Here is a 128,802-nt window from a genome sequence, read left to right on the forward strand (position 1 = left end):
AGTAAAGATCTAGCAGAGACTCCAGATGTAGCTCAGTGTTCTCCCATAAGGACTCTGTAAAGCTTCTGGAGATAAATCTATCAAATCCCACCCAACATCAAGGGTTGTGAAGAAGGCAGAGCCTACGATGTAGCAGACTCCTTCAGCATTGACCGCCGATGCAGCAAACTCCGCCAGCATCCATCAGCGTCAACCCCCACCTCAGAGGATGAGCCCAGAAGAGAACCAAGACAGTCATCGAGATTGAGACAACTACCAATACAAGTGTAGGCCATTGTACCAAGAGTGCCATACGCTTCAGTGCCACTCCTAGATAAAGTCTACCCCCTCCTCACCATATACATTTTCCCCATCTTCTAACAGAGAGCTCTCTCCTCTGAAGTTAGCAGGCAATGATGCAGACAGACCTACAAGATTACCCTACAGGGCTCAGCCACCACTGGCTTATCAAGGATGACACTGGACTGGCCGGTACCCAAAAAGCCAGTCATTTCCTACAACACGCCACTGTAGCCCACCATCTCAGGCATTCACATCCCTAGACAGACCATCTACATCAGAATGCCAGAAAGAGCTAGATTCAGGGACAGAGCAGCACCCTGATCCCCAGCAAAGGACCTTCTGTCTTCATCACCTGAAAAATGGTACCACATGGAAATGGTACCAGCATCGGATGACTTTAAATCATTCCAGGTGCTCCTTGTGAGGATTGCCAAGACCTATTGTGAGAAAGTCAGATTCCTCTACTTCCCTACAGGCCTTACTAGCCAACTATGAGTTTCTAACCTGGGGCAGACTGACACTCTTCCTTGCAAAGCTCCTGCATGGCAACAGAGAGAAGCTTAAAGACATCATTAAAAAAAGGCCAACTAGTGGCCAGGACTTCCCCAAAGGGAACAATGGATGCCTCTGAAACAATGGCCATTTCTGTGGAAGTTGAATCTGTATCTTCCTGTATCTGTATGACTGGCTGGTCAGAGAAAGGTACCAACAGCCTCATGCTATTGCAGTCTCCTGTGTTCTTTCCCTGTTCTCTCAATTAAAACTCCTTGTGAACTACAGAAAATCATCACTCACACCACCAGTGTCTATATAGTTCATAGCAGCTATTCCCAATCTGCAAGAGCCTGCCTCCCAGAGGTCAGGTTCCCATCTCTTCAGTCATTGACAAAGATCATATCCACAGGCAACAGTGCAAACATGTCTGAGACGGTTAGACCACATGTAGGTGTGTACAAACATGATGGCACTGGCCAGATTTCTCCTGCAGCTGTTATGAATGAGACTGAGGTCAGTGTACTCAAGGCATCACATGAGCAAGTGAGTCATAGTCCTCCCTCAGATTCTATAAGAGCTTGTTTGATGGCTAGATCCAAACAACATATGGAAAGGGGTCCCCTTCTGCATCCCCTCCTAGATGATGAGACTCTTATCACCAGCATTTCACGGACAGGCTGGGGTGCCCACCTGAATCATCTGCAGATACGAGGAACATGGTCTCAGAACAACCTGAAGCTACATACGAATATCCTGGATCTGAGGGACATCATTCCTTCCTGCTCTGTGGAAAGCCACAATGCAAGTCCTGCCAGACAACATATCCGCAATGCACTGTATGAACAAGCAGGGAGGCACTCAACCATTCCCTCTTTGCCAGCAAGCCATCAGGCTCTGTACCATCAACACTGAATAGCCCCACTAGTTCTACACCTCCCATCAGTCATCAGTGACCTGGCAGACTCCGTGAGTAGACACGGGATAACCAGCCATGGGTGATCACTGCAGAAGGTCATCATACTGTACAGGCAATATTTCATCAATGGGGGATTCCCAAGAAAGATTTTCTCACCACAGAGTGCCATGCCAAATGTCTGAATTCTGCTCCAGAGGGGTCCTAAGCCCTGGCTCATTGCCAGGAACCTTTCTCCTGTGGTAGTCTTGAGGATGCCTGTATAATTTTTCCAATGATTGCCCTACTTCCCAGGATAATATCCAAGATCAGATGGGACAAGGCTACGATCATCCTAGTCTCTTACTGGCAGATGCAGTTTTGGCAGTCGAACCTATTGCAGATGTTCAGGCAGCGCTCCCTTGCCACCCCACTCACCTTCTGATTTTCCCAGACATAATATCTCTGAGCCAAAGCCAGACCCATGGTCGTAGCATCTGATGGCTTGGACATAGGCTGGCTGACATTGTGACAGACTGACAATGTCCTGTCATACCTTGGACAAACCTTATGGAATTAATATAAACGTTATTGAATTACATTGAATATTTCTGGCTACACATAGTTCAAGATAATGGAGAATCAGCCTGAGAATCTTTGGCCAACATCTTTGGGTCCACTGAGTTGTATTTTACACAGGACACCTAGGGAAGAGACTAAAAGAGGAGGAAGCATAAAACTATCTTTGTATTCCCCAAGGCTTGTGGCCTGAAAAGGGCTGGCTTCACCCCAGCATAAGATGTAATAGCCTCAGGGCTTCTGTGAACTTATACTGGCTTGTAATATTCCCCTTGGAGATGTTTCACTGTCTGGGGATCTTCAGAGCACAGCACACTCGAGTCACACCTTTCCCATCCCATGGGGCCCCCTAAACTGGCTCTACACCAGTCACCCTGTAGGTCAGTTTTGTGTCTCCTTTATGACACAAAGGGAACATATATTGGGAGCTAAGCACAGGTCTATTGATACAATTTACTTTGTTTCAGAGCAGGTGGAGGCACAAACCTCAACACACAAGGACACATTTTAAGATTAAAAATAAAATTGTCAGATTCGATGCAGAATAACCCAGAATGGTAATTACAAATAGCCATGAATATTCAATTCATTTATACTTCATACATCAAACAAAGAAATCTAGGAGGATTTTGGGGTTGTTTTTCATGCAGAAAATATCCTTAGAAATATCTGACTGCTAGAGACTATCATCTCCATTAGCACCTTTTTACCACTAGACCAGGGGTGGGCAAACTTTTTGGACTGAGGGCTACATTGGCATTGCGAAACTGTATGGAGGGCTAGGTAGGGAAGGCTGTGCCTCCCCAAACAGCCTGGCCCCTGCCCTCTATCTGCCCCCTCCCACTTCTGACCCCCTGACTGCCCCCCTTAGAATCCCTGACCCATCCAACCCCCCCAGCTCCTTGTCCCCCAACTGCCCCCCAGGACCCCACCCCCATTCATCCCCCCCTGCTCCCTGTCCCCTGACTGCCCCCCAGAACCTCTGCTCCATCCAACCACCCCCTGTTCCCTGTCCCCTGACTGCCCCACTGAAGTCAATGGGAGTTTTGCCAGGACTTCGTATCCAATGGAAACTAGGAACTCTACTTAAAGAGTTGGCTGAGAAGATCTCTGGCCTGCTGCTGTTCATTTTTAATAAATCTCGGAATACCAGGGACATTCCATACGATTGGAAGAGTGCTAATGTTCAAAAAGGGCAACCAGGATAACCCAGACAACTATAGGATGGTCAGCATGACAGCAATTGTGGGCAAAATAATGGTAAAGCTGTAACAGGACTCATTTAATAAAGAATTAAAGGATAGGAGTATAATTAATGCCAGTCAGCATGGCTTTATGGAAAATATGTCTTGCCAAACAAAGACCTGATTTCATTCTTTGAGATTACAAACTTGATTGATAAAGGTAACCATTAATAAACAGATTTTTGTAGGCATTTGACTTGGTACTGCATGATATTCTGATTAAAAATTAGCACTATACAATATTGATAGATCATATAGTAAGTGGATTAAGAACTAGCTAAGTGACAGATCTCATAAGTATCTGTCAATGGGGAATTGTCATTGTAAGGAAGTGTTTTTAGCGGGGTTCCACTGGGATTGGTTTTAGGCCCAATGCTATTCAACATTTTCATCAATGATCAGGAAGTAAATAAAATCACTGCTGTTACTGAAATGTCGGGTCTGCCTAGCTGAGAGCCAATAACAGCCAGACAGGGATAAGGAAAAGGTTGCTTTATTCTGCAGAAGAAAGGAGAACTTTGTACCTTGGTACAAAAACTCTAACTCATACAAAAAGCCAAAGATCTTTTATACACACTCAAACACAGGCCCTGGTCATGTTAACATTTGATTGGTGGTTAACAAATCCTGCACTTCTGCAATCTGGTTAGTGAAAACTGGTTTGGGACCAGCTCCAACTGCCTTAAGGCTGAGAAGGGAAGACAGTTTAAAAGTTTAGGCTACTGTGTACGTGAGGTGTCTGCTTTCCCCTAATGGCCGCTGGCTGCCATAAAGGCTGCTAGCTGTTAAGGGGTGGGGGGGNCTTTCCCCTAATGGCCGCTGGCTGCCATAAAGGCTGCTAGCTGTTAAGGGGTGGGGGGGAGATCGCTGCTGACTGTCACACTGCTAATAAAATTTGTGGCTGACGCAAAGATTGATGGAGTGGTAAATGATGAAGACAGGGAAACCACACAGAGCCATCTTGATTATTTAATAAGCGGGGCTCATTTAAACAAAATGTATTTTAATACAGTCAAATGCAAAATTACACTTCTAGGAACAAGGAACACAGGCCATACCTACCACATGGGAAACTGTACTCTGGAAAGCACTGACTCTGAAAAGGATTTAGGGATCATAGTGGACAAGCAACTCAACAAGAGCTCCCAGTGCTATGTGGGGTAAAAATGGCTAATATGATCCTTGGATATATAAAAGAGGGGAGTAGCGAATAGGAGCATGAGGGTGATTTTTACCTCTGTATATAGCAATGGCGAGACTGATGTAGGAATACTGCCTACAAACAGTTCTAGTACCCACATTTTAAAAAGGATGTGGAAAAATTGGAGATGGTGCAGAAGAGGACCACAAAAGTGATAGGAAGGCTGGAGAAAATATCTTGCAGTGCAAGACTTGGAGCTCAATCTGTTTAGTTTATCAAATAGAATATTGAGAAATGGCTTGATTACAGCGTATAGATTACAGCGTATACCTTCCTATGGAGAAAACAGGGTACTAAAGGGCTCTTTAATCTAGTGGAGAAAGGCATAACAAGGACTAATGGCTGGAGGCTGAAGCCAGACAAATTCCAATTAGAAATATGGCACAAAGTTTTTAACAACAAACTACCAACGGAAGTTCCATTTCTTGCTGTCTTCCAGAAAGGCATCCAGTCTTGATTAGAAGATATGCTTTAGCCAAACCTAAGTTATTGTGCTCAATAACAGGGGGGGAAGAGAGTGAAATGTAATGACCTGTGATATACCAGAGATCAGACTAGATGATATAATGGTCCCATCTTGCTTTAACCTCTATGACTATTAGTTCTTTATATTGCCACCCATCATAGTACAGCACTTTCCATAGAAAATCAATAGTGAAATACCTAGTGGACATAAAGTGGTCCCCAGCACTTCTCCCTTTGGGGGGCAAAAGCTCTGCTTGGGATCAGTGGCGTAGCCAGGTTCTAAGTGCAGGGGGAGCAAACATAAAAAAGGCACACACACCCCGGCTCCTCCTCTGGCCACACACCCCTTGGCTCCTCCTCCGGCCGCTTCGTGACCCCCCGCTTGGCTGACTCCTTCGGCCGCACCGCGTCCCCCCCCCGGGTCCTCCGGCCATGCTGCGCTGCGGCCACGCTGCACCCCCCCCCCAGAGGGGCTCGGTCCGGGGGGAGGGGGCTGGGTGCAGTGCGGCCCGAGCTGGCCGAAGAAGTTTTTAGGGTGCGGTCGGGGGGGGGGGAGAAGAGGTGAGAAAGTTTCACGCACCCCCGGGCAGGACTCACCAGCTGCCGAGCGACCTTGGAGGAAGCCATGACACTGCGACGGGCGGCCGCCGCGGGAGGGGGAGGGGAAAGGTGCGCGGGAAACTCCAGGCGGTTGGAATGTAACTGGAAGCTAGAGGGTCCGCGTGGGGGCGGGGCAAAGCAAACAGGCAGGGAGAAGCATGGTGCGGGGGGGTGGGGTCATGGGGGTGGCCCGAAGGGCGGGGCCACGCTGTAACCGCTTCGCACCCCTGTCCCGCACGCGACAAGCTGGAGTCTGGGACGTGACGTGAGCAACCAGTCGGTCCCTCCCCCCCTGTATAATGGGCCGCGAGCCGCTGCCAGGAGATGCTGCTGCTGCCGCATTAGCAAGGGGCAGGGAGCGCTTGGCTGATGAGCCCTGAGCCGCCGCAGGCAGCCGTGGTGATGTTGGGGCCACGCTCAACATGGGGTGCGATGGCCCAGGAGCCAGCCCCCTCACTCCTCCAGCCGTGCCCACCGCCCCCCCAATGGCTCCTCTGGCCGTGCCGCCCCAACCTTGCCTGCAGGAGCCCAGCGCCGGCCCAGCAGGCCAAGCTTCAGAGCGGAGCGTGGGTCCCACCCACTGGCGCCATGGTAACCCCTAACTCAGGTGCCACTTTTGGAAAATGTGCTGAGTGGAAGCGGCTGCTTCCCCTGCACTCCCCTAGCTACGCTACTGCTTGGGATAGGGATTTGTCTATCTCACCTGTTGCAAATTGCATTGTCTCTGAACTTTTCTTCATGCTTGGGTAGTGTTTGAAAGCAGTCACCTAGTAATCTTGGACTGTGCATGCTTGAGTACTGGAAGAATGGTTCTGTTTAATATTGCTGGAGACAATAATGGTTCCTTGCATTTCTTATACCATTGCAAACATATTCATGAATAAGTTGAAACAATTATTTTCTGTGCTGTTTTCAATATTGCTTAGTATATCAGTCTAGTGATTTGTTGATGTAACAAGCCAATCCTGTATTCCTTGCCTATTTTTGATTTGGATATCAAATGAACATAGAGTTCGGTCCAATGTGACAACGTACCATCATCTAATGTAAGACCATAATTTAAAGAAAAATAATTTCAGATATCTGCAATCTAGACAGAAACTGAAACCTGATTGCAACCCCAATCTATACCTTCAAGTATTTTCCAGGATATTTTGGTTTTATACTATTTACTGGTAGTTTTGACTATGTGTTGGTATGCTTTAGAATTTGCTACTATCAGTATAAGGAATTATACGTGGTTTGCAAACTACTACAGTTCAGCAGTTTCTCATTTTAACAATGATAGACTATGAAAGTATTTCAATGCAGGCTCTTCTCAGTGCATCCCAGGATACACTAATACTAACAATGGAACAGCCAACATATTTAGACAGCCAAGTGTTAAAATAACAAAAATGGTATATATTAGACATTTGCTCTATTTTTTAGATCAGTAAAGCTGCAAAAAACTTTGTGATCCACAAGTGAAACTTCAAGAAATTTCCCACAAGTACACCCTGTTCATCTGGCCACAGAAAAAGCAAGGTAGAGCAATACATTACCACAGAAGCAGGATATTGATCCACATTTTAGTAATATCATGCCATTATGTATCTTGCTCAACTTCACTGTTTTCATTGAATGGGAAAGAAAGTAGTTCTCCACAGTGTACCTGCTCCTGAGAGCTGTATATAGCACAGCAGGTCTCTTGCAATGCTTTCAGCGAGAGCTATTTTTATACACGCAGCACTTACTTCCCTTGTGTTCTACAATCCATTAAAAAATATAGTGTTTATAGATAGGCCTAAAATTTTGACTTCTCTTATATAGGTGCAGAGAGGTAGGGGGAAGAGGAAGAGGGTGCAGGTTGCTTCCTCCCATAATCCCTCGCACTCCTGTGAAGCCAACTAGAATGGCAACCAAGCACTCCATTGCACGCTAAGTAGCTTGGTTAATGGAGTTACCCTTAGTCCATGATGCTTTTTGGAGCAGTTGTAAGGATCTCTGCTGAGCCAATGAGCTCTGAGCCCATGTCTGCATTAAGCAAGCAGAATGGCTCAGGAGATCGCTGTTAAACTGTTACTGTTCCACAAGCCCAGCAACCTCTCTGATGCATGCCTCTAGCAACTAAAACCAGATTTACCCACCAGTGCAGAGATTCTGTTCTCCATACAGTGACTAGGGGAAGCATAAAGAATTAAATATTGTGATTGTTTTTATTTCAAACTTGCATTAGCTGATTTAAAAAGAAAATAAACCTCAGGCTCCTGTCTGGGGAGAAAACAATGGGTCTTATTGCCAGAGCTTCAGCCAAGGAGCACCCAGCACAACTTTGGAACAACTCTGGGCCAGCTGAAACTTCGAGATAGGGATCACCTGGGTCTAGGAAAGGCCATGCTCCTTGCACTAACAGCAGGTAGGAGGTGGCATAGAAGCCTCTATGGCAGCTCAGAGCTACCTGAGGATACATCTATGCAGGGTGAATCCTCTTGTGACTGGTTGCCCCAGCTTTAGGGTTGCTGTGGACAGAAGTGGCACAAAGTTGCCCTAATGCCACCACAGATCTGGTCCTGGAAGTGGCTATCTGGTAGCAGAAGGAGCCAAGGGGAGTTATCTGGTGTGTCTACCACCTAGCAGGATTAGATGGAGAAGGGAGCACGTGGGAGTAGTCGCATAACTAATGGGGAAGAATACATAGGGTTACACAATGCTTGATGGAAGGGATGGGTGACAGGGATAAAGCTGAGGGGTAGTGGAGAAAGGAAGTAGTCATGAATAGGCCAGGAAGAGCACACATGACGGAAGTGGGTGGAAAGAAGGAAGGAAACAGATAAGGAAGGGGGCCGATGGTAGTTATTGTAAGGGAGAAAATAGACTCTCAATAAGACACTACTGCACAGGCCAAATTATCATACCATCAGGATGTGTTGCAAATTATCACAACTTTATGGCCTTGTTAATTTTTTTAGTCTAGTAAAAAGAATCACTTCTTTTACATTAAAATGTCTAGAAATGTACATAAAACACATATCAAATTCTGTAAGCAATAGGAATACAGCTATTTCTACTTCTTGATTTTCACATCTGTAATCATAGCTCTCTCACTATCACGTTAACCTTGGAATGAAAAGTAAAAAAAAAAAAAAAAACGCAGAGGGAGCATATTTTAAAAATGCAAAAGAAATATGCAGGCAGAGGACGAGTATCTACTCTACACAATAGTTCTGAAGTATCTTAATATCTACCACAGGCGAGCAGAGAGTCTCTAGGCATCAGCTGTTCAATGAGACACAGTAGGTTAGCATTACAAGGCTAAAACATCCACCTTAATTAAAAATAAATTTCCTACACTCCCAAATTAGGAGTAAAAACTGATAAAATATCTTCCATTTTCTCAAAAGCTTAAAATATGCCCTAAATACTTGTGAATTCAACCACATTGCTTTGTAATTTAGGAAAAATGTCTACATCCACATTTTATATTTTAAAACAATTCATATGAATATTATAAACTAATTTAATGTTAATTGTTCTGGTAAAATGTGTATACGAATGACTGGCAGAACATTAAGATTCATAAGAAAGGAACATAAAAGAAAAAATGAATCTATTGTACCCAGTCTATAATTATGTGAATGAGGATATGATGTTAAATGAGCCAGAGGAAGAGCGTGAGACAAATTGACCTAATAGAATATGAGGGTAGTGAAAAATGCATTAGGCCATCCTAATAAATTGTTCATCTCAGCTGGTTTAGTAATTTTATTAATACAAAAACTAACTAAAAAAGGTCCTTTAAGAATAAGCAGAAGTGTTTTTTTGGGGGGGGAGGAGAAAAGCGGGGGGGGGGGTGTCATTAACTTTCTTCTAACATAAAACATGGGGAGATGCAGTTTAACAGCAATTCTGCCCAGTTCTCTGAGGTGGGCAACATCTATGCTGCTTGTAGAGAAGTGCAGCTGCTCCTCATTTATTATACATTTTGAACTCTTCCCTATCTTCAGGAGCAAGCCTATCCATAGAGAGCTTGTCCCTGTGTAAATAACTATATTTTGCAAGAAGTCATTGGTAATTAGCTACTTGCATGTGGCTGACAAGTAGATTTTATGTTCGAATAGGTCCAGCCTTTTGATTCTTTCCACTACATGCCGATTTGGAAGTCACTGCTGTTTTGACTTCCCTTGGACAGCTGCTGCCACGAGATATTCCAGGACTGGGTGAGAATACATGTACTCAAATCCCTTGCAAGGGACTTGGTACCTTCTATCTCTATGCCTAGATGTGGCTAGAATTGATGCTGGAGTCTGCCACAGGTCTTTTGCAGGCTCCAACATCCATTTGTTTCTAAGGTTATGTCTACACTACGGATCTTACAGCAGCACAGCTGCACCGCTGTAAGATCTCCTGCATAGCTGCGCTATGCCAGTGGGAGAGCTCTCCCGCTGGCATAATTAAACCACCCCCAATGAGTACCAGTAGCTATGTGGGCAGGAGCACGTCCTGACCAACAAAAGTTTTGCTGACAGAAATGCTTATGTAGCCTAAGTAGGACTAGCCTTCTGGGCATGGAAGGGTGCAGAGTGACCAGTAATTTGGGATTTCTCTACCACCACTTCAAATGGTATGTTGGGACCAGTTCTCTATGAAATCCACACCTTTTTTCCTACATAGAGAGTTGTCCCTGGAGTCCCCATGAGATGAGGGAGAGCTGGGGGGCGGGGGAGAGGGCAGGAGCTGAGTCCCTACTGTGCACCAAATGGGGAAGGGAGGTTTGAAAAGGAGTAAAGCTCCTCCAAAAGGTGGAGCTACCCTTCCAGGTAGATCATCCTAATACCACATCCCCTCTACTTGAATAGGGGAAGGAATCAGTGCTGTTGATACCTCTTATCTGCAGTATCAAGGTATCAGTGCCCAGTGGTCAAGTCAGCACCACTTTCAACCTATGCAGCAAAGGTGACTCCAATCCTGGGCCCACTTGGTATGATAGATGCTCTAGGTGCCGATAGGGACTACTGATGCACTGTGTATCAATGATCAAGTTACCAAGGTGACAGCTACTGAGGACATCAGTGCCAGAGGAAGGATGGGCCACAGGTTTAGTTGGTACTGCAGGTACAAAGTTTAGTTGTCAGTACTAACATGCCAAAAGGTTCTATGCTAGGCTGTTGGATACCCTTCAACTGCAGAGTCTGGAACAAGCCAGACACTTACTGACTCTTGTCTCTCAGCATGGGCTGGGCCTGGCCCTAATGAATTCAGTCTCTGGCACATGTGCACTAAGAGTGGAATCCATGTGGACAATCACTCACAGCAGCTGCCTAGGTTCCTGTAAATGTAGCCTCCTTGCCAACGTGGGTCTTCAGAGGTGCAACTAAACAGAGACAGCCTGCCTCACCTGTGCTTGAGAGATGCCAAGAACTGGTAGGAGCTAGACCAGAAGACCAACTGACAAGCAGTCAATCTACTGGGACTGCTTTGACATGTGAAAAGAGCCCAGACAAACCCCATATTGGGATGAAGAGTTACAGGCAGGGCCGGCTCCAGGCACCAGCCCACCAAGCTTGTGCTTGGGGCGGCACCTGGAGGGGGGCGGCGCGGTGCTCCGGCTGCCGGGGAGAGCGGGGCCACGGCCGGGGCTCGCCGCCCTCCCCCCCGGCGCTCTGGCCGCCGGGGAGAGCGGAGCCCCAGGTGAGCTCGCCGCCCTCCCCCCGGCGCTCTGGCCGCCAGGGAGAGCGGAGCCCCGACCGGGACTCGCCACCCTCCCCCCGGGGCTCCGGCCGCCCTCCCCTGCAACGCTGGGGGGGAGGGGAAGCGGCCGGAGGCTTTTTTGCCTGGGACGGCAAAAAAGCCAGAGCCGGCCCTGGTTACAGGTGACCAACGAGTCACTAGCGAGTCTCCACATGCCTGGGACCAAGTTTTGTGGCAGAGATCTGGATGCAGTTTAGTTACAGTAGCCAGAGAAGAATAGACCCTAGAGTTGCTCCCTCTGGCCAAAGGGAAGGTATCACTTTGTTTCTCTTAGGTAGCAGCCTTGAGACTGACCTGAAACTCCTAGCTGCACATGTGAGGACTGATTGTCAAATGTGCGCATGCGACTACCCTCCACCAGGACTCAGGGGACAACCACGGCTTGGGGCCACCAAGCCAAAAGCATGGCTTCCTAGTGGTCCTTAGGTCAGCAAAGAGAGAAGGTCCTCTGCACTGGGATTTTGTCCTTTCTGCATAGAATGAGGGCTCAGGCACCAATTCAGCATCTATCCACCCGTCCCTGTGTTTCCCATGGAGGTTTATGCACATGATCTAGGATCTGTGATGGATGAGGGGCTTGAGGAGATGACCCATCATTACAGCTCTACTCATGAGAGAACTAATTTTGTATATTCTGTATAGTCCATGTATCTAGATGTAGACCCTGGTATTTCAGCTGGCTGAAGTCAATTTTCCAGGGAAACAGGGGACACTGCTTGGGGCACGCCCCTGGAGAGTCTCAAGGTGGGGGGTTTCCTGTCCATCCCAGGGTATCTGCCAGAGGTGGTGACATGTTCTTCTGCCTTTCCCACAGAAGGGCAAACCTTGACCCATACCCTGAAAGGACAATGTTTGGGGGGCAGAGGAAGGTGTCTCTGCAAGCAGATCCTCACAGAGATATCTTCTTTCAGACTCTCCTTTAGAGAGGATCTGGGCCAATAAGTATACAATCTGCTTAAAAAACAGGGAAAAGACATGTACGAGTTCTCCAAGTTTTATTCTGGAGGATGCATTTCCAAATAGTTTTTGATTGTATTTCTCCAGTTAAGCTAATGCAGTGGTGTATAAACTGTCAGTATAACTGAAGATACATGACTTTGCAAATTTCTCAGAAAAACCCAAAGACCTTCTGATATTAAATATCCCTTCGAGAACCTTAAAAAATTTATAGGCTTAAGCCATCATACGCATCAGAGTATTGTGAATCTTAAATTTTATTATAGTCTTAGAGGACAAGTTGTTTTCATGTAGCTCCATTAAGCATTTTCAAGAAAGATTTTCAAACTGCTCTTAAAATGAGATTTCTCTTTACTTTGTGAAGTAAACAACTCAACCATTATTAATTCTGCAAATTTATTCAGCCTTTAAAGATGAGCAAATATTGTATATCAATCTACCAACATTACAAAACAATTGTGAGGCAGTTAATATTTTACAGAAGATTGCCAATGCATTATTTAGGATTCAGCAGTGAACTTAAATATGGAAAACAAATTATAAAACATTTCTCTAATAGCACTAAACCTGGGACCCAGCCTAGTATTTTTTTTTCAGAGAGTTGTGTGTGTGCCTCAGTTGCTTCACTTATGAAGCTCTGATTTATTGGGCTCATACTTTGCCCGTTCAGCTGGCACAGGAGTAAAGATGTGTGGCAATGAATTTCTCCTATCATCAAGGACTTATTAAATATCTTCTAGAAGAGGGAGTTAACAGCAGATAGGGGAAGCTGCAGATAATGTTAAATTGAAAAAATACTGCAAATGCCAACAAGGAGAGGGAATAGTACAAGGTGCATTAGGGAGATTAGAAACATGGCAGAAAATACCATAAGATTCATTTTGAAAAAGTGCACGTTAAAACAGTCCATCTGTGGGTTTCAGTGTCTAAGAGAACATAAGAGCTGATTAAAATCATCAGAACCAAGCGCAGCAGTCAAAGCATGAACCAGATTCAAGAGCTACATCAGCATCAAGGTTGGGAGGACTGAGATCACATTCATTTTCAGACCCAACACGAGGAAGCTACATCTCCAGTGTCTATGACTCGAAGTCATAGACTTCTACTGAAGTATAAGAGAGAAATATAAGAGAAGCCATGAGGATAAGATCTTTCTTGGCAGGGAAGAAGTCGTTTCCTCAGTCTTTTCACCCTGTAGCAGGAGCCCATGCTCCCTCTCCCATACCAGGAATAAGGCCAGTAGAGTCATGAAGAAAGAATTCCAGAAAAGGAAGTCTTTGCCCCAGGTTGCTTCCTGCCTAGCAACCATTTTATGGTTGATTTATTTTTTTGTTTTACACTGAAATTTGTTTGACACTAACCTCACATTGGGCAAGAAGGCATTAATAAGAAGGCTACACCTGTAGCATGTGTCAAACCTGGAGGAGGCAGTCAAAAGGGCTGAATCCACTAGGGGCTGACCTGGAAAGAGCAGATATTAGATTTCACTCAGTGAGTGAAGTCTGTCTGGATTATCTTTATGACAAGCAGACTGGCATCAAGATCAGGAACAATAATTTTATAACGAGTAAGAACTATGTACAGAAATGAAAGTTTGTTACCTCTATTACCTGGTGTAGCTGCACAGCCTGTTATGGACTTATTGATTTCTGCCCCAGCAGAAAGTGTCATGTGAAACCAAAGACTACATTTAGATTGTACAGGAAGTGTGGCATCGTCCCTTTTTAGGAAGGCTTTCTATATTTCTTTATTGAACTAAAACACAATTAAATGAAAAACTATTTACAAAGCCATAACTGATTTAACAGCCCTTCAGATTGCTCTAACACAATAATATGTCTCAATCAGTCTCTTACGGCATTTCAGCAATCCTCCCAATCCACTGTATTGCAAACCCTCTTTAGGCAAGTCTTGTCTGTAACACAGCATTCAGTGTCATGATCAAAATTAGGTTAGTTTGTGAATCTTTTTCAACTTATGTCTGTTCTCACCTCACTTCCTTGGCCAACTTGTCACGTATCTTGGCCGATGCTTACAATTCCTTCTTAAGATTTTGCCTTCGTCTGCGATCAGTGAGTATGAGTGAGGTGACTCTTTTGTTCACTGTAGCCTGGATGGGCCAGTGCCCATCTTTCCAAATTCTCACCAAATCTTTGTTTTCTAACAGAAGAGGTCTTGCTCTTTTATTGTATTATTTTGTCTGACTAAACTTTCCCTTTCTATCAGACTCCTTAGTTATCTCTTGTTTTTGTCCCATATCTAATAATTAAGTATTTACACATCTGTTGTAGAAGAGCTCAGCAGCTGACTTTCCACATTGCAGCAGTGCAGGCTCTATAATTGAGTAGTGCTAAACATGGATCTTTTCTTGCATCGATTTCCTTTTTGAGCAAAATTCTTCACTGAATATACTCCACATTCAGCTAATTCATTGATTTGAGGATATCTGGGACTAGCTGTCCCATGATGATAATTGTACATTTTAGCAAAGTCCAGGAACTGTGAGGCACTGTATGTTATTACTGTTCTTGGAATTCCATGATGTGCAAATACAGATTTAATGGGCCGAAATACTGTTGCTAGTGTGATATCTTCAAGTATGACTTTCAGGGAAATTGGTAAAGTACTCCATTATAATTAGGTGATCATGTCTTCTCAAATTGAACATGTCAATTCTGACTTTGTCCCATGGAACTGTGAGTTCTTTGTGTGGCATCATTGTTTTTTTCTGCTGGGAATCTCCGTACTTATGATATATTCCGCACCTGCTCACCTTTCTTGAATGTCACTGTTTATCTGTGGCCAGGTTACAATTTCTCTGGCTCTCCTTTTTGAGTTGGTCATCCTCAGGTGCCTTTATGTATTTGTTGCAATATTTCTCTTCTCATCACTATGGAAATCATGATCTGTGTCCACCTCAAGAGCACTCCTGAGATCACTAAAAGGTCATTTTTATAGTGAGAATATGGAGGTGGGAAGTGATTTCACCCCCGCATCCTTTATTGCTTGTATCACTGCTTATGACATTGCATCTTTACTGTTTGTCTGCATTTCATTCTATATGCCTGGAGATACAGCATGTTACAGTTATCATATTCACATGTATATTTACTGCTTATTCCAGATCATCAGGCTTTGTACTGTCAGAGCATATGCTCTTGAAAGGGTCGGTTATTACTAAGTGGCATCCAGGTTGGAACTCCAGGATCACATCAGACTTCCATATTTTCAAAAATATTCACTAGTATCCTGGGTGGTTCTTCTCCAAGTCCCTTTCTGTGTATTGCAGTCAGTGGTTTGTGATCAGTTTCTGTTTTGAAGCTACGACCATACAGTTGTGAAAACTTGTACATCCAGTGTCTCTTTTTCAATTTGTGTGCATATCATCTCTGTGGCTGTCATCGCGCCAGATGCATATGAGATTAGCAACCAATCAGTTCCATGACACTGTAATGACTGCTCCAAGCTCTCCTTTTGAGGCATCTTGGAGAGTTTGCCATTCAATGGGTCAAAAAATTACAGTACTGTAGCTGATGTCAAAACATACTTTAAATCATTGAACTCTTTTTCATGCTGTGGTATCCATGCCCATTCAGTGACTTTATGGAGATGTCTTAGCTGAGCTACAGTTTGTTATGAACTTGCTGACATAACCCAACGTATCTAGCAGCCTCTGAATTCCCTTTCTATCTTCAGGCCTCAGCATTTTCAGTATTGCCTAAATCTTTGATTCATCAGGAAAGATTCCCTGGGAGGTCAGTCTCTCTTCCAAGTATGTTGTTTCCATTGTTTGAAATGTTTAAGATTAGCTATCCTCAATTTCCATTTGCTGTCCCAAATTACATCAATGTACACTTTCACTACTGCTAGACCCTCTATCATCTGACTCATGGTATGGTGAAATACTTCTGAAACAGAACATATTCCAAACAGCACTCTTAGGAAACAGTATCTGCCAACTGGTGCATTGAAAGTACAATTTAGGGGGCTCTGTATCCAAGAGGTTCTGCCAAAATACTGTTGATATCTAATTTGCTGAAGAATTTGGATCCTGCCATCTGAAATAGTTCACTTCTCATGGACAAATGTTCTCTTTTCGTGTTTGTTCTACTCTTCAGGGTCCATGCTCAGCTGAAGTCCCTCCTCCTTTTTTCTCTGCAATTACTAGGAAGTGAACCCAACCTGTCAGTACTTCCATTCGCCAAATGACACAATTTGCTGTTATGTTTTGCAGCTCTTCTTCTATCCTCTTTCTTTAGATTTATGGAGCTTTTCCTGTAGCAGGTACCATAGGTTCTGCATTTTCTGTATTACTGGGAGGCACCCATGCCATGTGAATATCTCTTCATATAATGCTATTAATACTTTCATATTTGGTTCTATGTTGTATGTCTGTCTGTGGCATACATCTTCTTAATGAGACCAAGCACTTCTCACACGTGTAAGCCCAAAACTGATTGCTTGACTGCATGTACTACCACAAACTCCCTGTTTTATCATTTTCCCTTTCTATTTAAATGTCAGTGTGCACTCACCCAACACTAGAATTGTTCCTTTCACAGACACTTTTACGTACTCCTTACATTTCTCTATTCACTTGGTTATGACGTTTACTGGTGCCTCAGTGTCTGTGTAATTTGTGCATATTTTAATTAGCCAATCTTTTGAGTTTTCAGCCTCCTCTATTATTGAGCTTAAGAACAGATTTTCCTAGTCATTGAGGAATTGATTTTTGCACTCAATACATGCATTGTCCTGCTCTTTGCACATTTGAGCATAATAGTTGGTCCTATTAAAGTTTCTTCATATTTTTATGAATGCTGGGCATTTCGTATACTCATGCTAGTTGCCACATCACTGGCATTGTTTCCTGCTTTCCATTTTCTATCCCTGGCTAATCTAATTTTGATGAACTTTTCTCTTGCTGATTTAAGCTATGGTACCTACAGTCTCATGCTCTGTGCCTTTCTCTTGGCTGTGCGTGCATGCGCTCTGCTGCTTGGTGTATACGTATTGCCCTCTAGTGTCAGATCCATCTCCCTTAGTAACTCATTCACATATTTTCTTATTGTTACATCCCAGAACAATATGTTCCTTAGTGAGTCTTTTAATATTCCATAATGACAGGACTGACTTTTTAGTTTTAAGTATGTGACAAATACCTCTATTGTTTCCCCTTCATTCTGTGTTCTCATCCTGAGCATATCTCATAACTTTTTTTTTTCTGGATACATAACAATCCTCAAACCTTTTCATTATTTTTTTACATTACTATTATTCACTTTCCCCAGCACCATCTGTACGAAATGCAATCTGTCTATCTAGGGCAGTGGTTCTCAAACTTTTTCACTGGTGACCCCTTTCACATAGCAAGTCTCTGAGTGCGACCCCCCCTTATAAATAAAAAACACTTTTTTATATATTGAACACCATTATAAATGCTGGAGGCAAAGCAGGATTTGGGGTGGAGGTTGACAGCTCGCGACCTCCCCATGTAATAACCTTGCGACCCCTTGAGGGGTCCTGACCCCCAGTTTGAGAATCCCTGATCTAGGGCTTCTGTGCCCACCAATGTTAAGAGCAGAGCAATCTTTTGCTCATCCTCGAGTTTATTTGCCCTTCTGACTTTCATATACAGCTCAAATTGCTGTATGAGCCATTTCTAGGCATATTCAGTATTTCCCCTGATTCTTGGGGCTGGTGGAGGAGTCATGTGCAGTTAAACAGGCTCTGTAGCAGCCATTACAATGTGACCTCTCACTGTGTTTTCCAGCATGCGGTGCCTTCAACTGCTGGTACCAGATAGTATCTTATTGATAAGCAGAGTAGTGTCAAGATAAACCGTTGCTATGAACAGAACTATGGAAATGTGGTAAAAAAACTTCCTACTGCTGTGTAGCTACAATCTGCAACTGCCCAGTCCTGGACTTTTTTGTTTCTGCCCAAGCAGGAAGTGTCACAGAGAAAACCAAAGACTGAAGAGTGTGTTCAGGAACTGTGGCATCTGTACACTTCCTGGAGACCTTACCTACAGCGCGCACAGGGAACTGAGTTGGGCTGCTGGCAGACAGAGCCTCCCTGAAGGAAGGTAGGCCTGCAACTAGGAGATCAACAATTGGGAAGAAGTGAGGCCACCCAGATTCTCTGTACTCATAGAAGGGCCTGCAGGGAGTAGGAAGACTCCTGCTGAGTCAGGACCTGACCTGCTAGGGGAATATAGAATTCTCCTTCAGCAGAATCATCTAGGTGGTAGAAAGTGCTAAGAACCCTGCTGTAAGCCGGTGGAAGAGGCTTAGAAAGGGAAGAGCTGATACACAGTGAACCCAGGAAGAAACTGCAGAAAAGGCCCAAGACAGGGCAAGGTAGAAGTGGTCCAGGGAATCAGTGATGGTTCTGTGTAGCCAGGCCTTGACTGGTTATTAAAGAATTTCTGGACCAGAACCCAATGGCCTAGGTTCCCCTACAAGCCCAATGAGGAAAGCGTAGGAGTATGTGTGGGGCAGAATTGCAAGAAGCAGCAGACCACTGCAGGGCTGCAGCAGCGGTCAGCAGGGAATGCAAAAGGAGAAGAGCCTGCGGTGTGTGGCCAGCCAGCTGGTGAATCACACAAATGCAGACACTTATCGTGTGATGTCCTATCCCTTTCAAATGTTTGAGCATGCCCTATTCCCCAGTGAAAAGCCTCGTTGTCGTGATGGCTTCAGTTTTGCTGCCACAAAAACAATAAAGTCTCTACAGCAGACAGTTGTGTTGTTGGCTACCCAGGTATCTATCCTTCACTGCTGGGTTCATATGTAAGATATCAGCAATGAAGATCTTCTATCCCATGAGTGTCCAGTGCTCCCACTGCCTGAACAAGAAAAAGAAAACAGATACTGTAAAGGTCCGGTGCGGGGGTCGGGCCCTCTCAGGGGCCGTCGGGGCCAGGCCGCCTCACTACACGGCCCGGATCGGTCTCGGGGTTTCGCCCCTCTGGCAGGGGCTAGGCCAAAGGTACACGGCCTCTGTAATGAGCTCCCGCTCTCCGTCAGGGTTCGGCAGCAACTCTGGTCCGGGCTCCGGTCCTCACTGCCGGAGCTGGGAATTACAAAGTCAGTCAAGCCCCCGCGCTAGCTCAGGGCGGGGCAACAAACAATAGTTCGGGCGCTCAGGTCCGTGGATCGGGAGCTGAGCCCTGACAAACTCAAGACGCCCCAGGCCCTTAGTCAGGGGCAGGGCAGCCCACAATAGTCCAGGGCGCTCAGAACTTTCCTTCAGGCTGAGCAGTAAAGTCAGGAGTTAAGGCCCGGCCCTCAATCAGGGCGGGGCAGCACACAATAATCCAGGGGGCTCAGAACCTTCCTTCAGGCTGAGCAGTAAAGTCAGGAGTTAAGGCCCGACCCTCAATCAGGGCGGGGCAGCACACAATAGTCTAGGGGGCTCAGAACCTTCCTTCAGGCTGAGCAGTAAAGTCAGGAATTAAGGCCCGACCCTCAATCAGGGCGGGGCAGCACACAATAGTCCAGGGGGGTTCAGATCCGGGTCACTGGAGCGGAGGACTAACAAGTTAGTAAGCCCCGGCCCTCAGTCAGGGCGGGGCAACAAACAATAGTTCGGGGGGCTCAGAACCTTCCTTCAGGCTGAGCCCGAACAGAGTTAGTAGGCCCAGGCCCTCAGTCAGGGCGGGGCAACAAATAATAGTTCAGGGGCTCAGGACCTTCCTGCAGGCTGAGCCCGAACAGAGTTAGTAGGCCCAGGCCCTCAGTCAGGGCGGGGCAACGAACAATAGTTCAGGGGGTGGGCTCAGGTCTGGGTATCAGGAGCTGAGCACGGACAAACTCGGGACGCCCCAGACCCTCAGTCAGGGTGGGGCAACAAGCAATAGTTCAGGGCAGCAAAACAATAGCTCAGTTATGGTGCCAGAGCGTTGGCTGGAGGGGGAGGCTGCCACCCCACTTAACGGGTGGCAGCNACGGACAAACTCGGGACGCCCCAGACCCTCAGTCAGGGTGGGGCAACAAGCAATAGTTCAGGGCAGCAAAACAATAGCTCAGTTATGGTGCCAGAGCGTTGGCTGGAGGGGGAGGCTGCCACCCGTTAAGTGGGGTGGCAGGGGGGACACAGGCCCACCCACTCCACTGTGTCCCAGCCCGGGGCCCTATGAGCGGCAGTCAGTCTGCCGCTGTGTCGGTGGGGTCCTGACCGCAACACACCGACATTGGTTCGCTCTCTGTTGTAGCTAGACTGGGGTCAGCTACCCCCGGGCTGCTTTCCATTTCCCCCTCCACTGGTACCTGCTCCTCGCTGGGCTCGGCAGCGGGGTCCCACACCATGGGTTCCTCAGCTCGCAGAGGGTCGTCTGGGTCGGGCTGCTCCTCCGGTCTCCGGTCAGGGGGGCGCTCGGGCCCCTCCTCGGGGTACCGTGCTCGGGGAAGGCTCGGCCAGTCTACTTCGGGGTACCTTGCTCTGGGGAGGTCCGGTCGGTCAGCGTCCGGGTATCTGGCTCTGGGGAGGCTCGGTCCGTCCATGTCCGGGTACCTGGCTCTGGGAAGGCTCGGTCTAGCCGGAGCTCGCACCGGCACGTCTGGCCTCTCCGGCCGCTGGGCTCCAACTGAGAGCTGGGGCCTGGCTCTTATACTTCCTGTCCCGCCCCTTGACTTCTGGGGGGCGGGAACAGGTGGCGGTGGCTCCGCCCACTTGGGTGCCAATTCAGGCCCCTCTCCCTCTGGGGCTGTCGGGGGCCAGGCCGCCTCACTACAGAGACTATTAAAAAAAAAAAAAAAAAAGAGGAAAAAGTTCATCTAGAAACAGGGCTGGCAGACTGTTGCGACATTTCACTTCAGGTACAGCTGGAACAAGCCAACTAGAGAAGGGTAAGTTGGCAAATACAGTCAGAACACAGAAGGAGTTTTCTGCCATTACTGCCTAACTGTTGCAGAGACAAAGCAGATGTTTTGAGCAATCTGAAGCTTGCAACACCATTCCAGATGGAAAAAGAGCTTCAGCCTTACTGACAGTCATGAGTCCAGAGACATACGGACTGCTACATGACCTATTTTCTCCAACTTGTGCCCAGCATTACAATGTACACTGCAATTACTGCAGCAATGTATAAGCAAATTCAGAATGATCCTGGCCCAGCTCATTACATGCTTGATCATTGCCTCAGACTCCTTGGACACATATGCATGTGGAATTTGCTGGAACATTAGAAAGTTGTGTGGTTTTGGTCGTAGATGACGCATATTCAAAATGACCAGATGTTTTCAGAATGACATCTACTACAGCTATCAAGACCATTGCACATCTTCATGCCTTGTTTAGCCAGTTAGGCTTACCAGGTCTGTTTCGGTCAAGTAGGAGCAATTAGAATGACGTGAGCGCTATCCCTTTTTATTTTCAGCAGGACCTTCGACAGTAGGGGAAATGGAGGAAAGGCATAGAGAAGGTCCTTGTCCCAGGGGAGGAGGAGAGCATCGCCCAGGGAGTGTTGTTCCATCTCTGCTCTGGAGCAGCAGCATGGAAATTTCTTGTTCAGGTGAGTGGTGAAGAGATCTGTGGACATTGTCTCCCATTGTCTGAATAGGTTATGACACACTGTGGGGTATATCTCTGACTCATAGTCGTGTGGGAATTTGTGACTGAGACTGTTCGCTATTGAGTTTTGTGTGCCCGGGAGGTAAGCTGTGGACAGTGTAATGTTGTGGGAGATGCACCAATTCCACAGCCTCATCATTTCTGCACATAGGGAGGGTGACTTGCCCCCACCTACTGATTGATGTAGTCCATACAGGCTATGTTGTCTGTTAGGATCTTTGTGTGTGATCCTGTGATCAGAGGGAGGAAATGGACGCAGGCATTCTTGACCACTCTTAACTCGAGATTGATGTGAAGGGATATCTCCATGGGTGACCATTTGCCTTGTGTTATGAGGCTGTTTAGATGTGCACCCCACTCTATGAGTGATATGTTGGTAGTGAGAAGAAATGACAGATGTTTGAGAGAAAGAAACTGCTTTGCAAACATTGGCTGGGTCCTTCCACAAGTCTAAGGAGTTTCTGATCCTGGTGGGTGCTGACAGGGATTTGTCAGGTCCATCCTTGTTTGGTCCGTAAACTGAGATGAACCACATTTTGGTACATCACATTTGAAGCCTGGCATGTGGTATTACCATACCATTACCATATGCTCCAAGAGTTGGAGGCAGAGCCTAGCTGGTATTTGTGGTCTGTTTTGAACAGTGTCTATGAGTGAGACTAAGGATAGGAACATGTGATGAGGTAAGAGGGCTTTGGCCTGTTACAATTCAAGGTTGGCCCCTATGAATTCCAGGCATTGCACTGGAGTGATGGTTGACGTCTGGGTGTTAATCTGTAGACTCAGTTCCGTAAACATGTGAATTGTAGCTTCAGTGACTTGGTAAGCCTCTCAGAGAGATTGAGCTCTGAGGAGGCAATTGTTCAGGTAAAGATAGATCATTATCCCTTGAAAATGTAAATGAGCGGCCACCACTGAGAGAACCTTGGAAAATACTCTCAGGGCCAATAATAGCTCAAAAGACACTCTGTATTGATAGTGGTCGTGTCACAGAGTGAATCTGAGAAATCGTTTGTGAAGAGGTATAATTGAGATATGAAAATAGCCATTCTGAAGGCCAAGGGCTGAAAACTAGTCTCCCTGTTCCAACACTAGAATGATCATTGATAAGGTGACCATCTTGAATTTTTGAGCCTTGACAAATTTGTTGAGAGCTCTGAGGTCTAGTATGTGTTTCCAACATACCTTTTTGGATATTGGGAAATAACGAGAGTAGAACTCTTTGCCTCATAGACGTTGAGATACTAGTTCCATGACTCCTAATTGGAGTAGGTGATCTATCTCCTGTTGTAGTAAACTCTCATGAGAAAAGTCCCTGAAGAGGGATGGGGAAGGGTTTTGTAGAGGGGATAGGGAGGTAAAATGGATTGAGTACCCAGTTCAAACGGTCTCCAGGACCCATCGGTTCAATGTTATGCATTCCCAGGCACTGCAGAACGCTGCCAATTGGTGGCCAAATGGATGTGGAATGATGGTCAGCTGTGTCAACTGAGGGGAGTGGTTTGAGGGACATCTTAATCTGGGTAAAAGTAATCATGTAAGGGGGTCAGCCACAAGAATCCCTAATTCACCCACCCTCCTTGCAGATGTTATAATGACAAGGGAGGAAGTTTTCACGTTCAAGTTGTGTTATTAATACGTAGCCAACAGTTCAAAAAGGATGACCCACGAGGCCTGACAAAACTATGTTTTAATCACAAGTAGGGGTCACTTCCCTAATTGGTGGAAATACCAACGATAGATATCTGGTAGTGGTAGGATGGGGTGGAGGAAAGGAGAGAAACCATGAATGCTTTTATAGCTGGATGGTGAGCACAAATACAGCAAAATGTACCACGAGAGAACTGATTGAGACACCCAAGTTCTTAAGGGAGAGTATATACACTTCAGAATCAATAGGAATTTTAGAGTCCAAAGGTATGAGGTGATGTTGTTCGCACCAGGCCATAAATCTTCTGTTCATTTTATAAATCTTTCTAGTGGAGACTCTTCTGTTATTAATACATTCTGTACTTCAGATGAACATTCTCTTTCTACTTTTGATAGTCCTACAAAGGCCACATAGTTAGATAGAGAGAGTGTAGAGGTTGAGATGCTGGACTATTGTTCTGGGATATCAGGTCTGGATCTGGCGGAAGCAGTATTGATGGGCAACTCAAGACATACAAGCAGAGAAAACCAGAAGGACAGGATACTCACCCTGTGCAGAAACTAGATCTTTGAGACATGTGACCCTATGGGTCCTCCACTTCAGGTGTGTGTGATCCTCACGCAACTTTGATCAGAGATTTTCATTAGCAGTGTTCATTAGGCCTGTGCATGTGCCTTTCACTTCCTCCTGTCTCGCACTAAGGCTATATAGGGCTATGTGGGCAAACTGCCCTCAGTTTGTCCTCTACCACAAAGCCTCACAGGGGAAACACTGAAGCAGAGGGGAAGGAGGGTGGGTAGTGGAGCACCTATAGGGACATATATCTTGGAGACTTGCAGTTACAGCACAGGATGAGTAACCTCCCCCTCTTTGCGTAGTGTCCCTACAAGTGCCTTCAGGTGACTCCTGAGCAGCATCCCCACAGGGAGGAGGTAGCTTCAGAATGGAGTCCAGAACTAAAGACAGAACTGCATTGTCAACTGCCGCAGCACATCTAGAGGGTACAAAGCCTGGAGAAGATATATACTGAAAACCATGTAGCAGCTTTACAGATTTTGGATACTAGAAAGTCTTTAAGACCCAGATGCTGACTGATCTTATAGCAGAAGGTTGCATGCTGGCAGCACCATAACATGCAAGAATACACCCAGAGATCCATGTAGAAAGCCTTTGCGTAGAAACTGTGGCTCCTTTAGATGGAAACAGACACTTTAGGAGACTTCTGGAATGGTTTAATCCTGTAGAGGTAGAAGGCCAAAGCCCTTTTAACATGTAGAGTATGAAGACTTTTTTAGAATTATGTGGTTTTAGAAACAAAACTAGGTAGATCGATGGTTTCATAGAATCATAGGACTGGAAGGGACCTCGAGAGGTCATCTAGTCCAGTTCCCTGCACTCATGGCAGACTCAGTATTTTGATTATATTTGAAAGACATCTTCAGTAGGAACACTGCTCGAAAAACTGCCTGGGCCACACTAACGTTATTAAGATAATCTTTACCGCATCCTGCCTGATTTTTTTAAGTACCTTAGAATTGGTGGAACTGCATACATTTGAGTACCTGACGATGGTCCCAGGACTGAATCCCCTCTGGAACAGAAAGCTGGACATTTCCTGTTACTGTGTGTGGCAAACAAGTCCACTGTGGGGAGACTCCATTTCTTGAAGAGGGTTTGAATAACTGAGTCCTTTATCTCCTATTCATGGTATGTGGAGAAGTTCCTGCTCCAATCATCTGCCAGTGTGCTCTGCAGTCCTAGTAAGTGGATAGTTGTGAGTATAAAGTGGATAGTTGTGAATGCACCAAATCCAAAGCTACACTGCTGCTCTACACAGGGGAGATACTAGAGCCACCCTATAGTGATCCCTCACTCTTCAGTGGGGAGGGAGGCCACTCTGCCTCTTGTATTGGGCAGTAACCCTCAGGCTTGGGTCGCACTGGTGTGGCCGAGTCATAAGTAGTCTATAGGTCGGGGCCCAACTAACCGAGGAGTCTTTAGCTCACAGCCCTTCATCTAGGGCTGGCAGCACTTAACAGTTTGAAACTCTAGCCCTTTGGGTGGGGCTGAGCAGAGCAGGTGGGCCAAGACAGCCAGTTAACACACAGACAGTCTGGGGCTCTAACCCTTTGGGTGGGTGGGGGCAGAGCAGGGAGCAAGCTTTAGCCTCAGCCTGTGGGCTAAGGCAGCCAGCAAACACACAGACTGGAGCTCTAACCCTTTGGGCAGGGCAGACCAGGGAGCAGGCGTTAGCCTAAGTCTTCTGGCTAAGGCAGTCAACAAACACTCAGTTCAGGGTTCAAGTAGGGATGAGCACTCACACAGTCTAGGGGCTCCGGAAGTCAGCACCAACCGAGTCTAGCGTCATAGCTTGACAGAGGTAGATTCACACAGGCCTCCTACGGTGGGGAGTCGGCCACCCCAGTGGTGGGGTGGCAGGTGGGGTAGGAGGATACGAGCCCGCCCGACTCCATCATGTCCCAGCCCAGAGCCCTAACAGTGGTGGAGTGGTCCGCCACTGGGTCAGCGGGGATCCAACCACAACACGCTGACCTAGAAGCAGTCAGCTACATAGCCAGACAGTAGTCGGCTGCTCCTGGCCTACTTCCTACCTCCCCGGGATTTGATACGTCTGGAATCCACAGGTCCTCTGGCTCCTCTGGGTACACAGTGAATGGTAGTCATGGCAACTCCCCTTCTGGGTCCATCTCTTCTGGGGCAAGGTGTTGCAGAGTGCAGATTCAGCTCCCGGGTGTCTCCTTCCCTGGCTCCCGCTCAACTGAGCTGCAGAGCCCTTCCTTTATACTTTCTGTCCCACCCCAGTACTTCCGACGAGGGGGTCAGGGCAGGTTCGGCTATGCCAACTAGGGGAAGTGTAGTGATCCCTCGCTCTCCAGTCTGGAGGGAGGCCACTCTGCCTCACTACACCCTGTGCCCATTTAACTAGAACATAGCAGTTGTATTGTCCATGATCTAGGTGGAATGACTGTCTATGAATGGGAGGAACTCCTTGCAAGCATTCTGAATTTCCCAGAGCTCTAGGATATTTATGTGGAGCGGAGATTCTTTGGACATCATCAACTCCCAGGGTTTTTACAAAGGCCATGGAAGTAGCAGCTGCATTTCTTTGAAGATCAGTAGTGCAGGTTTATTCCTACCTAGATGACTGGCTTGTTAAAGGCCGGTCCAAAACAGCAAGTGCAGAACAGTGTTATCCCGATGACTGTTAATCAACACAGAAAAACCTCTCCTCTCCCCTGTCCAGAGGACAGATTTTATAGGGCCTGTATTGGACTCATCTCAAGCCACGGTCTTTCTTCTGGACTCCAGGTTCCAGGCAATTGAATCAATTGTCATAGGTTTGAAGGCTTACCTGATCAAAACAGCATGAAACTGTTTGAAGCTTCTGGGTCACATGGCCTCTTGCATTTACAGGGTTCAACATGGCAGATGGCAACTCAAAACTTCACAGGACTGGCTGGCACCAGCCTACTGTCAGTATCTTAACAAGGCCAGGAAGGACCAAAGGTCAGATCTGGGTCAAACCTGAGGCTGGAAGTACCAGAGGAGTTCGCAGTCAGGTTCCACACCAGGACTGATACCAAGGGTCAGAGTCCAAGTTAGGAGGCAAAATCCAAATCAAGCCAAGGTCGAAGCCAAGAGTCCAGGAGTAGCAGAAATGATTGTGGCAGCTACAGGAGATCTGTGTTATTCCCTGGAACACCCCTGGGGTTTATATAGGGTGGAGAGCCAATCAGTAGCCATGAGGCTGTTGCCTGTCAGACCCTTTGAGGTGGAATTTTCCATGGTCTGTGTCCATAGCGGGTCATGGGGAGTGGAGTACAAGGTAGCTAGACTTGCTGCTGGGTGACAGCACAGAGATGGCGGTTGCCAGGCAGTTCTGCACACCCAGGGTTCTAGACCCACGGGGCCTTGAATTACTGCCCCCTCCCCCCCAGGATCATCAGGATGGGCTGCAGGGAAGGCCACCACAAGGTCAGAGGCATGAATTTGAGGACTCAGACTCCGAGGATTGCTCTTCTGGGACATAGCCCTCCCAGTCTGACACACCAGAGGGAGCTGCATCTGATTTTTGGGTCCAGTATCTCGTGGACCTACTACTCATCGTGTCCTTGATGGTGGCTGAACCCATGAGTGAAAAGGTTGTCGACACAGGGGTTTAGCAAGGATACATGGAACACAGAGAATTGGGTAACCGAAGCTTCATGATCACTGGGCTGATTACCTGGCTAAGAGAATATGGACCAAGGTATTGGTGGTCCAGTTTATGACACTGGTGCTAAAGTTTGGGGCTGAAAGCCACACATTTTGCCCAACAATGAACGTCATGCCTTCTTGGCACCTGCAATCAGCGTCCCACTTGTAGTCTTTCTTGGCCTTGTCCATGTCCAGATTGGCCTTGAGTACTTCTTGGACCTCATGGATCTGCCACACCCAATCAGCAACCGCAGGGTTGATGGAGTTGACAGGTATAGCCAGAGGGAGATGGGGTGGACACCACAATTTGCATAGAATGGACTGCCTGGTGGAGACATAGTATTATTGTAAGCAAACTCTGCTTGGGCATAGGAGGCTTGACCAGCTGTCCTGGTGGAAATTCGTGAAGCAGCGTATAAGTATTGTTTTAACACTTGATTTGCTTATTTGTACTCACCATTAGTTTGTGGGTGATAGGTGTGGATTTGCAAACAATCATAGGGTTTCAGGCCAAAACCTTAACACAAACTGCAGATCCTGATCAGTTGTGACTCATTCTGGGAGTCCATGGAGACAGATGACATGAGTCAGCAGGAGCTGAGCCATTTCTTCTGCAGAAGGCAGATGCATAATGACGACAAAGTGAGTTATTTTTGTCAACTGGTCAACCCCAGTGAAGACTACAGTGTGCCAGTGAGACATGGGGCGCTTGACTATGAAGTCAAAAGTAATGGCCACTAAGGGTCTAGATGGGGTCTTGGAGGTCATTAGATTGCTGAGGGGTTTTGAGTGCGGAGTTTTGGTGCACGTGAATGTCTCACAGGAATCAACATACGAATGGAATATCATGCACATTCAGGGCCAACAGAAGGAGCAGGTGGCCAAATGAGGGTCTTGAGGCACCCCAGATGGCCTGCTAATGCTGTGTCATAACAGAGCTATAGTACCTCTAACTGGGGAGGTCCCAGAAGAATATACAGGCGGCCCTTCACACAGAGCAAGCCATCCTGGACATGGTGTTGCTCCTGGCTTGTTGTCTTGAGTTCCTTGGGAGGGGGCTCCTCTGTAGCTGAGACCATCTGACTGTGCCAACTTAGGCACCAATTTGGACGAGGAGTGCTTTGGTTTGAGGCATACTCTACTGACTCCTTCTCAATCCTCTTTCCCTGGCAGGTGTCTGTCTAGAAGCCTTGTACTACTTCCTTGGTAAAGGCAAGGGAGAATAATACTAGGATTTCACTAATGCTGGAGGTACCCAATTATCGAGCACTTCTGACACATTATGATTACGTGAACTATAACAAGTTTACGGAATTTATTGGTAAAATTCCACAGGAACTCAGAACAGTTTGTCACTTATAATAAAGGGGCAGTTGGCAGCCAGAACTTCTCTCCAAGTGGTGCTTGATGCTGGAAATATGGCATCATGATCCATGGCTACATCAGTTGTCATGAGACACTCTTCCTGGGTACAGACATCAAGCATACCAGGAGAGGTTCTGTCTGTCACGGACGACTTGCCATTAAAGGGCCCCAACCTGTTTAGTGAAAAAATAGATGAAGCTCTCAATGCACTTGAAGATTTTCTGGTCTGTAGTGCTCTTCTTTGGAGTATATATACTTGTTCTAAAGACAAAGTATGCCAAACCTTAGTCTCACTCAGGTCAGAGGCTACTTCAGATGGGGTTTTATCATCAGAGACCATAGGAGTCTCCTAAAAAGAGGTAGCAGCCACAGAGGGGAAGACCCTCTATCATACAGTGTCCTTGCAGTTAGCATCTTAAAGTAAGCAACTTTTTTGACAAGTTGTCAAGAACTGCAAAGTGATCATTCTTATGGCTATTGCTCCTTCATCTTATACCCATGCATCATTTGGAAACTGCCTCTTCATTTATTGTCATTCTTGGAACATCATACCATCAGACAAGTCGTCATAGCATTATAATGTCTCTCATACAATCGAGTTCCACACTCTAGCTACCCATCCCCTTTCAGTCCCTTTTCACAAGTGGTTACTCATCCAAAAGATCATAGAGTATCAGGGTTGGAAGGGACCTCAGGAGGTCATCTAGTCCAACCCCCTGCTCAAAGCAGGACCAATCCCCAAATAAATCATCCCAGCCAAGGCTTCATCAAGCCTGACCTTAAAAACCTCTAAGGAAGGAGATTCCACCACCTCCCTAGGTAACCCATTCCAGTACTTCACCATCCTCCTAGTGAAAAAGTTTTCCTAATATCCAACCTAAACCTCTCCCACTGCAACTTGAGACCGTTACTCCTTGTTCTGTCATCTGGTACCACTGAGAACAATCTAGATCCATCCTCTTTGGAATCCCCTTTCAGGTAGTTGAAAGCAACTATCAAATCCCCTCTCATTCTTCTCTTCTGCAGAAGAAACAATCCCAGTTCCCTCAGCCTCTCCTCATAAGTCATGTGCTCCAGCCCCCTAATAATTTTTGTTGCCCTCCGTTGGACTCTTTCCAATTTTTCCACATCCTTCTTGTAGCGTGGGCCCAAAACTCGACACAGTACTCCAGATGAGGCCTCACCAATGCCAAATAGAGGGAAATGATCACATCCCTCGATCTTCTGTCAATGCTCCCTACTTATACAGCCCAAAATGCTGTTAGCCTTCTTGGCAACAACCAAGACTCATATCCATCTTCTCGTCCACTGTAACTCTTTTCTGCAGAACTGCTGCCTAGCCACTTGGTCCCTAGTCTTTAGCAGTGCATGGGATTCTTCCATCCTAAGTGCAGGTTTCATTTAATTTCTTAGGTTTTTTTTTTTTTTAAATAGGAAAAAGTTTTATAATTATAGGCAATCAGGCAAACAGCACCTGTCAATGTCAGTAGTAAACAGCACACTTCTAAAATTAGAAAGCACAAGTCAGCCAAGTTTCAGGCTAAATACATATTTCTACACCTCTATGCGTATAACCTTACCAACATGCAGTTTGAGAAATTCTTAAGGAAGTTCAAGATCCTCACATCACATGACCAACCTTTCATTCTCCTTATTGTCTCCAGGATGTCTGTTTTGTAAGTTAGGTTTGTTTTTTGCACGTAGAAAAATTTATGATTCGTAGACCCTAGAGAACTTGAAACTGAAAAAATCCCAATTTAGGAGACAGACAATTATGCTGGAAGGCTAATCAGACACTGGGAAGGTTCACCAGCAGCACATGCTCACTTTTAACCACTTTTGAAAAGTTTACACTTTCCAAGAAGCCCAGATGTTCACTGAGGTTGTCTTAAGTTTATACATGTTAAAGTCTATTGCACAGAATGCAATTTTCAAAAATATTAAAGCAAAATCTGTTTAATTAAAGCACAACTCACTGTAGACTGTCTATTCTATGACAAGCTTTAACTTCAAATTCAGACATTTTTGTTTCAGTTCTGTTCAAAAAGAGTACAAGTGGATTTTTTTAAATGAAAAAGTTACTGCTGCTTTTTGCTTAAAAAATGGCTCAAAGGATTCACCAAAACTTCAAAAAAAAAAAAAAAAAAACCCAAACACCCAACATCTGTATAAAGATCATGAAACATCAGTCCCAAGAGTGAATATTTCAACAAGTTATAAATGTGCAAAAGCAGGGTGTTACAAAGGAAAGTGTTTGTAAACATAATCACACAGTACTATTAATAGAAGTAAAAAATTGAAGACAAAAACTGATGCAAAACAGTTTATGTAAAAAAATAATGCTTTGCATGCTGCAAGTCACTCAACTTTGCAATTGCATTCATGGTCATATAGATTTTAAATCTAGAAAGAGTTTTTTAAGGAGATAAACATCTTTCACTTCATAAGTATGGAAACCATAAGTATGAACTAGTTTCAATAGTAAAGTAAATCTTCTATGGTGTTTTAGTGTGCAAAATATAAGTAAATACACAAACATTAAGAGAATTATTTGATTTCTACATTATTCTACAAATAAAAATATACGGTGTGGTGACCATTTGGTGACTTCCAATAGATGGTTAAGTAGAATTAACGTGATTTATCTGGCTCACTAATACTTTTTATTTGATATGCAACATGTGTATGCACAAAAAATGCACTGAGTGAAGTCGGGGCAGATTAGTTTCTGGCATCTGAATTTATGTGCTATAATGATAATCAAAACCCATAAACAGTTTCCAATGTTTTATACCTATTAAAAACAGCTTCAGATTTGTCTAATAAGACTAGTCGTTGTGCACTGCACAACATTCAAGAGATTCTGGCTTCTACATCCCATCCAGTCTCTTGCTCCCTGGGCCAGCAGGGGTTGGGAGTACAACAGAAGCACTGCTCACAATAGAGGGTGTGCTTTTGTATTGCTCAGCGACTCCTTAGATCCAGCTGGATCTGACAGACATAACAGCCAGTCATCCTCAGACAGAAAGATGGCCATTATATGGGGCCTCATGGAAGGTGGGGGATGACTAGACAGTGGCGGGATCTTTCAAGCTCAGATTACAAAGGAACTCCCAGAAAAAGCCACCGTATAACTAGTTAATTCCAATTAGAACTATTATCTAAATTCAGCTCAAGTATTACCTAAAACAGCATTCATGCCATTAAGATATAAAAGACAGTTACTTACCTCTCGTAACTGTTGTTCTTCGAGATATGTTGTTCACATCCATTACAATTAGGTGTGCGCGTGTCATATGCACGGACATTGGAAACTTTTTCCCTTAGCAGTTCCCGTCAGTACGGCAGGGGAGCTCCCTAGAGTGGCGCCCTTATGGAGGTGTATATATTACCCTGCCGGCCCGACCCCCCTTCGGTTCCTTCTTGCCGTTTACTCCGACAGAGAGGAAGGGGGGCGGGTATTGTAATGGACATGAACAACACATCTCGAAGAACAACAGTTACGAGAGGTAAGTAACCATCTTTTCTTCTTCGAGTGATTGTTCACGTCCATTCCAATTAGGTGACTTCCAAGCTTACTATTGGAGGAGGATAGGAGTCATGGAACGATTGATTGAAGAACAGCTCTGCCGACCGCCGCATCATCTCTGGCCTGTTGGTTAACAGCATAGTGGGCTGTAAATGTGTGCACTGAAGACCAGGTGGCTGCTTTACAGATCTCCTGGATAGGGAACTGAGCCAGAAAGGCTGTTGAAGATGCATGCACTCTGGTTGAATGGGCCATAATGGCTGGGGCTGGGACCTTGGCAAGCTCATAGAACTTGTGAATGCAGTCTGTGATCCAGGACAATATGCGTTGCACAGAGACAGGAAGGCCCTTCATTCTGTCGGCTATGGCGATGAACAACTGGGTCGACTTGCAAAAAAGTTTTGTGCGCTCTATGTAGAGCTCCAAGGCTCTCCGGACATCCAGTGTGTGTAGGCTGCGGTGTCTCGAGCTTGTGTGGGGTTTTGGAAAGAACACTCGTAAGCAAATGTCTTGACCCATGTGGAATTGAGAGATCACCTTGGGGAGAAATTTGGGGTGTGGTCTAAGCTGCACCTTGTCCTTATGAAACACCGTGTAAGGTGGTTCGGAGGTGAGGGCTCTCAGCTCGGACACCCTCCTTGCCGATGTAAAGGCCACCAGGAACGCCGCCTTCCAAGAAAGATAGAGGAGGGAACAAGTGGTCAGGGGCTCAAACGGTGGGCTCATGAGTTTGGAGAGGACCAAGTTCAGGTTCCAGGTTGGGACTGGTGGGTGAAAAATATGGGAACACCCTCTCCAGCCCTTTGAGACATTGCCTCAGGATGGGATTTGAAAACACCAAGCGCCCAGACTCCCCTGGATGGAAAGCTGAAATGGCCATCAGGTGTACTCTGATGGAGGAAAGGGATGGACCCTGTTGCTTAAGGTGTAGGAGGTAGTCTAAAATAACTGGGATAGGAGCCTGGAGCGGTTGAAGGCACTTGGGTTCACACCAACAGGAAAACCTTTTCCATTTCAGCAGGTAGGTAGCCTTAGAGGAAGGTTTCCTACTGCCGAGGAGAATTTGTCTCACCGACTGAGAGCACTGGCTCTCCATGGGATTTAGCCATGGAGTTTCCAAGCCATGAGATGTAGAGATTGCAGGTTTGGGTGAAGGAGGCACCCATGGTCCTGCGTGATCAGATCCGTGTGGTGGGGCAGGGCTATTGGGGCATCTACGGACAGCTTTAGGAGGGTTGTGTACCAATGTTGCCGGGGCCAAGACAGGGCGATCATGATTACCGTCGCCCTGTCCCTGCGAATTTTGAGGAGCCGCCAGTGGACGAGCCGGTTAGGAGGGAAGGCATACTTCAGACCCTTGCCCCACGGTATTAGGAACGCATCAGCAATCGAGCCCGGACTGTGGTTTTGGAATGAGCATAGCTGAGGGCACTGTCTGTTGCTCTTGGTGGCGAAGAGGTCTACTCGGGGATAACCCCACTTTTGGAAGACTGACTGTATGATGTCCAATCTGATTGACCACTCGTGCATGTGGTATGACCTGCTGAGGCGATCTGCCAGCTCATTCCATACCCCTGGAAGGTAGGATGCTTCGAGCTGAATGGATTGGGCTATACAGAAGTCCCAGAGAAGAAGAGCCTTGCGGCAGAGAGGTGAGGAGCGGGCTCCCCCTTGCTTGTTTATAAAACCTGGCGGTGGTGTTGTCTGTCAGGATGGACATGCTGTGACCCTGCAAAGTAGTGTGAAAGGTTTGGCAGGCCAGACAAACTGCCCTGAGCTCCTTCAGGTTGACATGAGGTATCTTGTCCCTCGACCACAAGCCTTGTGTCCTCAGATCCCCTACAGTATGTGCCCCAGCCCAGATCTGACACATCTGTTACTAACGTCAGAGAAGGTTGGGGCTTGGAAAAGGGGACCCCTGCACAGACCAGCCACCAATGCAGGGGTTCTAGAACCTGTCCCGGAATTGTCACCACAAGGGGTCTCAGTACAGACAGTAAGACAGTGCGAGCCACGTTTGCATGCGTCTGAGTCTCAATTGGGCATGCTTGACCACGGACGTGCATGCTGCCATATGCCCTATTAGCTGCTGCAGCAACACCGGACTGTGATGGTGGGATACTGAAGCACTGATTTGACAATCTGCTCTATGGCTTGGAACCTGAGCTCTGGAAGGCTCGCTTTTGCCCATATCGAGTCCAGGACTTCCCCTATAAACTCTATCCTTTGGGTAGGTATGAGTGATTTGGGTACATTGAGGAGGAGCCCCAGTCTATGAAACATGTCCAAGACCACTGTCATGTGGGACTGGACCTCGTCCTTGGAACAACCTGTCAGTAGCCAGTTGTTGAGGTACGGGTACACTCGAACGTGCCTTTTCTGCCACCACTGCTATGCATTTTGTGAACACTCAGGGAGCTGTGGTCAGGCTGAAAATGGGAGAACCGGGAACTGGTAGTGATACTGGTTTACGACAAATCAGAAGAAGCGTCAGTGCGCCGGATGAATGGCAATATGAAAGTATGCATCTTTCATGTCGAGGGCAGCGTCCCAATCCCCTGGATCCAACGATGGAATGTGCTTAGGGGACCATGTGGAACTGGTCTTTGACCATAAATTTGTTGAGTCCGCAAAGGTCTAAAATGGGTCGAAGACCGCCCTTTGACTTGGGGATTAGAAAGTAACAGGAGTAAAACCCCTTTCCCCTTAGCTCCTGTGGAACCTCCTCCCCTGCACCTATCTTGAGGAGCGAACGAACCTCCTGCATAAGGAGTTGCTTGTGAGAGGGGTCCTTGAAGAGGGACAGGGAAGGTGGGTGGGAGGGAGGGAAGGAGGAGAACCGGAGGGAATAACTGTACCACGCACGTGACCCAGCGGTCTGATGTTATATGGGACCTTGCACGGTAGAAGTGGGATAGCTGGTTTTAAAACCATGGGGATGGATCCGGGAACTGGGTTGGTACACTGTCCTTGGGAATGCCTTCAACCCCTAGCTTGTTTCTGGGCCAGGGTTTAATCTGGCCTTGGTTGGGCGCATTATTCTGCTGTCTACGCCTGTTATTTCTGCCCCGCCTGCGATACGGCTCCTACCTCGGGCGGGGTTGATACTGCCTCTGCTGCAGAGGCTGAGGCCAAAAAGGCTTTCTCTGGGTTGCTGGCATATATATCCCTAGTGATTTCAGGGTGGTCCTAGAATCCTTAAGGCTGTGCAGCCTGGAGTCTATTTGCTTCAAGACAAGGCCCGAGCCCTCGAAGGGAAGGTTTTGGAGGGTATTCTGGACCTCTGGAGGGAGACCCGATGCCTGGAGCCATGCTGAGCATCGCATGACTACCCCCGAGGCAATGGTTCTGGCTGCAGAGTCAGCTCAATCGAGGGAGGCTTGTAGCGAAGTCTTACCCACTGTCTTTCCCTTCCCTGATTAACGCCGCAAACTCAGAATGTGAGTCCTGGGGCAGGTGATCCTTAAACTTGGACATGGCCATCCAAGAGTTGAAGTTATGTCTATTAAGGACCGTCTGCTGGCTGGCTATGCGTAGCTGGAGGCCCCTGGAGGAGTAGACCATCCTACCTAAGAGGTCCAAATGCTTGGCCTCCTTGGCCTTTGGGGCCAAGACTGTTGGCACTGTCGTTCCTTCTCATTGACTGCTGAAACGACTAGGGAACAGGGAGTTGGATGGCAAAACAGGAACTCATAGCCCTCGGAAGGGGCAAAGTATTTCCTTTCTACCCACCAGCCGTCAGCGTGATGGAGGCCGGGGTCTGCCATATAGCGTTGTGATTCGTCTGTATGGTCTTTATGAGAGGAAGCGTGACTCTGGAGGGACCTTCGGGTGTCAGGATGTCCACCATCGGATCCTCCTGCTCGACCCTTTCTTCCGCCTGGAGCCCCATACTGAGGGCGGGTCCTGCGGAGTAGTTCCTGGTGAGCCCCATGGTCGATCGGTGGCAGTCCTGAGACTGATGTGCCCGCCACCGCCTCGTCTGGGGAAGAGGAGGAAGTGAGGTGCTGCTGGTTGCCCTCATCTAGACCCTCCTGTGTCCCCCCATATGCCTGGGACACTTCAGAGCCCGGCGTGGCTGACACATCTCGAAGTGTAGCAGTGCTTGGCACTGCCTCGGGCATTGGGCCTGGAAGCGCCAGTTGCTCTTGGAGGACGGGGGCCGTCTAGAGAGAGTGGCCTCCCTTGTCCTTGATGCATGCCTGTGTGGCAACCTGGAATGGCATCGCACAGATTGCGCAGACCTAGAGGCCCTGGAGGTGATGCCCTGTTGCTGGTGGTAGGCCCATGGGGTCCAGAAAGGCCACTGACTCAGAGGAAGTCATTGTGGCTGCTATGCTGATTGGGATTCTCTGCTGGCTACGGTTCGATGTCTGCTATAGCTAGAGTGACCGGAGTTGGCCTCGGAGCCGGAGGATGCTGACAGAGAGGACCAGGGCAGTACCGAATGTTGAGCGGCGGGAGAGCAATGCCTGACTGACTGGGACCGCAAATGGTACCGGCAGTCTCGGGATTGGGACTGGTGCCTCTTACTTGGTGCCGGTGAGGTTATCGGTGCCGTACTCCAGTGCTGGGCGACCGATGGCGTTGTGGACCGGCGTGCAGTCGCCGCGGGCGGGTTCACCTCCGGTGCTGTAATCTCACACTGGGTCGCGGGTGCCGGGGAATAGCAGGATGCCGAGCTTGAATGGGAGCAGTGCCAAGAGCGGTGCTGAGACGGTGACCTTGAGAGGTGCACCATTGCCGGCTTCCCTCTGGACAGCACCCTCTTGGTTGGTGACAGAGGCTTCTCCCTGCACGGGAGGGAGTTTGGCGCCGACAACGCAATGAGGTCTTTCACTGCCTCGAAAGAGTCAAGTGTGGAGGGGTGTTCGAGGACCTCCTTCAGACATTCGTCGGCACTGAATCCACTGGGTACTGGACTCAACGGGGCCTGTGGCACCAGAGTCGATGGTGCCAGTTCTTGGCTCAGTCCCAACAATCTGTCTTTACATGCCAGGAGCTTCTTTGAGCAGCTTAGTAGCTCTTTGGGGACAGCGCCCTCTTTCTCCTTTCTTGTGACGCTTTGTTGGGGCTGGAGAGTTCAACCGCTGTCAAGGTTGGTCGTCCCATCTCGGTGCCAGCGATTTACGGTGCTTGGGCAGTGCTGGGTCGCACATGGATGCCCAGGCACTTCGCAACGAGGAAGCTGGGGCTGGAGCCGGAGCCAGGGCCGGTCGGTCAGGGGCCGGTGGTTGTAAAGTGGCCTTTATGAGCAACTGCTTAAGACGAAAGTCTTTCTTTCTTAGTGCACGGCTTGAAGGCCTTGCAGATTTTGCAGCACTCTGCCTGATGAGACACTCCCAGACACCGGAGACAGGAGTCACGGGGTTCGCTGTTAGGCATAGACTTGTGGCCCGTGACGCAAGCTTTGAAACTCTGGGCTTTGCGACATTCCCCACAGACCAAGGCTGGTGCTGGAACTAGCTTCCAGACACCTGTATACAATGGTATTTAACTAACTGATAACTATCTAAGAACAACTCTAACTAGAAGATTGAAAGGCTAAGGGATCACTTGCAAGCGAGCGAGCGAATGTTCCAACGCCTCCATGGACGGTAAGACAGAACTGAAGTGGGGTGGGGCAATCAGGGTAATATATACACTGCCATAAGGGCACCACTCTAGGGGGCTCCCCTGCCGTCCTGATGGGAGCTGCTAAGGGAAAAAGTCTCCGACGTCTGTGCACGCGGTGTGCGCACACCTAATTGGAATGGACGTGATCACTCGAATAATATTTTATTACTATTAGAACCAATAGATTTTTCTTATTTTGTTTCGTTTTTCAAAAGGAAATAATTTATATCCTGAAAACAATGGAACAGGTTTCCTATAAACAAAAACACAGGGGCCTAATACTCTTGTAAATCAGCATAGCTCTACTGGGGTCAATGGAATCATTCATCTGAGGATCTGTCCAAGATTTTTAAGCTTTGTTATTAAGCACATATGCAAATCTATGGAGAGGGGGAGGGTTATGAGGTGAAGTGGTAATGTGCGTAATATTTCCTCATGATTAATAGTTCTCATAGGAAACATGTCCTATATGCATTTTGGGAACAATTAAGAGCCCCACTCACAGCTCTCTACCATATCATGTAATCATTCTTAGTAATTAAATATAATAGAGGAAACATTCCATTATATACTTTTGCTTCCAGAAAGCTCAGTGAAGTTGCAAAAAAGTATCATTAAAGTGATAAAAACTATTTCTAAAAAAATCTCATATTGTATCTTTGTAAAAAATTCAGCTGTAGTATTTTGTCAAGATGGCTGAACACAGCATCTGTTATGAGGTTGTATCACAACAAGATATCAGTAACTACAGACGGGAAACTAGTTCCTCTTACACTAGTGATTAATTGCTTTGAAAATCTTGTTTATAATGTGCAGTTTACATCTAAAATATGAAACATGATTGTCAAAACAATATTTTAACATGTAGGAGATGAACACCTCTAAAGGCACATACAGATTGTCAATCGTTACATCACATTTCTTTGAAAACAGAATAACTTCTGCCCTTGTAAACAACTTTGTTCTCACACTTTTAAAGTGAGGTTAGTGCTGACTCAATTATTGCTACATTCACAGTTTAGCAGAATCATAGATAATGTATGAGGTACATTCTACCAATAGATCTATCTTCATTTCTGTTTTACCCATTTGAGTATAACAGACAACTGAATTATGCAGAATAAAAAAACCCGACTAGAACAGCCAGTAACTCCCATATTCACTAGAACTGGAATGAAAATTAGCAGTGATTAAAAAATCAAATATATCTTCTTTGCTGGAAAGTGTATTCTTCATAATATGAACAGTTTCTTCATTTTATCTACACGGGTAAACATTTACCTAGGCACGCTAGGAATAGGTGATTCTTGCATGAACATCCTTCATACATTTTATATATTCCGTCTTTGTTTGAATTCAATAGTTTTGTGAGTTTGTAGTAAGAATCAACTTCCCTTTGATCTTCTATCATAAATATCTCTTATGCTTTTTGTTAGCTGCTTTATGAACACTTTGTATATTCTTCCACAGTACGTATGCATTGTCTTCTGCAGTTCCAGTTCTAGGGGCTGTAACAGGAAATTAACCAGGTCATCACCAAAGGAATACTAGAGGGGAAAAAAATGAGAAGTGACATTAAGATCATGTGTAAGAACAATATTCCTTTTTTTTTTTTTTTCAAAGAAGCAAGAGTGTTATGAAAATGCCTTCCATCATTATTGTGAAACACAAAAATAACTCCATAAATATGGTTACTTGATGCTCTAAGGCTAGTAAAAACTTTGCTCAGCTTGTTTTTAATACAATATGAAAAAGCCATCACCCAAATATTGCTTAGACAAAATACAAAATCAAGATACTAAGCCATATAAACAAATTCAAAATAAGCTTTAAAGATCTAACATAATTCATGGGTTGTTCACACGATCACATGCCTACTGCATCTCAGCTTTGGCTTAAAAAATGTACAATTATCCCAGTCTAAATACACTTCTTTAAAAAATTACAATTCTTATTGAGTTACAGTGAATCAACAGCACGACGGATAATCTATAGTACCAATAAAGACAGAACAATTTCATTAAAGTGAATGAATGTCAAGCATATATTGTGTTTAACATGAAGTAAAAATACAATCATTAATTCAGTGTTATAATATTTTTTCATAAGAGATATGAAACAAATCATTTGCAAAACCAACATTTCATAGTAGAGTAATTTTGCTAATCTTAAAACCATCAGATCAGCATTGTTTTATATACTTTTTGTGGAATATTCATAAACCAAATGGTGTCATAAATAAAAAGGAGATACTTTTTTTCTTTTTGACAATGCTCAAAGGAAACAAAGAATCTTATTTTTATGAGAACAAATTTTCTCTTTCTGTGCAGTGTGTTTTCAGACCCTCGAAAGTACTTTTCTTCATTTTTATATCCATATGACAACCTGCAATAAAGTGCCATTAAAATATACTACTGATTTTCGAAGGTCATATACAAGATAGTGTGTTACATTAAAATGTGTATCAACGCTACTTTTTACAGCTCTTCAGTGAATATACTGATGTAGTGATAAATACTTTACTGGAAGCCGTATTTGCAGAATAAAAAAGAATCCATTGTGCTTAGAAGAGAAACTTGCATGCATTTAAAGTGGTAACTACATATTAATGTGCCTAGCATACAAAACAGATCACAATATGATACAAAAATATTTGTCTTCCAGTGGGCAAAGTATGCCTACAATAAAATTTTAACAACTGTATGGTACTAAGAACATTGTAAAGTCTTTGGGGCCTGGAATGTCTCCTACTCTGTTTGTATAATGCTTAGCACAATGGAACCCCAATCTCTGTTGTTTTGTATCCTAATACAAATAAATATTATATGGTTCTTTACATATTTGTGTTTAACTGTTATAAGACTCAGCATAAGGTCTTTTAATAAATATACTGCAGTTACAGAATACATCTTAGATTCCAAACTGATCATAATCCTTGAATAACCTAAAATGTTAGTTTCAAAGAACAATGAACAATTCTGTTTCTATTTTGTCATAAAACCAAACTTGAAGTCCAGCTGAACTGCAAATCATTTAAAAAGTGTTACTGTGTTAATTATCTAGAATTGATAAAGGTGAGGTATTATTATAATACAAGAAAAAGTGCCCATGTCCCAAACATGTTAAACTTTAACCGATGATACATTTTATAAATAATTCTACACAAGTTATGGATGATTGTAGTTTATACAGTTACTTACTTTTTTTATTGCTTCATAAATAGCCCTAAAAGTTGGTTGTTTATCATCATGGTAAACACCTCTGTTTCCATGAAGAATAAATATTCCTTTTTCTTCAGCTTCCTTACAATTGCTTCCATAAATGCAGTGGTCAGGACGATAATTCCATTGACAGGGAAAGACAAAAAGGCTCTCTGTTCAGAAAAATACACAGTACACAGTTGTTCATAACAAAACTCTTCGGGAGAGAACAAATCAATAGTTTTTCTTGGTAAGATAACATCTTTCAGAGATTGTGTTAAAATATTTGTATACAATTACATTTAAAATAATTAGGTGGCATCAATACAACTTAAATCTATTTTGGACTAAATTATGTTGATTTTGAGATAAAGAACACTTTTAAAAGGAATAAACAAAATGCTATCTGGAACATATCCATTGAAAATTCTGAAAATTTTCTGCATTTAGAAACTAAATATAAGATTAATATTTTACAGTCGTAGTGTGAAACAATATCAAAGTTAAACATAGAAAAGGACATACCTGGATTATGAAAAAACATAATATTCAACAGATCTTGATCACCCCATGTTATGTTTAGTTTATATTTTTTAAGCAATGGCATAAGAATTTCTCCCCACTGTAGCCGAGCAGTTGTCATATCATTCTATTAAAAATAAATAAACAGAGAAAACATTAGAACTAAGTCACAAGAGAAATCGAAGAATCCCAGTAATCTGCTTTTCAAAACTGGAATCTCTGAAATTGCATAGGATTTTTCTTTTAAACATGTTTTTCATAGTTCATGAAAATTAAACTACATCCAAGTCCAATATGTCTTAAATTATGCCTGGTTTCTCTTGAAAATATTAGGTTAGTCTTTTGCAACTTTGTTCATCTCCTCCTCTTAATTAGCATATAAAATAAAGTAGTAATTTTTCATTTGTGATCATGAATTATTTCCCATAGAAAGCGCCTTGGTATACAAACAATACCAAGAAACAAAAAGTACCCTTTGCTATGGATTAATGGAATCAAATACAAAATCTATTCTAATAGAAAATTCTGCAAAAGGCTGTGCAAGATATTTTAAATTGAACTTCAGATTTCCCAGTCTCTCCTCAAAACCCATACCTCAAGCAGTTTTTTTTAACATTAATAAGAGAGAATATTGAACTGGGGCTGAGTTACAGGATGAAAAAATAATTTTTTTAAATTGATTTCAAAATAAAAGTCTTGATGAACTTTAAATTGGCTAAATTTCCCACATAAAAACTGCCGTGAAAGATTTATAAAACAATTGCACTAATGTAAAAAATCAAGGTTTTTCACTGAATCAATCTTATTAAATATTAACTTATAACAAACTCTTAATTATGGCACCATAACTTGATCTAGAAAAGTAACAACACAAACTCTTCACCTGTAGATTCAAATGAATACTTCAAAGAATTATGCTGACGATGTTGGAGAGTGCAAGAAGCAGTAGTGGTTCTACAGTTAAAGTTGAGATGAATTTTGGATTTAAACCAGAGACGGTTTTGACAACTTGTTATATATGAAGAACAAATATCCTTCTCAAAATTACTAAATGCTAATTACAGAACAAATACAAATAATGGAAGGCTAATTACAACATAAATCAATATGTAACCAGGGGTGATGGCCCCACATGTCAGATTTTACAACACTAGTGTAAATCCCAATTTTCAGAGCTCAAACTGGGTCACAATTTTGTACCTAATTGTGATACTTACAAATGACAAAATTTAGACATCTTATTTGGTGTTCCATAGTGTCATTTGTGCCTACAAATTGGAAAATTACTTTACTGTAGTTCACCTTCTCTGAAGGTGTAATTTAATAAAATCACACTCTTGAACCTCAAATTTCCAGTGTAAGCCAGAGGAGAATTCTCCTAGTTCAGAGGTGTTTAGTTGAATAATGCTGCTCAGATAGACTCTAGATGAGGTAGACTCTAGACTGCGAGCAAGTGAACAGAGAGGGGCTGGAGAGAGATGGGGAAATAAATCAGCAAGGGTGATGATCGTTATATGATCGAACTACAATAGCCTTTCTACTGGTATGTTGATTTCAAGGTTAAAGTAATCTTTGATTACACACCTAGAACTGAATCTAGATGGAGAAAGAGAGATAGTTGAATTCCTGTCAGTTAAACAAACTTCAGAACAAGAATATGAATACCAAATCTGATACTATGCATATGAATACACGAACAAATGATGGGTAGTGTCAAACATACTCAATAATTAGCTACTGCAGTAGTTTCCAAATTTTTCTGTTTCAGCCACCCATTGGGGATGCATTAGTGAATGAATGTGTTGCCTTCTCTTCCACTCATACAGTTGCCACAGCCTTTCCTTTTTTTCCTGTTCATTTACTCTGATTCTCCCTTTTGGGTCTGTCCATTTTTCCCTGTGTATTTTTTTCCCCCTTTTTCTTCTTCCCATTGTTTCTGGTATGCTTTCATTTATTTTCCTGGTTTTTCCTTCCCCACTCATTCCCAGCAGCTCTATTACTCCATCCTGTGGTCCTTCTCATCAGATTATATGACACTGACGGTAAGGGCACTTGTTGATACCACCCCCCAGATGAGCTGAAGGACATGGGAACAGAGAAGAGAAGCTTGGATTACAGGCTGCTTGCCAACTGCATCTGCAGACCTGTACTTCTAAGATGCTCCCACAGTCCTGAACCATAGAAAGAACAGAGATGGTGACTTTCCTCAGGCACACTTTGGCCCAACCTCCAACTTGGGAGATATTGATCTACAGCCTTTTTGCCTATACTAGTGGGTTCCTGTTCTCTAAATATGATATTGACCATTCCTGCAAAACTTCAAGATCTTGTATCTTTCATCATACTGCTAAATAGGGATCCCAGTTCAGCAAATGAAGTTCTGGGGACTACGTTTAAGAAACTGTGAAGCAAACTAAAGAACAGAACCTCAAAGACTACTGCATTCTTAAGTCCAAAAACATAGTTACAGAGAGGGTACCTAAAGGTATGGTGGGAAAGGCTGGTGTGTGAGAAGATGGTGCTTGTATAGCAACAAGTCCTTTTCTCAAATAGTTGTGACCAAAACAGGTGAAACAGGCTACTTCTGAACAGACAGCAGATTGAACTGTGTGCAAATTACAAGAACAGGTCTCAAAAAACCCCAAAAAAGAACACATACAGAAGTGGTAGGAAAAAACATAATATGGTAAGAATGAAAAGAGACTTGTTGACTCACCAATTCACCTTCCTGCCAATGCAAAATTGTTCCCAATAGTATATTTTTAGTGTATTGTTCAGTTGTTTTAGGCTAAGTGTTAAAAAGGTAGATAAGGAATAAGTAAATAGTAAGAGGTCAAGAGAAACTGGGAGGATTAATAAAGGAAAAGAAATTTAATAAAATAAAGGGGAGGACTAACTGTAAGAAGAGCAAGCTACTTTGGATATGAGCACCATAAAAAAAAAAATAGATGGAATCCTAAACAAAGAACAATAATATACCAATTTGGACAGAGAAAAAGGGTGGGGAGTGGGATCTTTAGGGACCTAACATTCTCATTATTTGTCCATGAAGGTAGGCAAACAGCATGTTTACACAAATTATACTAATTTAGAGGTCTTGCCAACATCCACAAGGACAGAGATATGGAAAGTTACTTAGACACATATGGGCAGGAAAAAAATAAGATTCCACACAGATAAGAAATTTGAAACATGCTCAATAGAAGGGAGAAACACAGACAGGACTATATTGAAGAAATATCTATGGATGATAGTTAAGTCTGCGAGTTTGTCACGGATTGTGTGACTTTCCATGACCTCTGTGACTTTTGCAGTGGCCGGTGCACCTGGCTCAGGGGCAGCTCAGGCAGCCCCTGTGCCGCAGTACCAGCCGCTGCTGGGGCAGTCTTGGGCCTCCACGCCCTCCCTCCCCCCAGCAGAAGAGACTGGGTGTGGGAGGAGGCAGGGGGTGGGGGCACAGGACGGGGTGAGGCGGGTTCTGGGAGGTGCTTACCTGGGGGGCTCCCTGGAAGCAGTGACATCCCCCTCACTCAGCTGCTAGGTGGAGGTGTGGCCAGGCAGCTCTGCGCATTGCAGCTGCCCAGGGCACCGCCCCCACAGCTCCTATTGGCTGGGAGACAGCCAACGGGAGCTGCGGGGGCGGTGCCTGCAGGCAGAGGCAGCACGCAGAGCTGCCTGGCCACGCCTCCACTTAGCAACTGAGCAAGGGGATGTCACCGCTTCTGGGGAGCCCCCCAGGTAAGCGCCACCCAGAGCCTGCCTCATCCTGTCCCGTGCCCCAATCCCCTGCCCCCTCCCAAACCCAAACTCTGCTGCGGAGGGAGAGGGGGGAGAAGCGCGAGCCAGGTAGGAAGCCTGCTGGCCCCACCATATATTTAATGTTATAGCAGTCTCGGATGATGACCCAGAACATGTTGTTCATTTTAAGAACACTTTCACTGTAAATTTGACAAAATGCAAAGAAGATACCAATGTGTAATTTCTAAAGATAGCTATAGCACTCAACTCAAGATTTAAGAATCTGAAGTGCCTTCCAAAATCTAAGAGGGATGAAGCATGGAGCATGCTTTCAGACGTCTTAAAAGAGCAACACTCAGATGCGTAACCTACAGAACCCAAACCACCAAAAAAGAAAATCAACCTTCTGCTGGTGGCATCTGACTCAGATGATGAAAATGAACATGCGCCAGGCTGCACTGCTTTGGATCGTTATCGAGAAGAACCCATCATCAGCATGGATGAATGTCCCCTGGAATGGTGGTTGAAGCATCAAGGGACATATGAATCTTAAGCGCATCTGGCATGTAAATATTGTGCGATGCTGGCTACAACAGTGCCATGCAAACGCCTGTTCTCACTTTTAGGTGACATTGTAAACAAGAAGCAGGCAGCATTATCTTCTGCAAATGTAAACAAACTTGTTTGCCTGAGGAATTGTGTGAACAAGTAGGAGGACTGATTGGACTTGTAGGCTCTAAAGTTTTACATTGTTTTATTTTTGAATGCAGGGTTTTTTTTGTACATAATTCTACATTTGTAAGTTCAACTTTCATGAAAAAGAGATTGCACTTGTATTAGGTGAATTGAAAAATACTATTTCTTTTCTTTTTACAGTGCAAATATTTGTAATAAAAAATAAATATAAAGTGAACACTGTACACTTTGTATTCTGTGTTGTACTTGAAATCAATATATTTGAAAATGTAGACATCATCCACAAATATTTAAATAAATGGTATTCTATTATTGTTTAAAAGCGTGATTAATCGCGATTAATTTTTTTAAATCGCTTGACAGCCCTGGTTATTAGAATTACTGATGGTGTCTAAATGCTAAAAATGCTTGGGGGAGAAAATTATTAGGAGCAAAGTGGAGAAACCTGCCATCCATTCTCTCCTTCCTTTGACAAGAAATGGAGTTGAAGGGCAAAGGTGTGGGAAACAAGAAAAAACCTTGGATGGAAAAAACTGATTGGGGGAATAGGTTAATAGCATATTACATGATCCAATTCTCTAATCATTCGTTAGTTTTCTCTAAATCCTTCCAATTTATTTAATTTTTTTAGTACAGAGCTTTATACAAATGAACAGAATCTTCCAAGTACAGCCTCAGATTTATCTCCATTTTTTTTGCCAGGATAACTCTGTGTATCCAAAAAAAATTAAACTATATGCAATACTGCATTGCAAATTCATCTAATGTTCCATTTACTGTCACATTCAGGTTTTATTTCCTCAATTATATCTGCTTGCAATTTTCCAAACCAAGTAACTATTTTCTGTCCGTGTTTCTAATCTCTTTAGGTAATTTTGTTTTATTTTCCATCTTCAGTGGTGTTTGCTGCACCCCCAATTTAGTATTGCCCCACAAGTTTCTTTAATATTCTAGGTTTACCCCACATTTTCTGATCACGGTCTAAAAACAGAATTAATGGCAGTCACTAGACACCCTTCTGCAAACTCAGTACAGTAACTCCTTGCTTAACGTTGTAGTTATGCCCCTGAAAAATGCGACTTTAAGCGAATCCAATTTCCCCATAAGAATTAATGTAAATAGAAGGGGTTAGGTTCCAGGGAAATTATTTTCACCAGACAAAAGACTATATATACAATTTAATACCGTACACAGCAATGATGATTGTGAAGCTTGGTTGAGGTGCTGAAGTCAGAGAGTGGAAGAGGGTGGGATATTTCCCAGGGAATGCCTTACTGGCTAAATGATGAACTAGCACTCGGCTGAGCCCTCAAGGGTTAACACGTTGTTAATGTAGCCTCACACTCTACAAGGCAGCACAAATGGAGGGAGGGGAGACAACATGGCAGACAGAGACAGAGACACAGACACACACCCTGTATATGAGAGAGAGAGAGAGAGAGAGAGAGAGAGAGGGAGAGATGCGCATTGCCCCTTTATGTACGCTGACCCCACTCTAAGTACATTGCCTTTTAAAGTAGATCAGCAAGTTGAGACAGCCGCTGTTGCCAGAAAGCTCCCTCCCATGTCCTTCTTCCTGCTCCCCCCCCCCCCCATGGAGATGGGGTAAGCTGGGGGCAGGAGCAGAGGGGAGAGGGACACCTTGACATTAGCACCCCTCCCCCCCCCAACCCCCACGCAGCAAGAAGGAGGCTCCCAGGAGCAGCTCCAAGGCAGAGGGCAGAAGCAGCACATGGCAGTGGGGGAGGGATAGCTGGGAGGCTGCCGCACAGGGAACTTAGGGGAGCAGGGAGCTGATGGGGGGCTACCGGTCCACCCTGGGTCCAAGCCCTCACCAGCTAGCTCCAATGGGCTGCTCTTTCTGCAAGCAGCGGACAAAGCAGGCGGCTGCCAAACAACGTTATAAGTGAGCACTGTGCAGCTTTAAACAAGCATGTTCTCTAATTGATCAGCAACGAAACAACATTAACAGGGACGACTTTACGTGAGGAGTTACTGTATCTTCTTTAAGATCACTTCTAATTTGAAAGGTTAGATACTATTTAATATAGTTGAATTCTGCTAATACTGGAAGTGAGTGTGTGTGATAGAAAGTCAAAATAAATTAACATACATGTTTCACAGTTACATCACACATTTGCACAGTCAAACAATGCAGTACAAAAAGCTTTAAAAACCTGTTTAATAGATTTATATTGTTATTTGTTTGTATTGCAACGGTAATCTTCAGCATTTATAGTACAATCCTGTTTACTCAAGTGGCCTAATATCCAAAACTTCTGGGCAATGGGCATTCAGATAAATGGAAGTGTTAATTTAAGCAGCAGTTTCACTGACAGAAATATGGGGAACCAAGGGAGTAATGCTGATGTTTACTTAATACTTGTACTTTTAGCAAATGTATTAACACACCAACATTGTATTACAATTAGGTCCACAGTGGTTTTAATACAATTTTGGTGTTTCAGTAAACATTAATTTTTATTACTCTGTATTAAAGTACAAAATATTAAGCATTAAAAGTACAAAGCTGTTGATAACTTCTCAACTAGCCTCTTAGTGCTATTAGCAGATGATTAACTAACACAGGGTTACCTGGGGGAAACTGTGGATTTCGATTTTTCTTGTAAAGGGAATTGGGATTACTGGAATTATACCATATACAGGCTATTAAGGAATTTAGGGTCTATATGAAAGGATAGACTAACAAGTCTGGGACCGTTCCAGTTCACTGCAAAAAGAACAGAAAGCCTTCTTTTTTCACCAACAGTCTCTCTAATCTTAACAGATGGGATTTAAGTAGTATTGCCCAACCAACACATGAAGAAGGGTGGTGAGGATGAAGAGAAAAGGAAAGAAAGGTTATTTACTGGTAACTGTAGTTCTTGGAGGCCATGTCTACACTACAAAAGTATGTCAACCAAATTTACATCAGCATACAGCCACCAGACTTATTAAATTGCTTGTTTTTGCACACTTGGCTCCTTTAGTCGGTGGTGCGCATCCTCGGCAGGAGCACTTGTATCAATTGTCTTGTCAGCATGGGGCATTGTGGGAGTTCCTGAAAGCCATTAACAGTCAACATAAGCAACGCAGTGTATACACTGACACTGCACTGACCTAATTACATTGGCTGTGACCGAGGAAGGTGGTGCTACTAAATCGGCGTAAAGAGGCACTTACATTGGCGGGAGAGGGCAAAAAAAACAGTTACCTACCTTTTCGTAACTGTTGTTCTTCGAGATGTATTGTTCACGTCCATTACACATAAGGTGTGCGTGCGCTGTGTGCACGGACGTTGGAAACTTTTCCCCTTAGCGGCTCCCGTCGGGCTGGCAGGGGAGCCCCGCACAAGTGGCGCCTCATGCTGGTGCATATATACCCCTGCCGACCCGACCCCCCTTCGGTTCCTTCTTGCCGGAGACTCCGACAGAGGGGAAGGAGGGTGGGAAGTGTAATGGATGTGAACAACACATCTCGAAGAACAGTTACGAAAAGGTAGGTAACCGTTTTTTCTTCTTCGAGTGATTGTTCACATCCATTACACATTAGGTGACTCACAAGCTTACTATAGGAGGAGGGTAGGAGTCATGGAACAATTGATTGAAGCACAGCCCTGCCGACTGCCGCGTCCTCTCTGGCCTGTTGATGGACTGCGTAGTGGGCTGTGAATGTGTGCACCGACGACCAGGTGGCTGCTTTACAGATCTCCTGGAGTGGAACCTGCACCAGGAAAGCTGCTTAGGACGCTTGAGCCCTAGTCCAGTGAGCCATGATCACCGGGGCCGGCACCTTGGCAAGCTCATAGCACGCGCAGATGCAATCTACGATCCATGACGATATCTGCTGCCCCGAGATGGGGAGTCCTTTCATTCTCTCCGCAATGGCGACGAACAACTGTGTTGACTTGCAGAAAGGTCTAGTTCGCTCCAGATAGAACGCCAGGGCCCTACGGACATCCAGAGTATGTAGGCTACAGTGACTCGGGTCCACGTGTGGTTTGGGAAAGAACACTGGCAAACAAATGTCCTGTCCCATATGAAATTGCGAGACTACTTCAGGGAGGAATTTAGGGTGTGGCCTGTCCTTATAAAAAACTGTATAAGGGGGCTGTGAGGTGAGGGCCCTCAACTTGGACACCCTCCTTGTGGACATAATGGCCACCAAAAACACCACCTTCCGAGAGAGATGAGTGAAAGAGCAAGAGGCTAGGGGCTTGAAAAGGGGTCCCGTGAGCTTGGTCAGGACCAGGTTAAGGTTTCAGGAAGGGACCAGTGGGCGTGAGTAGGAAAACACCCTCTTCAGTCCCTTGAGGAACAAGGCTACCATGTGGTTGGAAAACACAGAATACCCCAATTCCCCGGGGTGGAATGCTGAAATGGCAGCCAGATGCACTCTAATTGAGGAGGGGGCGAGACCTTGATGTTTAAGGTGCAGCAGATATTCCAGGATAACTGGAATGGAGGCCTGAAGTGGCTGTATATGCTTTGGTTCACACCAGCAGGAGAACCTCTTCCACTTAGCGAGGTATGTCACCCTCGTGGAAGGTTTCCTACTACCGAGCAGAATTTGTCGCACCTGAAGAGAGCACTGGGTCTCCATAGCGTTCAACCACAGTTTCCATGCCATGAGAAGCAGAGACTGCAGGTTCAGGTGGAGCAGGGGCCCGCGGTCCTGCGTGATGAGATCTTGGTGCAGGGGCAGGGCAATCAGGTCGGCCACTGACAGCTCCAGCAAAGTCGTAAACCAATGTTGGCGGGGCCAAGCTGGGGCGATGAGAATCAGTACCGCCTTGTCTCTGTGAACTTGGAGGAGAACTCTGTGGATGAGCAGGAGTGGTGGAAAGGCATACTTCAGGCTCCTACTCTGAGGGATCATGAAGGCATCTGCGACCGAGCCCAGACTGTGGTTTTGGAAAGAGCAAAACTACGGGCATTGACTGTTGTCCCTGGTGGCAAAGAGGTCCATTTGGGGAAATCCCCACTTCTGGAAGATCGATTACAAGACATCCGGTCTCATCCACCATTCATGCATGTGGTACGACCTGCTGAGGCGGTCCGCCAGCTCGTTCTGCTCCCCCGAGAGGTATGACGCTACGAGGTATGACGCTACGAGGTATACTGAGCGGGCTATACAAAAGTCCCATAGGAGAAGGTCCTCTTGGCAGAGGGGAGAGGATCGGGTTCCGCCCTGCTTGTTTATGTAGAACATGGCGGTAGTGTTGTGTGTCAGAACTGTCACACTGTGACCTTCTAAAGCAGCGTAAAAGGTTTGGCAGGCTAGGCGAACCGCCCTGAGCTCCTTTACTTTGATGTGGAGCAAGATTTCATCCTTGGACCACATCCCTTGCATTCGTAGGTCCCCCAAGTGCACTCCCCAGCAGAGGTCTGACGCGTCTGTTACCAGCATCAGCATGTTGCGGTGTGGTGAAGGGGATCCCTTCGCAAACTACCTGCTGGTTGAGCCACCCGCGCAGGAAGTCCAATACCTGGACAGGGATTGTCACTACAAGGTCTAAGGGGTCTCTGCCTGGGCAATACGACTGGGATAGCCACAATTGCAAAGTCCTGAGCCGCAGTCGAGTGTGTTTGACTACATGGGTGCTGTGACGGGTTGGATCACAGAAACCCCCCTGGGAGCTGCCACCCAACGTGCAAAGACTACCCCTGCTTCTGTTTTCCCTGCCAGCTCAGGACTCCAGCACCCTGTCTTGCTGAGCCAGACACTCCCGTCTGGCTCCAGACACAGACCCAGGGTCTGAATCACTTGTCCCAAAGCTGCACGTTTACCTGAAAACAGCTCGCAGTAGCGTGCTTGTCTTTAGCACTCAGATGCCCAACTCCCAATGGGGTCTAAACCCAGATAAATCCGTTTTACCCTGCATAAAGCTTATGCAGGGCAAACTCATAAATTGTTCGCCCTCTATAACACTGATAGAGAGATATGCACAGTTGTTTGCTCCCCCAGGTATTAATACATACTCTGAGTAAATTACTAAATAAAAAGTGATTTTATTAAATACAGACAGTAGGATTTAAGTGGTTCAAAGTAGTAACAGACAGAACAAAGCAAGTCACCAAGCAAAACAAAATAAAATGCGCAAATCTATGCCTAATCAAACTAAATACAGATAATCTCACCCTCAGAGATGCTTCAGTAAGTTTTTCTCAGACTGGACACCTTCCAGGCCTGGGCACAATTCTTTCCCCTGGTACAGCTCTTGTTGCCGCTCAGGTGGTAGCTAGGGGATTCTTCATGATGGCTTCTCCTCTTCTCTGTTCTCTTCCCCCCTTTATATATCTTTTGCATAAGGCGGGAACTCTTTGTCTCTCTGGGTTTCCACCCACCCTCACTGGAAAAGCACCAGGTTAAAGATGGATTCCAGTTCAGGTGACATGATCACATGTCACTGCAAGACTTCATTACTCACTTGCCAGCACACACATATACAGGAAGACTCACAGGTAAATACAGCCATCTGCAGACAATGGGAGTCATCAAGATTCCAAACCATCATTAATGGTCCACACTTTACACAATTACAATAGGCCCTCAGAGTTACATTTTATATTTCTAGTTTTAGATACAAGAGTGGTACATTTATACAAATCAGATGATCACATTCAGTAGATTATAAGCTTTGGAATGATACCTTACAAGAGACCTTTTGCATGAGGCATATCCCAGTTACTTACATTCACTTATTACCGTATTTTCTCTAAAACTATCTCAGTTACATTATATTGACTTATTATCAAGTTTTTTATAAAACCATATAGACTGCACAACGTCACAGGTGCACGCCGCCATGTGTCCTAGGAGCTGCAGGCAGCATCTGTCCGTGGTTGTGGGGAAACTCAGCATTGAGTCTATGGCACGCGCGATGTCCAGAAATCTGGATTATGGGAGGCTTGCTCGTGCCTGTACCGAATCCAGGACTGCCCCAATGAACTCCAGCCTTTGCGAAGGTATCAAGGAGGACTTGGGCATGTTGACTAGAAGGCCTAGCCTGGGAATACGTCCAGTGCCACCGCCACATGGGAACGGACTTCCTCCTCGGACCGACCTGTGAGAAGCCAGTCGTCTAGGTACAGGTAAACTCAAATTCTCCTTTTTAATAGAAAGATTGCCACTACCGACATGCATTTCGTGAACATGTGGGGGGCTGCTGCCAGGCTGAAGAATAGGTCCGTAAACTGGTAGTGGTGCTGGTTTATGGTGAACTGCAGGAACCGCCGGTGAGCAGGATGAATAGCAACGTGAAAGTACACATCTTTCATGTCGAGGGTAGCATACCATTTCCCCCGGATCCAGGGATGGAATAATAGTGCCTAGGGAGAACATGCAGAAGCGGACCTTGACTAAGAATTTGTTGAGTCCGCGCAGGTCTAAAATGGGTCGAAGAACCCCCTTTGCTTTGGGGATAAGAAAGTAACGGGAGTAAAACCCCTTCCCCCTTAGATCCCGAGGGATCTCTTCCACTGCCCCCACCTCGAGGAGCATCTGTATCTCCTGCATAAGGAGTTGCTCATGAGAGGGGTCCCTGAAGAGGGACGGGGAAAGGGAGTGGGAGGGAGGGAAGGAGAACTGAAGCATCTATTTCCACTTGTACCGTGAGTAAGACTCAACGGTCCAATGTTATACGGGACCACGCACGGTTGAAGTGGGGCAAGCGGTTCAGGAAACATAGGGAACGATCCGGTAACTGGCTTGGTACGCTGTCCTTCAGCGCACCTTCAAAACCCTTGCTTGTTGACGGCTTGCGGCTTGCCCTGGCCCTGGCCTTGGCTAGGCGTGTTGTTCCGCCTGCGCCTGTTGTCTCTGCCTCTCCTACGATACGGCTCCTGCCTAGGGCGGGCCTGGTATTGTCTTTGTTGAGGCGGCTGGGGCTTGAAAGGCTTCCTCTGTGTCACTGGGGTGTGCATTCCCAACTATTTGAGGGTTGCCTGGGAGTCTTTGAGGCTATGCAGCCTGGCATCCGTTTGGTCCGAAAAGAGACCAGACCCTTCGAAGGAGGTCCTGAAGGGTATTCTGGACCTCTGGCGGAAGGCCTGAAGCCTGCAGCCACACCGAGCGCCTCATCACCACTCCTGAGGCGATTGTTCTGTCTGCTGCATCCACCGAGTTGAGAGAGGCCTGCAGAGAGGTCTTGGCTACTGCCTTTCCTTCATCCACGAGGGCCGCAAACTCAGGCTGAGAGCCCTGGGGAAAGGAGTCTTTAAATTTGGAAACTGCTGTCCAGGAATTAAAATTGTGTCTGTTCACGATCACCTGCTGGTTCGCGATCCTCAAATGGAGGCCCCCAGAGGAATAGACCTTCCTGCCCAATAGGTCTAGACGTTTAGCCTCCTTGGCCTTAGGAGCCGGGGCTTGCTGACCATGTCATTCCCGTTCATCGACCGCTGAGATGACCAGCGAACAGGGGGCCGGGTGACAAAAGAGGAAGTCGTATCCCTTAGAAGGGGCAAAGTACTTCCACTCTACGCCCTTTGCTGTTGCCACGCTAGAGGCCGGGGTTTGTCAGACCGTCTTGTAGTGGGACTGGATTGTCTTTATGAGTGAGAGCGCAATTCTGGAGGAGCCCTCGGAGCTTAAGATGTCCACCATAGGATCCTCCTGCTCTAATGCTTCCTCCACCTGCAGGCCCAAGCTCTGGGCTACCCTGCGGAGCAGCTCCTGGTGCACTCTGTGGTCAATCGGAGGAGGCCCCGACACCGCGGTGCCTGCCACGGCTTCATCTGGGGATGATGAAGAGGTGAGGGCCTTCTGCATCTCATCTTCCAGCCCTTCTTGTCCCTCCTTGCATGCTGGGGGCTCCTCCGGGTCCTGCCTGCCTGACTGCCTCCAGGACGGCACCGGGCTCGGTGCGGCTTCCGTTCTCCTGTGTTCCAAAGGAGCGTCTGGGTGGCCTGGATACTGTGGCTTCCTTAGGCGCAGAGGGGTGCCTGTGCGGGGACAGGGACTGATGCACCAAATAGCCAAATCTCGAGGCTCTGGAGGAGGTCCCCTGCTGTTGGTGATAGGCCCATGGTGTCCAAAAGGGCCACTGCCCTGGCGGGCCCCATTGGGGATGCCATGGGGCTTGGGGCTCCCTGCTCGCCAGTGCCCTGAGAGCATAGCTGGAGCGGCCTGAGTCCACCTCGGATTCCGAGGACACCGACCTGGAAGGCCAAGGCGGTGCCATAGAACGGTGCTGCTGTGGGGGCTGGAGAATGGCTCCTCGCCAACTGGGATTGGGATCATTGGCTTCTGCTCAGGCCTGGAGACTGATCTTGTGTCGCCTCAGTGCCAGCCCGGCGATGGCGCCGGGGAGCAGTGCCCTGGAAGAGCCGATGCTGTATGCTGGCTGGGATCCAGTGCCCTCGAGTCCTGCTGGGTATGGGGCAACTGGGAATTCGCAGAGGCCGAGCTCGACCGGGACCGACACTGGGAGCGGTGCTGGGATGGTTACCTCGATCGGTGCACCACTGCCGGCTTGCCTCTTGACGGCACTCTAGGAGATGGTGCCGGAGGCTTCTCTTTGGCAGGGAGGGGGCTTGCCGCCGATAACTGGATAAGGTCCTTTGCCGCCTCAAAGGTGTCTGGTGTGGAGGGCTGTTCTAGGAGCTCCTCCAGCCCTTCCTCCGCACTCACGGCGCTTAGCCTGGGGCTCAATGGGCTCTTCGGCGCCGGAGCATGTCCTGGGGCAGCGCTGTCCTTTTAAGCGCTCGTTTGCTTGGGCGGTGCCAGCTTCTTATGCAGCGGGAGCCCTCAGCTTGTAGGCTGGCCCTTTGAGCATGCTGGTGAGGTCAAACGGTGCCGGGGTTTTTCTTGTTGCCTCAGTGTGGCATGCTTGCAGTGCCCCACCGGTGCCAGACTGCGAACTGACGCCAGGGCACTCCGCACCGAAGACGTCGGCGCCAAGGCCGAAGGGTGCAGCGTGGCCTCCATAAGTAGCTGCTTGAGGCGAAAGTCTTTCTTTCTTAGTCCTTGGCTTAAAAGCCTTACAGATCTTGCAGCATTCTGTCTGATGCGATTCGCCCAGGCAACGGAGACACGAGTCGTGGGGGTCACTAATCGGCATAGGCTTGCGGCACGTGGCACAAGCCTTAAAGCCTTAGGCCTGTGGCATGCCCCGCAGCCCAGGGCTGGTGCTGGAGACAACTTCCAACACCTAAAATAAAGAAAGCTTAACTATCTACTATGAAGAAGTGCTAACTACTAACTACTGATAACTGTTAACTTGCTGAAACTATTCTAAGGGACACTCGCAAGCGAGAGATAGAAAGTTGTTCCAACGCCGCCACAGGTGGTAAGAAGGAACTGAAGGGGGGTCGGGTCGGCAGGGGTATTTATGCACCAGCATGAGGCGCCACTCTGGCGAGGCTCCCCTGCCAGCCCGACAGGAGCCGCTAAGGGAAAAAGTTTCCGATGTCCGTGCAACATGGTGCGCACACCTAATGTGTAATGGATGTGAACAATCACTCTAAGAAGAATCATAATGTATCTTATACACGATAAGTCACATGACGTATCATTGAAAAGGTTATGATTTACTGAATACGGTTATCCTATTTGTATGCATGTATCATTTTTGTATATGAAGTTAGGAATATTTATTCTATATCTGTATTACAAATGTGTTTACACCTGGGGAATGCCCACTAGGCAGATTGCGCTAGATGGCTGGCTGGGAAGGACCCATTCAGGTTAAAGGGCCATTAGGAGAAAAAAATATGCCTTTGAAGTTCATCTCCCACAGGGGGGAGGGGGGGAGATTGGGCTTCCTGAGGATTCTACAAACAGCCTCTGACTCATGGCTGCTATGACACTACAAGCACATGTGACCAGGTCACCTGATACTGGACTCCATCTTGAGATACCAGTGTTTTTCCACTGACTGGCATGGGAACCAAGCTTTGAAACAAAGGGTTCCCGCCATATGCAAAAGCTATTTAAGGCAAGACAGTGACATTATCCTGGTTCCTCACTGACTCCCCACCCAAAGAGACTCTTGGAAAACATCTAAGGAACAGAGAGAGACTGAACTGGGAAAAGTGCTGGATCCAGGGCTAAAAGGATTTTTAGCCTGTGAATGAAACACCTGGGGATTCCAAGCTGTAAGTTAGTGCAGCTTGCCCATTAAGAATCTGCTGCATGCTTGGATCATCTAGAGTGAGAATTTGCTATTTAAATCCAAGCTCTTTAGTATATTAAGCTTAGTTTGTGTGTTTTGTGTATTTGCTAGGTAGTCTGCTTTGATTTGTTTGCAATTCCTTATAGTCACTTAAAATCTATCTTTTGTAGTTAATAAACTTGTTTTTTGTTTGTCTAAAACCAGTGTGTGTGGAAATCATAACGCAGAAAGCTGGTGTGTGTGTGTGTGTATGTGTGTGTGAGAGATGATCTTAGCTGTACAGTTTTCTGTGCAATGCAAGACAGTATAACTGAGTTTACACTTCAGAGAAGGGTATGTGCCTTTGGAACTGGGAGGTGCCATAGCTTGTGCCTTCCTATGCAGGGGCTGGTTAAAGATCCTGTGTGCATGTAACTGCAGCTGGGTGTTTCCCTACCTGTATGTGCTGGTAGAAGTGCAGGCTGGACCCTGGGAGGGCTTGGCAGGCTGGTCACAGCAGTACAGTGTAAAGGGAGCCCAGGCTGGTGGGTCGGGGGGGCTCAGTGGTACCCCAGTTCCAGGTGGCACCCCAGGGGTAACCCATCACAACCCCCTCTTACTTATTTGATTTGAACTGCCCCAACAGGGGGAAAGCCTTGGACTAAACTGACTCAGGGGGAAGGGGGGAGACAAGAGGAAGTGGCCCAGGGAGGACAGCCTTAAGCAGCCTCAATTGCCAGACCCAAAGGGCCTTGGGTCGGAGCCCAGTGGAGCGGGAGAGCCCAGGCTCCCCTCCCCAGAATCCCACTGCTAGTCACGGATTGCAGCCTTGACCACTAGGCCATGCTTCCCAACCAAACCCCAAGTGAGGACCACTACAGCCCATGACATTTAGATGTGTAATATTATATTGCATATGGATAGCTATACTTCTGGGCCCTGAAGCCTCACAGTATCAGAATTCTCACTGATGATTCTGAAAAATTTGTTTTGGCCATTTACTTGGCTAATACCAGCAAAACAGAACTGGCCTCCTCAAACTCTGCTCCATCTTTTTCCATCTCAGGAGTCTTCCCTCCTCATTGCAATTAATGTTTCAACTGCTACATGTCCTTCCCTGCCCCCCCCCATATTGCATCTGGCAAACTCACAAATGCACTCTTCATTTAACAGAAGACATATCCTCACTCTCTTCCTTGCTGATTAAGCAGTTAGGTGTTTTAAAGGGAGATGTGACAATGGCCAACAGTGAATATGCAAACCAAATTTTAGACTGCAGTTTAAAAGGATATTTGAATGGTTGAAATCTAATAAAACAGATTAACTTTTTGGTAACTATTGAAGAAAAACATCAGAGTTCCAATTTGGGATTTGTCATGCACTTAGCTGTCCTTCATGGACAAGGATACAAAATTTCAATGCTCAAGAAATGTACACATAAATAAATCATCTGTATTAGGCATCTATATTAAGTTTGACTTGAGCATCTATGAGAGTTTTGCTTGAATAAGGACTTCAAGATTTGGCTTTCTATTCCTACTTAGTAAGGAGAATATTAAAATCAGAATATGCTTTCATTTGTAGCACTTGATACAGAGCTTTTAATCTGAAAGCTTCAGAGCACTTTATAAAGGTGGGTAAGAATTCTCTCTACATGTGATTATTGTCAGACAGAGTGGCTAGTTTAGGTACCGAAAGACTAAGCAACTTGCCCATGGTAACACTGCACTTTAATGGCAAAATTAAAAACTTCATCTCCAGCCCCAAGTTCTAGTCCATAGGCAACAAAATAACTAATATTAAAAAAATTGTACATCACCAGTATTTTTAACTCTTTGATAACTTAGGGCTAGCAGAATGGACTCCCCCTTGCCCCACCCTCCCCCTTAAAATAAAGTGAAACAAAATTCTGGGACAAAGAATGTCCACCAGGAATTAACAACTGGGCTGAAGCTATAATTTATTGTAAAAAATTGTTTTCAGGACAAGTGCCCTCTCTTCAATTGTAACTACATATGGCACCACTTCTGTAATACTGCTTTTCAAGCATATAATATTACTGATTTGGAAGTTTTCCTATGTATACTTTCAGCTATTGTATACTTTAATAAAAAAATCAATTTCTGTAGTGATACAACTGGTTACAATACAAAAGCAAAGTTGGAGAGAGAAATAAGTCATTTTAATGACTTAGATGTTGATGAAACAACTCAAATCACCATCACTTAATTTAACTGAATGATCTTTTGAAAGTAAAGATTAAAATTAAGAAATAATGTAGCATATGGCACTAAAGGAGTCACAATGTCCTAATAAGTAATCTAGTAGCACCACCTCCTGGTCATATTACCATGCACACATACTCAAAGGCTGAAAACATTCTACTTGCTGTTAATTTTACCATATACAACAAAAATTGCATAAATCATTTTCTCAAAGAGATAAGTATATTGAGAAATAAAGGTAAATTAAAATATCTGCTGACAAATATAACTTGCTGCAAAAGACTGGGAATTATTAACAAGCAAACATTTTGCCAGAATTCAGGAAACTGAGCAAACCAGTTTTTAGTAAAAGTCACAAATTCAGTTTTTTTAAAACATCCCTGCAACTAAATGTGAACTTGTGCGCTTCTTAAATAAAACATATTTTTATGCAATATTCTGATCCCAGAACAAGAGAAAAATGTACTGGAAAAGAGCATTATTTTTCAAAATTTATGTTCATTATTTTAAACTATTTTTCTTCACAATTTGAATGAAAAAAGGTGAATGCTGACAAATCAACCAAAGCAGCATACATACCTTGAAATACTTTCTTCTTATACGTGTCATATTCATTAGCATTACTCCAGAATTTATTCCAGTTATTCCATAATATGGGTGTCTAGCAAAGCGATTATACCATCCAATACGAGGTTCCTCGTGTTCTGGTGCCATTGCAGCAATGTGTGTGGAATTAAATTTTTTCAGAAAAGACCAAATATCATCAACAGGTCTCAAAAACAGGATGTCAGTATCAACATACAGTAACGAATCCACATCTTTGAGGATTAACTGTAAAGAAAAAGTTAAAATCAAACTGTAGGTGATCCATGATGTAACTGTTTTGCTTTTTTATAGCTTACTTTGACAAAAAAAGTTATTTGGAAACCATTCACTTCCATGCACCCCTTCCCCTCACAGAGTAGTTTAGTTTATATATTTTCATGAGCCAATGAATTCACTTCAAACAGATAGTTTACAAATGTACAAATTCTTTTATTACCCATAATAAGAACAGAAAGAAACTTAAACCTGATGTAGAACAGTTTAAGACATTGGTGTACCATGCAATTGAAAATGCAACCTTTTTTCCTTTAGTATATTGCTACTAAGGGGGGAAAAATGGGAGTAAGTGTTTTTGTAAAATGTGACAAAAATTATTTTTAGTGGAAACAGTTCCCTGCACAATTTCAGCCAAAAGTTAAATTCAAAAACAATTCTTGATGAATTCATAGAAAACCTGTAAACACTGTACTATTATGAAATAAGATAACTTACTGGCAAGAATAGCCTTTGTGAAGCACAGGGTTTAAACAGTTTCTTCCATTCTGCTGCACTCTCAGTTGGAAATGTTATTGGATATACGGTATAATTAAATTTTCCTTGATATGGCAAACCATTGAGCTAGGTAAAGAAAGGACACAAAACTTTTTAAGCTTAATTTTATCAGAGAATAATGTATCATAGGAAGAACTGATCAATTAGATTGATAATTTAATTGAAAACATGCAGAAGTATGTATTGATCTAATTGATTTTATTAATCTCCTCCTCCCTCCCCAAAAGTGGAAACATTTTTTTAACTACAAAAATCAGCTAGAATATTGTTCAAGTATGCTTAATGTCAAGCAAAAAGTGATTCAGCAAAGGTCTTTAAAATGAGAGCAAATCAAAGATGGGATACAAAAGTAAAGGAGACCGTAAACACGTTAAGCAAACTGCTGATTTTGTAGGGGGGGGGGTCATTAAAATTAAAAACAAAACTGGTATGTAAATAAAGTCACATAGGTCTCAAGTAACCTTGGTAATTTAAAGTATCCACTTTTTAATGCAAAAATAACCAAACCCACCATAACTGTGCATCAATGAACCCAATTCCTGCCTTAGATTATCAATCTGGTCATAATTTTCTATTTCAGCAGCTGGAATTTGCCAAGAAGAGACATAACCCAATTGATTATTTTCACCACTACTGTCATTCCAATCTGCAAAGACACTACCATGCAGACAGCTGGTGGGACTGCCTGGTCAGAAGGAACAGGTCCAGATTTTCTCCTGAAGACAAACTATTCCTTGGCTGTTTTGAAAGAAGCTCTCAGCTGGATGATGTTCTGAGCAGGAAGCTGGTTTGGATTTAAAATGAACTCACATTGGCAGAACTGGGTCATTACAGTTTATGCAGTGAAGAAGAGGTTACTCACTTTGTGCAGTAACTGCAGTTGAGATGTGTCCCCCTATGGGTGCTCCACTTCATGTGCACATGCAACTATGATTGAAGAGTTATGGGTAGCAATAACCATTCGGCCTGTGCATGTGCTCCAGACACTCTCATGCCCTTTACCGAGGACATAAAGGCTGCACAGATGAACCTCTCTCAGTTCCTTCTGTACCCAAAGACCCATGAGACGAAACTCAAAGGAGAATAGAAGGAATTTAGGGGTAGAGGAGCAACCATAGGGGGACACATCTTGAAGAACTCTGGTTACTGCACAAGGTGCATAACCTCTTTTTCTTCAAGTAGCATTGCTATGGGTGCTCCACTTCAGGTGACTTGCAAGCAGTATCCCCAGAGGGAAGAGGAAGCTTTAGAATCAGATCCAACATGGAAGACAGGACATCATTTTCAACTGCAACATCTGATCTGGAAGCGTGAACCAACACATAGTGTTTGGAGAAAATATGTATTGAAGTCCAGGGTTGCAGTTTTGCAAATTTCAACAACTGGAAACATTTTTCAATAATGCCATAGAAGTAGATTGGAACTTTGTAGAATGGAGTAGTACTCTAGGAGGAGTTTGAACGTTGGCAGCCTCATAACAAGAGATAGTTCACCCAGACATCCACTTTGAGAGTCTTTGAGTGAAGACTGTGTATCCTTTTGATATGCCTTCAAATAAAAAAGTCTGGGAGACTTTCTAAATGGTTTGGTTCTGTCCTGAGAGGATGACAACACCTTTCTGACATCTAAGGTATGTAGAGCAGCATCCTCCCTGTTCTGGTGTGGCTTTAGGGAGAAAAAAAACAAAACAGAAAATGAATAACCAGGTTAATATTGAATTCAAAAGATACTTTAGGTAGAAATTTAGGGTGTGGTCAAAATGAACTTTTCCCTAAAAAATATTTTAAAGGGAGGATCAGCCATTAAAGTCCCCATTTATCTGACACTTCAGGCAGAGATGGTGGCCACCAAGAAAGCCATCTTCACAGACAAGTGAAGTAGAGAACAAGTAGTCAATGGTTGAAAAGAAGGCTTCATAAGGTAATTAAAGATGAGATTTAAATCTAATAGAGGAGTGGGCTGTCGAATCTGTGGGAAAAGATTAATCAACCACTTGATGAATCTTGCTGTTGTGGAGTGGGTAAACATTCAGAATCCCTCTACCTGTGAATAAAAGGCTGTGATAGCTGCCAACCGAACCCTGATGGAACACATGGAAAGACCTGACTTTTTTTTTTAATTCCAACATATAAATTGAGATTAGCAGAGAGTGAGAGCGAAAAGGCAAAAACTGTTGCCAAACACACTGGTGGTGAAATCTCATCAATTTTTGAAGGTAAACGTTTTGCGTTCTGTTTAATACCACATGTACTTTTGCCAAACAGGAAGTTTCTATCTTTGAGAGCCATTGAGGAGCCAAACTCCTAATCAAAGAACCAGGCTAGAAGTCTTCACATAGGACAGGAAGCAAGGTGGATCAATTAAAGGTACTAGACTTGTCTCTGACAGTTCACTACAACTAAAATGACACTGGCTTTTTCTTATTTGCACTTGTTCAACGTGCTCAAGATCAATGATGTCAGAGGGTATGCACAGAGAAGGACCTTCATCTAAGGAGTGAGGAAGGCATGCCCTAGGGAACGAGGACCCAGTCTTCCTCTCAAACAGAATTTTATGCACTTCCTGTTGGCAATGGCAGCAGAGAGCACCACTTGTGGAAAGCTCCAGATTAGAAAAAATGTTCTGAGAATCCACAAGTCTAGCTCACATTCATCATCTTGGAAGAAGTGCCTGGTGACATCATCAGCCATGGTGCTTTGTATGCGTGGAAGGTAAGAGGCTGAGATGACTATGTGACTGGCTATGCACCAGTTTCATAGCTTCATTGCTTCAGCACAAAGAGAGGAAGATCTCACCCCACCCTGACAATTGATGTAGAGCATGCAGGCTATGTTGTCTATCATAACTTTGCTGGATTTTCCTGACTAATGGAAGGAAGCAGATGCAGGTGTTTCTGACTGCTTTCCATTCCAGAAGGTTGATGTGTAGACCATTTGCCCTTAATGGTGTGTCCCTCTTCCCACAAGAGATGAATTCAACATTATAGTGATGGTAGGAGTAGGTTGAGTGAAAGGGACTTCTGCATAGACTTTGAAGGGATCCGTCCACCAACTAAGCGAGTACAGAACTCAACAAGGGACAGACTAGACTGTGCTTGTTTGGATATAAACTGTTCTGAGCCACGCCTGGAGCATGACATGTTGTATTATGAAAATACAAGCTGTCATATGTCCTATGCCATAGGACATATGCCATACATCCTAGCAGTTGAAGACAACTTCTTGCTAACGTCTAGTTGCTTATTTGAACATTGGAAATTAAGTTTGCTAGGAGATGCAAATCTGTCCACAGGAAGATAAGCTCTGATTGTTACGGCATCCAGAGAACCCCCTATGAAGTCTACCAAAGTGCACTTTTCGATATTGAGTTGAAGTCCTAATCTGTGGAATGGGGACGCTGCTGCCAGTACTGCAGAGAGAACTTTGTCACATGACCAGGGGTTGAAGCAGGGGAAGATGATTATTCAAAGTCAACATAGATGAGAGGCTACCACTGCCATGATCTTTGAGAATACATTTGGGGCAGAGGAGAGGCTGAAGTGAAGCACTCTACTCTGGAAACGATCCTGGTCAACTGTAAAACACAGCAACTTCTTGTGAGGGGGATGGACTGCGATGTGAAAATATGTGCCCTGAAGGTTGAGGGCAGTGAACCAACCAATCCTTGGAACACAACGATGGAATTATAGCTGTAAGCGTCACTATCCTGAATTTCTGTGATTTCACAAAGGTGTTTAGGATCTGAGCTCTTATACTGGTTCCCATCTTCTGCTCTTTTGGGGACCAGAAAATACTTAGAATATAATCCCTTCCCCTCTGTGCTGGACTGGAACTGTTTCTATGGCCCTCATGGATAGAAGAGAGATGACTTCCTGTCTTAGTAAGCGTTCATGAGAGGGGTCCCTGTAAAGGTATGGGGAAGGAGGTTAAAGGGATGGAGGTAAAATGAATGGAACAACCAAATGTTATAGCCTACAAAACCCATTTGTCAGTTGTAATTTGTTCCCATGCAGGTCAAAAGTGGGAGAGATGGTCCCCAAAGGGAGGGAGGTGGGTGGTATGGTGCAGCTGAAGATTCCTGAGGTGGGGCTGCTCCAGACCCTCAACCAAACCATCAAAATTGATATTTGATATAGAGGTCAGCCGGATGGTGGTAGCAGTCATGGTAGGCAGTCTCTTCTTCTCATATCTCTGTCACTTTTTAGGTGGTTCAGAAAGCCTGTGGTAACTGGGGAACTGAACTGGGTGAGAGCTCTATGCTGTTTGCAACCTGCTAAATTTTCTTTTGTTTTCAGGCATATATATGCCAAGGGACCTGAGTTTGACCGTGGAATCTTTCAAACTACAAGAGAGATTCATCCATGAACATGATGAATAGCTTAAGTCCATCAAAAGGGAGGCCTTCAACAGTATTTTGGGTCTCCCTAGAAAAACCAGACAGCTGTAGCCATACTCTATGAATGACAACAGCAGTAGAGATGGAATGGGCCACAGTGTCGAATGCATCTAGGGAGGCTTGCAGCGAGGTTCTTGCTAAGAGCTGACCATCAGCTATGACAGCCTTGAATTGCTCATGATATTCCACAGGAAGGTGTTCAATAAAATTCTTGAATTTAATCATAGTTGGTGTAGTTGTACTTTGCCATTAGTGCGTGGTAATTTGCAATACAAAATTGCAGGATTGTGGAAGAGTAGCTTGGTCTTTAACATACGGTGTAGACTTCATATGATGTTGTCTTCCACACTCACCGATAGCCTCACAACTAAAGAATTTGGTGGAGGGTAGCAGAAATAAAAAACATTCAGAATTTTTAAACAGGATGTAGTACTTCTTATCAGCCAATTTGCAAGTAGGTGATGTGGTGGGAGAATCCAGTAAGACTTTATTCAGTGGTAGAGCCACTTAGAGGCTGTAGTATGTAGAATGTCCACAAGTTTATGTTGTGTCTTCTGGACCTCCTCTAACAGAGTGCATAATGAGTCAGCAATCCGTTTAATCAGTTCCAGAAACTGCTTGAAATCATCAGCAATAGAAGGTGGAGGAGACATTACAGCTTCATATGATGACAATGAAATATTAGTTTGTGGTGTCATGCCCTTATCCGCTGTAGCCTCTTCCGCCTCGACAGACTCCTCCTCAGTTTGGGGTTGTTGAAGAGGGAGTGATGGAACAGGAGACTGTCCCATCCATGATCTCCTTAGGAAGAGCTAGGAGGTCTTGAGAATTGCTGGAGACAGGCAGCCCACGAGACCCATTACAGAGACTGATGTGGGCTATAAGGCGGGCCAGGGGGCACATCCAGCATTGGTTATGCCAGTAAAAAGGAGCACAAAATTGTTTTTTCTTGGAATTTCTTGCTCAAGGAAGGTGGTTTGGGAAATATCCGGTTCATGGCAGACAGCATATCCCTGTACTGAGATGAGAAAACTGAGGAATTATCTTCAACCTAGTCCAGTGGCGAGGTGGACAGTGAAGGTGAAGACAGCTGTCTGTCCGGCCCGACTGGTTCCAGAAACTCAGGAAATATAAGGGGAAGATAAGACAAGACTTCGGTGACCCAATAGATTTTGGTGTTGATAGTCATTTGGTACCCATTAACAAAGGAGAGACTGCATTGTCTGAAATTTGAAAGTTTCTGGAGTAGCTAAATTCCTGTGGTATCAGGTGTACAGGAACTGAAGAAAGTCGAGGCTCTGCTGTGGTCAGCATCAGTAATGAGAGAGCGCTGACTGCTTCAGTGGTCCCATTTTAGAAGACCGTATCCCTGGTACCAACACAGACTGTTTCAGTGGTACACATCTCTTGGATGACACTGGTACTGAGGACATTGACTTTTGGGATACCGGTTTGGGTACCAACATTGTGGAATCAGTAGGTAGCACTGATCTTCCTGAAGCACAATCCTGCTTAGGCAGTACCTTGGTCGGTTTCAGTACCCAGCAGGGCTGGCCTTACCATGAGGTGAACTGAGGCGGCCGTCTCAAGTGCCAGACTGTGGGGGTGTGCCACTAGGACCCAGAATGTAGAAAATTGTGTCTGCTGCTAGTGCATAAATATTCTCTCTGCTCTAGATGCACAGATATGGTGGAGTGCTGTGCTGGAGGAAGGAGGGCACAAGAGACATAACAGACAGGCAGGAGAAAAGGTGAGAGGGAATAGCAAAAAGCACCAGGAGCTGCGGGGAGAGAGAGGAGGAGGAGCCTCTTATGTATCTTTCTAGGACCCTGGACTGATTAACACCAGCTTCTCAGGGAGCTTCCTGCTGCTTCCCTGAACCTACTTGAGGAGAACAGGCAGTCAACTGAAGTAGTAGGAGTCAGTTAGGCCCTTAAGTCGCAAATGTTCACAATGAGCCTTCCGGCCCCAGTGAGGATGAGAGTGGTGAGAAGATGCCTGATCTTCCAGTTAGACAGAGTGCAGGTGACCTGGCAGTTACTGCAGCATCCATATCTCCATTTCAAATGGATGTACTATGCACATTCCTGAAGAAAAGTGTAGATCAGAGAAGAGTGTGAGTTTAAACTGCTGCTGAGTTTAGTTCCTTATGTCTAGATGATCCAGGACCGTGGATCCACTTGAGCAGTAGCCTGAGGGACTTCCTTGTACAGCATGGGCCACAGCAAGTGAAAAACTTCACGTTCCCCAAAGACAATGACAATAGACGTTTCCATCCAATACATTACTGGTGTGAAATCCCTCAATGGTAACAAAGTGGAGAGGCCATGGCTTATGTATTCAAAAACCCAGAATGCTGCATACTGTTTTTGTTGCAATCTCTTCCAGTCTAATGTTCCAGCCATATTGGGTTCTACAGGAACAAAGGACTGGAAAAATCTGGCATGCCATGAGAAGGCAGCAAATCACCAGAGAGCATTCCATAGGTGGAAAGAGCTTGAAATGAGACTAAGGTAAAAGGCCAACACAGATGGTGGTGTCTCTTTACTGGCAAAATGTTCTGAAAAGGCTCACTGCCATTGTGAGAATGTTTGCTACCCAAAACCCAGAGGGGCACTGTGTGGTACTTCAGATCAGCTGTATGTGCCAAACATTGGAAACGTCCTTAAAACTGTGGAGCTGATGGCTGAGTTTGATGCTGTACTCCAGGAGCATCTAAGAAGAGTCATCACCCAAGAAATGTACACACACCACTACCTTGGAAAAACAATTCAAAATGAGATCATACAATTACTGGCAACAAAAGTCAAACAGAAGATTGTGGCAGATCTGAAGTCAGCAAGATATTGCTCTGTTATTCTGAACTGCACACCTGACATCAGCCATACGAAACAAATGACTTTAATGGTGCATTTTGTAACAACAACAGAACCTAGTGAAAGTGTCCCTGCAATGGTGACTGTCAGAGAGCATTTTCTAGAATTTATTGACATTGATGATACTACAGAAGCTGGTATGACAAATGTTCTTCTTAAAAGGCTGGAAGATACGGGAATTGCGATAGCTGACATGAGAGATCAGGGCTACGATAATGGTGCGAACATGAGAGGAAAGAACAGAGGAGTGCAGACACAGATCCGAGAGTTAAACCCTTGAGCTTTTTTTGTCCCATGCAGTTCTCATTCATTGAACTTGGTGGTCAGTGATGCGGCATCAGCTTACAGTGAGGCTGCTGAATTTTAATGTAATTCAAAGCATCTATGTATTTTTCTCTGCATCAACTCATCGATGGCAAATTTTGAAGCAACATCTGGGAACATCCTCTCTGACACAAACCACTGAGGGTGCCACACGATGGGAAAGTCGAGTGGAGGCGATAAATCCTATCAAACACCAACTTGGGAAGACAGATGATACCATACTTGCCATTATGGAGAATAATGCTAGGACAGGAACTGTTCGTGGGAGAACAGTGGCAGAGGGAAATGGAATCACAGATACATACATAACTTCAAATTTCTGTGTGGCTTAGTGTTGTAGCATGATATACAATAAATGTTGTAAGCAAGAGACTCCAAGGTTTTGACCTTGATATATCTGGAGCAATGAAACAACTGGACAAAGCAAAGTCATTCCTACAGTCTTACCGATCAGATGAGGGATTTCAAAACGTTCTGAAGAATGCACAGAAGTTGGCAGAGGAACTTCACTCTGAAGCTATTTTCCCACCCATTCAAGAATACAAAAGAGTCACCGAAGACGACGACATTTTGATTACGAAGCACGGGATAATCCCATAAGAGACCCCAAACAACAATTCAAGGTTGAATTCTTTAACCAGCTGCTAGATTGTGCAATACAGTCAGTTGGAGAACGTTTCATGCAGCTCAAGGAACACAGCAGTATAGTTGGGATGTTGTATGATATTCCAAAACTCCTCACTATACCTGAAGAAGACCTACACCAGCAATTCAGGGCACTAGAGACAGTGTTGTCACAAGATGACATGCGCTATATTGATGCGAGCGATTTAGGTGATGAACTGAAAGCCCTTTCAAGATACATTTCAGCAGGATCAATTCCACAGGCTGTTCTGAATATATGTGCACAAATAAGATGACCACCCTCTTTTCAAATGCTTTTGTTGCTCTGCACATACTTCTAACTTCCTGTAACAGTTGCCAGTAGAGAACGCAGCTTCTCCAAGCTGAAGTTAATAAAAAAAACACATCTACGCTCCACAATGACACAGGAGAGGCTGGTCGGCCTTGCAACCATCTCAATAGAGCATGAGCTGGCCCAGATTGTGGACCTTCAGGAAACAGTTCAAATCTTTGCAACCAAGAAGGCACAGAAAGCACCACTTTGATTATTCAAACAGATAAAAATGCCAGTGTTTGCTATGCAGACAAGAAAAGTTACATTTGCTGTTCGGGCGTTTGAAAGTTAAGTGCTACTTAAAATTTTTGAACAAGGCATTTTAAGTTGTTAGTTCTCCTTTATTGGGGTAGGTAGCAGAACAGTACCATGAGAGGAGTAGAACAGGAAGAAGGCAGAATTGAGAACTTTCAAAGTTTTGATCCAAGCGAGGGGGCATTGGGGTGTCATTTGAGCTCCCCGCCTCAGGTACCAAAATGTTGTGGGTTGGGCCCTGGTACCAAGGTATGTCTGGCACTATTTTTTTTGAAGAATTAAAGTCTTGAAGAACTCTTGGTACTAAAGAAGCTTGGAGCCTCAAAAGGTACTCCCCCAGGGAACTGAGCTCTCCAGAACAGTCTGTCTCTGAAGTGACCAATTTCTCTTTGAAGGAGGCTCTGTTATGAGATCTAAACCACCTCCTCTTTGGAGCCTTCCACACTCTTCTCCCATGATGTTCTGTGACCAGGATTCAGAGGTTGACAGGGCACTAAGGAGATGCCTACACTGCCAAAAAAAAGACCTGGCAGATGAAGATGCGGAGGGGTTAAGGGAAATAAACTTGGAAGAAATTGGGGAATAGGGAAAAGTGTCTTAGAAAGACCAGTAATTATGTACCACAGACATCTTAAATGGGGTTGTGTGTCACTATGAAAACAGAATAAGTTTAGAAGAACAAACGCCTGGCAGAAGGAAAAGTGTGGGTCCCAGAGGGGAACTGGACTTCAAGTCCAAGACAGTTGAAAATGTATCACTGAAGGAGGGAACCAGAGATTGAATCAGAGACTAATAGGTCAGATGAATGAAACTTGAGCTTGGAGCCACAATGATGATTAGTCTTAGAGAGGAGCCATAGGCAACGCCAGTGAAACAGAGGGTAACCCTTGGCCTGAGGTTGAGGAGACAGCACTGTTGCAAAGAAATAATCTGCCACAGTACCTGTTGTGGATCCCCTCCCACTCTGAGGGCACTTTTTACTCATTCTACTAACTTTTACATAAGCTCTGATAGCCATCCTTCAGTAGCCCTACAATGGAAACAGGGAACAGAACCAGTAATAACCTCTGGGGTGAAGTGGGCAGGAGAGACACACTGCAGCTGGAAGAAAAAAAAAAAAAAAAAAAAAAAAGAAAAAGTGACCAAGTGTGCTCACTGATGGAGACAGTGAAGTGGGCCTGAAGTATCGTGCAATGGTCTGACCAACAGAGAATATAAGGACTTCCTAATGTTACACACACACACAAACCTGAATCATTGCAACTACATCTAACAGAACAATACCCAGCAGTAGATGTCTAAGAGAAAGCCACACATACCTCCACTAAGCTACAAACTGGTTCAGTGTGTGACTTAGATACTTACTATGCCTTTGAAGCTGTTGTGCAGTTGGCCCTCTGCAAAAATATGAAACTGTAGAGGTTGGATGCTGAAAATAATGGCTGATTTCAACATAGTAACAGTCTCCTCCAGCCTTTCACCACAGGCAACCACTGCTAGATGCATCTTCTCAGCAGGCTGCGTTTTCATAAAATCATATCTAATGAAAAACAGTAAAAATTAAACTGGCATTTTCCAAGAACAGATATAAAAAGTTATGTCTTCTTAAATGCATAATCTGATTAACAAAATATTCTTGCTCTAAATTGAAGTTAGGAAGTAAAAATGGTATTTCTTTAACAAAAGATAACTTGGAACAGGACAGAAAAGATAGTATTGAGTTACATTTGTCTAGATTAAAGTTTAGTCTGACGTAGCCTCATATCCACAAAATTATACAGCAATACAGATACAAAATGTTAGCAACACTCACAAAAGGAAATAACCACGTTATTAGAAACTTTACATTACTATCCTTCATTTAAATTCACCTACTGAGTAATTCCATCAAAATAATTACATTAACAGAATAGGATTACAGAGTTACAAGTGTCACGAAGTCAAAAATGCCACGATTAAGGTTGAGAGCGCAACCTTATATCTTATGTATATATTTTACAACAAAGTTCTTAGTCATATGCTCATTATATTCCTTTCTCATGGGATCCTACCTAATTTAATGCAGAGGCTGGATAATCTGCAGTAAATGAGACAGGACTCCAAAGACTGAACGAGGGTAAATATTTATAAGTCATTTAAAAACATTAATTTTCCACAGAGGAAAATTGCTGGATGACTTAAGCAGTTATACAGGGTACAGCTTTTTTCTGTTCTAAGAAGTTACTTTGAAATAAATGCTTCACACCTGCCTCATTCACCATGCGCTGGATTAAACAAGAGTCTAGCAGAAAAGCAAGCATATAATAAACCATAACATAATGCATATATACAAGCAGATAGAATTAACATTGGCATTTCCTAACCTGGTAACCTTAATTTAGGAAGTGCCTAAAAATAGTATTTTTATAAAAGAAATGACATCTATATCTCTAGAGAAGATTCCATAATATGAAACTAGACAGAAAGCGCATATGGGGGTGAAATGCAAGAGAAGCAGAATTATAGGGAGAACAGGCTTTAACTGAAATGATATTGCAGGAGAGAAGTGGTGGAAGCAGAGAGAAACACTGACTGGCCACAAGTGGTTCAGAGCACAGATCCTCTCCAACCAGACCTCTTCCAGCTCTCTCTCTCCCAACTTCCAGTCAGCACTCCACATCTTACTGAGCAACTACTATCGCCCGACCATGCACCCACTTCCATGCCCGCTCAGGTTCTCCCTATCCCCAACTTGCTTCCATGTTGAACCCATGACCCTACAGCCCTGCTCCTCAATGTGTTTCCCGCCACCTAAATCTTTACTCTTCACCATGCTCCCCTACACCATTCGACTGTTAAGTATCAATTTATATATATAAGAGTTTAAAAGCTGAATATGGCAGGGAAGTACGGGACATGGGGGAAAGAATGCATTTCCCCACAGACCAGGACAAGAAGCCGGGTTATACGGACTTGGATTTGGGGGGGGGGGGGGGGGGGGAGAGGATGGCAATAAAGAGATATATTCTTATTTACATAAACTGGAAAACTAATATATAAAAAAATCTGGTCAACTTCAAGTTAAGTCATTAAACAGTCCACCTATTCCCCACTCAGCAGATCTTTTTCTCAATTTCAGCTACCTCCCATTCATCATCCATAGCCTGTGCATCTCCATCCACATCCTGCATAACCAATATGCAGCTCTGACTATATTTATTGGTCATTAGAGGTCATGTGTTTTAATAATTAACTGTTTAGATAGAGTTAAAGTTGGGAGTATGTATAAGTAAGGTTAAAAAAATTACATGGATGTTGTAGTTATCTCGCAATGAAGGAAATTCAGAATTAAGCTTAAATTTACTTTTATGTGTTTGGATTACCTTAGGGAAATGCAGTTAGAGCACCTAAACCTTATTACCACTATGTAGTGAAGCAATGCAATAACCATATGATTAATGCATAAATGGTGTTTATGGTGCCAAATTAATCAATTTAATTTAATGACAAATTAGATTTTACCACCACCCCCACTGGACATCACTACAAGCCAGTTTTACAGAACTCTGAAGAGCATTATTCAACATGTGTGTGATGGTTCTTGGGATATCCAGAACGGAGAGTCACCTTGTTACTCCCTGCCTCTAGTGAGAGGAAGTCTCTCTTATCATAGCTGGGTGTCAGCTCTCTGACCTGTCAGCCCTTCAGTCACTCAAGAGCTCTCCTCTGGGCTTATGCCAGCCTTTCCTTCACCTTGCAGGCTAACAGTAAGGTGCACCCTAACCTCCAAATCCCTTTGAATTGTTCCCATGTGACATCCAGCCCCCGACACTGGCTACTCTCAGAGATTCCAGATCTTCTGCACCCAAAGGTACATTATATCCTGTTTACCAATTTTACCTTAAACCACTGCTCCTGTAAGCCACACAGAAATTTAACTGGAAAAAAACATAGTGGTGGAAACAAACGGTTGCAATACAAAACAAAATCATAAAAATGCAAAGCTGGCTCTACACTTAACAATTACCTATCCTATCTTAGTAGATTTCCACCTCCCCCACGCCAAAGTTCCAAGCTCACTGGTTTCTCAAGAACCAGGATCCAAACACACAAGAATTCCTTTGTGCCTGGGATTTTCCTCAGTGAATGGATCCAGAGTGCCTCCCCCAGTCTCTGTTATACTGAAAACAGTCTTTTGTTTCTATTCAAAAAGGTGAACGCCTGCCTTGTGGTAGCATTTCTTTTCTACCTTTAAGTGGTTTCAACTGTTGTTGTCTCGGTCTCTGATAGTCTTCCACGGACTGTGACAAGGGTAAACAATAGAACCAAGCATTCATTACCGACTGACCTGGGAGGGGTGACAGCTCCATTTCACTTGAATGGGTCATCATAAAGACACATTACCTCCTGGTTACTAATGTCTACTCCAACTGCATAAAACATACTTTCAGTATAAACACATTATCCCTTAAATATTATCTGTACATACATCTCACAATGATTATGAGTTTTGACAAGTTATGAGTTTTCTACTGATATCTTACATGTTAAAGGATATTTATCCATAAAAAGTAAGACACGTTTGGTGGAGTGAGTTTGTCAGGTCTGAGGTGAGAGCTGTTTGTAAAGAACCGAGGATCCTTTGCGAAGGGTATCTGTGTCACACCATTCTAGAAAAGAAACTTTCAGTTATGAATCAATAGCAAAGAATTACTATTAATCTTACACACAAAATTTCTTCAAAATTTAACCTGTGCATAAGATTTCCATGAGTTTTAACTACACAGGAAATTTGAAGAGTGACCTATTCTGCAACAAAAATTCTGACACAATACTAGATTTCTTCAAATGCCCTTTTTACCAATTAATTCACATACAAAACCTCAGAAAATTCATTCTCTGGACAAAAAGTGGTGTATTGAGGGAAAAGACTATTTTTCATATATAACCAAGGAGTTGAATCCTGCACGAAGTGCAAAAAAACCCTCAATTCAACCTTAATTATAGAGCCACAAGTGCCCCCATAATAGAGGGCTGGTGGAAGACTTTCATAAACAACGTTCAGCATAGATCAGTACAAAACCAGATGAAGAACTAAGTGAATTAGATATGTTATATTGCAAATGGTGGCTGAGAGATGTTTTTCTGCAATGTTTAATAACGTTTTGTGAATGGATCATCTGAATTTTGTAGTAATTTTTTTCATAGCAATTACATAATTATAACCAAGTGCACTCATGTATTACACTTCTGGCCAGAGTTAAGGCTGCATGCTGTTTAAGAAGAGAGAGAAAGCATATGAATTATGGGTGGTGGAAGGGAGGTAAGTTGATATTATGAAAGAACTGCTGAGTAGAATGTAGATGGGGTGTTGAAAGACTTAGCTGCTTAACGGAATGCTCTTTATGGTTTGCATTAGTGGGATATGTAGCCCAGAAACCTTAACTCAAATTTAAGTTCTGTGGCAGAGCTCTGACCTTGTCTCAGTGGGTCCCGCGCTTCTTGTCAGATTACGCTAGCCTCAGAGACTCACTGTGACCCTCTACGTAGCCCTTTTCATTATAAGCCAGCAAGGAGGTTGATGAGAGAACTCCCACAGTCTCTGTTGTCCCTACGGGTTTATTCCCAAACAGTTTAGCCTCATGTCCTGTCAGGAGCCTGTCTTCCCCACCCAGGAGGTGTTTCTGTAGTGGCGAGCTGGGGGGAACCCGGGCCCACCCTCTACTCTGGATTCCAGCCCAGGGACCCTAATGGTAGCAGCTGTTGGCAGCCAACCTTGCTCTGCCAGAGTTGCTACATTTCCCTGGGCCACTTCCCCACAGCTCTCCCGCTTCTCTCTCTCTCTCTCTCTCTCTCTCAACACTTTCCTCACCTTTACCTCAGGGCTCCCTTTCCAATGGTTGAGGGTGTCTTCATTACCCAGCCCCTCAGCCACACTTCCTCTCCTCTGCCTGACTGGAGTGAGCCTTTTTATAGTATCAGAGAGGCCTTAATTAGAGTCAGGTGTTCACATTGGCTTAACGGCTTCAACTGACTCTTTGCAGGCTAATTGGAGTCATGTGTCCACCCTAGCCTGGAGCAGCCCCTGCTCTGGTCAGCCAGGGAACAGAAAACTGCTTATCCAGTGGCCAGTATATCTGCCTTCTACTACTCTACTGTACCCCACTGGCCTGGGTCTATCGCAGTTCTTATTCCCACTCCCAAGTTTCTCTCCCTCCCCCCCGGGTAACAAAAGAAAAACCCAAAACACTGCTCAGGAATAAATTTTAACCATTCACAAATAATTATTTGACAAAGGAACTATTTTTTTAAATTTTAAACTTTTGACTTAGAATGCTTCCAAACCTATTCTTACTAGCTAACCAACAGAGGACAGTATGCAACATTAAATGTGAACTGAGGTGAAAAGTATCTAGAGGCCCTGTGAAGACAACTAAACTACTGATTCCACTAGAGCAAATCAAAATTCACTGTATATAATCTCACCATAGTGTTTGACACCATACATAACGTCTGATTAAAGGATCTCTCAGGGGTTCTCAAACTTTATTTAAAAGCCATATTTCATTAGACATTTGTAAAGCATCTCCCATTCATGAGCACATGAATGAGCACCTCCTGCTACCCTCATTCCACCATACAGACCTGGTCCCTTCCCATTTGTGATCTCAGAACTGGAGGGACAGGACAAATGCCTATTGGGGGAGCTGATATATGTTTCTTCCACCACAATATCTTGCAGAGGCCAGAACAGGACCTGAAGAAGGGGCTTAAGCAGCCACCACAGTGCACGAGATCAGGCCAGCCCCCTGGAAAGAAGGTATGAACAGATCTCCTCTCCCTGCCTTCCAGCAATTGTGGGTTCTGGCAGAGTCACCCAGCCCACCAGAGGGTCAGGAGCATGTGCACCAGCCTCTGGGGAGCCCAGGGCATCAAGCCCCAGCCAATGAGGAACAGAAATAGGAACTGCCAGGATGCCCCTTCCCAGCTTGGAGCCTGCTCCCGCCCCACCACCACAAGTGTCAGTTGCTCCCCTAGCTCCACCTCCTATCCATCCCCCTGCCCCAGCACATAATTAGCTGTAGCTGCTACAGAAATTACATACATGGGAAAACAGCATTAGAAATATATTTTAGATGCATAAATTCAATTGTTTTAATGAAGTTTGTCAGCAATAAATACAGAGGAAAACACACAGAATCTGTCTACGATATTATCCATTCTCACCAATCCTCCAAAAATGAGAGCTACATTTCAAAATGAAAAATAATATGCTCTTTAGTGTTTAATCATTAATCCAGTCAATGCCATTAAGGCATGTATTTAATTAAGGACAGTTACGCACAAAGCTGCCTTCAAATTATCAAAAGCTGCTTTGCAAACATGTTAACTTTTTACAATCAGGCCAAAACACATTAATATGTACAGTTCCAAGTCCTATAAAATGAAATAAAATGTTACTCATAATAAAAAGAATTCATACTAAAAGAACTGGTGAACTTCTAGCCTTTAAAACAACTGATCATTACCCTGTCCTGCTCCGCTTTAAATCATGCTTTTTGCTTAAAGTGGTGCTAAAAACTTCTAAATCCTAAAATTTTCACCAATAAAGTTTTAAAGTTAATTAAGCTTCATAACTGGGTGTGGACCATGCTTTTCTCTCAACAAGAGAGAGTTCTTATTATAAGATTCAAGGGATGATAACATCCAGCAACTCTGGAATAGAGCTGGATGAAATATTTCAGATGAAACTTTTGCCTGAAATCTGCAGATTTGGAGACAGAAACATTTCCATGAATGTCTGTCAATTTTGCAAATTGTTTCGGTCAAAATGCAAAAAGAAAGCATTTCCAAAATATCAAACTGAACCATTTTGACATCATCAAAACAAAACATTGTTTTCAAGCTACATTCAAAAGGGGATTTAGGCACTATTCACATAACCAGTAGTGCCATTCCCTTTACCCACTCTTTTAGGCCCAATATCCAGGGCACTTACCTGGAATGTGAGAGACCCAGATTTGAATCCCTGCTCTAGTTCAGGGACTTGAACCCAGGCCTCCCCTCTCCCAGGCGAGGGACCTACCTAACCACCAGGTATATTCTGGTATGGGTCTCTTTTATCCTGTCCTGTTGAAACTGTACCACTTTGAATCAAATACTTGAATGGTCACTGGTCCAGAGAGAGTAAGAACGACACTATTCCCTTGATGGATAAGGGTAGATATAGATGGCTTGGGTTGTCATTTAGCAAGTTCTGTACCACAGACACTCTAGTTGTCTGCCAAAGAACCACAATGACCTGCATGGACAGAGCAAAGACAGATGTACATTATATAGAGAGATGTTGGGATGTTATGTTAATGGAATACATATGCTCTTTCCACAAGTCTTTTCATCCATGTCAAGTATCCCACAACACTCTGAAAAGCTGAAGTCAGCTTTGCCATTTGAAAATAGGAAATTTGTCTAAGCAAAGATGCATGAATACTTTGTACCAAGTACAATGTTGACCAATATATGCTTGGCCATTGTATACATCAATATGTATTATTCACACCACATATATTAATATGCATTAGACACGCAGTATTAATATAATATTATATTGCATACATATTTCTAGGAGTTACATGGCCTGAACTGGCCTATGTCTTTCTATAATTCTGGTCACATGCTAAGTCAGCTTTGGCATTAGAAAATAAGAAATGTATCAAACCCAAAATATATTAATGTTCTGCCCGATACAAGTTGGAGAACCACCTTCCTCGACCATACCTGCAACACTTAGCGAATACTTTCATGGTTCATGAACACTTGGAATGTAGTTTTAAAACAAGATAGAGAAAATATAGGTAGATACGAAGGACAAAGCGGGCACAAACTAGTGAGTTAAATTTAAAACTTTAAGTAACATATGGTGCTTTTAGCTTGTAAACAACCACAATATGAACAACCCACAATATGGGTTTGAGGACGTATCTTCGAAGCACACCTTCTGAGTAAGGTGAATACACAGTGAGAAGAATTCTTTCCCAAAAGGAGGGTATGTCTCCTCTTTGTATTGTACTGTTTTGTCTTTAGGTAAAAAGTTTGGCTAAACTTAGTTAACTGGCCTCAAATATTCTTAATAGTGAAACAAGGGTTGTCAAGCAATTGGCTACCCTTTTAATCAATAGATATGCTCTAAAAATATTGTTTCACAAATCTAAAATTGTAATGTTCCTCAACTTCCTACCCTCTCCCACAAGAGAACACAGTCTCGTATAATGGCTTTGCACTATACAGATCTAAGTGGCAACAAATCAGGAACCTGCTCAGTACAGAAGTTTTACATGTTTGCATAATATTTATGGTTCAGAGATGGAGAATGTCTCTATGGTTATAAGTTTTAATGTTCAATTAATCAAGTACAGCAAGGTTTCACTATTATAAATGTTTTCTAATAAAAGAAAACTGGATTGGCCCAGTGCCCACGTAAATGAGCTTGACACAGCTACAAAACTTGGATCCAGCCACACTGAGTCACATGTTTTGGGACTATCCCAAGACATAATCCGTTTGATTAAAAGTAAATAGGAGGATTAATCGGATTAAAAATTACTTCCCAGACCTGTATTTTGGAATATATCCCATCATCCTGGAAACTCTCCAGTTCCCAGAAAGCTTGGTTCTCTATAGTATTGCTTATAACCAAACGACTTGCTTAGATGAAAGAGCACATTGCCCCCAGGGATGGAAGTTTGTCACAGCAACTCACCTAATCTAGCAACTAAAGAACAGGTAACGTTTCAGAGACACCACAGACAAATTTGAAAAGATTGAATCTAATTTTTTTTTTAGAAATCTTTCATTAATTCCTACCAGACAGAAGAGATGTTCTCTCCTTTTCCCTTCCTACCCCCACTTTGTCTCCTTTCCCTCCTCCCTCTCATTTCCTTATCTTTCGATCTCAGGTCTATTGTTCTCCCCTTATTTGGGGGAAATTTTTCGATCAAATATAAATAAAAACCTGTGTCCAGTCTTGCACACTTCAAGACAGCAGGTTTTGGGGGAAAATACATTGTGTTGCTCTAGAACAGGGGTAGGCAACCTGCGGCATGTGTGCTGATTTTCAGTAGCACTCACACTGCCCGATCCAGCCACCGGTCCGGGGGCCTCTGCATTTTAATTTAATTTTAAAGGAAGCTTCTTAAACATTTTAAAATCCTTATTTACTTTAGGTACAACAATAGTTTAGTTATATATTATAGACTTATAGAAAGAGACCTTCTAAAAACATTAAAATGTATTACTGGCACGTGAAAACTTAAATTAGAGTGAATAAATGAAGACTCAGCACACCACTTCTGAAAGGTTGCCGACCCTTGCTCTAGAATAAGCTCTATGATATAGACATTACGTTAACAGGATTTAAACAAAGTCCTGTCCAGCCCTCTGTGGCCAAGAACGATTGCTGTGACAGGGGTCTTGACAGAGGGAAGGGAAGAGGCAGACAGTAATATATGCTCTAAGGTTGCTGACAACTGCAGAAAGGTATTCAAAGCTTAAAAGTGTTGGAACTAAAACAAAACAAAAAAACAAAAACAAAAAAAACCTCACCCTGTGAGGTAGCAGATTCTCCAAGATGGTGTCTCTGTTGGTGCTCCACTTCCAGTTTTGGTGCATCACTGGGGCTTTGATCAGAGAATTTTAGTAGCAGTGCTTGTCTAGGTCATGCATGCACTCTCCGTGTCTCAGACCCCCCTCAGTTCCTACTCCACCACCAAGTCCATAGATTAAACTCTGAAATAAAGAGGGGAAAGAGTGGGTAATAGAGCACCCACAGGACACCATCTTGAAGAACTTCAGTTACTGCACAGGGTGAGTAACCTTCATTTCTTCAAAGTGTGTCTCTGGGTGTGCCCCATTTCAGGTGACTGTTGAGCAGTGCCCCTCAGTAGATGGAAGGGGCTTTGGAGTTGCATGGGTAACTGATGATAGTACAGTAAGTTCTACCAATGCATCTGATCTTGATCTATCGCATAGTGTTTTGTAAACATGTTGGTAGATGCCCGGGTGGCTACTTTACATAGGTTCATGATAGGTATATTGTTGAGAAAAGCTACTGAGGTTGATAATGACCTGGTAGATTGGGTTTTGATGCATCCAGAAATCCATTTGGACAGTCTCTGCTTGTAAATAGTGGAACCTTTAGATCATTCTGAAGTTGAAATAAAAAGTCTCTGACTTTCTGAAGGTCTTGGTTATCTCAAGGTAGAATGCTAGTGTGTGTCTGATGTCCCAGGTATGTAATATTCAGTCCTGTTTGCTCCTATGAGGTTTGGGGAAAAATGAGGGAAGATGGATTGGTTGGTTCAAGTGGAAAGAGGAGAGTACTTTAGATAAAAATTCAGGGTGAAATCTTAAGGTGACTTTATCTTTGAAAAAGATGGTATATCGTGGGTGCGCCATGAGGGCTCCTAACTCTCCCACTCGTCAGGCGGACGTGATAGCCACTAAGAATGCCACCTTCGTTGACAGATGTGTTAGGGAGCATGTTGCTAATGGTTTGAATGGGGCCAGGTAAGGCAGTCCTAGCACCAAGTTCAAGTCCCAAGATGGGCTAGGTACTTGTATTTCAGGGTAGACATTTCTGATACCCCTAAGAAAGTGTTTGGTGGTAGAATGAACAAATATCAATATCCTGTCCACCTTGTGGCAAAAAGCAGTAATAGTGGTGAGGTGTATTCCAAGCAAGCTAAGGAACAGGCTGGAGTTCTTTAGTTCTAGCATGTATTCTAAAATCATTGGCAAGGGGGCGGTAATAGATCGGGTTCATTTGTTTTGACACCAGATGGCAAATCTCTTACCTGCATAAATGGAAGTATTCCGTGTGGCTGTCCTCCTACTGTTTCCTAATATGTCCTTCACCTGTGCAGAGCAGGTCAGTTTGTGATGCTGGAGCCATGCTCCTAGGTGAAATCTCTCCAGGTTTAGATGGTAAACCTGTCCGGCATCTTGCAAGAGAAGATTCAGCAAGAATGTGCAGTGCACGTACTGCCATCCTCAATAGGTATGCTTTCCAAGTTTGTCTGGGCCACGTGAGGGCTATCAGGATGACCTTGAACTTGACGTCTCTTATTTTGTGTAGTACCCTCAATAGCAGTGGGATTGGTGGAAACACGTACAGCAGAAACGTATCCCAGTTGAAGAGAAAGGGAGTCCAACCCTGCTCTTGAGCAGAATTTCAGACATTTGCAATTCGGGAGGTCGCAAAGAGGTCTATGGATGGGTGTCACCAATGTTTCAATATGCTCTGCACAACCGTGTTGTTTAGCTCTCACTTCTGGTCCTGCCAGAATTCCCTGCTCAATGTATCCACTGTGGTGTCCTGGAAGATACGAGGCTGACATTTTGACCAGTTCCATAGTTTCATGACTTCAGTGCATAGGGAGTGTGACCTTTCTCCTCCCTTTCAGTTTATATAAATCATGCAGGCAGTGTTGTCCATCATTACTCATATAGTCTCGTTCCTGATCAATGGCAACAAGTGCAAGCATGCATTGCAAATTGCGCACAGTTCCAGGAGATTTATGTGCAACAGTGTCTTGGTGGGAGACCACCTACCCTGAATTGTGTGGTGCTGTATATAGGCTCCCCAGCCTATCAAGGCATCCGTTGTGAGAATCATTGAAGGTGGAGTCTGTATGAAAGGGACTCCCACACACACATTGTTGGGCTGTGTTCACCAACGTAGCAAGTCTTTGACTTTGAGCGGCATTACGAGGCATTTGTTTAAGCTGTGTTTGTATGGTATGTAAAGGGTTATTAGCCAGTCCTGAAGGCAGCATATGTGAAGATGCGTGTGACGTACCCTAAGTTCCCTGTAAGCTGCACGGCCTCGCAGCAGCCAATTTAGTGTCGTGCAGGTGCTCAGGGAACCTGCCCGGGAACGCCCCTCTCCCAGCCCCAACCTAGCCCGGCCTTCAACCTGCCAAACGACTATGCCATAGCCCGGATCAGCCGTGGCCAGAGCACCCCTATCCTGGCCAGAACCCAGCCGTGGCTGGGGCGGCCCAGACCTGTTGCGGGGTGCCCCTTCCTGAACCCAGCCCTGGCCGGACCTGCGGAAGCCAGAGGAGGGGCACCGGTCCTGTGGCCCCAGCCCCGGAGCTGCCGCGGTGGGGAGAGGCACCTCTCCCCCACAGCCCAGATGCTGCTGTGGGGAGTCCTCATGCCCTGCTGTAGCCCCGGAGCACCCTGCTCCACCCCAAACCCCTCATCCCCAGCCCCACTTCATAACCCCTGGGAATCAAGACTGAGGGGAAAAACAACTGAGAAGAGTTGGCAGTTTTTCAAAGGGACACTATTAAGGGCCCAAAAGAAAGCTATTCCGCTGAGTAGGAAAGATAGAAAATGTGGTAAAAGACCACCTTGGCTTAACCACGAGATCTTGCATGATCTAAAAAATAAAAAGGAGTCATATAAAAATGGAAACTAGGACAGATTACAAAGGATGAATATAGGCAAACAACACAGGAATGCAGGGGCAAGATTAGAAAGGCAAAGGCACAAAATGAGCTCAAACTAGCAACGGGAATAAAGGGAAACAAGAAGACTTTTTATCAATACATTAGAAGCAAGAGGAAGATCAAAGACAGGGTAGGCCCACTGCTCAGTGAAGAGGGAGAAACAGTAACAGGAAACTTGAAAATGGCAGAGATGCTTAATGACTACTTTGTTTCGGTCTTCACCGAGAAGTCTGAAGGAATGCCTAACATAGTGAATGCTAATGGGAAGGGGGTAGGTTTAGCAGATAAAATAAAAAAGAACAAGTTAAAAATCACTTAGAAAAGTTAGATGCCTGCAAGTCACCAGGGCCTGATGAAATGCATCCTAGAATACTCAAGGAGCTAATAGAGGAGGTATCTGAGCCTCTAGCTATTATCTTTGGAAAGTCATGGGAGACGGGAGAGATTCCAGAAGACTGGAAAAGGGCAAATATAGTGCCCATCTATAAAAAGGGAAATAAAAACAACCCAGGAAACTACAGACCAGTTAGTTTAACTTCTGTGCCAGGGAAGATAATGGAGCAAGTAATTAAGGAAATCATATGCAAACACTTGGAAGGTGGTAAGGTGATAGGGAACAGCCAGCATGGATTTGTAAAGAACAAATAGTGTCAAACCAATCTGATAGCGTTCTTTGATAGGATAATGAGTCTTGTGGATAAGGGAGAAGCTGTGGATGTGGTATACCTAGACTTTAGTAAGGCATTTGATATGGTCTCGCATGATATTCTTATCAATAAACTAGGTAAATACAATTTAGATGAAACTACTATAAGGTGGGTGCATAACTGGCTGGATAACCATACTCAGAGTTGTTAATCCTGCTAGAAAGGCATAACAAGTGGGGTTCCGCAGGGGTCTGTCTTGGGACCGGCTCTGTCCAATATCTTCATTAATGACTTAGATATTGGCACAGAAAGTACGCTTATTAAGTTTGCAGATGATACCAAACTGGGAAGGATTGCAACTGCTTTGGAGGACAGGGTCATAATTCAAAATGATCTGACAAATTGGAGAAATGGTCTGAGGTAAACAGGATGAAGTTTAACAAAGACAAATGCAAAGTGCTCCACTTAGGAAGGAAAAATCAGTTTCACACATATAGAATGGGAAGAGACTATCTAGGAAGGAGTACGGCAGAAAGGGATCTAGGGGTTATAGTGGACCACAAGCTAAATATGAGACAACAGTGTGAGGTTGTTGCAAAAAAAGCAAATATGATTCTGGGATATATTAACAGATGTGTTGCGAGTAAGACACGAGAAGTCATTCTTCCGCTCTACTCTGCTCTGGTTAGGCCTCAACTGGAGTATTGTGTCCAGTTCTGGGCACCGCATTTCAAGAAAGATGTGGAGAAATTGGAGAGGGTCCAGAGAAGAGCAACAAGAATGATTAAAGGTCTTGAGAACATGACCTATGAAGGAAGGCTGAAAGAACTGAGTTTGTTTAGTTTGGAAAAGAGAAGACAGAGGGGATATGATAGCAGTTTTCAGGTATCTTAAAAGGTGTTATAAGGAGGAGGGAGAAAACTTGTTCACCTTAGCCTCTAAGAAGCAATGGGCTTAAACTGCAGCAGGGAGGGGTTAGGTTGGACATTAGGAAAAAGTTCCTGTCAGGATGGTTAAACATTGGAACAAACTGCCTAGGGAGGTTGTGGAATCTTCATCTCTGGAGATATTTAAGAGTAGGTTAGATAAATGTCTGTCCAGGATGGTCTAGACAGTTTTTGGTCCTGCCATGAGGGCAGGGGACTGGACTCTATGACCTCTCGAGATCCCTTCCAGTCCTAGAATCTATGAATCTAAACCCACACCCCCAGCTGGAGCCCTCCCCCACCCCAACCGTGTTCCCCAGCCCTGAGCCCCTCATTCCCAGCCCCATCCCAAAGCCCACACCCCCATCCAGAGTTCTCACACCCCTGCACCCCAACCCTCTGCCCCAGCCCTGAGCCCCCTCCCACACTCCAAACCCCTCTGCCCCACCCCCACCACACGAATTTTGTTATGTGCACCGATATCCAGGTGATGTGTCACACATCACTTCCATATTGGTGCATATAACAAAATTCATTCCACACATGGGTGGGAAAAATGACCAGTGTTTCCTCTAATACCATGAATGTGCTTGCTGCCATCTGGCCTAATAGTTAGAGGCAGATCTGTGCCGATATCTGTGGGCTGTTCTGTACGGTATCTGATTGACTATAGGGAGGAATCTGGTCAATGGTAATGACGCTTCGGCCTCTTTTGCATCAAGATTCTTCCTGATGAAGTCCACTTTCTGCACGGGTGTCAGCATTGATTTTTGTACATTGAGTTGTAGTCTCATCTGCAAAAAGAGGATGCTAGTCATGTGTATAGTGTCTATGGCATCTGCTCAGGTGGGTGTTTCTAAAAGGCAATCATCCAGATAGGGAAAAATTGCCACTCCCTATTTGTGGAGGTGTGCCACCACTGCGTGAGCACTTTGGAAAACACCTGAGCCGCTGTCGAAAGGCCAAAGAGCAGAACCTTGTATTAATAATGTTCTGTCCCCAGAATAAACGTGAGGAATCTCCTGTGCACAGAATGTTTGGTTCCATGAAAAAAAAAAAAAAAAAAAGGCATCTTGGAGGTCAAGGGCTGAAAACCAGTCCCCTCCTTCCAGTGCTGGTATTATTGTTGCTAATTTGTCCATCCTGAACCATTGGACCCTTATGAAGTTGTTGAGTTCTCGGAGATATAAAATAGGCCTTCATCCTCTGCTCTTTTTCTGGGCTAAGAAGTAGTAGGAGTAAAAACCATTCCCTCTGTGCTGTGATAGTACCTGCTCCACGGTGCCCAAATGTAGGAGGTGGTTTACTTCTTTCCGTACAAGGTGTTTGTGAGAGGGGTCCCTGAAGAGGGATGGAGAGATGAATGGTATCATATAGCCTGAATGGATTGTTTTCAGAACCCAGTTGTCTGTGGTGATGGATTGCCATGCTGGTTATAAAGGGGTCAACTGTATCCAACACGGAGGATGGTTAGTGATGGGGTCAGCACTGAAGAATGTGGGAGATCTTTTGGGCCCTCAACCAGACCCTCAAAATTGTTGTTTTGCAGAGGGCTGGTGGGATGTTGATGACTAAGTTGGGAGATTGGCAATGCTTTGGAGGCCTCTCTCTTTGCCTTTGTATGTCATCGTGCCTCTTTTGTGAGATGTACAGAACAGACCTTGTACGTTGAGTGGGATAAAGTTTACCATTTTCTTTTTGACGCAGGTGTGTATACACCCAGGGAGCAAAGCGTCACCCTTGAGTCTTTCATGGCATGGAAAGACTCATTGGTTTTTGCCGCAAACAGCTTCTGGCCATAAAACGGGTGGTCCTCCATGGTGGATTGTACCTCCTTTGGGAAGCTGGACAGGTGGAGCCACAAAGCCCGGCATAAAACTATGGCAGTGGCCTTGGAGCATGCTGCTGTATCAGCCACATCTAAAGATGCCTGTAAGGCAGTTCCAGATAGGAGCTGGCCCTCCAAAATGATGGACTTAAATTGGTCTCTTTTGTCTTCCAGTAGGATGTCAATAAATTCTGCAAGCTTGGAATAATTTGTGTGGCCGTATTTCCCCATTAGAACAGCGTAATTGACAATCCGGAATTGAAGAGTGGCGGATTAATAGGCCTTGTGGCCAAAGAGATCTATGTTTCCACTCTGTTGTACGGGGTGGATCTGGGTTGTTGTCTGCCTCATTGGTTGACAGCATCAACCATTAGGGAGTTTGGTGTGGGTGAGAAAATACGAAGTCCAGTCCTTCAGAGGGAATGTAGTACTACTCTCTTGGGGGTGGGCAGTATCGTAGCCAGGATCTGAGGTATGTTTTTGACCGGCTCCATGAGTGCATCATTTATAGGAAGCACAATTTTTGATGAGGAGAATGTCCAGCAATTTGTGCTGGAACACTGGGACCTCCTCTCAAGAGATCTCTAGGGTATCAGCCATTCTTTTAAAGAGTTCTTGAAAAAGTTTAAAATAGTCTGCCGCTGTGGGTGGCAATGGCATTATGGCCTCGTCTGGGGACAAGGAAGAATGTTTGCTAGTGGTGTTGTGTCCTGGTCCCAGGCCGCCTCCTGTTCTTCAAAGCTTTCCTCAGGGAGCTCTGAAAGTGCAGTAACTGAGGATGGTGGGGGAGATCTAAGTCTATCCCTGTATGGGTTCTGGGGTACTGTTTCCTGTATGCTCCCGAGGGGTCCCAGTAGGGCCACTGAGTGGAGAATGGCATAGGCGGTGGCATCCCTGGGGGGGCTATACCAGGTCTGGGTGTCAGGCCTGTGATGAGCTTTAGGCTGCACAGGGAGACCCAACACTTCAGTAGATTGAATGGGAGAGGAATGGTGAGATGAGAATGCACCCTCCCCCTCAGTATCTTCTTCCTTGCTAGAGAATGGAGGGGCCAGAGGTGAAGTGGGCTGACATGGTTCTGTGTGCGCCAAAGAAACACTGTTGCCAAAGAGAGGTGATTCCGGCATTGAGACATGCAGGTCCGCATGATGTAGGAAAAGGTGCGGTGCCGATGGTTTTGGAACCGAGGTAATCGGTGCAGATGGCGCTGTTGTAGTCATGGCTTTTGGTGCCTGCATTGGAGCACTCTGCGCTACTAGGTCAGAAGGTGGCATCATAACCTCTCAGTGCCGTAACCTTCAGGAGACTGTCGGTGCCATAATGGAGGAAATAGGTTTCTGTTTGCTCCTCAACTCCGAACCTGCCTGCTCAGGGTCACTGGCTTTAACGGTACACGTGGTACCGGAGGATCCCCTGCCTCAGAAGTACTCAGCCATGGTGTGGTTGGTACTGAGAATGAGGAGCGGGCCGGAGAGGAGAAGTCAAAACCCTTTTCGTCACTACCCTTTTGGTGAACGGGGCGAAGTCACCGGAAGCCGTTGTCCAGGGCAGGTCTTTGGATCTGGATAGTTTCAAATAATAAATCTGAGCACTGGAAATGAGCAATTGCAAAATGTGTTCTCGTGTACTTGTTCTATCTATACTGAATTAATCTGCAGGTTTACAGCTCACTGCAACAAATCTTATCAGCTTGTTAAAAATGGTGACCCACAAATAGTTTTTCATTATGTTAGGCCAGAAGAATGGTAAGTGTCTCAGAAAAAAATAATGTTGAATATTAGCATTTGCTAGACATGCTTAGTCTGTTAAATATGAGTAAATAGAGATTTCATTCAATTTAATAAAATCACTAGAAATGATGTCAGTGTTTTAATGAAACTCATTCTGTAATATCATAGCACCCGGTTAAACAGAGAGCTAATGACTATATTCCTACATGTCTCTTGAAACAAAAGCTCATTGTTTTAAAAATTATTCTTTTGTTTTTTATATTTACATGGCAAGGATTTGTAAGCCTGTTAATTCCTAAATAAGTAGTAATAAAAAGAAAAGAAATAATGCAATAAAGAAAATTTGTTAAATATTCTCTGGATTTCTTCTTGATATTTAAATTTCTCAGTACAAAAGATAATGCACAAAGTGTCATTAAGGGGGCATACAAGTCCAGTTTATGAAGACAATTGCACTATGAGCACAAGAAAACACATCTGAAGTAATTTTTAAAGTGTGCTTAATTTGCCAGTTTTTATATAACTGATACTAGCTGCCAGTAATTAGTTTCTATTTAATATTAGAGCCTACCTAAAAGCAGCTTCCCAAAAGCAGTTCATTCCACAAACATCAGAGGGCAGCATCCAATAGGAATTCCAGTAAGATATAGACAAATTCTTACACCTAACAGGATAAGACAGAAATAACAATCCTATAAGAAAGTTACTGGTTTTACATCAAAATGAAATGTATTATTTTCAGCTCAAACATCAGCACTGTTATTCCGTGGCATAGCAGTTCCATAAAGAACACTAGCTTATATTGTATCAAGACTTAGATAATAAACCAGATACCTACTAGCCCAAACACTAAACATACTAGCTAGAGCAGTGGTCGCCAAGCTTTTTACCTCCCGCCCCTCTTATCTCGGTCTGTGCTCCTCCACCGCCCCACTCCCCCAGAGCGGGGGACACAGACAAGGGTAAGGGGGTCAATGCTGGGGCTTCAGCTGGGGGCAGGTGCAGAGCTCCAGACACTGGGCCAGCAGCTGGGACCCCAAGCACAGGGCCAGGAGCGGAGCCCCAGGCACGGGCTGACAGCCGGGAGCAGAGCCTCAAGTGCAGGGCTGCAGCTAGGACCACTGGTGGGGGGGACTGGCAACTGGGGCCAAGACCAGGAGTGGAGCACGGTGGCACTCTCTCCCTGCCCCCCATGGGGGCTGTCCCAAACCCAGCCAGGCCCCGCCCCAAATATTCCTTTGTTCCCCCCTAAGGGGGCACACCCCACACATTGGGGACCCCATAGAGGTACATCTATAAGAGAGTATTGGGCACCATCAGCAATGTCCAAGAGCAATTCTATTATGAGAAGCCCCGTCCTCACTCTTGCTCTCCCTTTCCCCCACCCCACCATTACCTCCAAATGCCAGGAAGGGAAAGAAGGCTGGGCTTTTTACCAGGCTTCTGACCCAGACTCTTCTTGCGTCTCTTTGGATATTAGCCTGTAGTTAATAGGCATCATACTTTTGAAATGCTTCACCCCTAAAGGTTGGCAAGGAGGAGCTGTCTGTCTTTTCACCGCACCTTTAATATTTCGTATTCTTGTGAGGAGGGAGGATTTCTATGACTGCATATGTCCTCTCCACATGCACATACTATTTACTGAATTTTTCTCCCTGGTACTATTTCCAGTGCTTGCTTCTACTGATCCTCAGTTCTTTTTAAAGCAAAAACAGCATGAAATTGACATTTTCATTGCTACCCACAGAGTTTTCAGTAACAGCAGTGAAACTGACCAATCTAATTTCATTCTGCTTACCAAAGCTGTGACCAGCAGAATTGTTTGCTATGGATAAGTGAGGAATATAATACATAAGTTTAATAGTAGTTTTTGCAACCCCAAGAACTAGATTTTTTTTAAAATGAAAACTTAAATGTTGCAGAAATTGAGGATATAGGTCCCCTCGCAGTCCAGAGCAAGCTTTTAATTTGCCATGGGCAAGTGGCAAACCACTATCTACATTACAGGGATATTTTTATTAGAATCAGAGGGTACCTTGCAAATACTGGTTCTCTTGTGACCCAAGGAGCAAGGTGAACTTCCATTTAAGTTAGGGTTACCATATTTTGAGCCTCCAAAAGGAGGACACTCCATGGGGCCCTGGCCCCGCCCACACACACCCCGCCCCAACTCCGCCCCTTCCCCAAAGTCCCCGCCCCAACTCCGCCCCCTCCCCTGCTTCCCGCGAACATTTGATTCATGGGAAGCCTGAAGCAGGTAAGAGGGGTGTGGGGGGAGGAGGCGCGGCCCAGTCTGGCCCCCCCAGCGTCTCCAGCCTGGGTCGGCTCGGGCCCTGGGGTGCCGGCCCGGCCCCCAGGCCCCTGGCTGAGCACCCCCGGCCCGCCCAGCACCCCCGAGCCCCCGGCCCAGCACCGCACCCCCGAGCCCCCAGCCCAGCACCGCACCGCCGGCCCCGCCCCCGGCCCAGCACCGCCGGCCCCTCATGTCCCGATTTTCCCGGACATGTCCGACTTTTTGGGATTTCCCCCCAGACGGGGATTTGGAGCCCAAAAAGCCGGACATGTCCGGGAAAATCCGGACGTATGGTAACCCTATTTAAGTATTCTCAGGAATTTTCTTTTTCTAAGGCCTCATCTAGTCTAGAAAAATACATGCTTTCTATACAAAAAACCTGTTCGCTAAACTAACAGGCTTCAAAGCCCTAGCGTAGATGGGGCCACTAGTATTTCACCATAACATTTTTTAACAGGTTGAAGAGCTAGCATATAAGTGTTTTTTCCTCTAGACAGCCTAAATCAGTCCTAAATTAGAATAGCTTTTTAAATATAATCTTTTTTAAATGACATTTTGTCTGTTTAAATGTCATTCCCGTCCACCCAAAAACCTTCATTTAATATTCGACTAACATGCCTACACAAAGTTATTTTCATAGACGATGGTAAGATATGACGTGGCAGAACCTTATTTCTTTGTAGTCACATTTACAGTGATGTGCAGTGTCATAATAACCATCCTTGGCAAGTTTTCCTCCTTCATATTAATGACATGTGCAATAATGACCTATATTAGATTAAGAACTGAAATAGCAGGTTCTATTGCTGCCCTACCCACTTTTACACAGTATTAGGCAAGTAATGACTAGGGAAAGCTTTTTAAATGCATGTTCAAAGGCCTATGTGAGCAAACCAACCTCAAAATTTCACTTACACACACATTTAAAAATGATAAATTTAAGGATTCTGAAGTGCAGATATACTCTGAAGTGACCTCCTATGCCCCATTTTCCCAGGGCCACAACTAGGATGGGGCAAGATGAGCAGCTGCCTAGGACACAGAGCTGGCAGGGGCACTAAAATGGGGCAGTGCAGGATTGAGCCCAGCGGCATCAGGCCCTCTCTCACCCCCCTTCCCCCAGAGGATTGGGCTCAACACCACTGGCTGGAGTCCAAGGACATAATTTGAGGTGGGGTGTGGTGTGGCATTGCCCCTCCCCCTAAATAGAGACCTGGGCCAGGAGTGGATGACATGAAGCTGCTTCTCCTGGCAACGGTACCGCTGCAGCTGGATGCCATCTCCTGAATCCTAGTGCCTTCTACATGTGCTGAGCTCCCTATTTGGCCTCCATCCTGTTTTCTGTACAACCGTGAGTGCCCACAGGGTGAGGAAGCAGGGCAAGGGAGGCAGGGTGTAACCCTAGGGGTTGCAATATTCTCACAGTCTTGCTTTCCGGAGCTGGCAGGAATGAGTCCACGCTTCCAGCAGTCACCGGTCCCCAGTTCCTGGGCTGGGCACTGGGCTCAGATGGCTGAGTTCAGAGCTCAGGCTGTGTGACTGCGAGCCCAGCAGCCATGGGGTTGGGGCGGGGCAGCAAAGGAGAACAAGGGGCTGTTCGGCTCTATGCACAGGGATTAGGGGAGAGTGACCTGGCTGCAATGGCAGGTCCCCAGATGGCAACCGGGGTGTGACCAGGCTGCTGAGAGGCAGATGCCCAAGGGGCATGAGCACTGCAGCAAGAACCTTGGGGAGCATCTCATGGCAGCCAGACTCCACGGGCAGGGGCTGGCTCCAGGAGGTGTCACAAGTCAGCACCAAGCTCCTTCATGGCGGAGGCAAGAGTGTGTCAGGGGCACAGCCTGGAGTGTGCTGCCCACCCTGCTTGGGGAGTGGCCGGTCGTGCAGAAGAGCACAGAGAACCACAGGCCCAAGCAGCTCCCACCAGTTTCCCAGCTGCTGGCTCGTAGCAGGAGGTGACTGTTTTCTAACTGGGGGGTGCATCCCCCTAGGGAGGCACATCCTGCAGTTTAAAAACCTCTGAGCTAAATGGGAGGCAGAAATCTGGGGAGAGGGCACATGACACCATGTCATCCCCCCCACACAAACACGCTGCCTCTAGAGGGCGCAAATATGATTGCTCACCCCGGGTGCTAAAATGCTTAGCTACGGCCCTAAGTTTTCCTAACTAGAATGTGGTGGTAATAATACCTACCCTCCTTTGAGCTCTAGGGATGAAGAGCACTTTGGGAGAAGGGACGGGGGGAGAAAAAGTATGTTTTTGTGTAAGTGTAAAAGAAGAAAACCACAGTGTTATAGTACTAATAATATTTGCATTATTTTGATTACTACAGTGATTTGGAGTTTTTTTGCTTATAGACTCGGACTTCTACAGACTCAACCTGGAACATGAAAATTAAGTTGAGATCTTTCCTGCTTGTACTTTATAAGCACTACAGATTTAACAATTGGACTAAAACGAGTTCTGTTGATACCAAAGGCGGGGGACAAAAATCATCTTGCTGTCACCATTAAGCTTCTTATAGTATTTGTAGTAGAAGCTTTTGTCAAAGTAGTAAACAGATGACTCCTAATGCATACAAAGACCAGACTTTGATTAAGGTGGCTTTTTATTAGGTGGTCACTTTTCCGACTATAAACTGTGCTTTAAATGCCTTAAAAAAGTTAGTGCAAAGTTAAATACTACAAAATCATCTTTGTACCTTAGTCAATTACTGCACATATTCAAATATAAAGAAGCTATATACAATATGCAGGAGAACGTGTCTTACCTGTTAATTTCTTTTTTCAGATAAAAAGTGTCTGCCAATCAGACCAATAATTCCACCTCCCCTTCTCATGTATACCAACAGAAATTGCAACAAAACTGTAAATCTCAGAAGAGATATAGGAAGGCTGGTTCATCCAATATTCCTGACAGAATTATTTCAAAGTTTATTCAATTGACATACCATATAAAGTGTGTAACCATGACAACCAACAATTAGGCTAATGTAAGCATGAGCTCTCGGGTCTGAAGGATAGCAAAATCTTTAAAAAAAAAAAAAAAAAAAAAACCACATGTACCTACTATAATGATTGTACCAAATTAGCAGACATGCATTAATTAGAAAAAGAAAACAGGTAAGAAATAATCTTGTGTCATATCAAAAGAATGTCCAATCACCACCATAGGGAAGTTACTGAAAGTAAAAAAATTGGGAGGCAGACAGCATTTAGACAAATTAAATAGTCCTATATTTTTGCTTTTTATTGTCGACCATTGCCTACAGCTTGCAGATATGGTCTTCAGAAAGCCAGAGGAGACCAGACCAGTATATTCAACCTGTACTAAGCACTAAGACTTTTGAATAGGCATTTTAAAAGCTTTTTCTGTACTGCAATGAAGTACTTATTTTACACATTTCTTCCACTGATGCTCTGTGCTATGACCATCAAAGCCTTCATGGAACTGGCTTTAGTTCCCTGAAGTGATGAATCATTTGTCTTGAAAGACAAGAACATTTCTTAACACATCTGACTCCAGCAATCTTGTTGTCTTTGAACCTTGGGTGAAACACAAACAGGACAGAATATTTCCAGTATGGTTTAGTACTCATGTAAGTCCAGTATTCAGTTTCTTCCAGGATACTGCTTCACTGTGTAAAATGCTTGTGCAGATAGATATACTTTGTCATAAAAAGACGCATTGTAAGATGTTATGCTTCAAAAGCTAAGATTCCCCCCTTGATGCACCAGCAATACTATATTTTCTGCAGTACTGCATCTTCGATTTTGAGTCCTTCCTGAAGATTAAAGCAACACCTTCCTGAAGATTAAAGCAAGAATCTATACAATTTATTTCAACCCGTTTGACAGATGACTTGAGATAGAACTGGGTCCCAGTATAATAGGTTCTTCCTTAATCAGGAGAGACAGTGGTGCTGGCATCAAAATCTCTATACTATTGGAATAGCTTTGCTTCTTCATTCAACATGGAGCAATTAGTATTACACATATATTATCATCATCATCTTCTCAACAAGAGGCATTTGTGGATAGATTGCTGAAAACAACATGAGAGGATCATATGGATGCCCTGTCATTTGCCAAAAGAAAAGTGCGTCTACTAGGTGATGTCTCCATTTACTTATCACAGGGATCGGCAACCTTTGGCACGTGGCCCGCCAGAGTAAGTACCTTGGCGGGCCGGGCCAGTTTGTTTACCTGCCACGTCCGCAGGTTCAGCCGATCATGGCTCCCAATGGCCCTTGTTTGCCGCTCCAGGCCAATGGGGGTGGCAGGAAGCGGTGGCCAGCACATCCCTTGGCCCGCGCCACTTCCCGCAGACCCCATTGGCCTGGGACGGCAAACTGCGGCCAGTGGGAGCCACGATCGGCCGAACCTGCGGACGCGGCAGGTAAACTGGCGGGCCGCGTGCCAAAGGTTGCCGATCCCTGACTTATCAGATGGTTAAATACTAGGACTGTCAATTAATCGCAGTTAACACAAGCAACTAACACAAAACAAATTAACACTTTTTTCAACAAGCACTAAATCGCACACCTCTCTTTTGACCCACTTCACTTACTGTATTTCATCGCTTGGTGACCATTGGCACAGTTCTGTGTTCTCATGATCTGGAGTGATTAAATATCAGAAAAAATTAATGGAGCAATGTAGTAACAGTTCAGGTCTTTTGAAGGGGAAGTTTAATTTTTAAAAAACTTCCGGATGGTTCTCTGGATAAAAAAAAAAAAAAAAAAAAGGACTTATCTGTAGCTATTGCAATGCTTCGAAGTACTGCAAGTCTGCAGTACCACCTATGCACTAAACATGCTTTCATCTCCAGGTTTTGTGCCACAGAAAACCCACCGACAGCAAATAAACCCCGCCAGCCGCAACAGTGTATGCTTACAGAGTTCCAGAATAGCTACAAGCCCATGGATCAAACTACAGCAGCTTAACCAATGCTATTGCAAAGTGGATAGCTATGGACTCCAGCCCACTCAACATCGTAAACGACAGAGGGCTAAGAGATGTTATTCAAATTGCATCTTCCAATCAGTCATATACTTTGCCCTCCAGAGGAATACATGACCTGTATCACAACAAGAATACTATAAAGTTGGAGTTTCTGAAAAATAAACTAGCTGTTACTTTGACTGGTGATCACTGGACATCCTTGAGCAATCACAGCTATCTTGGAGTTGACTGATTACTGCATGGACACTGCAGTCATTTGCTTTATGAGTAATACATACTGAAGAGAGACATTATGCTGAAGCATGTGCCAAGCGTTTTTTGGATATTGCAAAAGAATGGAATATTCAAATAAAAGGTAACACTTAGTACTGACAGACAGGGCACGTAATATGATTGTCTGCTGCTGTCATTTGCCTTTTGAACACAAGGCATGCATCACTCACAGTCTGCAGTGATGCATTACAGTGGTGCTTGGTGACGGTGGTTTTGAAAATGTGTTGACAAAATACAGAAAACTTGTGGGCCATTTCAAACAAACACAGTGCAGCTAACAGTACAGAGCTAGGAATACAAGCTGCAAATGGACAGAAATTAAGAACCTCCTCTACAAGATATTTCAACCAGATGGAACTCCACATTGGGTATAGTTCAGCACTTGCTTTGCAATAAAGTCGCTATCACAGCCACCTTAGCTCTTCAAAAGCACAATCAGTACCAACAAGGATTTTGAGAAACTGTCAAAATCTAGAAACACTACTTGAGCCCTGCAGATTTGTAACTGAACTCCTTGGGGGAGAATATTGTCTCCTGCTCCGTGGTTTTACTCGCATTCTGCCATATATTTCGTGTTATGGCAGTCTGGGATGATGACCCAGCATGTGTTGCTCGATTTAAGAACACCTTCACTGCACATTTGACAAAACGCAAAGATGATACTAATATGAGATTTGTAAAGATAGATACAGCACTCAACCCAAGGTTTAAGAATCTGAAGTGCCTTCCAAAATCTTAAAAGAGCAACACCCCAATGTGGAAACTACAGTACATTACCCACCCAAAGAAGAAAAAAAAAAACGCCCACACGTTCTGTTGGTGACATCTAACTCAGAAGATGAAAATGAGCGTGCGCTCGTCCACACTGCTTTGCATCGTTATCAAGCAGAACCCATCATCAGCTTGGAAGCATGTCCTCTGGAATGGTGGTCGAATCATGAAGGGGCATATGAATGTTTAGCATACCTGGTACATAAATACCTTGCAACACCAGCTACAACAGTGTCGCTCGAATGCCTGTTCTCACTTTCAGGTGCCATTGTAAATAAAAAGCAGGCAACATTATCTCCCATAAATGTAAACAAACTTGTTTGTCTTAGTGATTGGCTGAACAAGTAGGACAAAGTGGACTTGTAGGCTCTAAAGTTTTACATTGTTTTATTTTTTTAATGCAGTTATGCAAAAAAAAATAATTCTACATTTGTAAGCTGCACTTTCACAATAAAGAGATTGCACTACACAGTACTTGTATGAGGTGAATAGAAAAATAGTGTATTTTTTACAGTGCAAATATTTAGTCAAAAATATAATAAAGTGAGCACTGTACACTTTCTATTCTGTCTTATAATTTAAATCAATATATGTGAAAATGTAGAAAACATCCAACAATGTTTAAATAAATGGTATTCTATTGTTTAACAGTGTACTTAAAATGGTGATTAATTGCAACTTTTTAAAATCTTGTGATTAATCAATCACAATTGTTTTAATCATTTGACAACCCTGTTAAATACATCTCGGCTCAGATTTCACTCCTCTGATGAGTAATCCTGCTGCAAAATCAGGCCATTGTTACCCTGAGGCCTTATCTACACCACAGTTTTGTAGAAGCAAGTTATACCAACAATCAAAAACCAGTATAATTATGTTGCTTGTGCACGTTCATACAACGCTCCTTCTGTCGGCAGAGCGTGTACGAAGTTGGTGCTCTAGCACCGACAGTGAGAACAATGCACTGTGGGTAGCTATCCCACTGTGCTACTCACTACTTTCTGCAGCTACAAGTTGTGGGAAGGCAGAGTGGATCTCAATGCATCATGGGTGCAGGTTCAACATCCCATGATGCAGTTTTTTTCCATCCTATCATTCCATGGGCTTCCAACTGCGTTTCATGACATTTTTCAATTACTCTTGTTTACTGAGTGCCAGTCATCTGTCTGAAAGGATGGATCCCGCACTGCTCTCTAATGTTGTGGTCACTGTTATGACCCATTGCGAATGGTCACGCAGTATATCATGAACTCCCAATCTGAACAGCAATCAATCAGAGTTGCCTGACCTGCTGTGTCCCATGGAAAAAAACCCACCAGATTACTTTTGGCATTCACGCAGCAGCTGCACACAGTGGACCATCGTTTGGGGCTCAGGAAACAAGCACTGAGTGGAGGGATCGCATTGTTATGCAGTTCTGGGATGACAAACAGTGACTGCAGAACTTTTGGATGCAGAAAGCCACCTTTCTGGAACCGTGCACGGAGCTCGACCCAGCACTTCAGCGCAAGTACACCAAAATGAGAGCTGCCCTCTCAGTGGAGAAGCACATGGCAATTGGTGTGTGGAAGCTGTCAACTCCAGACTGCAACCAGTCAGCTGCGAATCAGTTTGGAATTGAGAAGTCCACCGTTGGGGCTGCATTAAAGCAAGTGTGCAGAGCCATTAATCGCATCCTGCTATGAAGGACTGACTCTCAACAATGTGCGTGAAACAGTGGATGGCTTTGCAGCAATGAGATTTCCTAACTGCGGTGGGGCGATAGATGGCACACATATCCGAATTCGGTCCCCGACCATCCTGCGACATCAACAGAAAGGGGTATTTTCTATATTGCAGACACTTGTGGATCACTGTGGGTGTTTCACGGACATCAACATGGGTGGTCCAGGAAGGTGCATCACGCACGCATCTTCAGAACACTTGTGTGTACAGAAAGCTCCAAGCATGGACTTTCTTTCCAGATCAGAAGATTCCAGTGGAGGATGTTGAAATGCCCACAGGGATCCTGGGAGACCCAGTGTACCCCTTACTCTCACGGCACATGAAGCCTTACACAGGAAACCTGGACAGCAGCAAGGAGCGCTTCAACAGTAGACTGAACAGGTGCAGAATGACCAAGAATATGCCTTTGGCAGATCAAAAGCACACTGGCGTGTCCTTTATTGCAGTTTAGATCTAAATGAGGAAAATATTCACATGGTCATAGCAGCCTCCTGCACACTCCATAATATTTGTGAGGCTAAGGGTGAAAAGTTTCCTCCGGGGTGGAGTGCAGACACCAATCGCCTGGCGGCTGATTTTGAGCAGCCAGATGCCAGGGCTATTACAGATGGGCACAACAGGGAGCTATCAGAATCAAGGAGGCTTTGAGGCAACATTTTGACAATGAGCACCAGTAATGTGTCTTTCTATACAGCACTCTGCCATGTTTTAATTTGCCACCTTGCATGAAAATTGTGATGATTCCTGACTGTGATTTGGAGTCAGCAAATAATCATATTGCCACTGAGTATTAATTCCAGCAGCAACAACCACATATAGAAGACAAATAGATATTGCTTATCTTTCAGAGAGATTGTTTTTATTAAATACCAATTAACAACACACATAAAAGGCTTGGTGGGAAGGGAGATAACCGTGCAGGGCAATGTAGGCTCTCATAGCTGTGTGTAAGTCTAGCTATCATTTTGAAAGCTGTTCAAAGGGGTGGATTGAACAGGGTACCGAGATGTTCCAGGAAGTTGCAAGGAATGTGTGGGAGGAGTTTGGGGAGGGCATAGAAAGTAGTTCTGTATTGGCTGCAAAGGGAGGTGGGGGAAGCAAGCACGTGTTCTGCCTGGAGCATGATTTAGGGACTTCAAAATCTCTGTTTACTCCTCCAACATTTATCATCCATTCCTGGCCCATTACAATTCACTCCTCGCTCTCCTTTCTGTACTGCCTGTCTATATTAATTTTCTCCTTCAAAGTTTTTCTCCACTCCCTGTGTTCTTGTTTTTTGGCCTCTGAGGATTCGAGCACCTCTCAGAACATGTCCTCCTTGGGCTCTTCCGTATCTGGCAGAGGCATTCCGCCAGTGTGTAAGGGGTTCCCCAGAAGGCCACATCTGCAAGTAACAATAAACAGAAGTATGATTGTTAGTTCACGCACAGCATCAAATCATTATTGTAAAATACCCCTCTTTTTACATATGAATCAGTTTCTCACTGTCCCTTGGGAAGCACACATCTCAAACACCCTAAACATTGTGAGTTTGGCCCGGGGTGGGGGCACAAGATGGGGGAAAGGTTCTAGGTGGCTTTTTAAGGGGATCGCTGCAGGTGACTAAGGACAATATTGTAAATTCTGCCACCATTCTCCATAGGCTGGGGAGGTGTCACTGAAGCCAATATCTCATTCCTGAGGGCAAGGATGCTTGTACATTTCTATCTCTTCACCCACTTCTAGAATACACAGAGCTAGGGATAGCTCTACCTCATATAAACGAGCAGCATCAACTCAAACAGATCACTTACCAGAGCTCTCCTCTCCTGCATCATGCGTGCCAGAGACAGCCTGCTGGCACTAGCTAGATCCCTCCAGAGTGGAAAAGAGGTCCTGACTCGCCACACCACTGGACGACTCTGCCATGTTCTCCACCTCATCCTCCAACTTGAGCTCCTCATCCACTGTCCGCTATCTCCAGTCACGCCAAAGTATCCACCAGGCTCTTGGCGGTGGAGGTGGGGTCACCAACGAGGATTATGTCCAGCTCCTTAGAGAAGTGGCAGGTCTTTGGCCCAGCACCAAAGCGACAGTTTGCCTCCCTTATCTTCTGGTATGCTTGCCACAGCTCCTTTATCTTTGCACAGCACTGATGCATGTCCCGTTCATAACTCTTATCCAATATGCCACGAGAAATCAGACTGTAGGTATCAAAATTCCTACGGCTGGAGCGGAGCCCCCTGTCCCCACAATGCCAGCAGATCCAACAACTCAAGCGGAAAAGCGTTTGCTGTATGGAGCCGCTATGGTCAGCCAAGAAGATGCGATCTGAGCTCTCCGCACCGAGCAAACAGGAAGTGGAATTTCAAAAATTCCCGGGCCTTCAAAGGGGGAGAGCCAGATGCCTGTATATCTGGATGCAGGGTAGCGAAGTTGAAACTGCTGACTAGAGTGGTCAGGATGGGCATTGTGAGATACCTCCTGGAGGCCATTTACAGCAACATAACCAAGCTTGGTGTCTACACTACCACTTGGTCAATATAACTTTGCTACATTTTGTCACGAAACCAGGAGAGTTTTGTGGCAGAAGGAGCATTGCAATATGTACACCTCCACTGTTTTGTCGACAAAACCTGACTTTTTGTTGACAAGGCCTGAGTTTCTCTTTCATAAGCTCTAAATTGAAGCTAAATAGTCTGCCCAACTGGACAGTTGCATAATTTGGAGGAGATCATTGCCTCTGGTACCTCCTTACTTTTTCAGGTATAATACTACTCACATGTTTTCAGAAACCACAAGCTGGCACCCTGAACCCTTTTTTAAAACGCCATAATAGAGGCTCAAACTATAGGTATACCTCAAATTAAAAACCGTAAGAGGTCCAAAAAATGCCACCATGGCTAAAACAACAAAGTAAAAGAGGTGATTAGCGACAGACATCTTTTAAAAATTGGAAGTCACCACATACTAAGGAAAAGAGAAAAGGACAAACTGGCAAGTCAAATGTAAAAGTATAATTTAGGCAAGCCGAAAAAGAATATGAAGAGCAACTAGAAAAGGACACAAAAACTAACAGCACAAAACATTTTTAATATCAGAAGCAGGAATTCTTCCAAACATCAGTGGAGCCACCAGACACGATCAAGGTTAAAGGAGCACTCAAGGAAGACAAGACGCTAAATGAATTCTTTGCATTGGTCTTCACTGCAGAGGATGTGAGGGAGATTCCCACATCTGAGCCATTCTTCTTAGGTGACAAATCAAAGGAATTGCCCCAGATTTAGAAGTCAATAGAGAAAGTTTCAAAACAAATTGATAAATTAAACAGTAATAAGTCACCAGGACCAGAGGGTATTCACCCAAGAGTTCTGAAGGAACTCAGATATGAAACTGCAGCTCTACTAATGTGGTATGTAACCTATTGCTTAAATCAGCTTGCTTACCGGATGACAGGCAGATACCTAATGTAACACTGATTTTTATTTTTTTTTTAAAAGGCTCAAGAGATGATCTTGGCAATTACAGGCCAATAAGCCTAACTTCAGTAACAGGCAAACTGGTTGAAACTCTAGTAAAGAACAGAATTATCAGACACATATTGGGGAAGAGTGAGCACAGCTTTTGTAAAGGGAAATCATGCCTCACCAATCTATTAGAATTCTCTGAGCGGGTCAACAAACATGTGGACGAAGGTGACCCAGTGAATACAGTGTAATTGGACTTTGACAAGGTCCCTCACCAAAGGCTCTTAAGCAAACTAAGCAATCACCAGATAAGAGGGAAGGTCCTCTCCTGGATCAGTAACTGGTTGAAAGATAGGAAACAAAGGGTAGAAATAAACAGTTTTCACAGTGGAGAGAGGTAAATAGCGGGGTCTGCCAAGGACTTGTATGGGACCTGTGCTATTCATCATATTCATAAATGAACTGGAAAAAGGGGTAAACAGTGAGGTGGCAAAGTCTGTAGACAATACAAAATTACTTAAGATAGTTAAGTCCAAAGCTGACTGTGAAGAGTTACAATGGAATCTCACTAAACTGAGTGACTGGCCAACAAAATGGCAGATGAAATTCACTGCTGATAAACGCAAAGTAATGAGCAACAGAGGGTCCTGTGGCACCTTTAAGACTAACAGAAGTATTGGAGCATAAGCTTTCGTGGGTGAATGCCCACTTCATCAGACACAAGTAATGGAAATTTCCAGAGGCAGGTATAAATCAGTATGGAGATAATGAGGTTAGTTCAATCAGGGAGGGTGCGGTGCTCTGCTAGCAGTTGAGGTGTGAACACCAAGGGAGGAGAAACTGCTTCTGTAGTTGGATAGCCATTCACAGTCTTTGTTTAATCCTGATCTGATGGTGTCAAATTTGCAAATGAACTGGAGCTCAGCTGTTTCTCTTTGGAGTCTGGTCCTGAAGCTTTTTTGCTGTAAGATGGCTACCTTTACATCTGCTATTGTGTGGCCAGGGAGGTTGAAGTGTTCTCCTACAGGTTTCTGCATATTGCCATTCCTGATATCTGACTTGTGTCCATTTATCCTCTTGCATAGTGACTGTCCAGTTTGGCCAATGTACATAGCAGAGGGGCATTGCTGGCACATGATGGCATATATAACATTGGTGGACGTGCAGGTGAATGAGCCGGTGATATTGTAGCTGATCTGGTTAGGTCCTGTGATGGTGTTGCTGGTGTAGATATGTGGGCAGAGTTGGCATCGAGGTTTGTTGCATGGGTTGGTTCCTGAGTTAGAGTTGTTATGGTGCGGTGCGTGGTTGCTGGTGAGAATATGCTTAAGGTTGGCGGGTTGTCTGTGGGCGAGGAGTGGCCTGCCTCCCAAGGTCTGTGAAAGTGAGGGATCATTGTCCAGGATGGGTTGTAGATCACTGATGATACGTTGGAGAGGTTTAAGCTGAGGACTGTAGGTGATGGCCGGTGGAGGTCTGTTGGTTTCTTTTTTGGGCCTGTCTTATAGCAGGAGGCTTCTGGGTACACGTCTGGATCTGTTGATTTGTTTCTTTATTTCCTTGTGTGGGTATCGTAGTTTTGAGAATGCTTGGTGAAGATCTTGTAGGTGTTGGTCTCTGTCTGAGGGGTTGGAGCAGATGCGGTTGTACCTCAGCGCTTGGCTGTAGACGATGGATCGTGTGGTGCGTCCGGGGTGGAAGCTGGAAGCATGAAGGTAGGCGTAGCGGTCGGTGGGTTTTCAGTATAGGGTGGTGTTAACGTGGCCATCGCTTATTTGTACTGTGGTGTCTAGGAAGTGGACCTCTCATGTAGATTGGTCCAGGCTGAGGTTGATGGTGGGGTGGAAGCTGTTGAAATCATGGTGGAATTCTTCCAGGGTCTCCCTCCCATGGGTCCAGATGATGAAGATGTCATCCATGTAGAGCAGGCAGAGAAGGGGCGTGAGTGGACGAGAGCTGAGGAAGTGTTGTTCCAGGTCAGCCATAAAAATGTTGACATGTTGTGGGGCCATGAGGGTGCCCATAGAGGTGCCACTGGTCTGGAGGTATATATTGTCACCAAATTTGAAATAATTGTGCGTGAGGATAAAGTCACAGAGCTCAGCAACAAGTTGTGCTGTGTCATCATCAAGGATACTGTTCCTGACAGCTCGTATTCCATCTGTGTGTGGGATGTTTGTGTAGAGAGCCTCTACATCCATGGTGGCTAGGATGGTGGTCACCAATGCATTGTAGTTTTCTCAGGAAATCAGTGGTGTCACGGAAATAGCTGGGTGTGCTGGTGGTGTAGGGTCTGAGTAGGGAGTCCACATATCCAGACAGTCCTTCAGTGAGAGTGCCAATGCCCGAGATGATGGGGCATCCAGGATTTCCAGGTTTGTGGATCTTGGGTAGTAGATAGAATAATCCCAGTCGGGGCTCTAAGGGTATGTTGAATTGTTCCTGTGTTAGTGTAGGGAGTGTCCTGAATAGACGGTGCAGTTTCTTAGTGTATTCCTCAGTGAGATCTGAGTAAAGTGGCCTGTAGAATTTGGTATTGGAGAGTTGTCTGGCAGCCTCCTTCTGGTAGTCAGACCTGTTCATGATGACAACAGCACCTCCTTTATCAGCCTCTTTGAGGCTGCACATTGAAAAACATAATCCCAACTATATGTGCAATCTTGGAGTCATCATGGATAGTTCTCTGAAAATATCTGTTCAATGTGCAGCAGCAGCCAAAAAAGCTAACAGAATATTGGGAAAGGGCTAGTTAAAAAGACAGAAAATATCGTGTCACTATCTAAATCCATGGTACACCAACACCTTGAATACTGCACGCAGGTCTGGTCACCTCATCTCAAAAAAGATATTAGAACTGGAAAAAGTAAAGAGAAAGGCCACAAAAATTATTACAGGTATAGAACAGCTTCTATATGAGGAGAGATTAAAGAGACTGGGACAGTTCATCTTAGAAAAGAGATGAGTAAATGCTTCAAACAGGTCAAAAAGATACGAGCTTGTTCAAGAGCCAGTATCATCAATAGAGAAACCCCATTCCTCTACTGACAGTAGCAAGAGTGTACTCTGTCAAGAAGTCACAGGTCCAGAGTTGATTAATCCAGTAGAATCAAAAAGAGCATGTTGGATTTGGCTATCAAAATCTCAGACATTTTCATAAGCTGAATGCACTTTCTATATCCATGGACATATGCCAATTAGATTATAGTTATGGTATTGAAAAGACTAAACAAGAACAATGGATGTTGGCACAAATCCTGCTACATCAAGTTTAACAGGACCAAACCTAAAAAGGCTGAAGAGAAAAAAAAAAAGGTCTGAAAGCTGACAAATAGCAGAGCAAATACACACATTTAAGTGCCCAACACAAAGGCCCTCCAGAAAAAGAAGCCTGTTTTATTTGTGAAATGAACATACCATCAGAAGTATCAGAGGGGTAGCCGTGTTAGTCTGTATCCACAAAAAGAAATGAGGAGTCTGGTGGCACCTTAAAGACTAACGGATTTATTTGGGCATATGGTTTTTTACCCATGAAACCTTATGCCCAAATAAATCTGCTAGTCTTTAACGTTGTTTTTGTGGATACCATCAGAAGACCTCCATGAAGTTTCTACCCTTGGCATTAAGAGTCAAGTCTGCCAGTGTGCATTTCAGCTGAAAGACCAGCACTTGCTTGCGAAACTAAGTGCAGGGGACATAGTAGCCCAAGAGGCAAAGTATCATGCAAGGTGTTTGGTATCTCTCTACAAACAAAGTCACGAAGAAGAACACTGACAGAGAAAAAACAGATGATGTTGCATGGGATTCCCTCTGGTGAACTACCTGACCAGATACACTGAAGAGACAAGACTGAATAAAGGAATGGCTTCAGTATTTAAACTAGCAGATCTCATAAGGCTCTACATAGCTAGATTAGAACAGCTGGGGATGATACTGGCTGGGCACATTCACAGCACTGAACGAAAATCCCATATTCTTTCACACATTCCAGATTTTCAAGCATGCAGAGAAGGCCTTCAAACAGGATATTGGACATGCCCCCCAAAAAGCATATGAGAAAGACTGTGACAAAGAAGCACTTCACCTGTCCCAAACAGCTAAAATTATTCAAAGAGACATGATTGAAATGAAAACAGTTTACTGGATCATCTGACACAGGATACTAAGCAAAAGCTATGCCCAAGTCACTGCTGGTGCTGATGTCCAAGGTATTGGATGGTCCAAAAACATTAGAACTCAGTCAGAACAAGTTTCCATTCATCCAGCTACCCTTACTTTGGCACAATAGTTACAGTACAATAGCAACATCCATCGCTGCGAAGGAACAAAAAGTTTGTACCACAGCTAAGCTCAAGAAATGCCTTTACAACAGAGGTCCCCAAAGTGTGGGGCGCACCCCCTAAGGGGGTATGGAGGAACATCCGGGGGCCATGGTGGGGCCCAGGCTAGCCCCCACAGGGGCGGGGAGGGAGTACCACCCAACTCTGCTCCAGTCCTGCCCCCAGCCCCGTCCCCGGATCCCAGCCCCGCGCCTGGCCCTGTCACCAGCCTCGACACAGCTCTGCTCCTGATCCCATGCCAACCCTCAGCCGCTGCTCCATTCCCAGCCTGGGGCCAAGGCTGGAGGTGGAGCCGCACCTGGCACCAGGCCACAGCTGGTGGTGGGTCTGGGGCTGCAGCCAGGGGCCTTACCCTTGTCCGCATCGCCCCCTCCCGCTGAAGCCGTGGCCCCACTCCTGGCCCCAGGGAGATGGGGGGATGACCCTCAAAAATGTGGGGACCACCACTTTACAATCTACATTCATTTGACGCTTCATGCAGAGACATGAAAAAACAAGCTAGTAGATACCTTTTTAAAAATTTTGATTGTCCATGTCCTGTGACAAAGTGCTAGCCATTTCTACCAGCATGGCAAACAGTGCATGCCAACACTGAAGAGGAGAATGTAGTCTGTCCTTTAAAGCATTGTGGTGGCCCGTTCGTTACTGTGGCATAGACAACATAGTCCATAATTCCAGCTCCACACAGCAACAGACTCCTTACAAGGAATTGGGATATTACTTTTTCAGCATTGCAGTACTCAAGTGGAGGGAGTTGTCCATGGAATTCCCACCCCAGACAGACTGCAGCACCAGTGAAGAAGACTATATCATTTTCTGAGTCTTACACTATTGTGCCTCAACTGACCTTGAAGAAAACCATTGCTCCCATCCTTGCTGCAAATGCTGAAATCAAGACTGACTGCCAACTGATTACGCAAATCCTGCAAGAGAAGAATGCTTCTTGCCTTACTTATTCAAGCCACCCACAAGCCTGGATACCTTCAGTGGAGATCAAGCTATTTCCTGGGAAGCTTACCATGCCAGCAAACAGCCAGTGCCAGACATCACTCAGGTCATCACTGCACTTCTTCCCCACTTTTCAGCTGACTTTAAGTCTGTGACAATGATTCATCACACCATGGATGTATACCACCTAAACCATTTCAATCATAAATTCATTTAAAACATCAATGTCATTCAACAGACCTTCACCTCTGTGCCAAGAATTTACTTACGGCATTCAATGCACCTGCACTGTGCTTTGCCAAGAATCCTTCTACAGAGGTACAAGTACATCCTTATTTCCCTTAATGTTACTAAATTGGTCTAGGAGAGAACTCTATAGTGGCCCCAGAAGATAGGTCACTACTCTGTTGGGGGAGAAGCGGGGCAGCGTTTAGAGCAACTGAAATTAATGTCAGTGGTATTCTTTTGTGGTCACCAAAATGTTGAAATTATTATTAATTTTATTAATATGGGTACCACCAGACAGTAATTTAACCATGAATTCCTTTATTAAATAAAAAGGACAAATAGTATTTATACAATTGCTCTAAATGTCTAAATAATAAGCAATTACTACATTCATACAGTAACAAACATGCATAAGCATTTGATCAGAATACTCATGAAAGGATCAGTCCCGGGGATAACCCTCTTATCCTGGCTTGCTCCAACATCGGATAGGATCGGCTAAATACCCCTATCAAGCCTTGCTCCTCTATAAAGTGCTAAAACAACTGATGCCATATTGACCATTATTAGCTTAGCTTAAAAAAAAACAAAAAAACAAAAAACAAAAACAGGTTTTGGCCTGTTTGGGTATGACCCCTTTCTTCGCCTTGGCTAAAATAACATATGGTAGCTGGGACTCTCTCTTAAATGTATGGATCTTAAAACTAGCTGCACCTAGCATTTTATCTTCCCACAAAGGCCCATATTTTAAGATAACAGAGGTCTGTGAGACGACATTAAACATTTACCACATTTAAAAAACACTTCTCTTTGTCTGTTAGAATCAGTTTATAAACAGTCTTCTATAATTTATAGACCCTTTACCCAGAAGCCTCCTTTTTGTTTTATTAGCCATATAACAAGCTTAGCATCCTCTGAAAACTTGTCTTACTAGATGCCACCTTCCTCTTACCTCATGAGCCTATTTTTCAAGGCCTTATTAATTTGCTTAACCACCTACACAAGCTACGAAGCACACGTATTTTCCTATCCAAGCTAAACTAACCTTACCTCTTCCATCCTACACCCTATAAAATTACTATAACTCGGTGGTTCTCAAACTTTATTACGCCACAAACCCCTTCGGACAATAAAAATTACTATACGGTCCCAAGAGAGGGGACCAAAGCCTGAGCCCTGCCACCGCAGGTTGAGAGGACACAAGCCAAAGTGTGAGCCCCACCATCCCGGGTGGGGAAGCTGAAGCCCAAGGCCTTCAGCACCACGGGTGGGGGGGCCTGTAACCTGAGCCCTGTCATCCAGGCCTCCGGCAGTGGGGATTGGGCTTCAGCCCCAGGCCCCAGCAAGTCTAACACCAGCCCTGGGGTCCCACCCCCAGTTTGAGAACTGCTGCTATAACTGTGGCCTTGGCTACACTTACCCGCTAGTTCGACAGCTGGAAATCGAACTTCTGGGTTCGACTTATCGCGTCTAGTCTGGACGCGATAAGTCGAACCCGGAAGTGCTCGCCGTCGACTGCGGTACTCCAGCTCGCCGAGAGGAGTACCGCGGAGTCGACGGGGGAGCCTGCCTGCCGCGTGTGGACCAAGGTAAGTTCGAACTAATTCGAACTAAGGTACTTCGAACTTCAGCTACGTTATTCACGTAGCTGAAGTTGCGTACCTTAGTTCGAATTAGGGGTGTAGTGTAGACCTGGCCTGTGATGGGAGAGAAGATACTCCCCCCCCCCCCTTCAGTGGTCCTTTGGGGATGTGACAGCAGTTTGTACAGAGACACCATCGCCGTTTCTCCTGGGTGTCCAGCTGGGTCCCAGTCCCGTGTGGGGGGCAGAGACCTTGGCTAATCGTTCCCCTCACTCTGGGGGGCTTTTCCGCCCTGCCACGGGGAGACAAGCCAAACCGCGGCACGGCGGGATTGGTGCATCTCCCGGCTGGCGGGGGACAGGGCCGGAAAAGTGCGTTCAAAACTGTCCTGTTGAAAAGCGGCTCGATCGCAGCTGGCGGCGTCCCCTAAACCCCGCGCTCGGGCTCCCAGCGGCCCCCGCCAGGCAGGAGAGCGCCGCTCATGCCGGGGCTGGAGCCGCACAGCTCTGGAGAGACCCTGGAGCGGTCCCAGCGCGGGTCCTTTAACATCGCTACGGCGTAAGGGAAGAGGGGACGGCGCGAGCCCGTCCGCACGAGCCCCGGCAGCACCAGCCCTTGAGCCCAGCCCCTCCCCGCGGAGAGGAAGGGGCCAATCCGTACCTGTCTGGCAGCTCCGGCTCCCCGCGGCCTGCGCTTCCCGCCGCCGCCGCCGCCACCCTCCCGCCGCCGGCGCGCTGTCTCCGGACGGGAGCGGCGGGGTCTCGGGCCTGCGGCTTCCCCCAGGCAGGCTCCTGCTCCAGGGCCAGCTGGCTGGAGCCGTAGAGCAGCGAGCACAAGCCACAGCCCAGGCACAGCAGCGCCACGCGCACGTAGCGCCGCATCCTCCCCGGCGGCCGGGGCCCGACCGGCAGCGCGAGCCCCAACGGACACAGCGGCAGCGCGAGCCCCGCGTTGGGGTCACCGCAGCGCTGAGGTAGCAGCGTCCTCCGTGTGGGAGGGGGCGGGGCTGGGAGGAGCCAGGTGCCGGGGGAGGGGGCAAATGGGGGAAAGCGAGGGCGGCCCATGGTGGCGCCAGGCAGGGCGAGGTGATGGCGGGTCGGCAGGAGGAGGAGGAGCTGCGGTACAAGGGGGCATTGGAAGAAAGGGAGCCGTGGCAGGGGCGTTTGCCCGGCGCTCAGGGGGTGTGTCTCAGCACCCAACGTGGTGCGTTCAAAAGCCTTGTTAATTGCTGCAGCATTAAATAGTGGCTGGTTTCCAGTCTAGCGGAGTCGGAGAACAGTGGACGCGCTTACAACATACAAAGTAAAACAAAAAAAAATCGCTTCTCCCCTCTCCCTGACTTGTAGGTGAGGCTAGCAGAGATGATCTGTCCTTTTGGAGTGGGGGAACAGAAGTTTCCTTAGGTGGTTGCTTTCATTGCTGCTGTTGTGGTGAAAGCCTGATCCTGTTCCCTTTAAGGCAAAAAGATCACAACTTTTGTCTTGCAAAGTAGCTGCTAGGAAATTACAGACGCAGCACACAAACCTGAACAGCCATTCAACTTTCATGGAGGGAGTGTGGACTTAACTCAATGCATAGTAAAATCCTAGTGAAGACAAAGTAGATTTTTAGTTTTTACGGGAGTTAGCAGGTCATCTGGGTAAACCTTAGGTGCCCCTGGCCTCTATTCTTTAACTCAACCTGCTAACACGTGTTAAAACTACAAACTGCCATGGCTTCACTAATTTTTACTGGGGATTAGCTAACTTGGGTTAAGAAGACATCCTTTTTCCTAGTGAATATTCTCCCTGAAACCTGACAACCTTTTATTAATGTTGGACTAAGGGATTACTTTCAGCTTGCTTTTCACAGTTTGTCAAGTAAAGTGTTACAAAAGGTGGCTTGCTCAGACAGACTTGTATTTGACAGAAAGCAAAAAAAGAGGAAGAGAGGACAGAAGAAAAGGTGAGAAGTGGCACACTATGAAGTGGGTAATACCAGGCAGGTGCACATTTGAAGTGTGTTCGAGTTTCAGCACAATCCAATAAAGGTAATGTCATCTGGTTTCCTCCCTCTGGTTCAGTCTGCTCAGGATATCTTTCATGCGCAGAACAGCAAAGGCTTTGATGCACCCATTTGATACAAAATTGCCAATCTCAAGCATTCAAAAATCAAACAGGCCACCCAAAATAATGATATTGGCTTGAAATTTTTGAAAATAATACATTTTTAGTTCTTTTTCTGTGCCTTTGTTTTTTGATCCTTTAGGGTGCACACAGGTCACAAGCTTTTCTCTGCAACAATAACAGTTATAAACTCAGGGTTTTTTTAAATGAAAGCTTGGATTCCCACATAATCACATGACTCCAGGAACTGGGATTTAAGGAAAAAACACCAAATATAAAATTTGCAATACATTTGGTGTGCGCATGTGTGTGTTTGAGCTATGATGGTTGTGGCTCACTGACCTATGGTGATCAGTGTGACGGGTTGGATCACAGAAACCCCCTTGGGATCTGCCACCTAATGTACTAAGACTACCTCTGCTTCTGTTTTTCCTGCCAGCTTAGGACTTTAGCACCCTGTCTTGCTGAGCCAGACACTTCCGTCTGCTCAAACACAGACCCAGGGTCTGAATTACTTGCCCCAAAGCTGCAAGTTTACCTGAAAACAGCTCACAGAAGCATGCTTGTCTATAGCACTTAGATGCCCAACTCCCAATGGGGTCTAAACCCAAATAAATTAGTTTTACCCTGTATAAACCTTATGCATAGTAAACTTATACATTGTTCGCCCTCTATAACACTCAGAGAGAGATATGCACAGTTGTTTGCTCCCCCAGGTATTAATACATACTCTAAGTTAATTACTAAGTAGAAAGTGATTTTATTAAATACAGAAAGTAGCATTTAAGTGGTTTCAAGTAGTAACAGAAAGAACAAAGTAAGTTACCAAGCAAAATAAAATAAAATGCGCAAATCTATGTTTAATCAAACTGAATACAGATAATCTCACCCTCAGAGATGCTTCAGTAAATTTTTCTCTGTTTGTAATATATTAGTATTTTAACAGAATATAAATCTCATTCTGGGTTATAAGAAAAAAAACATGCAGAGCTGGTAGCATTGTGTGTGCATCATTTGCATGATGGATTTACCATGAAGCATTATTACCCCAGGGATTTCATTATGAATAGTGGAAGAGGAAAATAATTCTGCTCCTACTGAATAAAAAGAGAAACTACCGTATATACTCGTTCATAAGCTGAATTTTTTTAGTAAAAAAGGGAAGCACCAGAGAAGGGGGTTGGCTTATGAACGGGTATAGAGAGGGAGAGGTGGGACACAGCCCCTTCCTCTAACAGAGGGAGCAAAGAGAGGCAGCACAGCCAGAAGGGAAGAGGCGGGGCCAGAGTTTATCTGCTTCTGGCCACGCTGCTGCTGTCCTGCCAGCCTCCAACGCAGCTGCAGCTCCAGGGCTGGCAGGCTGCAGCCGTGCCGCTTGGCCCTGCTCCCCAGAGCAGGCTGTGGCCACGCCACCGGAGCACGCTATGGCCGTGCCACCCAGCCCAGCCCGCTGGAACATGCTGCAGCGCACCGCCCGGTCTGGCCTGCCGGAGCAGGCTGCAGCTGTGCCGCCCAGCCTGCCGGAGCAGCTCCAGCCAGGTCAGAGACATCCTCCCCAGCCCTCCCCAGATAAGGAGGGAAGGGATGGGATGGGGAGAGTGTCCTGGGCTAGGGGTGGGGTCATGTGGGGGGTGGTGACAGGGGTTACTCCCCTGACTCCCAGCTTCTCCCCCCGCAAAAATTTCCCCACCAGTTGCTGTCCCGGCCCGTCAGGGTAAGCAGCTGGCATGCCAGGACATTTTGTTTACTTAGTTTTACCTCCATGCCTGCGGACGCTTGAGGTAAACAAACCATCTCAGCCCACCAGCGGCTTATCCTGATGGCCTGGGAGCCAAAGTTTGCTGACCCCTGAATTATAGGGTCGGCTTATGAACAGGTTATAAAAATTTTCCATTTTTACTTATCCATCTTGGGGGGGTCAGCTTATAAACGAACCGGCTTATGATCGAGTATATACGGTAACTTCCACTATCAACAACAGGAATCCTACTATTTTTTTATTCTAGTTTTTTTTTAAAATGCTACACATGAAGCATTTTCATTTAAATCTTATCCCATATTTTAGTGTCAATTCACTCTGTATAGTTTTGTTCTTTTAAGAAGTTAAACTATCACTAAAGGAAATTCAGTTGAGTCTGCATAGCAGCAACATTTTGTGTTGACAGATTTGTGTCATTGCTGCCAAGTGTGCAGACTACTTAAGAGTTTTTCAAGAGAAGGGATACTTTGAAGTTCATATGCCTTTTAGTACAACGTACAGTGCAAACATTTTCCTGTGATTGATTGTAGGCAGGAGATGAGCAGGGAGAAACTGAAAGAGCTTACTAACATGTGCTGCACACACAAGATAGCATCAGCCGTCACAAGGCCGTGTCTCTTTTTCTGTGGTCAAGCATCCTTCCCCTCCTCCTTCAAATTCCTCCTCAAAACCCAATTCTTGAGGCTTGCTTTCTATAGCTGACTTCCACTCCTATGGTACCTGCTCCTTCCCTCATCCCTATCTCAGAATTTTTTTTTATTTTTTAACAAAACTGTTAAGATTAAATTGCAAAATATCATCTCATCTGATTCCTTCCTTCCTTCTGTCATTTTCTCTTATTTTTCTTCTTTACTCATTGTAAGCAGGGGCTGTGTTTGTACATATTTAATATTTATAATGAACTCATGGGATCAGCAATATAAAGATATGTGGCAAAAAATTTCAAAGGAACTGAATTAAGCTGCACTGTACGTGCTGGGGAAAGCGTGTGCTGTGTTCTTTCAAATTTTAATAAATATTACTTCATAGGAGTCTATTTTAATTCACCTCAAATCATTACTGAATAAGCCTTATCAGAACTTTTGGAAGATCCCAAACAGTAAATAGTCAGCAAATCATTTATCATTGCTCCAAAAAGCCCAACTCTCTTAACATTAAGCAAATGTGAATGCAATTGTGATTTGCTAGAGACCAGTACAATTTCTAATTCTTTCTGCAGATTGCTCTTTCTTTCTTTATATTTAGAGAAAAGGCTCTCTAGAAATATACCGAGAAGTTTGTTTTTTACCCCCCCCCCCTTATTTCTATATCAAGGATTAAGGCATTTTTCTTTAAAGATCTTTTAAAGGAGAGCTCCAAAATATGAGTAGAGTGGGAATTCTTAATCTTTTCTTCTTTGCCCTGCCGGAAATTCTCTGGGGGCTGTATTTGGCACTGCTATTTCAGTTTAAATAGTTGTGCTGTAAAGGAGCAAAGCATGCTTATCTGCTAATGGGAATATGTGCTGTGTGTGCATAAACATGGAAGACAAATAAGGCTTGACTGGTTTCTTAAATTGCATCCAGTTTAGAGTTCTTTGATGCAGGGACCATGACTCTCTTTGGTACAGTACATATTACAATGGATCCCTAATCCTGATGAGGTCCTGTAGTTGCTACATTAATATATTTATATTGCTGATATGAGAATCATTATCATTGTTAAATATTTATATTATGTACAGTCAAAACTTTGCATGATGGTTTAAAGGATATATTTAAAAAAAAATGAAGTGGATCACTTTGTAGTATTGAGGCGTTAGACAGCAGTTATTCCAGAGTGCAGGAAAAGAAATGGTTACTAACCTTTTCCACAACAAGAAGTTGTTCCTTGACATGTGTTGCACATGTTCATTCCACCATAGATCTTTGCACAGCCAACAGACAGTTGTCAGAGATTTTTCCCTCAGCGGTACCCATAGGTATATGTGACCTCTGTTGCCTTGTGCTGCTGCACAATGGTATAAATGGCAGAGCCACCACTGACCTTCCTCAATTCCTTCTTACTTGATAAACTCTGATAGAGAGGGGAAGGAGGGTGGGTTGTGGAATGAACACGTGCAACATATCTCAAAGAACAACAATTAAGAAATGGTTATTAACCTTTTCTGTCTTCTTCAAGTGATTGTACATGTCCATTCCACGCTTGGTGACTCACGAGCAGTTTGAACTGGAGGTGGGTTCGGAGTCTATTTGTACAAGGATTGGAGGATCGTATGTCCAAGTCTGGTATTGTCTCTGGATTGTTAGAAATGGCATAGTGAGAGGAAAAAGGATGGACTGATGACCAAGTTGCTGCCTTACAAATGTCTAAGATGGGCACATGAGCCAGAAAGACTGCAGAAGCTGAGACCTGGTTGAATGGGCCAATACTCTATTTGTAGGGCATCACATTAGCCAACTAATAACATAAATAAACATAAGCAGATATCCAAGGAGAGATTTTTTGGGAGGATACTAGGAGGCCCTTCATTTTGTGTGTAATCACAATGAACAACTGGAACGATGACCTTAATGGCATTGTCTAATCTAAATAAAAAGCCAAACTTCTTCTAACATCCAGAATGTGGAGCTTTTCCTCATCTTTATTCATGTGATGTTTTGGAAAGAACGTTGGTAAATAGATTGCTTGACTTATGTGAAAACTGGAAAACATTTTACTCAGGAACATTGCATGAGGGTGAAGGTAAACTTTGTCTCCATAAAAGACCGTATAGGGAGGTTCTGGTATGTACAAGAGTCTGCCAGGGCTCGACCCTCTCCCGGGCGGCAGGGAGCCACACCGGCTCACTACACCCCGTTGAGCTTGGGGGGGATTCGTCCGGCCGTGGGGTCTCCATCGGCACCTCTTGCTGTAATCGGAAGAAACATGGTAAGCCCGGCCCTAGCTCAGGGCGGGGCAACAATGCTAAGTCAGGGCTTTGGCCCTCAGTCAGGGCTGAGCAACAAATAAGTACAAGTATTAAGTCCAGGCCCTGGGTCAGGGCAGGGGCAACAAACAGTAGGCTCCAAGCCTCCAAAGGCCTGGGAGAGGGGGAGACTGCAACCCACGGGTTGGGTGGCAGGGGGGACGCAGGCCCTCCCACTCCACTGTGTCTCAACCCAGGGCCCTAGCAGCTGCAGAAGACCCGTTGCATAGTCAGTGGGGATCCTGGCCACAACACACTGACATCGGCTCTAGCAGTGCTACAGCCAGACTGGGGTTGGCTACCACTGGGCTACTTCCAGACTTCCCCTCAGGTAGTACCTGGATCTGCGTGTTGTCCTCCGGGGGGGTCCAGTACCATGGGTTCCCCTGGGTAGTGGGCAGGCCTGGCAGCTCCTCCGGGTAGCAGGCGCAGGGCAGGCCCGGCCAGTCCTGGCGGCCACCTTGGGCTGCGGGGTCTTCCCAGTCACGAGCTAGGCTGGAGACGTCTGGTCTTTCCGGCGGCTGGGATCTGACTGAGCTCTGAGGGCAAGCCTTTATACTTCCGGGTCGCCGCCTGACCCTCTGAGGGGCGGGCTCAGAGCTCCCTAGCTCCGCCCACTCCGGCCTCCGGATGGGCTCTTCCCCTTCCGGGGCGGCGGGAAGCCACACCGCCTCACTACATGGTGCCAGAGCTCACAGTTCCCCTACTCTCCCAGCAGAGGTAATAGCGATTGAAAAGGCCACTTGCATTGAAAGGTGTAGCAGCAAACAGGTGACCAGCAGCTCAAAAGGGAGACCCATTAGCTTTCCTAGTACTAGGTTCAAGTTCCATGGAGGAATAGGGTCTTCTACTAGTGGGTACAGGAGAGTGCAAAGCCGAGACAGCTGCTAGGTGGATGTTGATGGAATTAACACCAACCCTTGTTGTTTCAAGAATGGAGATAGTCCAATACATGATGGATGGGAGCCCAGATGGGGGAAAACACCTTTCTGTTGGGACCCAATGGATCTTTTCTATTTGGCCAGGTAAGTACTCCTAGTCAAAGGCTTTCTACTATTTAGAAGCACTTCCTGTACCTCCTTAGAACATCTCCCTTCCATGAAGCAACCAGGCCATCAGGTGGAGGACCTGCAGGCTGGCATGGAGGAGGCAACTGTGGTTCTGGGAGATCACATCTGAATCCAGTGGGAGTGACAGTGGAGTAAGTAAAGCCAAGAACCAGTATTGTCAGGGCCAAACTGGGGCTCTAAGTATGAGGTAAGAATGGTCTTCTTTGATTTTGAACAAGACTCTAGGCAAGAGCGGAACTGGAGGGAAGGCATACAGCAGGCTGTTTATCCAGGGTAGCAGGAAGGCATCTAGCAAAGAAACTGGGCTGTGACCTGCTCAGGAACAAAATTGATGGCATTTTCTGTTGGTCCTGGTTGCAAACAGGTCCACTTAGGAATCTCCCACAGCTAGAAAATGGATGTGGCGAGATTTGGATGAAAGGACCACCCTGAGGGTAAGCAGCTGTCAGGTGGATGGAGTTGGAGATACAGAAATTCCAAAGCAGTATTGCCTCTTGGCACAATCGCATTGACCAGGTTTTCCTTGTCTATTCACACAGAACATAGCCACTCTGTTGTCCACTAGCACCAGAAAACTCTTCCCCTCAATATATGGAAGGAAGGCCAAGCAAGATAACCAAATAGCTCGCAATTCCCTGACATTTATGTGTATTTTCAGATCTTGCATAGACCAGGTGAGCTATCCAACCTATAGTTTATTCTATAACTAAGATGAGTACCAGTTGTGGAACAGCAAAAGGGGCCCCATCCAAACTTTCAAGGGGTCTGTCTACCAGTGCAAGGAGGACAAGACCCTGCATTGGCACTGAACATGTTTATATGATGATAGATTGGTGAATACACCAAACCTAAATGTACTTGTAGCTTTCTGAAGTCCAACCTAGCATGTTGCACCACATAACTGCATGCTGCTATGTGCCATAGAAGCTTGAGGCAGTCTCATACTGTGGTGACAGGATGTGCCTTTAACTCTAAAGCAAAGGCCTGCATCTTTTGGAATCTCAGCTGTAGAAGGAAGACCTTGGCCTTCATAGAGTTCAGGACTGCACCAATGTATTCTATTCTCTGTTCAGGCGTCAGGACTGATTTCTCCATGTTGATTAATTGTCCTAGCACATTGAAAGTGGACTGGATAAGGACCTTGCTAGACAGCACCTGAGATCTGGACCAGCATCTCACCAACCAGTCAGCTAGCTAAGGGAACACGTGAACTCCTGACCTTCACAGGAATGCTGCTACCACAACTATGCATTTTGTGAATACATGAGGAGCTGCTAATACGCCAAAGGGTAGCACTGTGAATTGGTAGCGGGATCAGTTTACCACAAACCTGAGGAATTTTCTGTGGCTCTGATGAATTGCCACATGTCTTTTAAGTCTAGGGCAGCATACTAATCCCCTGGGTCCAGGGAAGGAATAATGGAAACTACAGTTACCATCTGGAATTTTTTTTCTTTCAGGAATTTGTTGAGCTCCCTTAGATCTAAAATAGGTCTTTGAGCCCCCATTTTGCTTTCATGATTAGGAAATAGTGGGAATAAAACAACTTTCCTCTGACTAATAGAAGAACTTCCTCTATGGTCCCCATGTGAAGGAGAGATTGCACCTCCTGCAGTAGAATGACCTTATGAGAGTAGTTCCTGAAGAGGGATGGGAAAATGGGTGAGGCGGAGGACCAGAAACAAACTGAAGGATGTATCCCATTTCCACTGTGTTTAAGACCCACTAATCTGTGACGATGCAGGACTAAGCACTTAGGAATGGGATAGATGTTTGGCAAATAGAGTGGTAGGGGAATTTGGCACTCTCGGAACCAACATGCCAGAATGCTTCTTTGGAGGACACAGCTTGTCCAGATGAGCTAGCAGCTTCAGAAGAGGAGGGAAGTGGCAGACGTCTCTTGTAACTTCTGCCCTTCTTTCTGGGCAGGTCCTAGATATGAGGCATAAAAACTAGATACCAGTGGGTGTCTGACAATGAGAAGCGGATGGTCAGGCCTAGTGGTTGAAGCAGCAGCAGTCATGCCTAGTAGTTGAGGACTGGAGCCAGAGGTGAGAGCAGGAATCAAGAGTGGGGTTAGAACAAGGCTAGAGCAGGGACAGGAATGGGCTGGAGCTGGAATGGTGCAAACAGAGGCTGGAACAGGAGCAGGAGCAGTCTGTCAGAACCACCAAGGTTGGGCAGACTGGAGTGGCTGCTCTCATTGTGAGCCTATATTCCTGGGCCTCAGGGTCACTTAGTTAGACCTTTGCCTGTGGATTGGCTAAGCTCTGGTTGATTGACATTGAGTTCTCAGGTAATCAGGCTCACGGTTGCTTATCAGCACTTATCAGTCTCAGAAAGCACTCATCAGGCTCAGATATGACTCACTGCAGCAGAACTTCTGCAGATGAAACAGCTTTATTTTGGCCATCGGGGTATAAATACCCATTGGCTTAAGGGTCAGCCTGGAACCTTTGAGATTATGCAGTCTTTCATCTGTTTTCTCTGGAAAAAAATGAAGGACAGTCTAATGAGAGGTTTTAAATGGTCTGTTGGGAGAAAGACCAGACAGTGTCAGCCATGAATACTGCTCCATAGTAATGGCTGAAGCCATGGCCTGAGTTGCGGAGTCAGACACATCTAAATTGGCCTTGAGAGCCATTCTGGCCACGAATTTGCCTTTGTCCACGATTGCGGTGAATTCTTGTCTCACCTTGTCTGATACTCTGTTCTTAAACTTTAAAATATTGTCCCACAGGCTAAAGTCATCATGACCCAAGAGTGCTTGCTCGTTTGCAATTTTGATTTATACCTTCTGTAGAATAAAGCTTCCTATGTAAGTGGTCTAGCTTTTTCTCCTCTTTTTCTTTTGGCATCAAAACCTTGTGCCCCTGTCTCTCTCTGTCATTGGCAATGGAGCCGACAAGGAATCCTAGGCAGGAATGGGTGTACAAATCTCTGCAAGGTGACATAGTACTTCCTCTCTGTCCTTTTTGCCACAGGCGGGTGGAAAGATGGGGTCTCCCATAGTACCTTGGTAGGTCTAGGATCATTACTTGGGAGAGCTATTCACGAGGGCTCTGCTGAGGCTAAGATGTCCACAAGTCTATGACTTTTCTTGGACCTCTTCTGGCTGGATATCCAGCGCTGTGGCTATCCTCCTCAACAAGTCTTGATGGGCTGTGTAATCATTAGGTGGGTCAGAAGTACTCTGATACCATCTGTGACAGGTTCCCCCCCAGGATGTCACCTGGAACTGTGGTAACACTGAAACCTCTGACCCACTATCCTGGGCTCCCTCTCACACTCTCTGCTGTGACAAGCTGTAGACCCGCTTTTGGTCTTACACTTCCACCAGCATTCACACAGGTAGGGACACAACCAGCTGCAGTTACATGAAGGTTCTCTGACTAGCTGCTGCATGAACCAACAGCCAAGGTAACTCTCAGCTCCCCAGACACAGCGCCCATCTAGAGCATAAACCCAAAATTATACCATCTTGCACTGCACAGGGAACTGTACAGCATAAGCTCATAGGAGTATTCCCTCCCGCCTCCCATGTGGAGAGGAATATGCAACAGTCCTGTGAACTAAGATTCCCACACACTTCACTCCAAACTCACTGGTTTAGGTAAAGCAAAAAGAAGTTTATTAACTACAGGGATAGATTTTAAATGATTATAAGTGATAACAAATACATCAAAGTAGATTACCTAGTAAATAAACAAAAATGCAAACTAAGTCTAAGATAGTAGAAATGATATGAATTAGCAAATTCTCACCCTGTCTGATGATACAAGCAGGCTGCAGATTCTTAAGGGACAAGCTGCACTTGCTTTACAGCTTGGAATCCCCAGGTCTTTCATACACAGGCTAGAAATCCCCTTAGCCTGGGTCCAACATGTCCCCCAGTTCAGTCTTTGTTCCTCAAGTGTTTCCAGGAGTCTTCTTGTGTGGGGAGTGAAGAACAGATGATGTCACTCCCTGCCTTATATAGTTTAGCAGCCAAGTTCTGTACCATCTTACACCTTGTTGCCTTTTCCTACATCCCTTCTTTCCCTCTCTACTGTCCAGAGAGTGGGGACAGGCGCCCTGACTGCAGCCCCATTCTGCGGCCAGCTTCCCGGGTTTATACTAGCCCCACCTGTTCCGTCTCAGCTTGGTTCCATCATTATTCAAGGGTTACTTAGGCCAACTAATTCCCCTCAGCTATCGGTTAAATGGCCTCTCTTCACCCTCATTATCCCCTTCTAGGCTGAACACCCTATCACACTGCTCTACCGTTTTTGGACTGAAGCTTAAAACCCCTATAAGTATGTCACCTGTTACTAACATGCATTTCTCAAAGCAGTTAAGACAGATAGGGTGCAGGTCATTCACTAGCAATCAGCTTATTACAGGGGTGACAGGACTTGAAGCCAGGTGACCAAGTCATGTCCCAGTACTGCTACCCCAGCCAGAACCAGTGTGTGTCCAAACACTTAAGAACTAAAACTTAACACTATCTCTACCTCAGAACTATCTAAAAATGTATAAACTACTCTAAATAGAAAATGGATACTATATACAAGAAGTAGGGAAGGGTGTCCAATGGCAAGAACACATACTCCAACAACTGTCACAGGCAGTAAGAAGGAATTGGTGAAGCAGTTGTCGGCTCCACCCTTTATACCATTACACAGCAGAATGAGGCAGCAGAGGGTGCATGTGCTGCTACATTGGGTACCACTGAGGGAAAAATCTGACAACTGTGCGCTGGATGTGCACACACATACAGTAAAATGGACATGTGCAATCACTCAAAGAAGAACCTGTATGACTTTTTGAGGCCCAAAACTAGAAGATAGCTATAGTCAGGAAGCTAATGGAAGATCCCAGCCAGCTGGTGTCATCAGAGGAAACAACCTGAGGTTTAGAGGAATCTCAGAAAGCCATTCACTAGAACAAATCAGCTACCTTGGAAGAGGTGAGCTGGGGATTCAGTAGCTAACTGGCCATCTTCAGAACAGGCTAGATAATGCTGCAGTGAAAGAGGACAGATGGTTTAGAGCAACAGTTTGTTGGAAGGCGCATATCTGCACCAATCACACTTGGTAAGGGGACAATTACTGGCCAAGTCAATTTGCTACTTTTATTATTTGTGTGCTGCTTCCATGTTACAGGTAAGATTTAACACAGTGTGCAGACTCACCAGCCAGAGAGACAGAAATAAAGTTGTAATTACTAATCTGTTTGCATCCCTTTCTTCAGGACTTTTTATTTCCAAAAAATAACTAAAAACCAGAACATCTATTGGGTAATAACTGTCCAAGGCCTTTCAGCTTCAGCTTGTAGGGATGAGAGAGGATATATGCGTTCCCTGCAGCAGATTCCTTTGCACCAGTTTCCCATTTCCTTTTATAAACCTGCACAGATCAGTTATGTGATAGGCCAGAACCCTGTAATTCCTTACATACCAGAACATCTTCACACCTCCTTGTTGTGGTGTCTCACAAAATCCACAGACGAATACAGCGGTGAAGCATCTGTCAGCTTACTTTTTATATTGTTATGCCACTCTTAGTTTAGTGCCTAGATACTGTGCTGATTGGCACTCTAAATACCTTAAATAGATATCAAGCTGTGCTGCTTTCTGCGAGTTGTAGCAGAATCCAGGTCTAAGATATGCGCTTAGGCCAGTTAGAGGTAAAGTAGTCTAAGAATGGGGAGGGGCTAATGTGCCTTTAAAGTAACATTTTATGCCAGGGGGTCCAAAGTAGCCTCAAATAACTTAGCACTGCTTTGTTATGTAGTTTTAGATTCTTTTACAAGAACCCTTTCTTGGTCTCAAGGGGAAAAAAATTAGGGTACAACATTAAGCTATTAACTAGGCAGAAAGCATATCATACAATGCTCTGGGATCTGCCCTGGTTGCCCATACATTTGTGTAGAATTTAACATGTTGGGTTTAACCCTCAAAGCCTTAATTGGTTTGAGAACTAGTTACCTGAGACACCTCCGGGTCAAGTAGGCCACAGAGGAAGTCAAAGGATTGAAGACTATTGGCAGGACTTTGAAACTTGCTCCCCTCCTTGGTCTATTCTTGGAAGAGTTGGACTCTTAGGAAGTTGAACTATCAAAGGAATTGAACTATACATAAGATAAATGACAGAGAAAGTAAATATTGAGTGAGTCTTTAGACCTTCTGCCCATGACACACTGAGTGTCACACTAGTTTCTAAATCTATGTTGGATAGACAGCACTGTCCGTACAGAACCAAACATGACTGGGAATGTGGGATATTGCCCTGATAAAACCAGCACTGATATAGTGTTCCTTTTTATTTTTGCACAGATCAACTCGCGCTAACACACAAACAGCATAATTGTAACAGATGCCTCTTTATGAAGAAAAGTATGGCCAAAATGTAGAAAAAAATAGATTCTCACACTTTTTTTGAGCATCAAAAACATAAGTAATGTAAATCAGATTTTTCATGAACTTTTGCATTAATGTACTACATAAACTAAGAAACAAACTTTTTGAATTTCATAGCTTTTATGTTCAGTTTATGTTTATCCCTCAGTCTTAATGTTTCTGTGGCACTAATAAAAAACATGGGAGCTTTTAGGGTCCAAAAATACTGAAAATTTCTTTTCACCATATTTGTAGATATCTATACAGGGCCTTATGTCTACACAGGGGGGAGGGATAGCTCAGTGGTTTGAGCATTGGCCTGCTAAATCCAGGGTTGTGAGTTCAATCCTTGAGGGGACCACTTAGGGATCTGGGGCAAAATCAGTACTTGGTCCTGCTAGTGAAGGCAGGGGCTGGACTCAATGACCTTGCAGGGTCTCTTCCAGTTCTATGTAATAGGTATACATTATGAAAATAAACAGAGAAGGTTTCTCATTCTGCCTCTCTCTGATGTTGTTGTGTAGCCGCTCAATGGTAGCAGGCTCATTCTTGTGCTGCTGCTACCATGGCTATTCCTGTTGAAAGACCAGGCGGCTGGCGCAGCATTGGTGATCACACTGGTGTGGCATGTTGTCAGGGTAGTACCAGAATGCAATATCTGAGGTTTACCACTGGAAAAGACCACTCCCTTCCTCACCCTGAGTTTTCACAAAGTGGCTCTGAGCTGTGGCTGCTGATCTTCAAAGATGAGGTTTTCATGTCTACTCTTATCCCAATGACTGGCTGCAATTGAATCATCCCAGGTAGCTGTCACAGCAGCTATGCAAAAGACTTGCGTTCAGGAGCTGGCTCTCATTAAACTCCTCACACTACTCATGCCAAACAAATTACTTTAATTGGGGCAGTCCTGGATTCAATGTATGGAAAGGCATTTCTGCCAGGGGACAGGTGTCACCAGATGTGCACAGCTACAGGACCCTGAAGAAGCACTCATGTCAACCAGTGATCTTCTTCTTAGGGCTAATGAGTTTAATGGCTTTATCTGACTCCATTTGCATGACTAATAATGAAACATCTCCACCATTGGTTGCCAAGATTCTATATTCCAAACATGGACATGTCCCCATTGCTAACACTGCCCAGAGAAGTGCTTCATTCTCTCCTCCGGTAAAACTGGACAGAATTTTCAGGGGAAAACTATTCACCCCTCCAGTTCCCTTGGCAATCATTGTTTCATTTTCCTCCCATCATTGGGCGCTCACTGTCAAGGCCTCAGGGTCTGTGGCCACTGGAACATCTGGGAGATGAGACTACACATCAGTGTTCTGGAGCTGATAGCAATTCCAATCCTCTCCTGCATTCAGGGATGAGTCGTTCAAGTGGTCACAGACAACACTTCAGCCATGTACTATGTCAACAACTGAGGGATCTAGTCCAGACCATTCTGCAGCGAGGCACTGGCTTTCTGGAAACAATTTATAGATTAAAGTCTCATGTTTCAGGGCCTAAACAAATGATTAATTGACAAGGGTTAAGGAGGAACTTTCCTTTAGGGCAGGTGTAAGTGTGTGGGGCTCCCTGTCCACTCCAAACAAATATACATATTCCATAAAATTAAAGAGCTCACCTATCTTAGGGTAAATCCAAACAAGACAAGACAAAACCCAGCCAAAGTCTTCTCCTTAAGCTTCCTGTTCCTGTGGTTGCTTTACCCTAGCCTACACCTTCTCCTAAGGCTTGGCTGTTCCTGTGGTTCCTTCCCTCAGAACCGTCTGTCCCAGCTCTTTCCTTTGGCACTCTCTGCTTTGATTATTAACTTCCACTTCTCCCATAGCTGGGTAGGAATATGAATCCTGCATCAATGAGTCAGCAAAATCCATGTAGCACTTCAGCAGCAGTATCAGCTGCTGACAACAAGGTAGGTGTATGGGACAAATATTGCTATCCTGTTACAGCAAGTTATTCCATAATTGTTCTCAGGGGGGTTTCTTGCACTTTCCTCTGGCTAGTGCCAGATGTTTCATTGTCTGAGACAGGCTACTGAAGTACAGGAACAACTGATGTGAGAAAAGTTATTTACCTTACAGTAACTGGAGTTCTTTGAGATGTGTGATCCCTGTCTGTATTCCCCTGTGGATACACATGCAATCCAAGCACCTAGAGCCAGAGAATTCTTGAAACCAGCTTCCGTTGGTCCACACATGCGCCCTTGCTCTCCTTGTGCCTCCAACTGAGGATATAAAGGGCAGAGTGGTCTGACTGCCTCTCCAGTCCCTTCTCTAACAAAAATCCCAGAATAATCCAAAGCAGAGGGGAAGAGGGTAGGCCGTGGAATACAGATCAGGACCACACATCTCAAAGAACCTCCAGTTACTATAAGGGAATTAAATTTCACTTCTTCGAATGCTGGTCCCTGTGGGTGATAAGCAGTAGTCAAAATAGGAGGAAGGTGAGAGGATGCAGGCAGCATGGCCATTTTAAGGACCGCCTTCTCAAAGGATACATCAGTGAAAGAGTCCTGTACTAACACATAGCCATATTGTCTCCCAAATGTGTGGATGGAACTCCATGTAGCTGCTTTGCAAAAGTCAAGTAGAGGTACTTCTTGAAGAAATGCCATTGACATTGCTTGTGCTCTTGTAGAATTAGCTCTCATCCCACAAGGAGAAGGAATATTAAACAGCTTATAGTACAGTAAGATACAGGCAGAGATTCATTTAGAGATCCTCTGAGAGGATATAGCTTGACCTCCAACTCTTTCCAATCTGCAATCTGAGAGATTTTCTGATTTGTTTTGTCCATTGCAGGCACACTGCACACTGAGGGAATGAAGTCTCCTCTCTTCTTCAGAGGTGTGTGTGTTTTCAGAAAAAAACGCAAGTAAGAAAATAGACTGGTTCAGTCTGAAACTCAAACTACTTTGGGGGTGATCTTAGACAAAATCTCATTGCATTCACATCCTATGGAATATGTGGTAAAGCGAATCCCACCATCAGTGTTCTTAGCTCACCTATCCTCCTGTCTGAGGCGATGGCTACAACTTGGAATGCAATCTTTATGGATAGGAGACACATGGAACATATAGCTAGTGGTTTGAAGGGAGACTTGAAAGAGGTTTAAGTCTCATTGAAGAGTAGGTTCTGATTAAACTCCTTCAGAATCTGCTAATTAGTGGGTGAGCAAAAACTGGGTAACTATGTAAAGGTGGTATTCACGGACTGGTGCCAGTGTACCCATAAAGAGTTAATGGAAAGACCCACTGTTTTAAGTGGAAAAAGATAGTCCAGAGTAAGGGGAATACACACATTCTCTGAGTATACACATTTTTGATGTGCCCAAATAGAGAAACGCTTCCACTTTGTTAAGTTACATTTTCCAGTGGAATCCTTTCTACTATTAGTGAGAATGCTTTGCACAGCTCACTAGGGGATTCCTCAACCACCCCTAAATCTAACAGGGCCTATAGTTCTAGGCGGACTGTCTCCCACATCTTTTGTGGCAGGGATCGTAGGCTCTCTCAGACCTTTTTTCCCAGTTCACGATCTATGTGATGGTAGGCCAGGTGGATGCATCTTGGCAGCACTGAAAATAGTGAGGGGAAGGCTTCCATCAGCTGTCGTAATTGTTGTTTTTGTTCAGGTTGGACTTCCGTGGATATCAGTCTAATATTATGGCCTAAGGGTGCCTGTGGGCCGAGCTCGGGTTCAGGTGAAGCTGGTGCTATGAGGAGGCCATCCTGGTCCCACCAAGGCATTAGCAGGTTCATGTGATAGCTGTACAGGAGAATCTCAGAGTTAAGGACACCTCAGGAATGGAGGTTGTTCAGAGTTATGAACAAGACGTTGCAGACTTCAGCCACAGGAGAGTTGGGGCTGCAGCCACAAGGTGTGTGGGGAGGATGTCAGGGCTCTGGGCAGGGGAGGGAGATTGGGGCTTCTGACCTTTGGGGAACCTGAGCTCCAGGAGGGCGGCTCAGGGCTTCTGCCCTGGGGGAGCACCAGGGCTCAGGGCTTTAGACTGGGATAGAGCGCTGGAGCACAGAGGGCACTGGGGCACCCTACAGATTCACTCCCAGTTTCAGCCGGGGGAGGGTGCGTCAGGGCACGGGGCTTTAGTTACAGGGGGAGCGCTGGAGCTGAAACCATTTACCTTCTTTATCAACCGGAGTAGCTCTATGGTGTTGCTGTCCAGATCTCTAAATGGCAATCTGGACAACCAAAGAATAAAGGAGCAGGATGAGAAAACAGAAATTCCATCCCCTTGTCTGACAAAATATAATTTCCCGCCTCACTTCAGGGGTAGGGACACACATGGCAGGAGAACGCTAGACTGTTCTAGCTGGTTCCAGAATGGTGTTATTAACAGGAAGCACTATCCAGCCGGATCCAGATGAATGGAGCATGTCCAGGAGTTTGTGCTAAGGATTCTGAACTTCCGTAAGTGAGATCTGTAGCTCCTCTGCAACCTTTCATAATAGTTCCTGGAACTGCTTATGGTCAAGATGGAGGGGGAGATAGAGATATTGCAGTGATTGCTTAATTCAGAGATTGACGAGAACAGTATCACCGATACTGATGAAATTGACGGTTCCAGTTTATACTCTTCCTCTTCTATGGGGTTAGGAGGAAGCTCTGGCTGTCCACTTGGAGAGGAAGGGTGGAGTGACCCGCTAGTGGACTGTGTGATGTTCCCATCTGGTGTTATCGGGACCGGTGATCTGCTAGGTCACTCCAATCCTTGACTCTGGGAGCCAGCCTTACCCTGCTCTGCTGTGAGAACCCCCACTCCTGGGCTGTTCACGTACAGCCTCTAGCATGTAAGCTGCTCCCAGCTACTTGCAACCAAATGACACTAGCCAATATCTCTGGTCCCAGACACAATCCTAGGAACCTCTGTCTTGCAGTGTCCAGTTATGCCCGTTGGATGCTGCAAGCTTATATGAGTTTGTCAATTTAACAAAGAAATTGATATGTACCAGGCTTGTTATCCCAAGGAGAGTCTCTGACATGCTTCAAACCAAACGCACTGCTTCAGGTAGAATAAACAAACATTTATTAACTATAAAGATATGTTTTGACTTACAATCACTTAAAATCTAAGTCAGATTTGGTCAAATGAAATAAAAGCAAAACGCATTCTAAGCTGATCTTAACACTTTCAATGCCCTTACAAACTTAGGGCCTGGCTACACTTGCAGATGTAGAGCGCTGCGAGTTAAACCCACCTTTGTGGAGTGCAGTAGGGAAAGCGCTGCAGTCTGTCCACACTGATAGCTTCAAGCGCACTGG

At 44.9% G+C, this 128,802-nt stretch overlaps 1 protein-coding gene across 1 annotated transcript; it reads right to left on the bottom strand.

The window, feature by feature from the left end:
• Positions 1 to 31,195: 31,195 nt before the first annotated feature.
• Positions 31,196 to 110,247, bottom strand: GXYLT1 (glucoside xylosyltransferase 1). Its single transcript, XM_034769529.1, has 8 exons — positions 109,915 to 110,247; positions 89,257 to 89,349; positions 71,427 to 71,601; positions 61,194 to 61,319; positions 60,456 to 60,707; positions 42,126 to 42,249; positions 41,601 to 41,773; positions 31,196 to 39,947 (listed from the first exon to the last, which is right to left on the bottom strand). Exons 1-8 carry the CDS (start codon positions 110,133 to 110,135, stop codon positions 39,786 to 39,788), a joined length of 1,326 nt encoding a protein of 441 aa, XP_034625420.1. The 5' UTR covers positions 110,136 to 110,247; the 3' UTR covers positions 31,196 to 39,785.
• Between the last annotated feature and the right edge of the window lie 18,555 nt (positions 110,248 to 128,802).

The sequence above is a fragment of the Trachemys scripta genome, chromosome 1 (genome assembly GCF_013100865.1).
Source record: "Trachemys scripta elegans isolate TJP31775 chromosome 1, CAS_Tse_1.0, whole genome shotgun sequence".
NCBI classification, from domain to species: Eukaryota; Metazoa; Chordata; order Testudines; family Emydidae; genus Trachemys; species Trachemys scripta.

What these genes read in the sequence shown, in the direction of transcription:
- GXYLT1 (XM_034769529.1), bottom strand. Translation starts at nt 110,135, where the DNA reads ATGCGGCGCTACGTGCGCGTGGCGCTGCTGTGCCTGGGCTGTGGCTTG. An exon ending in GAGCCGGAGCTGCCAGACAG is followed by an intron (nt 89,350 to 109,914) that starts GTACGGATTGGC and finishes TTATCCTGTTAG; the next exon opens with GTGTAAGAATTTGTCTATAT. An exon ending in TATGTTTTTTCATAATCCAG is followed by an intron (nt 41,774 to 42,125) that starts GTATGTCCTTTT and finishes TTTTCTGAACAG; the next exon opens with AGAGCCTTTTTGTCTTTCCC.